Raw genomic sequence first — 143,897 nt, 5'->3', positions numbered from 1 at the left:
AAGCAACTCGGTTTCAGTCTCCACCTCCCCCACCCCCACCCCCAACCCTTACCTCTGGGGAAAGTATGGCACCTAAGGGTGAACAGGTTAATGTTCTGGCAGTTTGAGATACGCTTTTGACATTTCAATCCGGCATGTGTTTTTATCGCAGCTGATTTAAGGAGTGTAGGATGGGGGGTTTGGGGGGAGGGGGGCAGTCGAGAAGGAGGGGATTGAGAGAAACAACGAGTTATTTGAGGAGAAGGAGGGGAGGGAGCCCGTGAGATGGGTACAGCTACACAGAGACTGAGCCGAATGGCTGAGAGGTGCAACAGGGAGCTTTGGAGCTGCTGTTGCAGATGAGACGATGACACAGAAGCGCATGGTGATGTCGCCCCCATGTGGCGGCCGGTGGAATTCTTGGAGCGAGGACAAACTGCGGCAGTACGTTGGACAAACTGGAATATTAGCCCAAACTCTGAGAAAAAAATGTTAAGAAACAAAAACTGCAAACATGGTTTAAAAACTAGTGGGAAAGGCAGCACTTAAGTAAGCTGTAAATTTGGGGGTGGTGTTAACCTTCAAAAGACAGAAACACGCATCTGCAAAAATGGCAATGACCAAAGGTAAAGTAGTGTATTGCAGGGCAGGATGCTGAAAACAAATCAGAAACAGACAAACACAAATCTGCCTGTATGTATATCACAAAGCAATCATAAAAACTTGACCAGGACAGGAAGTGACGGGGGCTATTCATGCATTCTCAGCCCACACTTTCACACTTCTTTTCCTCTTCATCTTACTTTTTTTTTTTTTTTCATTTGATATGAATTCAATAAGCGCCGGCCAATCTCCATACCCCCGAGTCTAATTACCAGCGGAACAGTGGGGGCATTGTGAGCTTCGCCTCCACCCTTAAACGTTCCCCTGCTTGACTTTCAGGTTAGCTCTGATCTTGTCTGAGAATGTCAATTATCGTCTTGAAACCCGTCAGAGAAGCTAAGGGATGGAGAGACATGCAGGGAGCGTAGCTGCGGGGGTGGGGCTGAGAAAGATGAAACATGGCAAGTTAACAAGGAAATATTTGCCCTGCATTGCAGTTAAAGAATAGACGAAAGAAGAGGATAAACTGGACGGCTGGAGGCTCAGTAATAATAAGGCCTCCCCCCTTTTATTGTTTCATATCAGAGCTGTAAGCGGCCACCTGCGCTGCATGCGCATCCTGGCAAATGATTAATGTCCATACTGTTCAACTGGCCTCTTTGTTTATTGTTATAAGCCTTCAAGTTAAGATCCTTAAAACGTCTTCACTGTTTACCTTTCACACCCTTGAATTCATTCTTCTGAAGATAAAGGGAAGATTTCAACAGGTTGTGAGATGTGGTATATGTTCAGACTTTAAAGGAAAACTCTTAGCACATCATTTTTTTCCTTCAATATTCAGTCACAGCTCACTTGCAGTTTGAGACAATAAGTAGGAGACCTTTTTAAAATCCCCCTGTGTTCCTTCTATTGTATAAATACTTCCCTACCTCCTTGAAATCTTTACACTTAAGCTTCCTACGCATACTTGTCAAATGTTCAAATATCTAATTCAATTTTGAGACAATTTTTTGAAATGCATGGTAGACCCAGGATCCGCTGGAAGGACTATATATATATATATATAAAAAATTATTTGCTTCTGGTCAGGGATTGTTATGGAAACCTCACAAATTAACTAGAGGAATGTCTGGATGTCCCTCATTTGCCTGTTACTCCTTTGACCTAATCTCAGGACAGTGTATGGATGGATGGGCACTTGAAATGGATGGATGGGCACTTGAAATAGCCACGCTGTATATAAATACAGCGTGGCTATTTCAAGTGCCTCAACTGTGTTCAGTTTTCTCGTTTTCTCGTTGTCGAACTTGTTCGTTTTTGCTTATTTTTCTAAATTAGATGCATATCAGTGCTGGCGGAATCCAAGTGTCATCTGTGTCTGACTTTACCCATCCAAGCATCTATCCGTCCAGACTGAAACTTACTTCACTTCTTCATCCACTCTGTTTCCTTCCATCATTCCCCTTATGCTGCCCCCCCTCTCCACTCCTCTCTGCTTCGTTTCCCCTTTGGTGGGTGCCAGAGGGAGTGGTCCGCCCTTGATCTGCTCTCAGAACAAACAGACTGGTAAACATCATGAAACATTTAGAGGAGGCAGAGCGGTCTTCTCTCTAATTCACACTGGCAACCCGGAGATGCACAGCAACAGCTGCTCCCAGTGCTCACCCTTTAGAGCGGGGCTGCACTTAAGGAGTTCATACATTTACAGTGTACGCATTCGTAGTCTTAACGGAACTTCGATTTGTGGGTGAAATGTATGTAGGTCCGTGCATATATTTTTTTTTTACTCTCTGAAACTGAATATTTGAGAGAGCTCTTTAATTCTGCAAGTATGAAACTTTTTGCTCGGTGAAATCTTCTGCTGTGTAGAAGAATTTCTCACATTTTTGTAGATTAGGATGTCAACAAGTGTGAGTGATGGAAACAAACAAATAAATAAATATAATTGGAGGTCTGGCTTATTCTTTGTAACTAACAAACGGTTCTTCGCTGATGCCCCATTAACATTGGCAGAGGAGTATTTTGCATAGAGCTACAAAAGTTTCTTTTTAAAAAAAGAAAATATAGCATTTGTAAAAAAAAAAAAAAAATAGTATCCAAAATTAATGGACGTTGGCAGGAACAAATAACCTTATGTTTAAACGTCCAAAGACAATATATCATAAACACTTCTATTGCTACTGATTTTATGAATTTAACCAAAACATAAAAACAAAAAAAAAAAAAAGACAAAAATTGATCCATGAAGGTCTTTACCACTAATTATCATTTTACGATTCCAAGCGTTGTTGATTGTTTGTGACAATGCTTGTATCATGAGTTGAAAACATAATAAGAGCCCTGATTAGGGATAAATGGTCCACGAACTTGCAATAATAAAACGTAACAATGGATCTCATCAAAAGTACATCTATCATGTGCAGTGCTTTTTAACTGCTGTCAGTATGTGACTGTGTGGTGAGCTAGCGTAAGCTTTAATTAAGATTTTTGGATCTGAAGGTCATCCACGGTTAGCCAGTCATTTCACTAAGGTTAGTGTCTACTTATCAGATGTACTGTTGATTATTTTTGATAATCTTTAGAGAGGGGGGGACAAGTGTGACTTGGACTGAGGCTGTATGATTCAGAGTACAGAGTAGGAGCAGCGACTCACTTATTCTAATTACCCCACTAGTGACCTTAATTGGTCTATCAGTGTGACTGTCCTGACTAGACTTCATGAACTTATTTCTAAAAATGTTTAGATCTGACAAAGCTTTTCACATGGGAAGTGAAATGTCTTCAAGAAACATGCCAAATTGACAAATGAGGTAGAAAACTCCCCAGGGATCCCTGTTAATATTGCTTCTTACATTTTTTTCACTTCTCTGTGCCCACAGAAATGTATTTGCGGTAGCAACAAGTCATCCAAGTAAAACCTATTTTTTTTGGTAATATTTGATTTCAAAGGTGATGTCGTCAGTCAATAATAATAAGTCGATCCTCAGGTACTGGCTTTCATGAAAGCCATGTTTGGTGGCAGAGGACAGATTCTCTGCCTCTTCTCTGTCTTCCTACTGTGAAAAAATCCATTAAAATCAATGAATAATGAATTAAGGCATGCACCCTCTCACTCACATTAATAAAACGTAGCAAGTGGAACAGCTTATTCAGTAATGTCATGCATAATTAGCTGCGCAGCCAAGACCACCTTCATGCACTAATCTTTCGGGGCCTGCCTCGCATTCTTTTTCGTTCCCACCCTACCTCCCCTCCCCATCTTCATTTTTTTTCCGTTCACCCTCTACTCGCTTTTGTTTCCTCACTCGCAGACCTCCATGCTCCCTCAAGGCTCTTTTGGACATTCCAGCTGAGAACTTACACGCTCGTCCGTGTTAGTGTTCACGCAAACGCAGCCTTGAGGACGAAAACACCAATGAGTTGTGTAGGTCAAAACTCGAGAGAAAAATAGCCCTTCCCCAAGGCAGTTTCTTGTTTGTTGTAGCGTATTATTCACTCTGTAGATGGCACACTCTGTGTCGTGCATGTCAGGCAAAGGTGTCTCCCGTTCATATTTGCAAATGTTAATTACACCACTATGAAGGAAGCCCCAACAGGTCTGAAAAACAACTTTGACCGTGTCTCAGTTGTCCCATTGCTGAGCTGCTGTGTGGGCTCCAGTGTAAGACACAGTGAGGAAGCTACTTACACAACGATCAATGCTACTAGGCCCTGTTAGCAGGGAATCGATCAGCTTAGGAGTTGATGTGGAACAGTCTCTTTCTCCATATGTCTCTCTTTTTGCTCTCTTCCCCCTTTCTCTATTTGCTCCTTCTGTTCTCCGCTCGGCACTGTCATTGATCTCAGGCGATGATAGCGACTATATCTTTTCCATAGTGTATAGGTCAACTCAAAACCCTCTGAGACTATTAATGGCCGAAAGGGCCTGACAGAGGAAGTCAAATAGGTAGGTTGTTATGGACCTAACTTGTTACTCTCAATTGACATGTTTCAGTGAGTTGTAGGGTAGTTAAAAGCAGTCAATATGTCATTTGCAGGCATGTAGTTATGACCTCAGTTTTGGGGGGCGGGGTGGGAATTAGAGAAGTTTTCTTTAGGTGGTATCATGTTTAGAAAATTTGAATTCTTTCCTTCCAGGTTGGTGGTGAAGAGGATATGTTGGGCGGTAGACAGGCAGGTGAGTGAAGTGATGGTGGAAAGAAAATCCAGACAAGATCCACAGATGCTTGGAGCTAAAAAAAAAAAACCCATAAAAACAGATAATCGGAGCCCAGACGATGGACGTCTAAGGAGGGATCTAGTTTCTAACAAGGAGGAAACAAGTTAGGTAAGTACCAGCGCTCAAAGGAGCCAAAACACAGCAAGAATGTGAGCCTGATTACCACTCATGTGAGCAAAACACATCCGGTGTCTGCCTCAGGGAACCAGCTCCTCTCCTAGTTCCTCCTGATGAGCCTTGATGAGCTTCAGCTTTGAAAGCTGCACCTGCCTTGGAAGGCGAGGAGAAGGAGAGATGCACATACACCAACCTGCTCACAGTTCTGTAGATACGACAGGTTGCAACTCCAGAGCATTGTTAAAGGGATAGTCCAGATCTGCTAAAGATGTGTTCCACACATAAAGACTATAAGTAGTCAATGTATCGAAAAATGTCTCGCTTTAGTTTAAATTCATGCTAGTGGGTCCCGAAGGAACAACTTACGAGCTGAAATGCGAAGGAAATCACAGCACTTGATGAAAAAACCTTTATAAAACTTTGAATGTCATGGCACATTTGCAGTGGTTGGTTATTTACACAGAACACAATAATAATTTACCACAGGAAATGGAGGTAAAAGGTTGTGCATTTCCAATCTATTTTTCTCGTCATATTGAACTCAAAATAGTGAATCTTAAACATTTCCTGGCTAGAGCAGAGATCTGACATAAATCAATCAATTCAAATACACAACTTTTTCATAAATCTGATTGAGCTGAGCATTTGTCTACAATAATTACATTTTTGCATGTGGCATAATGTTCTTTAGTTGAATAGAAACTGAAGTCATTACTTTTGGATCAAAAGATGAGTCAGAGTCAAGAGTCAGCTTTGGTTCCTATAGGCCCAAAATCTGGGTGCAGTGATGGACTTAAACCTGAACCTTCAGAAACACATAAAGTCAATTCCAACATCAGCTTTCTATCACCTGGAAGACATTTCCAGGATTAAAGACAAGTGTCCCAGAATGTCAACCATAGCTCAGGAAATATGTTTGTTGCTTTATAAATCACAGCATGGCTTAATGCCACAACACATTAAAGATCTATTGTTCTCAGTACATTTCACTTGAAAAGTGAAGCACATACTCTATTTTCTATGTAGATAATCACTAGCTTCTCTGTAAATAGTTCAATACAGATATGAGAATAAGATATGCTATAAGCTTACACATCAATGAAACAGTATCAATGTCATGAAGTTCACTTTGCTCCTGTCCAATAAAGGACTAAATATTCTATTTAACCTTATGGAACCAACTAGTCTAGATCTAATCTAAGTTAAGATTAAAAATAGTTATTTCCTGTGAGATATTTACAGCTTGTGACGTTCTAAGGTAACCTCACTTAAAATATCTTTTAAAAAAAAGTCCCTTTTCTTTGATGTAGAACAAATAAAACTTTTTAATGCAAAATGTAATGTTAATCTTTCATATAAAATAACCCTGTGATATGTGTGTAAATATAAAAACATGCAGGTAAACTTCTAATATGCGTTCTCGCTGTGGATGTATGGTTTCTCTCTGATTACTCCAGGTTCATTCCACAGCACAAAATCATGCAGGCGAGATACAATGTTTCCCTAAATTGTCCTCAGGTGTGCACGGCGGACTGTTTACGCTGTTTATGTTAGGTTCAGTTTGGCTTGCAACTTTTCATCACCTCTCCTTATTTTGCTACTGCAAAAAGACTAAACCGACTGCTCACGAAAAGACGAAAAACACTGAGACCACGCCTCTGAGATGCATATTCTCTCTTTGTTGAAACAAGCACGTCTTCACTTTGATTTCAAGCTTAAACTGTTACCCACAGACCTCACTGCTACAAAGGACTGGGCTGAGTCTGGCATCCCCGGCTAATATACATTAATTGCTAAGACCACTGATGCATATGAAAGAGGCCGATAGGGTGTGAGAGAGCTCAGGCACTGATGCTAAATGGAAAATACCATCTGATGCTGTTGCTGCTTGCCTTCACCTTAGGCAAGCCAAGAAGCTTAAATACACTTTTTTTTTTATCTCAGTGCATTGAAGCAAAGTAAAGGTTGTATAAAATTTTTTTTCCACATTAATAAAAATAACTCGCATTAGATATGTGTTTGAAGTATGCAACTCTATTCTTGCTTAAGACCAAAGACTGTCAAGAGAATTCAGTTACACAAAAGGAAGGGGGTTTGGGACTGAAATGCCTCCATTAGATCTTGGTACAAGACCTCTCTTGGATTTGAGCCCAGACTTTGCTTCAATACCTTAGTTTTGCAGTGGCCTTTTGAGCCTTTAACAAGTGTACTTCCTGTTTATTGTTATAGTTTCTAACTGAAGTGAGTTTGATCATAAGGTCACCATCTCATGGCAGAATACAGTTTTTTTGAGATTTTATTTAGAAAATCTAATTTATTGTTCCATCTATCAACCCAGATTGATGGAAGATTTTATTTTTTCCTGGTAAATGTTAGAACTTGCTCCTTTGATCAGGTAACAGTAGGGCTGGGCCAGAGGTGGGTCTCTTAACAGTTTGCTCGTTAGAATGACTTAATGAAGATGAGAGAAATATACATTTTTTTCTTTTGAACAGAGGTTATTATAGAATCACAAATACTTTTTGACACCCATTTTTGTTTCTCTATTTAATCTACTCTGGAGTAAAATGTTTGACTGACCCGATGCACTGGTGTCACATGATCAAAGGAGCATAGTTTGATTGACTTAAATCTGCTCAACTCAGTCAGAAGCTCCCCCCTCATATTGCTGGACAGGATAAATTATTACTGGACACCACCGAACAGAATACAAATGTTGTCACTGTCAAAGAAAAGATCTGATTCTAATGTTTATGGTTTTTTTTTTTTTCAAATACACCTTTGCTCTTAGAAATGAACACAAGTATTGTATAAAAAAACAAAAGAAACTTCTAAGAAGACATATATTTTCATAGCACCATATTTGCTCAAATATAATATACTAGTTTGAAGACTCTCAGGCAAATCCTCTCTGTTTTGCAGAAACCTAAAATGCAACTGGAAACTGCAAATAACTATATTGAATGTTTTACTGGTTTCAGCTTCTTTTACTAACAATTACTGCATTAAGCCTTCGACAGTAGCTTCTTTGTGGGTATTATTTACAAGGTTAGTTTTGCTTTCATTAAGTGCAGAGTTGCTTAAAAATAATTGACTAAGTTTTCCCACTGAATTCCCTGATGACTCTCCACTTTTTTTCCAAACAAACCCCAGACTTCATAAACCTCAGATCCTGTGTTCGGGTGACATCGTAAACATGCAGCAGTAGCCCAGGGTTCCTGGAAGCACTGTACCAACATGTCATTGCTCTGCCTCCTTTTTGGAGAATTTGATATATAATAAATAACAAGTCATTGTGAGACTTTTCCAAAGAGTTTTTTCATTCTGGTAAATTATTCTGCCCAACAAAAACAGCCTCATTTTTTAGGTTACTTTCTCAAAGTTTAATTCTTGCTATACTTACAAAAAAATGCACCCTTTGCAGAGAACTCTGCTAAATGTGTTTGTGATATGTCTGTATTGTATATTTGGATGATGATACACCTCCAGGAGAAAGTTTTCTTTTGTTTATTTTCCCTACTAAGCTATAGAAAAGATGTTGCAATCATCTACCCCTGCTGGTGTTTTGTAGATTGCGTTCACCAGATGGACGGCTCGGTAATTCTGTTTTATTCTGTTTTTGCTGCCTAACAATAGCCTGTTAAAGTTGAGTGAAGAGACTATTAACATTTTCAAAGTTCACATTTATTGCTTCCATATCCAAATAACACACATATCTGCTTAACTGATGAAGTAATAATGAAAGAAAAGCCCGCACACAACTGTGAAAGTAAACTTTAGTCAAATGCCAGGTTTCATTTTGCTCATGATAAAGGGAGCCCTTTTTTTCTTTTACTAAAGGTGTGTGATTCTTAGATCCCCACCACTTCTGCATTTGGAATCCCCATTATCAGGAAAAAATATGTGTTTTCCCATGAGAAAGAGCTCAGCTATTTGTGACATTTTACATAAATGTCAAGGCCATACCCCATTACCAAAATAAAAAATACTTTGGGCTGTAGAGAATAACTGGTTATGCTGATTATCATGACTGCACAGCAGTGGGATACAGACAGTTGTCAGTTTTGTACAATTGTAATCTTTGAGTGGAATCCACTGAACAGAATTATGTAGCAAAAATACCATTAAACATATTTACAACTCAAGCACATTTTCTTCTTAAACCATATAATAACAGTGTGTCATTAAATTTGAAATGCAGTACATGTCGATGTGGAAAACATTTTAGCACACTCATAATTAATGTGCACTCTGCACCAATGTTTGTTACATTGTATATTGCGGCATGACAACATACTTCATGCTCACATTAAAGAGGAAATGTCTTAGCTAATTCTCATTTTGCTTGATTATTTCCCCAGACCTTTTCATGTGCCTCTGAGCTCCGACAAATGAGTGTTGATGAACTTAACAAATTAAGCTAAACAAAAACGGCCCTGTTGTGTGTACACAAATTTTAAGCACCTTAATAAAGACAAAAATAATTTCATTGCGAATTTCATTACTGTCATGATCCTGGGGCATATTCTTGATGTGATGTGTCCTTTGTGCTACTGTTTTCGACAAGGGTGTGGCTACTCCTGCTGCTCTGTCAGCTCACCTGTTTCTGATCATCTCTTCAAGTCACAGTTCAAAAGGACCAGAGATGCTGTCTCCTGGTTGTCCAGTGTCGTTGTGGTAATCAAGTTCTCTGTAAGGAGTGGTCCAAGTGAGAATCTGTTACTTAGTTCATGTCTTGTTGTGTTTTGGCTACAGCTATATTTAATGAAAAAGTGAAATCAAAGTGGCACAGTCAGTTTTTTAGCTGGCATTTTCTTAATTTCCTACTACAATATGTTGAATTTGTGGAGTTACATCGGACCACCAATGTAACTTATGACAACTGAAAATAGGGAAAGGCGACAGTTCCAATAGTTTCACGTTTTCTGTTCATCTACTTGGGAAATGAAGATCTAAAGACACTGGCATAGGTAAGTGAGTGTATCCAGTACAAGACAGATTTTGCAATGATGACACATGCCCAGCAGTGCACAAGATGAAAACAGCACCAGCCATGATGGTCTGCCTAACTCGGTTTGAAATATTGTCTGTTATGCCTTAAAAGAAATGAAAGGATGCAGCAACACCACGCATTATCTTGGCGGTATAAGACATCAGCTGCTAGACCAATAGGATATTGGACAACGCTCATCTTGTAAAATGCTCCTCCAGCAGGAGGGTGAGGCTTCTTTATGTGAGGAGAGGGAACTGTTGTTGTAGCTGGTAATACAATGAAGTATGGAAGTATTAGGTTTTCTTCTCCACACAGCCGGTGGCAGATTTGTTTTGTGCTTTAGGAATTTAAATAGGCTTTGATGAACCGCAGATTGTTAGTTGTGATAAAATTTAGGTTAATTTAGAAAGGGTGTTTCATGTTGGAGTACATACATTGAGCCAGAGGATTCAGAAAGGAAAAGGGACTGTTAAACCCTGGTATAAGCCTGATAGTCTTTTTGTATGAATTCTGGTAATACTTGTAAGACTGGTTACTGTCATAAAAGTACGCTGAGAGTTCAAAGAAGTTATGGCTTTGAAACTGATGAAATTTTACATCATACCATTCCTAGACTGAAGTTAAGTTGTTTTAAATGATATGCCAGAGAAAGTGCTGTTTAGAAAAAATGAGCTGTGCTTTTTTAAGTTGTGTGGAGTGTGATATAACATAGCAAATCATACTCCCCAATATATTGCTGATCTTTGTCATTTAGCTGGCTGAATGAAGCCTAATATTCTTCTCTCTTGTTGTACAGAAGATAAGAATGTTTTTTTATATGGTCATCACATTGTGAAAACTAGATGAGCACTACTGCTCATTCCAATTCAGGTAACTCTGTTTTAAAATTACACACAAGTGAGGTGTCTGTAAAGTAGATAACCACACACTGGCTACCCAAGCAGATGGCATGTATAATAAACCAGCTATTATTGGTTTGTCTCTAAAGAGCAGAGCAGCATAAATGGATAATATTTTTTGCAATAAGGACTTCAAAACTGCTATGAAAGTGGGTGTGAATTCCAAGTTATTACTTCTTTACATGTAGCAACATAACAGCTAGGCTACAAGCTTTTTATATGCTAATATGTTTACTAAGTTTAGACACTCAAATCATTAGTAACTCATTGTAATTTTTACAATTGAAAACAAGCATGATTTAAATATTTACTTCAAATGTTCAACAATCTTACACCATGAGGCCTCTTCAGATTGACTTATTTATTGTTTATTAACTTAAATCTTTTGTCATGTATAAAGAGACCCAATTAATTTGAACTCCAACTAACCAAATGATGCCATTTTGACTTTACATCTGCTGACAACATTAATCTAGTGTGGTGTTTTAGCATGTTACTATTTTGTCTCATTTAGCTACAGAGTTAACAGCAGGGTGTAATTTAAGCTACTTCGTAACTTGAATCTTGCCAGTTTGTTCAGATAAGTTCTTTATTTAGCATTTCTGTATTTGTATTTAGCAGCACAAAACCCACTGGTTTTTCAAGTTGAAACTAACAAATGCTAAATCCTGTCTAGAAGTCACTCCAAGGTCACTTCCAAGACAAATCAAATGTAAAATAGATTGCACTACTTACTTACAGTGTTATATTTCACTTTGTTGTTAAAAGAGTAAAGTGATAATCATAAATATAGAAAGAACACTTTTAAAAATGTTCCCTCACTTGCTCCACTTGAATCTCCAAGGCTGGAGTCACAATATCCTGTTGGCCTTCTTTATACTGCAGTCATTGAATTACAGTAGCCTATAAGTTTGTATTGTTTTATATTTGTTGAAGGAGGAGGACAGGCTGACCACCTGCTGTTCATATTGCTCAACTCTCCAACTTAAACTTTTCCGATTGGTCAAAATCCATCACCTGGGAGCTGAAATGAGGTGAACCCGCAGTCATTTGATGCTTCGCAATTTTAGACCGACTGCTAACGTCCTAGCCAGCTCTGCAAACAAGCCAGATCTAATGATCTCTCAAAATGCTTGAAGTTCTATTGTGCGGTGAGGCCAATTAGCCGAGGCTGCAGTGGATTGCTGCTGCGATAACGAGCCTGGAAGGGACAGGACGGGGCCACTGTCTGCAGCCTATGTTAATGAGCCAACACTTTGATTAAACCTGCCACTATTGGCTGTCAGAAGTACACTGAACTCCTGGTGCTCTCCGTTTACCTGGCAGACAGTTCGATTAGCCTAAAAACCTCCAGTTCTGGGCTTATTTACATTTCCGCTCTCCGGCGATGTTTTGGGAACACATACCAGGATTGAGCTACTACCGAATCAGGTCCAGTAGCAGTGGTAGTACATTATAACTGCATTAGTTTTCCACAGAGTTCATCTTCCCGTGTACTTTATAGGCAGTAAAACGTACTTTAATGCCCACGCTGTGTGCTTAATGAAGTAGAAATAACAAACGGGCGTACGGCAGAAGCAGCTCTGAAGTTACAGTTGAGCCACACATTCCCGACGTTGCTCATATTGATTTGGTTATAAACACCCTGTTTGTGTTTGAGTGAACGCATGCATGTGTGCGACTATATCCGCCACATAATGCAAACTGCTATTGATTCAGTTGGACACTTGCTGTGGTAGGTGTTTTGTTTATGCTTTACGGCCTCCTGTAATTAAATGCACCAACACTAGAAGACGTATCATCTTTGCGCTCCCTTCTAAAAATTCTCCTATGTGGTGGTGTTGCTTGGCTTCCATTGTTGCTTTTGCAAGCCAAGGCATTTACTCTGTAACTCTCTTATGAGAATATGGGTTATGCTGTGGACGTGCATACCCATACTGTTGCGCGGATAAACCTTCTAAAGCAGATGAACAGAGGGAGAAGTCTTGGGTGATGCTAAGTGGTAATATGTATTCCAGGTGTGCCTCTTTAATCTCTTAAAGTGCAGTTTTGCATTTGGAAGCAGATTTCGGGCCCAATACAGCCCCGGAGCAATTAGGAGGCAAGTGTCAACAGTCGACCTTGGCCAAGTTTTAATGCTCTTTTGGCTGTCTCCAGCCGTCGAACTAAAAACATCACTTCCTGAGCTCTCACAGAGAGGTCTTGTTTTATTGATAGAGCTGCTTAGCTGCCCAGGAACATCCTCGATAATAAATCAGTTAACATCAAATTGCATCTCAGCATCTCGAAGGAGAGACATTTATCATGAGCATTAATGGTAATAAAATTTCTGAGGTTCTTTTTCTGTGGAATTGGAAGAGGATTAAAAAAACTACGACTAATTAAACACCAAACTCTAGAAAGTTGTGCATTTACTGACAAAAATGTATTTCTACTGATGTTAAGATTGAATTAGATCCACCGTCTTCTGCTTTTAAAATATAGTTTACTCAGATTCACATGTATTTTTAAAGCCCATCTATGATCCTGTGTAGCAGTTGTTAATACACAGTGACTTTTATGTACAAAATGTTGTTGGGATGAATATGACACTGTTCTACATTTTCATAGGACCAATTCACAACACATGTCATCTTGAGGCCCTTGGCAAAAAAATTCAATCACACATACATTCCAATTGATCCTAGTAATCAAATAGTGAAATGAGTACAAGCAAGCAAAAGTATTGGTAAGATCATCCTGTCTTATTGAGGCTTCATGTAGCTGTTGACATTTATGAACTAAATTTGTACTATTTTAATTATATAAACGTGCGAGGAACTGAATTGCACACAATGTGCATTTTTGCACTCTAGAGTTGAGTCAGTCAGCATTTTCTGTTCTGCACATCACAAAACTAACAAGAAGTCTCAGGCCAGTAAAGGCTTGTTTGCTTATTCTGCACAGGTGTGTTCACGTAAGCATTTGGACAGGATACCATGAAGTGACTAAAGTGGATAATATGTCCACACACATCAAACATCCTTCGTATCATTTGCATGTAAAAACAGGCAATGAAAACTCAGAATACACGGCTATCAAGGTAATGTTAGGGTGTGAGCCTAACACGAACCAAAATTGTTTGAACAAGAGTCTTCTTTTTTTTTTGATGGCCCTTTTTTATGGAAAAGTTCATTGGACTTGCGGGTTGTGGGGATCTGGGTTACATTTTTACAGTGTGTTGGGAAAACTTGGCAAGAAAGAGAACTCCTTCTAAAATACTGGCAGCAGCAAAGATTCCATCAGCTTTTGAGTAACGTGGCGCTGTGATCATGGGACATTACATGCATCCTGGCTGCAAATTTAAACGTCTGTGCCAACTCTTTCCAAATTCTAATGGAAAACTATTGCTGCAGCTACTGTATTTCCTGCTCCATCTCTTCTCCCTGTTTGTGTCTTTCTCCTATTCTTTTTTTTCCCTCCTGATTCTCATTAGCCTGTGTCAGCATATCCCAAGGACCCAACCCCCTTCTCTTCCTTTCGAACCTGTGGTCTGAATGGAAAGGCTGAGTGGATGGAGGAGGGGGGGAAGGAGGGGAATAAAAAAGGAAAACAAAGTAACGTTGTTGGAATATGTGTCAGCTCGAGAAATGGGCACCACATGCTCACCAGCATGCTGCATGATGTGGCAGACTTAATCTGCTTTCCACCTCCTCTTTTTTTGTTTTCTTTTCTCTCTCTGCAACCATCTTTCACTCTTTTCCTAATTGATCCCATTCTTCCTTTTAACAGCGCTCTATTTTTGTGTCTCTCCTCAACGCGACGACAGGCAAATTAGACTTTGTAACAAACTGCAGCTCCTCGCTTTAGTCTTAAACCTGACGTGTGCCTTGGGCTCTTGGACGGGCCGTAACTTCAGCACGAGAGGTGGGAGAGTGCTTCACCTCAATGTCTGGCAGTTTGACTTCATTCTGCAGCGTATTGCTTATTGCAATCATAATGCAAACTAGCAAACTCTGGAAACGCACGTGCACTGACACATACACTTTAATTCATGCTTAGCTGATTCACTGGTCACATTAGCAGCCAACAAGAGGTGGTGAAAATAAAGTCAATTTACAGGGACACACAAGAGTACTGACCCTTTTAATGACTATCTAAACAGGAGTTCCTCTTACTGAGTCACGGCTGTGCACTGGGGTTTTGTTTTGTACGGTTGCCCATGTATAAGAATGTGTGGCTATCTCTTTTTGTATTGATTGACTGATTTATATCGGCGCTCATGCTTGAAATGGAATCCACTCCTCCGGATGAACTGAAGACTCAGGGAACTCACTGCACACACTCCCCGCATCTTCTCCCGCTCCCGCTCAGGTGTGTGTGTGAAACCTTGTGTCTCGTCCATTTTCTTGCTTTCTTTTCTCTGTGCTCTACCTCATCTATGCCTAAACAAGCCTGAATCGCCTTCCCAAAAACTACTCTTCTCCGCCCGACCTCCCCCGCTAGTTCATCCGGGTTCCTTTTCTCCCCAATCCTTCATCCTCTTAGGGGAGCACGGGAGCATAGAGTGGAAATAACTGAGCCAATAAAGACGCTGCCAGCATCAATTGAGTCCCTGCGTCTCACATGGTCACTGAGGGTGGGAAGGAGTTGAGGAACGAGGTACAAGGGAGGGGAGAAAAGAGAATGGGCAATCGTGGACATGACTATGGATGTAGAGCAGGGGGCCCATGTCCAGTCCTTAAGAGATACTATCCTGGAACTCTTGGATGCATCCCACACCCCTAATTCAATTGGATGGCTCTTGACTAGGCAAGGTGTTAATACCAAGGTGGTAAACAGATTCAGCCATTTAATTTAGGATTGCTGAAGAAGGGTTTCATCCAATGGTTGTAGGATATTAGCTCTTCAGGACTGGACTTGGGCACTCCTGACGTAGTGGATAAAATATGCAGTGTAGTGTAGACTCTGTATAAGAAATCTTGAATAGATCTTGTATCATGCCGACGAGTTTGTCCCTCTAAACTGTTTCACATCTGTCATGTTATAAACACAAAATTCAACACGTATGAATGTATAAATGTGATGCAGTTGTGTAACTTGAGCTCCGTATAAATACATGTGCTCTGTACAAAACAGGACAAAACTTGCGACCTGAAGCATTCTTTCGCTGGTCGAGGAAGACTGCTCCATGTCCCTGGAGCGAAGGATCCAAAAAATACAGGTTGGTGGTTGTGCATTCAGTACCTACACTTCCAGACCAAAAGAATAAACCTTGATCTTGGTTTCTAGGACCTGAGCTGAGAAGCTAGCAGAGACAAACCCCACAATACTTAAAACCAATATTACACTGAAAGGTAACTCTACAGGTATCAGTTTTATAGTATGAATGCCACTGTTCAGAGGAAAAGGTGACAGAATACAAAAAATTCCAAAAAAGTATTGAAGATTGAAATAAGGCAGAGACTAGCTGAAATCATGTGGCAGCACATATGGAAAATTTTCCTTAGATTCCTTCTTCTTACCCAGAGGTCCCTAGAGAGATTTGGCAACAGGTGCATTCCCCCTACTGTCTGACAGCAAAACTGAATTATTAGGGTTTAACTGCCTGGAGCTCCATAGTCCTCAGTCAAACTAGACTGCATTAACTTTCATCTAATTTACATTTAGTGGAGCAGCAAAAAACCTGAAATTGAGAAGATTTTCTTAATTTTACAAAGTTTCCTGTTTGCCAATGCACCCACTTTACCACTTTATCCATGGAGGTAAGGTGCAGAGCTTTAGGTGAACAGATGGCGAGACAGAACTTTGAGTGCTGACAGGACGGAGCTGGTTAAACAGAGACCTCGCGTCTCGTAAATCAAGGGACTTTTGTGGACCGCCATGCGTTGCAGGCTGACGTGCCCATTGATCCTCCTTTTCCCGAGACGTTTGCTAGCCTAAGTCTGGAATTCTGCCAATCTCACCCACCAAGCAGAGAATCCGCTACCGTAATAGATCACGCATCACCTACACACCTACAGTGAGCCAACATACACACACGGACCCTGTGAAGAGCTAGAGCAATTCTATCCCGTCTCTGCCTGGGAGCCTTATGTTCTGTGTCAATTTGTTTAACAATGGCACAGAGCATGTTTTGAAGCGAGGCCAATTTTGTCGGAACCCCATCTTCCCCCCGAGGGTCTGACTCGCATGATTATATCTCCTGTGTTGATCCTTCACGGCAGTCTATTACTTTGTTTTATTGTCTTCTGTTTTCCTCTTTTTTCTCATTTTGTTATGATTGAGCCTTTTATGATTGCGTCTCTCAGGCTTGTCACTGCAATTTAGTCCCACCTGGCAAAGATATGAACGGCTCACATGCATGTGAACTGGAGCATTTACATCATTCCTCATAGAAACTGTAATCATACGTAACTTCATGACCCGGTTTTCGTGTACGTCGCGTTGAGAGGAATCGGCAGAGAAGACAAATCTGTTAACCGTGTGAGGCTCTCTGGAGGCCTCAGAAACGGCGCCCTTTCATGTATAAAACAGAAGCCTTCAAAATAATTGTATATTTCTTGTCAGTTCTTTCTTTTCTTCTCCCTCTGTGGCACCGCAACACTCAGAGCAACTTTAAAGGAAAGGTCTGGTAATTATTACAGCTTTTTGTCTCTGCGTATCTGACTCGTACAGCAGATAAAAACTTTAGCGTGGATTGTGTCTCCTTCATAATCATGACGTTCATTGATGATGGCAGAGAGGAGCAGGTGGATGTGACTGGAGCTGGAAACTCGGTCATGATTAAAGGCTGTTTGTCAGGACTGAAAATAAGAGATGTACCTCAAAGCAAAGTTTTACATGTTTGTGTATCAGAAGGCCAGTTCACATAAGTCTATATGCTCCTCATCAAATGGCACATGTCACCTATGTTTTACCAAATCAAAGGAACTTATAATGAATGTGTTTTGGCAGCACAAAAGAAAAAATACAATTTGAGACCTATTGATAGGCACATGCATACCACGCTGGCCAATCTCAAAAGTTCTGTCTTGGCATTACTTTGGATTAATATTTTTTTTTTTGCGATGCCAGGGAAAGTGACCTTTTATGCTTTTCTCTCAACGGATTGACAGACATATTCCATCTCAAAGGCGGAGGTGTTAAAAAGTTTCATTTTCAAAATTGCTAAAAAGTTTTAGAGCAGCTGTTCAGCACTGATGTTAATTAGTGCTGTTAACTCCACTCTTTCTTCAAAAAGCAACTAATATCAGCTTGTTATGATTGTCTATAAAGAGCAGAATGCCTGAATTGTAAAATTTTCGATGCATCTGGCATGTGAAAACTAAGCAAGTAAAATTGTCATTCTAATCAACAGCATATGCTGTAAAAAAAAAAAAAAAAAAAGTTACACAAAGGTTAATTGCTCTTTCTTTAAAATAAAAACGGAGAATATTCTGTAGGGACATTCACAGTGTCATTTCTGGAAAATGAGTGTACAAAGGGGTGTTATAAATATTTTTATGCCAATGAATAATCTCTCCCTTCTCTTTCTTTCTCTCGAATACATAAAAGCACGCACACAAACGACAAATCTAACCATCAATTTTACTGCCTTCTTTTGGGAGACAAAAAATTCCTTGTTAACAAATTATTATTATAAGTAGTAGTAGCAGAAGGAATACATCACAGCCTGCATTATAATGTGAAACACTCTTCTATTAGCTGCCCTTAAAAACGTTAAAGATAAAAAAAAATGTAATTCAGGTAAAGGCTACAAGAGAGCAGCTGCTTACGTGAACTTGTTTGTCAACAGTAAGCGCTATAGTGTCATTAATTAAGCTTAACATAATCAGCCCTATGACCAATACGGATGAGGATCCAACTTTCCACCACATACAGTTAGCATAATAGGTCCTGCACCCTTCTGTAATCTGCCAATGAATTTTCCTGCAAAATTCAAACTTAAAGTTGTCAGACAAATAGTCAAAGAACATTAAAAAACAGTAGATCAGTTGGGAAAGAACTACAAGAGGTGGCCAGGTTAGAACTGGCTGGTCACCTCGGGAATTCGGTTGATCACCTCGGGGTCGTAGCCCAGGTGTTTGGTGAGTCATCTCACGTAATGTTGAAAGATGCGCAATTAGAGTAAATGATGAATGCAGAGTTAATGTCTGTCAGGTGGCTGTCTGGTTTGGCTCAGGAGGACCTACTTTAATTCATCATTGTTAAGTAGGTTTTAAGTGATATCATCGACCAAATTGTCTTTTATGAGGAAATGTCAGTTGTGCAGCAAGCAGAACTGCGCAGGGAGAACACAGTGTTGAGTAAAAGTCAAAGAGGATGAAAAAATTGTGATAATAAATAAATGAAGGGTGAAAGAGCCAAACTAAATGTGTAGGGATGTTATGGCTGCACATTCAGCCCTAATGTGTAGGGCTGTTAGCGTTAACACATGCGATTATTCTAGTTCATATTACATAATGCAGATTAATCGCATTACCTATTTTGACCTAAAAGCCTGTCTGCCGCAGAGCTTTACTTGGTTCAAAGTGGCGCTTCTTGCATTCAAATTCAAAAATACTTTATTGATCCCTAAAGGAAATTAAATGTCGTTGTAACTCATATTAATTCAGATTCTTTCAAGAGTTATTGTAGATAGTGATGGCCTCTTGTAGCCATCTGTATTACAGTGAATTTGAAGAAGCCTCTGACTGAAGACATTCTGTTTTTCCTAGACAGTCTCACATGCTTTCAACAACACACAGTCACAAGCACGTGCGAAAAGTTGAGTCAAAACATCTTGAAGGTAGCAAAAATGATGCTGAATTGTTACTTGTAGACTTCTCATTGGCTTTTAACACAATCCAGACCCATATTTTGATTGCTAAACTTCTTGGGCTGAATTCTCGAATTATTATTATTATTATTGTTTTACATCCAGAACGCAGAAAGTGAGAGTGAATGGATGCATGTCCAGAGAGATGTCACCATCTGCCAGGTCCCCCCAAAGCTGTGTCCTTTCCCCTACTCTTTACATTTTGTATACAGATGATTGTCGCAGCCAGCATCATAATAGGTTAATATTAAAATTTGCAGATGATTCGGTGATGGTTAACCTTCTATAGGTTAACATCTATAGATGCCCATGGCCCTGTGGTCAATGAACTTGTTGACTGGTGTGATGATGCTTTTCTTTCATTAAATGTACAGAAAACAAAGGACGTGCATTGATTTTAGATAGAACCCCCACGACACAAATCAAACAGTAATTAAAGGTCAGACAGTGGAGTCAGAAGAAACCCACAAATATCTTGGGACTATTTTGGATAGTAAGTTAAAATTTACCTGCCATTCAGAGTACCGGCAGAAAAAGGGCCAGCAAAGATTGTTTTGTCTAAGAAAGCTCGCCAAGTTTCAGGTTAAGTGAATGATTATCCTATTTTATAGATCATATATTGAATCTGTGCTGACTTTTTCTCTCCTCTGTTGGTTTGGAAATTTTAGTATAAGGTCAAAAAGTACCCTTAGCAGAGTAATACATACTAGTAATAAGACTTTAGGAGTTGAACAACGCTCACTTACAGAACTGTTCAATAAAGAGATCAAAAGGAAAACTAATGCCATTCTTGCCGACAGCTCTCACCCTTTACATTCTGAGTTCCAGTTTCTGCTTTCTGGCCTCCGGCTCAGACTTCTTAATATAAAAGGTAACAGGTACAAGCACTCTTTTGTTCCTACAGCAACTTCTCTCTTTTTTTTTTTTACCCCTCCAGGGGGTCTTTTGTGGGCTCTAGTGTCCCTTATATGACAGTAGGCTGACAGGAAACAGGGAAGGAGAGGGGGGAAGACATGCGGCAAATGTTGTCCGGTCCGGGAGTCGAACTCGCGACGGCCGCATCGAGGACTGAAGGCCTCCAAATATGGGTCGCGCTAACCACTATGCCACCACGGCACACCCACAATTTCTCTTTTTAATGCAGGACGAGGTAGGGAGACTCGGTAGGGAGACCACCCGATTGTTGGTGTTTGTAGCAACTGTTGGTCAACAATGAAATACACTGCTGTACTTATGTATTGATTTGTATTTGATGTCCTTTTTGGTATGTTGTTTTTTTAACTTTGATACTTTGCCTTTTAGTTTTTGTACTTGCTGTAACATCAATTGCCCATTTGGGACACGAATAAATCTGAAATCTAAAAGTGATGTGTTCAATTTTGCTCTAAAAAACACAGCGGTTAGAGGGTGCCCCCTGTATGCAGACACTATAGACTCTGATACAGCCGTCCCGAAATCAACTCCCGGCTTCAGTTTCTTTGCCGCATGTTTTTCCCTCAATTTTCTCTGCCCTCTTCCTTTCAGATTACCATAAAATAAGACCTCTTGTGCCAAAACAATTCTCCAAAAAGACCCACCCATCTGCTCTCCGCTCAGGCGTCGCTTCTTTATCGTCACAATATGATAACTTCTGATCTTCAACCATCCCTCACCTCAAGTGCCGTCTATCTTGTCTCTCTGCCACACTGGTTCCATCTATCTCAGTAATCTGTGGGTCTCGCATCATACTGTGCTATTCAGAGAGATTTGAAGTATTTTTTTTTCTCCATGTGTAGCATTTTGAATATTGGCCAAGCTTGTATATTTTGGTCTCATCTGTAAAGAGCACGTTCTTCCACAAATCTGCTGCTACTACGTGGCTTGCTTCAAAGAAAGTGTTTCCTTACATATTTGTTAAAACTGTCACTGTGTTGGAGTATGGAATGCACAGGTAAATGGTAAAGATTGAGCTCCTCTGAATTTTCCCATAGCTCCCAGCGCTAACTATCCATCCATCCATCCATCCATCCATCCATTTTCTTCTGCTTTATCCGGGGTCGGATTGCGGGGGTAGCAGCTTCAAAAGAGAGGCCCAGACTTCCCCAGCCACTTGTTCCAGCTCCTCCAGGGGAATCCCAAGGCGTTCCTAGGCTAGCTGAGAAACATTATCCCTCCAGCATGTCCTGGGTCTTCCCCGGGGCCTCCTCCCGGTGGGATGTGCCTGGAACACCTCACCAGGAACCTGGAACACCTCACCTCCCTGAGGTGCCAGATGCCCGAGCCACCTCAACTGGCTCCTCTCGACGTGAAGAAGCAGCGGTTCTACTCTGAGTCCCTCCCGGATGACTGAGCTTCTCACCCTATCTCTAAGGGAGAGCCCAGACACCCTGCGGAGAAAATCCATTTTGGCCGCTTGTATCCGTGATCTCGTTCTTATGGTCATGAACCAAAGCTCATGACCATAGATGAGGGTGGGAACGTAGATCGACCGGTAAATTGAGAGCTTCTCTTTTTGACTCGGCTCTCTCTTCACCACGACGGACCGGTGCAGCACCCGCTTCACAGCAGACGCTGCGCCAATCTGCCTGTCGATCTCCCGCTCCCTTCTTCCCTCATTTGTGAACAAGATCCTGAGATACTTGAACTCCTCCACTTGGGGCAGGACACCCCCGACCCGGAGAAGGCACTCTACCCTTTTCCGGCTCAAGACCATGGCCTCGGATTTGGAGGCACTGATCCTCATCCCGGCTGCTTCACACTCAGCTGCAAACCACTCCAGCGAGAGCGCTAACTAGAAACAACCAATCTGACCCATTAGGAGGATCAGTGTCTATTATGCTTGCGTATGCGCTGCTCATTCCACCTTCACTCCCTTTTGCTCTCTGCTGTGCTAAGTATATGGTTTGTGTGGCATGTAAGCAGCAGCTCTTGATTGCAGGATGAGAAAATGTGTAAAATCTAATGGAGGGAAAACATTTATGACATTCTTTTTTTTTTTTTACAGTCAGAAGCAAGAGTGCATGCAGTTTCCAGATGTTCCATTGACTGAGTGTTCACCAGTGTTTCCAAAACCTTTTTACTCCAATTTGACCACAGCACTACGAGGCGGCTGTAAAAATCATTAATGAACTTGAACACAGGGATGCCACTTGGACATTTTTCAGAGGTTAGGGCTAATAAGAAAGTGAAAGATAATGGGCGGGCAAGGGAAGCTGACCTCTTAACAAAGGAGAGAAAATTAATCTACTGAAGAACAGGACACTTCTCTGTACCTACTCGGCCGCTACGACGTGGGAGGCGTACATAAATCAGCTGTAACGTGATGTTTATTCACCTCCTGAATTATTTGCTTTCTGACAATAAGAGTTAAATTCATGTAGCTGTTTAGAGGTGTGTTTTGGAGCAATCTTACCAGAGTCGCAACGCAAAGGATGCAACATCCAAGCCGTATCACAATACAGGAGCCGTTGGCCTGACCTCCAATCATAGGAGAATGTGATAAGTAAGTTCATTAACCTTAATGAATCACAATGTAAAATTCTTTCACAAGGCCATGGTAATCTGTATTTCCTGCTGTAATGTAGTGCTTTCACCCAGGCAAAATGGAAGTGAGCCTCCCTTTTCCCCTCCAGTATGCCATGAATCACACAGCAAGAGGTGAAGGAGGGGGTTGAGGAGGAGAGGGTAAAGAGGGGGTAGAGACCCGGAACAGTTCGATGAGGAGATTAAAGAGATGCCCCCGGGCTCATTTTCCAGCATTCTGGACAAGGTGATGTCACCACACGTTTAACACCGGGATCTCCCATCGAGATATGAGAGAGAGAAACACAGAGAGAGAGAGAGAGAGACGAAGGGGTGCTGGAAAAAAAATGGAGGGGAGAGAGGGGGGAAGAGATAGACTGAGACGGGGAAAAAAAGTAATAAACTGCACACAAGGGAGGTAGACTGTGCAGAAACGGGAGGGGAGAGAGAGGGAGGGGAAAGTTGGACACAGACAATCCCAGAGCAACTTTTTCTCTTCTGTCCTTTCTTTGTGAAGGAAGAGTCCAGGAAAAAAGAGGAAGGAGGGGAAAAATTGAATGCTTGACACGCACGCATGTCGGATTCATGTAATCACAAAGTTGTGGATTAATCAGCAGTTGAAGGTAAGTTTTTTTTTTTTTGTTTTTTTACTTTTGAGAGAAGTTTTTGTTCAAGCAGAAGGAAAATGTTTTTGCATTGACATTGGCGCGAAGCAACAGTTTGCAAAGCTCGATCCAACGACTGTGCCTTCATTCATTTAACTCATTCCCTGCTTGGTCACGCTGCAGCCACAAAGATCAGTAACTTTCTCTGGTGGTTTTGAACAGATTTAACTCAAAATAATTTTGTCCACAACTGTGAAGGGAAAAAGTATATTTTACAAATAAAAATCTGAACCGTGGTTTACCTTTAAATAGCACAATTACAACTGGAAGACTTTGGATTCAACAGAGCACATAAATTTTAAAGACTTTCCACACTGGGAATTGGTTGGATGTTTGGTGTGGTTGCCCCACTGGGGACATTTTTTTGTTTTTTGCACCCATTTCACAGATTTTCTTCCAGGATTGCCCTGCATTTAGCTTTATCCCCGCATTATGATACTGCCACCTGCCTGTGTCATCACAGCGATGGTCCTATGAAGGGGGAGGGTCAGTTTTGGTCTGCGTGCCATTTTTGGACATAGGCCAAAAACTTCAATTTCATTATCACCTGGAAAGTGCTCCTGTTTCCTTTTTTTCCCATGTTTTCCAAACTGGCTTTCCAGAAACTGCAACCGGGTTTTGATATGGATTCGTTTTCAACGCTGATTTTCTTCTCACCACTCAATCTTAATAGCCACATCTAACAGTTGCCGTGTCTACGGATTGTCCCACCTGAACTGTGGATCTCGCCAACCTTTCTAAAGTTAGAATGGCCCTCTTCCCTTTTTCTCTTCTTGCCTGGCCTGTCAGTTTTAGATAGAGACCCATGTCTCGGTACATTTTAAATTGAATCATAATATGTCTGTTTTGTAAATGACAGATTAAACAGTTCTTCATGGGCTGTATGAAGCTGGAAATGTTTATTTATAACCTAATCTTGCCTTAAACTTTATTTTTGATCTGTCTTGTGTGCTTCTTGTTCTTCATGATGCTGCTTGTTTGTTAATGTTCTACGTAAAAAAAAAAAAACTTCTACAAATGCTTGCAGCTTCATTTATAGAAATTAAATAAATAATTTATTACTATTGAGGGCAACAGAATTTTATTTAGGCATATGCAAGTAAAAGGGGCACGGTTCAAAACGTTGCATCCTTTACTTTCTGCATCACTGTTTGGCACTATACTTGGTTTAGATCTGTCAGATAAAATCCAAGTAAAATTCATAGCGTATAGTGATGAAATGTGAAAAGATTCCAGAGAAATAAATGCTTTTCCAAAGCAATATAGTTGTGAAAATTGTCCAACATTGCAACACGCTAAATAAGCCTCATACTATACATGACATGGAATCTTTTTTTGCACAAATTAGGCATCAGCTGGTCATCGAAATAGCAAAATTTCCCTGAGAACGAAGGAACTGAGGCATAATAAACCATTTCCCATTGGAGATAATTATTTGACAAACGGTAGTTGTAATTTTTTGTGTTGGATTTCTACAGTACGTCTTTAAAGCACTTTAATAGTATAGCTGTTGGCAAATGCGATGCTGATTTTCCCTTTTATATCTTAGCCAGGCCCACACACTCACACTGCAGGCTGAGATGTTACTGTAGATCTTCCTGGTTTCCTTCCAGCACCCTGAAGCAGGAAAAGCTTCCCAATATCCCTTGATTCTTTTTTTTTCCTCTTTCTTTTTTTTTTTCTAAGATCTAGTTCATGTTTATCTTTTCTAGTCGTATCTGAGAAACGAGATGGCTCTTAAAATTTCGACTCCTTTTCTTCTACACGGAAAGGAGAACCAAGGACGTTGTGGAAGGAAAAACCTGGAAGCCACATCTGTTTTCCACATTATGGAGGTTGCTGAATCCTTCGCATCCTGTGTGTTCTCCTGTAGACAAATACACACGCACACACACACGAGTACACCAAAAAACAACCCAGATTTGTTTGAAATCCCTCTGTACACCCACCCCCACTTTCTAAAGAGTTCTGTTTTAGACATTTTACATAACTCCCAGAAGTAGTCCTGCACATTTCTCTTAACTTCCAGACTGTGCAATAATTTTGAACACCGTTAGACGCTGCGTTTGGGCATCAGAAACGTAAAGGAAAGGTAAAGCTGCCGGTCATACCATGTATAGCTTTGGCTCAGGGCCAAGCAGGTCATGTCATCAGAGTTGACTTCACTTTGCATCATCACTTTTGCAATTGGATTGAAATTGTCCTTTAGTACTGGAACTTTCAAGCTGCCTTGAGCGGATGTGGAAAGTATGAATGTGTGTTAGAATGTATGACTTCTGCTGGCCTGTTCTTCCCTCACAAGTTTCAAATAAAAGGCCTTGAATATCGCCTGGGAGGTAAGACATGTAGAAACTTGCCTCATTCTGTCTACTGAATGTCAAAAAAAAATAAAGGAGTTTGGGGTATTAACCTCTTTCTAGTTTTAAGGTTTCTGCTGCTCTGAATCAGTGGATATCTGAGATGTCTTTCAAGATTTGCGGGGGTATTTTTACTCACTTTTATTTGCTCGCAGTTCAAAGTTGTAAAAAAGAAAAGAGAAGAAAATAAAAGGCTTGTGGTGCACTCCCGGGTTTGGCCTGAAGCAAGTCCAAGGGTTTTGAATTAAGGAAGAGTTTCGATGTTCGTGTTGCTTTCTTTTACAGCAAAGAACAAAAAAAAAAGAGAACTCTGATTGTCTGTCAAGCATTATTAATCAAAATGACTGATGTCAACATGAACCTCTTTTAGATTTGATCTGTAAAAAACAAAAAATACTTCAGCTTTGTGGTGTGAAGACAGATGAAATTGATTTGTTGGCATGTGCCGCTGCGCCGGCTAACAGATATGAATATCTGGAAAAAAAAACAGTTTAGTAAAAAGATGATGAAAAAGCTCCACAACTGAGAAATAGCCAGCATGCACTGATATTGGCAGAAATTATCAAAATGTGCAAAAGTCAAAAACACATACTGTATAATTAATAGCGGTTCTAAATTCAGAGATGTATTTCATGTTGCGTTTCAGGAAAAGGTGGATAAATAAGTAATATTCCAGTCTTTCTTGTCAGAACACTTTACTGATATGTTTGCAAATGGCACAACTTGCGGAAACATTTCTGTCAAACTGACAAGTGAGCAGATGGAGGGAGAGGGGGGAGAACCAGGGTCACACAGAGCAAAGACACTCCACATGCAACTGCTGGAAAATGTGAGCAGCAACAGTTGTTACTACAGCTGAAACAGGTATTAGTGTGTGTCTGCATGTTCTCATGCATTATGTCACTTGGCACAAACTTACCTAGCATATGAGGAGGCTTCCTGAAGAGTATTGCATCTTATTTTCCACATGCTTACAGAAACGTGTCCCCCCCCAAAAAAAAAAATCATCAGATGGGCTGCTTTTGCTGCCTTAAGTTGGTTGGATATCTTTTCCGCTGCAGCTGCATCAAATGCTCAGCCCTCCAGTCAAGCTTTTTGGCTGGAATATTGAATCATTCCCATCCCTTAAAGTTTGGTTGGATGGGAGAATTTGAAACTCAGATTGATGCACCATGGGGTTAGACTATGGAACTTTCTGGCTTGGATCATGATTCTCATAACTCGCACATCTAAATTGGTTTCCTCAGACTCAAAGGCGGATAAAGACAACATTTATCTTGCCTCAAACTTACCTGGACCTCTGCCGGTTGCCATGTGAAGATTGTACTCCAATCTTCACGGAGGACATTGCGGAACTTGATTCAGACTGAATACAGATATAATGAGAGAAAGCAGATATTATCAAGGTGATTGCAATCTAAAGTGCTTAGAATCATATTATAGATCTGGACTCTGAGTGTTTGTCTGTTGCTGAAAATGCTAATTTACAACGCTGTACAAGGGAAAGAGAAACGCAACAGAGTACCACGTGGATTGAGAGTCAGAGAGCTGATATTGTTTAAAAGATTGCAAATCTAGAATTTGATCAAGATTTATTTATTTTTTGTTCCCATAACTGTACAATTCACTCCTTAATCTTAAAAGACCAAAGTCCCACTTTGAGGCTGAAATTTTGTTAATTAAAATCCTTGTCATATGCTTGAAAACTCAGTATCTTTGAAGTTCACTCAAATATAGTTTTGTATTTCTACCTCACTTTGCCCTCTTCCGTATTTATGCTATGAATGATGGAATATATGTCTATCTATCTTTCAGAACAGATATGGCCTCCAACTTGGTGTTCATACCAGACTGACTCATCATGCCACATCAGCATCAAATCATCAAGCAGATTTTACTATCAAAGACAACCAAAGTACATCCAAAAAAGCAGTTTTCACAGGGAAAATAATGAAGGTTTTGGAGTGGCCTTGAACATGTCTAGACATAAATCTAATTGAGATCCTTTGATTTGATGTTACTTTGGCTTTTCATGAAAAGACCAACAACAACAACAACAACAACAAAACATCCCTAATAATTCATTGCCTTTTATCACATACTTCATAGCAGTTGTTCCTACTGAGGGTGGAACAACCGGTTGTTTTGGATAGCATATTTTGTTCAATAAATGAAACCATCATTTTAAGAAATTTTTTCACTATACCGTAGGGCCGAGTTGATACAGACAGCTAAAGGCCTCAGTAAACCTATGTGTTGTTCTTGTTAGGTATGTTTTTATGCAGATTTATTTGCCGTAGGGTTAGGTCAACGCATTTATACTCTGAGTTGATATGACTTATTGGTAATTCGGCTAACATGATGACGAATTGCAATGTTAGTGCTGACAGAATTTATAGAAGTTGTTTTTTTTTCCCGGTTTCATCTCCTACTTCATTCCTCTAGTAAAGCATTGGGTGAAGTATTTGATGATAGAAGTGTGAAATAGTAAATACAAGACAACATAATGAGGTTTTTTGTTTGTTTGTTTGCTTGTGCCAGATTTTGTTGCCATCTGTTTTACTAAGCGATTAGAAAAGAAAGCTAACGCAGATTTGCTCAGACAAAGCACAGAAAAGAAGTGCTTGGGGGTAACTTGCACAATGGTATATAGAGGAAGCAGCACAGTCCTTGTGAGGTTTACATGATAGACTGTAACAGATAACAGTAAGATAAGCATTTAAACGCCATATGCAATATGAGCAAGTCCAAGAATGTCAAAACACCAGCAGCTGTTTTGTATTTAGTGATCTGCTCAGCTAAGACTTGTATTTTGTCAGAAAACACATTAGGTGAATGGAACATGTCCAACTAGAATAAAAAAAATTATTGACAGGCTCCACAGCTTCCCTTAACGAATTATTCCCTGAAGCATCTCAATGCTGGCCACCGGCTTGCAGTTGGTTTTCTGTAGTCAGTCTGTTGAAGTAGTAGCAGTCACATAAAGAGACAATATATTAAATTGGGTTTGTGAGTATGAAATGAGAGTTTACAAGGCTGGTAATTTAATCCCCTTGTTTCCTGTCTTTGTCATTTGAGCTGTTTTATACATTAACTTTATGAAATTGTGCAATCTAACAGTTTAACATGTTTTGTAAGGACAATGTGCAAATTTGTATTGACCAGAAGCACAATATGTTCCATCTTTGACTTGCAATAACTTAAAGTGAATTTTCCTTACTCCACTTATAGGCTGCTTTAAGAGAAATAAATGAATTATTAGACTGCATCCATTAGCAGGAAATGACTTAGTTATTTTGTTTTGATTTGGGTTCATAATCCAGTAAACATATTTTATAAGACCAAATATAACCAAAGAGTATCAGAAACAAAGTGAAGCAGATTGGAATACAAAGCTTTCAGACATTAATGTACAATGTTATTTGAATTATGTGTGAGAATTGTTTTTAGTGTTTTTATACATGGTAATTAACTCCAATGAAAAATAAGTTTATTTGCTGTACTATGGTTAAGACAATACGACATACTTTGTTTCAAATTGAGATAGAAAGGGATGAATTAGTTACAGATCGACAGGCTTCTAGAAATCAAAATCTGTTTTGAAGAATTTGTAATCTTTTAAAAAAAAATTTCCAGTCCAGGTTACACTACTTTAAATTCTTCAGTTTTCATTCTTGTTTAATTCGAAGATGATTCTAATGCAAAACCTTTCTATGTTTTGACAAAAATAATGAAATGGGAATAAATCTAATGAGACGGTGTTTTAAATAAACTCTTTCCAGTGTAGAACTAGCCATTCAAGATTTGATCTGTCTGAGTGTTTTAGATTTTTTAACTAAAGGTTAAAGACCCATTATAAAAGTGTGAAACAATATTTAAGAAGCTCAAGTGTTCACTTTAGCTTCATTAGGAATTTGCTAGTTATGTTATTGGCATTCTTTATTGCTTTCATGCCTAAGTGTTCAGATGAAAAGCATTTATTAGCTGACCAACAAAGCAGTGTGAATAGAGAATGCCTTTCTTCTTTTTAATTATTATTTCAATATGAGTCGCCTACATCAATCCAAAAGGATGTGAACGTCTTTGTTTCTGCACCCCATAAAAAGAGAATAGACGTCCTTTGTCAGATGGCGTCTTATATGTACAGTAATGTGACAAAATATTTATTGAGCACTGGAAGCAAACTGCTATGCATTAGAGGAAATTAAAACTATAATGGAAAGAGAAAACAGAAGACCTAAACAAAGAACCAACTGCAAGAAATTATGAGGGACATTTTCTCTTTTTTTAATACACTAGAAACAATATATATGCGATGCATAAAGGGTCTTGGATCACTGAATTCACCGGAAGTGAAATGTATGCGGCCCCTATCTGATGGACTCAATAGTTGTCTTTTCATTTCCATGTGTTCAGTGCAAGCTGTTTTGTGAATTCAGTGCAGCAAGAGCGAGAGCAAAACCTTGGCACGACATCAGCGACAAAATTAAGACTACAGAGCACCGAGCGACGGCTACTTCCTGGTTGCAAGAGGCTTTATCCATTCTGAAGCCGGCTGCAGATCTGATTCATAATAGGCTGGCACTGGTAACTGAGCAACTGCAAATGAGTGGCTGGTGGACACTACTGACTCTCGTTAGATTAAAAGAGGCTAGTGACTAGCATGTCTCGGCAATTGACAACTTCCTCTGCCGACTATTTGCATGGATAGGTTAGCATTAGCATTGGATATGTGGGCAATTAGCATGCCTAGGCTGGTTGCCCTCAACTCATACTTTCTTCTTTAAAGGAATCTTTATCAAAAAACCTGGTTGGCATACAATATCTGTAAGCACCATACGTTAGATGCATTAAAATGTGTTCTTTTGACACAATTTACTGTAATCCAATGTGACACCAATTATAAACATAATGTGTAATACGGAGCTGAAGTTGGCTTCCGATTGAGCTTTGGATTCACTGCTTCATAGTTTCCCCTTTTAATCTTAAAAACAACCAATCAGATATAATAATACAACAGAAAAGGTGTTTATATGGGTTGTGAATGTGGATAATAAACTTCTTGGTCATCACTCCTGTCCTTCAGCTCTCACTGTGAAGCTTTTTTTTTTTTTTAGGGCTGGAGGAGATCTGCCATTGTTTTCCTCCCTGGGTTGGCTGCATTCACAGTGACCTCCATCTCTCTCTGGACGCCTGCTTACCGGGCTCATAGCCAGACCTTTGGGCAAGCCTGGCGGCCTTAACCCCATCCTGGCTTTATCTGCCGCAGCAACCAAAGAGTGTGTGTTGATGTTTGTGTGTCGGGGAAGAGATATGTCCCTGGCAAAACCTATTAGGAAGACTATTAAACTGTTTTGGATTTAGGCCAGATAATAATAGAAATGAGCTTTCCCCGCAGATGTGGGCTCTACAGACTGCGGATGCGTTATGAATTATATTCTCTCCGTGAGCTTTCTTATTATTGTGATCAGGCTGCATGAAGCCTGTAATAATGGCTACAGCTCCAGAGTTCTCAGAACACAGCTGTCTGAGGCTTTTGATTTACTGTCCACCCATGCAGGTGCAGGAAGAAACTTGTTTTCAGTGTCTCATTGCTTTTTTCGTTTTTTTTTTTTTTTTGCTTGCAGCTACTTTCACCAACAGTGTCCAAGTTGTCAGCAAAAAAGAACTCCTAGGTAAACAGCGATATAACAAGAATATACAAGCTCTTGCGAGGAATTTTGACAGAACAGCAGCGAAAAAAGGAGACCGGACGCACCACCAGTCCCGAGACCCATTAAATTACAGAGTGATGGCGTGTCAAGCTATTCTCGATATTTCAGAGCAAAATTAGACAAGTCACACAAGATGCTATTCACAGTCTTGCAGGAACGCCACATTGTGTACCCCTTGGCAGGAGTGTGTGGAGGTAGGGGCGTGTGTGTGTGTGTGGGGAGGAGGGGGTCGTTTCTCCTGTCAGAAGGAAAAGGTGTGCACCGTCTGTCTGCATGACTGTCTTCAGCCCCCCCCCGCACTAGTAAACAAAGCCAAGTTATGGGGTCTTCACACATGCTGGGGTCAAGCGCAGGTCAGCTGGGCTCTGTTTATGCGAGCCGGCGAAGGCGTGCTTATGTGCTCGCTTTCTTGTGTGTGTTTATGACCTAGGAGCTGAACAGTGAGTGGGGAGGATTGCAGAGATAAAATGTACCGTAATCATTATTTACACGTGGCATGCTTTCCGTCTGCATATTTATGTGTGTGTGTGTGTGTTTGTTGTTTGGCCACGTGGAAGCATCTGGTATAGCATAACCCTGGCTCCGATGGAACAGTCTCCAGATGTGTTTGTGTGTTCTGGCCCAACTGTCTGTTTGACTCTGGACCCACCATTTTGTTTTAATTTATCCATTGTTTACTGCAATTTGTGTGCTGTCTTTTCATCTTAAGGATCTGGGAGCTGTACTATATGCTGTTCATTGAAGTGTACACAAACAGTCCTGTGGAACGCATTTTGGTCCATTTCAGATTCCTAAAGTTTTTGGCTGTTTCTTCTCACTCCGACCTTCCAGATTGTAAAGTTTGGGGCTTTTTTCATCAGAAAAGAACAACATGGCTAGTCACTAAAATCAATCTATAAATGGAAATGTTATTTCCTGGTGGAAACATTCATCATGCTCCCACAACCCAAGGTTGAACATCAGTGTAATATAATCTTGCTGAAATTGTCTTTTAACCTCACAGAAGATGTAAAATGATGCAGATGTTGTAAAAAAGTTGCACTTTTTTGTACATAGAACATAATTTCAAAACCTTTGGGGTCACTGGAATGTGTTTAGGCAAATATGAAGTCAGCCTTTTTATTCTTCTTCAGTACTGTTTTTATCTTGAAAAGTTTTCCTGATTGACTTGTTGATGCCTCTTTAAATTAGTTTTGGTAGGTTGGCAGTTCTTGGGCAGCTTCACCACCATTCAATGTTTTACCCACTTGCAGACAATGGCTCTCATTGTTGTTTTCTGGAGTTTCAAATACTTGAAATGGCTTTGTATCCCTTTCCAGATGGAGAAAAATGTCAATGACGTTTGCGACATGTTCTTAAATTTTTTTTTTGACTGGAGGCTGATGGCTTTTGAAAATAAACCGCCTTACTTCACATGACTAGAAAGGTTACATTTTTGACCCTACAGGTGTGACATCAGACATGTTTGGTTAAATTTCACAATCTACAATTTTTCAAAAAAAGACAACATTTTAATTAATGATGTAATTTTTTTTTTTTTTACATTCGGCCAGGTTTATTTGGATAGGATTTCAATTCCTCAATGAACTAAATCATAATTTTAAAACGGTTTCTTGTATTTACTCTGGTTCTCTTGGTCCAGTCTAAAAATAAATGTGTTTTATGGTCTGAAACAATGAAGTGTGAAGTAAAAGAAAAAACAAAAACAGAAAATCTAAGGAAATTGTGAGGGCGCCGCTAGCTTCACACAGCACCATATTTACATGCACGTTTCTGTGTGTGCGCTCCTCATTCAAAGGGCAACCAGATGGACAAGATAATGACTATGATCAGACTTTTGCAGAGTTACACTCCATAATGAGGGCCATTCTGGTTAATTCATATGCCACTAACAAAGCCTGCAACATACCACATCATTAGCACATCAACTGTGACTGACTCATAAATATACATCAACATCTATTTAGGAGTCAAGCATAATGCACAGCTGTCTGCAGACTTTCTGTCAGCAGGCACTGACAGAAAAAAAACCCAACAAGATTTGACATTGTTGACTTTCTATTTTTTTTTTTCTTTTCTCTTCACCAGTCAGCCGGTGGCTGAGGGAGGAAGAGGTAAGAAGAGGAGCTGCTTTCAGACGGGTTAAACAATGTGGCTTCTGTGCTCCTCCCTGACTCTGTTGGTCGTCGGTTTCGGATCATGCGACACTCTGACGTCACAAGAAGGTAAGTTTCAAAGTTTCCAAGTCGTGGCTTTTTGTCTGTCATAAAAAGAACCAGCGCGGTATTTTTAGCAGTGACCACAATAATTAATAACCTTTAATTTTTTGCATTTTATCACCTTACAACAACAAGCTTCAATTATGTGCTGCAATTTTATGTGATCAACCCACACATGTAGCGCATATGTTGTGAACAGGAAGAAAGGAAAGGAACGGTGGTAAAAAATGTAATTATGTAATTTTAGTCAGATAGCCCTAAATACAATTGAGTTCAGTCTGTCAGAATTCACCACTGTAGTTTCTGTAAATATGCTGTGGTCTTAAACACAACTGTCCTGTGCACACCTCAAATGTTTGTAAGAGAATGCTAGTGAACAAACAGAATGTGAAGACCATGAGATATGCCAGTCAAGTCAGCTAGTTAACAACAGGCTTAGCTTAAGAAATATTTCAAGCTTTGAAAGTCTCACAGGCCACTGTGAGACTTTCAAAAACCTTCACATAAGAATAGAAGTGTTACAGCACAAGTGGATACCTTTCAAGCCTGGACTATCTACCTAAGCTAACAGATTTCACAAGGAAAATATATCAGAGAATCAGCCAAGGAGCCCATGGTAACTAGAGAAGCTGCAGAGTTCCACAAGTCAGATAAAAGAATCTAAAAAACAACTTAGCTTGATCAATATTTTATCAGTGCCCTTGCGTTTCATTCTGCATGCATGACTGGCAGTGATTAGCTTCACGGTTTGTATTTGTTTAAATAGGATGGAATGGGAATGGGCAAACTAATCGCCATAGTTTCCAACTTATTTCTAGTATTTGTTGTAACCGACCTAGACTGTGATATTAAGCTCAAAGGTTTTGCAATAAGCCACAGGTTTAGCTCATTAAGCTAATGTTTAACAACAGCTTTGGTTAAAAGTCTCCAAAGCTAATTTTTATTGACTTTGAGTTGCTGAAGCACATTCTACCTAATCTCTGAGCCACATGGTGTCTATTTTTGGGATAGCTGAGAGACAATGCTAGATTTTTGTCTGAAAGAACAACGATTTGTTTTCTTGAAATTACAAACTTCATTTCCAAATCAAAACAATAGTTGCTCTCTTTTAAACTGACCCACCCACTGCCTGTGGTAGATCTACAGCCGATGGGGTTTCAGAGAAAAGTTCCAGAAGACAGACTGAGTTGTTTCATGTTTTACTCTTACAGTTTACTACCAGTGGGTTAACGTGCCATAGTGCTTTCAGCTGCTCTGTTTTGCTGGGCTGCTCACTTTTTATCTGGACTTCAGAGACAAGTATGTCTTATGTGATGCTCCCAAAAATGTGAGGGTCATAAACAACTCACCACTACTGATTGTAGAATAGAAGAAGCAGTGCTAAGAGTATCTTCCTTATGACTTCAAGCAAGCTAGCTTTTCTTTCTGTCCGTCTTTGTATTGTTGTTTGTACAAATACAAACACAGAATCTATTTATATTTTTCATATACTGTACATTGTGAAAAGCATTAGAATAAATCAACCTTATTTAGATGCTTTACACAGGTTGATGTAGACTTGGCCAAGTCCACCCAGCTCAATAAACCAGTTTTCATTGTTTTCAGGCATGAGGAATTTGTGTTCCTGGTAGCTATATCTGTATAACTTGCATAACTTCAGGTAGGTAAAGCTAAAACATTACTTATTTAGTAATGCATTGCAGCAACACTCAAAGCTCTGGGTGTCATGAAATGCATTAACAATGAAAGCAGCTAAGTAACACTACAGTCTAACCCACATATCTTGCAGCAGCAAGTGAGCATAGAAAGAAAATGTATTCTGTTTAACAAGGCATATAAATGTGGTTCATGCGGTTTTTCAGAACATCTGAGAACCTCATTTATAAACAAGTATTTAGATTCTTCAGTAGTGCATGTAAAATGTCCGGAGGCAAAGTTTTTGTTCACTTGCTAAGTTTTTGTTCACTTTTGTTCGGAACAGTCGCCCGGGTTAAAATCTTTATTCTAAAAGATTTTATTAAAAAATCTTTAAAAAGAATAGTGATGACCAAAATATGATACAAGGAGTGGTGGGTGGTTGCTTTGTCTGGTAGAGGATGCACACCATTTTGAGAGACTATAGTCCCATGTCTACCCTATTTCCTGCCAATCTACAAACAATTGTAGATTGGTTTAAAAATGGTTTAAATTTGAAACTGGGTCATAATATTAAACTAAGCTTTAACTAAAACCAATAGTCTTTAAATGTCTAGTTTAGACCTTCTCAAAAAGTTGACTGCATACGGAGTTGAATAAGAAATGTTGGACTAATGCTGAGCTCTTTTAAAAGGAAGACGGAGTACTTTTCAAATTTAAACCACATTTTGCTGATCAAAACACGTTTTGCTCGAGTTAACTAACTTGTATCGTCTAACGCGGCGTGTCTGTATATGCCACTCGAGTCTCAACCTACAATAAAACCCATGTAATTACAGCTCAACCACTGGTTGACAACACTGTGGCAGCGAAGAGGCACCCGTGTTTCCCATGTGTGGTTGTGTTCTTCTTCATGAACCGCCAGTCATTCTGAGGTTACATATTTTATATGTGGGGTGGGGGAATAGATGTTTTTAAGTTCTTGTATTCAACTTTCAGCTATAGTTTGATATGAGTTACTGGGTTGGAGAGAGTGTGCATGTGTGCCTACATATGTTTAGGCTGAGCTTGTGTGAGAAGAGACAAAAATAGACAACCCAGGAATCAAGGAGGCAGACAGGTAAAGAGAAATTTCTTTTGTTGTTTTGTATTATTTATTTATTTTTCCTCTGAACTGTCACACTCCCTCATCAGGCTGTCAGTGTGTTCTCGGGGGCCTGTTCTGTGATATCACCCGGGGGTGCGGGTTAGCAATCCCCTGGAACTTGTGGAGCTCTGAAGGAAGCTTTTGTGGAGGAGATGGTGCCCCTTGGGAGAATATAGTCGGCGCATTTCAGAGACTGAGTCAGCTCGCAGGTCCCCTGAGTCTTCCCCTCCAGTGGTTGGAAGAAAATGCTTTTTCTCCAACATTTTGTCTTGGGAAGCATCACACACACACACACTCACACACAGTATCCCTGCTTCCCTAAATCATCCAAATCCAAATTAAGCTGTAATTTGATTACTCTGTTGCCAGAAAGCAGATTTAAGTATAACTTATGCTCGAAAGTCGGGCCGGATGATGAAAGCGACTGTTCCGTGGCGTGTCAGACAGTTTGCGCAGCAGGAAGGAGAAAGATTTATGCATTGATTTGCTTTGTGTCTGTTTCCTCCTGTCTTTGTGTTAGCTACAGAAAGGCTGTGTGCTGTCTGGTGCTAGTGAATTCTAATAGCCTTGTTTGTCAGAACAGAAGTTAAAGACAGGAGGCAGTCAGAAGCAAGAACAGAGATTAAAAATTCTAAATGCGGTTTTAAAAACTGGCATACATGAATGTTTTTTGGGGTTTTTTTTTTTGGCTAAACATGCTAGCATATCTTAAAAAAAATACAGTCAACATCTCTCCACAGATGTTTTCTGTTGTCAAGGAGGGCTCATTATGTGTTGAGAAACTGGCACATCCCCTATCGTGGTCTGTCACACTCGGCCAGCATGGCCTTTCCCTGAAGAAGTTCATCTTTTACTCTGTTCTGTGTTTTATTTAATTCTTCAAATACCACCTAACATTAAACGCTTATGAAGTCAATTTGGCAGTACTCTCAGCTAGCAGCTGTTTCACAGAGCCAGAGTATCTAAGCTAGCAGTGCTGCTAAATGTATTTTTCTGGCTTCCAGTTTTTGGTTTGGTTTGGTCTTCACAAAGCCCCAGGATTAAAAACAAAAAAACAAAAACTCTATTTACCTTTTGGGTGGTAACTATTGTCTCCTGTGTAGTGCTTGCCATACATCACCAATAAGTGTGTGCTCTGCACTTGACAGTAAATCAGAGAACAGACCTGCTTTTTAGTTTTCTCCCCATGGTTTCGCCCACTGATATCCAGTCAGGCAGGATGTGGAGTTATTTTAACATAAAACTCTTGATCTGTGTAACTTTGAATGTTCATTTTCTGGTATCTCAGTTTAAATTCCAGCTAAGGGAAGATGCATATAAAATGGTTAGAGAGCTATCCTTAGTCCTTGAACACTGTTGAATAAGTGATCCTTGAATATCACATCTTCGCGATAAGGTGCTCTAACACCTGGCACTTTTCATATTTGATTACCTCGGCAGTAAAGAATTTAACATTAAATCCCACCCAGGTAAATTTGATCAGTAAATGGCATACAGCATGAGTTAGAAACATGACCTTTTTACATCTATTTTTACCCTATGGATTTGTGAGTCACATTCAGTATATTTTAACCCTGTGCCAGTTTCACTTAAATCTATGTAAATACTCCTGTAAACATGCGCAAGGGTTCGTGGACGTTATGCGTAAGAACTTAATCTCATTTGTTAAACTATATTGATGTCAAAGGCATGTAAATCTGTGTGATGAGTCAGCCTGTATTCATGTGAGCTTGTGAGTTTAAACTGAAAGCATGTAAGGGGCGTACAAGGGGAAAAAAAACGAGTGAGCTCATCGCCCTGGAGTGCTGCGTTTAAAGCCTTTCCACTCCTCTGTGCTGCTGAAAAAAACAAAAAACCAGGAATGTTCTCCGTTGACTGTGCCATTAGTTCAAGAGTCAGGGGGGCAAGTCAGATTCATGCTGTCGATCCCTTCTGCTTTTCGTTTTTAAATGGTTGAACATGATATTTATTTTATTGCATCACCCGCCACCTCACCAAGCATGCCTCTCTCTCTCTTACCATAAGCCTGAACAGATTCGAGTGTGGAAGACTTTTCCATAAACTTTGGCTTCCTGCAGATCAGCAGCACAGCCCAATTATCTAAGAATGCCACTTTTAAAGTTTATTGAATAACTACCAAAATGGAGACTGTGAATACACCTTTGACCTCTGTGGCAACTTTTAATATATTGTGTAAAAAAAATAAAAGAAAAAAACAGCATGCTCAAATTCTAGTTTTCTAGTGGATAAATGAAACATATGTAAGGAAATAGCTAAAGTGGAGAAGGATGGAGGAAAGGAATGAAAAGGATGAGAAAATAGGAAAAAAGGGTTCATTGAACAGGGTACAATGAAAGGAAGACACACGAAAGGGATGGTCACATTAATTAAGAAGGAAGGGTGTAAGGAAGCAGGGACTGAGGAAAGAAACCACACTAGGCAGGAAAGACACAAGGAAGCGGGGAATAAGGGAAATACAGAAAAGCACCATGAAGGAAGTAAACATGAAAAGACGGGAAGAAAGGCACTAAAAAGTGAAGACAAAATGAAAGCAGGAATGAGGGAAGGAACAAAAGAAGGGCTCAAAGAGGGACAGTATACAGGCAGAGAACTGACAAAGGAAGTGAACGAGGGAGGGAGGGAGGGCAGTGGGGGAAAACAACACGAAAAAGGAAGCAAGGATACAAGAAACCAAAGAATGAAAGATGAAACAACACAAAATGAAGCGAGAAAGAGAGAATGGACAACATTATTACAACGGGATAATTATTAAATTATCCATTTTCTACTGTATTTTTCCATCCTTAATTAGACCAAGAAATAAACCTCCATCACTAACTAAAAAAATCACTCTAGGACTCAGGCCTCTAATCTTTCAAATGTACTCTCACTTGACTCGTTTAACCTGTGCGCTGTCCAAGCTAAGTGAGGGAACATCAAAACACGGTATTTTACCCCTCTAAAGATGTAATATCAAGATTAGTTTTTTAAAATTGACAAGAAAGACTTATGGGATTGGGGTGTGGGGGGTGGCACTCAGCACTTTACTGAATGACTGCCAGTGTAGCATCATTACCTGCTTTGGCAAGATTTGAACACCACCCATCACAGAGGAGGTCGAAGCGAGCCAAAATCAGCCAAATCTTTTCAAGGCTACATGCAGCTACTAGCAGGATGCTGGCAAAACCACTCAAACTTTGTGCTAATTAGCTTGTCAACAAGCAAACGCTTTGCCTTGATCACTGCTTGAGGGGAAGTGGGGTTCAAAGAATGTGGCGCATCCTCTGCCAAACTGCTTAATGCTGTGAAAGTCCCCCAAATATGCTTTAGCCTTTGACTTATGTGGAATTAGTGCTTTTCTACCTTCATTGGGAATAACTGTCTGTTAAGAAGAGGTGATTTATTTGGTTCCTAGTGTAAGAATGAAGACCTGTAGGATCTAAAAATATCCACCCGAGGAAAACAACTGTGTCAAAGCACAGTTTCTAATGTACAGCAATCAATATTCACAAGAAGAGTTTTTCATCACAATAACCGCTATTGATTGCAGTTCTAATCTGTTCTGTTTTTGTTTTGGTTCGCATACCCACAGAAGCTATTTAACTAAGGGATGGCCAGGTCCAATCAGGTCAATCTTTCTGAGCAAATGTTCATTAAAAATACATAGAAAAGACAATGTTGGAGTCTGTCTAAACAGTATTAATTTGTGGTTTAAAAGATGACATGTTAGCACAAGGAAAAGAATATCAATAATTGTGTTAATGCTGGTTTGGATTGATTTTTAGACTAAATGTCGATGGAATCTGTGGGTAAAAACATAACATTTATGCAAACCTAAAAAAAGAAAAGCACTGACTAAACTTAACCAGTCGTAAATAAGATGTTTTTGGATGTCCAATGGTTGGAGTAAAGGTGTTCATGGAGCACAAACATTACCATGAGATCATCAAATACACATGTATGTAACAAGTGATTATAAACGAGGGTCCATATCACCTAAACCTGTGTGGATTTTCAAAACACATGATGTGACTGTTTTAGAGAAGAGGATGACTTGGATAAATCAAAGGGATGTTGACCGTTCTATCGCTTTGTGTGTATTAATCTTTGGGAGATCTTCAAGGTGTGATAACCTTGAGAAAAGAAGATAAAGTTTTCAGTCTCCAAGTATTTATGCAAATGATTAACACAAAAAATGTCACAGATGATCGAAACAGTTTTAATGATAAAAAAAAAGTGACAATGATTGCGACTATTGCTAAAATATCATGGGCTGACAGTTTTTTTAGTGATGTATAACATTTATTTTTGGCCAACATTACCTTTCTGGAAACATGTGAAAGCTGTGGAACCGATAAGTCTTTCTCAGCAACAGATGGGGAAGGTGGAACGAGACACTGCGGTATTCTCCATGCAGCCAGAAAATAAATAAATAAATCTCTGGCACATTTTCTGGCATCTCATTAAATGAACTTTAATGTGTATTCACTCACACAAAATAGAATAAATGCACATATATTATCTCAAATTATCTCACATGTATTATCAAACTCTATAAGAGATTTAATTGGCATTTAAGGAGTTTGGAAAATAATTTTTAAAAAATTACCAGTAAACTGGAAACCAGAAATTAATAATATTTTGCTTTTAAAAGAAAAAGTTTGATTTAATTATATTGGCAGAAATTAAAACATCCTCCCTTTTGCTTACTTTCTGTACAAAACATGTGGCCTTCCTATTGAATGTATTACTGATTCCCAATATCTAATCATATTTGCTTAAAGATATAGCTTAACATTGTTTGCCTGTAAGGTTGTTTGTATTTCATCTATTTCAGCACCACTTTTATTTTACTGCTCAGTCGGTAAAATCTTTAAGCTAGCAAGTCAGCACACCTGAAATATGCTAACATCATACAATTTGATGATTAAATTAAAAATAAAAATATTAAATAAACTCTACTGTATTGTCACTTTGCTACCTTATCTTTAAGAAATCTTAAGTTGGTTTCTGGAAAATATGTGTACAATAACTTTTGTAAGAGCAGGCTCCTAAATGCCTGCGGCTCATTGCTATTTAGCTTGACAAGCAAACCTATCATAAGACCAACAAAAATCTACAGAAGGCTTAGAAAATATAAGCTACCTCACAAATGACTGGTTCCTGTTCAGATTTACCTCTGTTGGCTATTGATGACTTCATCACAAATCAGAACACCACGGTCTAATAAAGTCTTCATGTTTTAAGGCGTGAAGACATTTTCCACTTCCATCTTCTCTGCTGTCATTTGTTTGCATTCCTCCTTATCTGTTAGCCTGTTTAACCTTCTGTGCCGCCCGCTTTTACCTTCAGCCAGAATAACCCTGTATCTGGCAGATCCTTCATCTTCACTTTGACAGATGGAAATAGGGGAGTGACGAAAAAAGCAAAAAGAGAAGACTGTTATAGAAAGAAAAAAAAAGAAAACAGAGCAAGCAGCAACAAAAGGTAGATCTTGGTGCATCTTTACTTAAAAAAAATAAATAAAATTTTGCATCAGTGATGTGAAAAAAAAATGCATGGGGATATATAGGCTGCATTTTGGGCTGATTTGACAGAATGTTTTTCAGGATAGTTCAGATATACTGTGTGTGAGTTCTGCGGCTCAGAATACTTCAATCCTCTATCTGATGCCCTGACTCCGTCTAATGATCAGACGTCAAGCCGGATTTACTGTTTGAGAGGTATTTTTTTCACTCCGTGATTTGTACTCGTAGATGGCAATAAGAAAATGACAGATTGTCCCTTCAGACAGGATGACGTGTGCTTTGCTTCGAAACACTGTCTTTGCTACTTTGAAGCCCAGATGAGCAGAACTGACGACAAGCGGTGAAACTTAAAATATTAATAATCGGATCAAACTCGTGCAAGCTAAATGCATGTTGATGTGAAGTCAGCTGTCACAAATCAAAGGTATAGTTGTTGGCCCTCTGTAACAGAATGCCTGCTTGTTCAAGACCGAAAATGTATCTTTTCTAGGGAAAAAACAAAAAAAACTTCTTCCATAATGCATAGTGAAGGGAGTGTTAGACGTATGAGGTGGTTGGTCTGATTTTCTTGCTGTCAGTGATTCTCTTTATATCTAACAACAATGAGATGATGTCTTGTCTTGTTCAAATTGGCTTAAACCAGAAATTGACCTTGTAGAATTTTATCAGGCTAGAGACCCCCCCCCCAAAAACAATCTGTTTTAAAAAAGAAGAACTGGGAAAATGAAAAACTAAGTTAGATCTTTGATTTAAAGCTTGCTTGGTAGATGTATAAAATACAAAAATTCAAAAGTGCAAACAGAGAACGTAAACATACTGACAAATCAAAATTTCTGTAAATAAGCTACTTTTTAATTTTTTTTTTTTTTTGATTTCTAACCAGAAGGCAAAAGATAACAATAAGATTAGACTTTTTTACAGCAACAACTTTGTTAACAATGTAAAACTCTAAGAAAGAACATATACCTCTGGGATTATTGCACTAATATCCAACCCTTTCACTAGTGATATTCACAGAAACCTTATTGATTCAAATGACTGTTGATGTGAACACAGCCTAGAGAAAACGGTTCTGTTATATTTTAGGTTATCACATTGTTCCATCTGCTCCCAGATTTTTTTTAGGGAGCAAAAAAAAAACTAGCATGCTTGAAAGCATGGCTTGACTCAAGGCCACTGTCCTTGGCCCCAAAGAGATCAATTAATCGTGGATCACAGTGTTTCAGAGGGCCCGCGTCTACCTGTACAAGTTGTGGTTTTTCTAAAAATCTTACCCCTCTTACCACCCTGCAGTCAGTCGGGCCGCTCTGACAGGCAACACTTTACTCCGCAACCTCCCCCAACGGGGTGAGAACACGTCCATCAAAATGAGGCTGCCGCGACAGACAAGCTGGGTGCTAGACAACCTGTCAGATCAGGTTGTGTTCCACTCTGCACAGCTTTGCCTTCATTTCATCGGCCTGTCTGTTTTTGTTTTTTTTTTTTACACTTATTTTAACTCACTTTCACCCCCAACAGCTCCTTCTATCTTTCTTTCTTGATAAATATTTCAAGCTCCACTCAAATTTATGTTTGAAGTTGCCAGTTCACTCACACTCACAAGCTCTGTCCATATCACTCAGAAAGATGTGTTGATGGTTTCTTTTGGCATTTGTTGTCAGACGACTTTCTTTTTTCCCCACATCTAATAAATGCTGGACATTTCAGGGATTCACCTCTGCGGCTGTTGTTTTGACGCTTGATGTTTTGTTTGTTACCACAGGTGTACAATGCCCGTCCTTACAAGTGGCTGAGTGGAAGTTTCCTCGGACGGCCAGGCAAAACATTACTGGTGAATTGGACAAGCTTAAGTACCCGTACTGAGAGGGTAAAACGAGTATCGAACATATTGATGCTTCTTCTTTCAGTGTACAGATTTCAATGGTACTGTTGACTTTAAATTCACACTGTATGCCTAAACTAACCCAAGTTGTTTATGAATACAAGAAATCACAATAAATAGGTCCTGAAAATGAAGTTATGTGAAATATTTTGGAATTGTACGTCATGGTTAAATACAAAAGCTTTCTGCAGTTTGTTTTCTAACTACACAATATCAGACGTCCGAAGATACTGTAGCTCTTTAACCTATCGTGGCTGTCATGGTAGTGAGAAACCTTTGTAAAGCCTCATCGGTCAAGACTAAAGCATTTCATCTTCAATTCCATTAATGAGGAACAGGATTTATTTCTAAGTTCCAGCGGATTTTATATATGTTCTTGCTATACTTTTTTTGTTTGGTTGGTTTTTTTTACATCTCATTCTCTTTATCTGTTCAATAGTTCTTTCTCTTGTCCTCCCATCTAATTATAAACAACCTAGTTTTGAACTTATTTGTCATAATATTTGCCCATAATATCTGGATGGAGTTTTATGTCAACAAGAGTATTATAATAATTTCTACTGAGAAAAACATTGATGTGTTCAGTACGTATTTTTCCCAAAATAGCAACAATCCGACTTTTATTTTATTTTTGCCTACTGATGAACTTCTCATCGACACCAGGTTTTAATTTGGTGAGGCGATTCTCCTTGCTCAAAGACACAGATGTCAGAAAGCTCCGCAACCCTCGAGGTTCTGTCATCCTACGCCTTGGCAAGGCGTCACTCTTGCGCCCAAGCAAGTAAGTTCACTATATATCTCTCTCTCTTTTTTTGTCTTCTTCTTCACTGCTTTGCTTCCTTTCCCCAGCAGGGGAATTCATCCGCCACAAATATGTTTTGTTCAGATTTAACTGGAAGGAAAGGAGAATAAAAGTTAAATTATGTGCAAGATTTCCCACACTGTGTGGGCACAGGGTTTGACAGACGTTCTCTTTTTCACATCCGTCTGAATGTACCCGTTAGCCGTATCGGCTTGTGAAGTTCACCATGTGAGCGCTGTCTAAGGGCTATTACATGAAGAAGCAGAAACGCTGGTCAGGCGCTGATTGAATTTCCAAAATTACTACTGTTACCGGCTTGTAAAAGTGAATTCTTACAACCTTTCTTTTTTTCTTCTTTTTTGGGGGGGATTTAACCACATTTCTGTATTAAAACAAGCTTGCATAATGAAATTTCATCCTTACTTGCCTTGGCAGAATCTGTAGGAGTGATGTCTTAATTAGTAGGCATGTTGCAGTTGCCAGCCACAAAAAAAAAAAAAAAAAAAAAGATTTATCAGGGTGAGGATTAGGCAGCTCCATTTTAGAACATGTTCTGAACTTGTTTTCTGGGCACAATTTTTAGTCATTAAAAATCCAGCAGCTTGTGGCTTCCTTTCTGTGTGGCTATGTCTTTATACATTTAAAGGTTTTTTACTCAGAGGTTGCTTGTAGAGTTGACAAATGCTTTTAAGGGTTTTGTTCTTTGGTCTTTTTTTTTTCTTCTTTGTACTTTCCATAAAATTTTAATGTTATACTCCCCAATAATAAAACACTTTATTTTATTTTTTTTAAATTGCCAAATGGGTCAGCTCAGAGCTCAAAGTATTTTATCACTCTGTGTTTGGATGTGATGTGCGAACTCGCTTGAAGATGAATCTGCCTACACCACACATTTTTCACCTGAAACATGTTTTACTTTTCGTCTTAAGAGTCACAAATATTATTTGTCAAAATCTCAGAGAGAAGTATTTCTAGCGAAAGGAGAAAGAAAACACACACAGAAATCTATCACCTCTTAGGAAACCAGAACCTGTGTGGCAAAAGAACAACATTTCAAGATGTTTTTGTTTTGCTCTCAAGCATACCAGGAGAGCACAGAAAGGCCTCGCTACGTCTATGTTACACTGAATTTTGTTTTGTTTCTTGAGATTTTGATGTCTCAGATAAATTTGTCTTATATATACATGCAGCTCTGGAAAAAAATTAAGAGCCCACTGCACTGAGCGCCACCGAAAACCTCCTGGTTATTTCACCAAATATTGCTTTCTGGAGTCTTCCTGAGTTAAAACATGAGCATATTTTGACCATTTCTCATTTTCTGCAAATAAATACAAAGAATAAAAGAACAAAGTTCATTTTACTCAAACGTATGCCCATGAAATGTAAAATCAGAGAAACTGGTAATTTTATGTGGTCTCAATTTTTTTCCATGTATATAATTAAGAAAGGAAAAGCCATGATGCTCTCCACCTATTCTTTTAGCGTGCACTCTCTATGACAAGATAATAGGATGAGAATTGACTTACCCGGGCCTGAGACTGCACAATAATGGCAATGCTCAGTAAAGAGATGAATGACATGACACCAGTGCTCAGCCACTTGTGTTATATGAGAGACGACTACAGCAGTCTTGCAGAAAAGGATCCAATAACCATCACAATGGCATGCTTCCAAGGCAGGGATTTAAGCATAAAGCATAAAGAGCCAGTGGGCAGGTTGTGAGATGATACACCCATACTGACTGCAGAACTTGACTGCGCTTCATAAACGCCTCACCATCAGACCGGGCCGTTTCTGATCGTGGAAGATCAGATCGACAGTTTCTTTCAGCTGTTAGTCAGTGTTTCCTGTTAGACATTGTTGCAGGCAAGGTGAGTATGGATTTATTCATGACAGGAACTAACAAGGGGGCATTGAAAAAAAAAAACACAGAAAAAAAACAAAAGAAGAGCAGCAAAGCACCATCTTACAAGGGTAAATGCAACCGTTACCCAATACTTTAAGAGTCAATACCGGTGAATTCCTGTTTGAGGGAGAGGACCATTGAAGTGTCAAGGTGCTGCACTGGTGTGTTGTGACGAACAAAGCGTGGAGCCTAGAAGTGTAGGTCTTAATGTACTTGTCTATCTATGTTCTGACTATCTCCTGTAGTCATTAGACACAGATTTTGTACTAAAGAATAAGAAACATACAAAGGTGGCAGAAATGAGCCTGATCTGTACGACTGTTGAACTCACCTTAGAGACAGATTAACTCTACTTTAAGTTCCCTTGGAGGGGATATTGTCCTTTTGAAAAGATTAAAAGTCAGCTCAGACGGCTTTGGCAGCTGATTACAAAGTCTTCTGGACGCCTCAGTTTTATTTGTTTATTTTTTGTTACGGTCTGTTGGGAGGAGACTGCTGGGTAGATCCAGAAAATGCTGGAGAAATTGCATATCCCTTTTGGACTGGAATGAAATGGAGAGGGATGTGTTGGCTTGGTTTCAGTCTTGGCCCTGTTTTCCCCTACATCCTCATTTCGAACAGAAGAATGACAATGGATGGATGTACAGTTACCTGACTAGAAGAAAGCTAATGATGCAAACAAAACAAAAAAAAACCTCTAGATTGCATGAAGAACTAAATAAGATTAAGGAAAACTCGACGTCCTTCGTTAATCTTTATATCTTACTCAGTTCTCGAGGGTTTGACCAAAAACCCGATGAAGCTGACTGTAAGTGTCAAGTGACATTGAAAAAAAAACACAAGTCAAATCTCACTACAGGGATTTCAGTTTTCAGCAAATTCATATTTGGTTAAGTCTAGGTTTATCTTTAATAATCTGAGTGTGATGCTTTTAAGCCAGTTAAAGATATATCATGAAGCTAAGACAGCAGCTGATTAGGTGATAACTGAAGGTATCTTCACAAACAGCTGACTCACTAAAATTTCATTTATATCAAAAACACCTACTTATCCATCCTGAGAGCTGTGCACCACTATGGAAATATCATAAGAACCCTTCTACAGATTAGGTGTTAATAATTTGTTTAAATTTCACAAAGGAAAGAAACACAAAGCAGTCTAGCAACAGGGAAAACCTACAGCATGTAAAAGCATTTGTCAGCTGTCGCTTTCAAACCGAGTCCGCTTCTTTCATGTGTCAGGTACTCGCTATTTAACATTCCTTCTGGTTAACTCTGACTGAAGCGCTAAGAGAAAGAGACCCCAGCCACAGCAAGCAGTGGATCCAAACACACTTAAAAAGTCTGAATACAGGTATTAATGTACCTCCCCAGTTAAAACCCTGTTCTTAAGCAAGAAATCTACTGTTTTATTATCATATTTCCTCTGTTGTTCTCCTCTCCTGTGGCTCTTGATACTAAAACAATAGAGGAAGATGTAAGTTTCCCTGAAATCTGAATCTGTCTGATTCATTCTGAGTAATCTCTTCTCGGAGCACATGTCGGTCTGTTTCTGGGTTTCTGGGATTTTATTTCATTTTATTTATTTTTTATTCATTTATTTAATTTTTTTTAATGACCCTGAATGTAACAGGCCATGTTTCAGCACGTCCAACTAAAAAAATAGTCGATAGTTTTTCTGAGTGGTTTTGTGCCCTGCAGCTCTCTAATCGACAGCAAAACAACTCTGTTCTGAGCACGACTTTTTCTCTTTTCTCCTCTCTGTCTGTCTGTCTGTGGCGCTTTCTGTCACATTTTCTTCCATCTTTTCTTCATCAGCTTTTCCACCCACATTCTTTAATTATGAAAAGCCAAAACTCTTATGCATTTATTTGGTCCCTCGCTGTATATTGTTTTTACCATTTTTTTTTTTGTACCTCTCTGTCCTTCTTTGGACTCTCTTTTTGTTCAGTATTTTCTCCTTCTCACCCCCCCCCCCCCAACTCATCTTCTCTTTGTTTTGACGTCTCGTACTTGCCTGTTTTCCCTAGGATCCTACCTCGCTCATAAATCAACGTCACCCAACTTCTAGGAGTGGGAGACCAGCTGCCTGCATCAACAATTCTGTGTGCGTGCAAAGGGAAAGAGTTGGAGTGAAATAGAGCAAGGGAGAATATTTCAAAGTTTTTACCGTCTCAGTGAGGAGACATTTCACTGGGCTCTATCGTGAAACCCTCGTCTCTCAATATATCCACACACCTGTATGGATTGTATTTGTGTGTGTGTGTGTGTGTGTGTGTGTGTGTGTGTGCGTGTGTGTGTGTGTGTGTGTGTGTGTGTGTGTGTGTTTTAAATTTGTGATCTTAGATGCCCTTGACTGAAACCGAAGGATGAAGCCTGCCGGACTCTTTCTGCTATGAAAATTAATGCCAAAGGGTCACACACACCGGCTTTCCATTGTGCTTTACGAATATAATTCAAAACTAGGCCAACTGAGTGTCTGGAAAACAGTGTATATCCATTTTTAAAAAATCCTGTTTCAGTTTGGGAATATTAAAAGCTGCGTAGTGTTGAACTACAGAGCTGCTAAAAAACTCAAGTTTTTCATAAATTTACAAATTATTTTATCGATTTGTTCAGCAGGTTGCTTAGAAAGTTTGCTTCAAACTGTCTTTTGTCTAGAGCGACTCCTTGAGATCAAACTAAATACTGTCTGAGGGGTAAATAGAAAGACAAAATTGTCAATGATTATCATTATTGTGAAGAATATAAATATAAATATGAATGACCTGGAGTTTTGAAAGGACTTTCTTTGCATTCATAATGTCTGAAAAAATGTGCTGATCAGTACTTTATTTTGTCCCCTGGTAACAATGTGAGTTAAAGAATCGGCTTAAACAAAGTCCCAGTCTGATTCAGTGAACATATTTCATACTTCATGTATTTTAGAGTGGCCAAACTTATCTAATAAATTGCTTCGATTTTGTTTTCAGTATTTAATATTATTAATCAAAATTAAATATAAAAAATGTTTTAAATTGAGTGGTTCATGTATTGTCATGTATTAATGTAAAGTGTTTTATACTTATTTATGTTTTAAAAATATTCCCAGCGAATACTGAAACGAAATATGTTGTGGGGAAATAAAAGTAGGTATTGATGTGTGTATTTTGTTTTACCGAATGATTTCAATTAGCTGGCAATCATCACATATCTGACATTTCCTAACTTCCGTGTCCCAGTCAAGTGTTCCCTCACGGCTTACCTGACGAGTTCACGTTGATCTTCACCCTGGCTTTGAAAAAGTCTGCACTGAGGGACACCATCTACCTCTTTCAGATATCGGATCAGCAGGGGTATCCACAGGTGCTGCTTGCCTCACACTTTCTCGTTGTCCTGCAACACCCCTCTCTCCTCCCATCGCCACACATCCCCTCTCTCATTTATACCCTATCCATCGATCGCTCACCTTTTAATCATCTAACTTTTCTTCTGCGTCTTTCTTTTTTGTGACCCTCTCATCACTTTTTGCATAGTCATCCACTTTCCTTTTCGATTTTTTTTTTCTCACGCGACATCTTTTCAATTCTCTCCACCCTTTCATCCCGTTTGCCTTTTGTCCTGCCTTATTTGTCATTGGGCAACCCTTTCTCTCTCTCCATCTCTTTCTTTCTCTTTGTCCATCCTACCTCAATCATCTCCAGCTCTCGTCTTTCATTCACCTTCATTATTATTCATACGTGTTCCATGATGAAGCACTGGAGTCCCTCCGAGTCTCAATAATCGCTACGAGTCTGAGGCCAGATTTAAATGCTTAGTGTGTATGATGGATGGAGGCTAAGTTGCCTCATTAGTTGTGATTGATTGGCTGCACTTCTTGTGTGCGTAATTAATGCCTTCCTTTACTACCTCGTCTTTGTTGTATCGTTCTGCAGAGACGCTTGCTTCTATTTACGTGTGCAAGTTATTCTTTGTTTAACTCGAGATTCAACACATTTTTATGTAGCGTTTAACTTCTTACCCCATCATAACCGACTCCTTTCCTCCCTACCTGAAGCTCTCGGTGGACTTCAGCGCTCCTGACGGCACCCTGACTCTGCGAGCCAGAGGTGCCGACCCCGAGGCCGAGCTGGTGAGCTGCGTCTTTAACGGCGAAGGCGTCGAAGCCCTGACGGACCTCCAGTGGCACAAGCTGGCCCTCAGCGTGCAACGCGACGCCGCCTCCCTTCACATTGACTGCAACTCCATCGAGACAAAGCCCCTCGAGCCCCGAGGCGTCCTGCAGACCGACGGACACACACTGCTGGGTGTTCGGGCCTCAGATGCCGGACCGGTGCAGGTGAGAATAACTTCTCCGAAACCTCCTGCAATAAGACCTGAATGGTAATTTTATGGTTGGCTGCGGAGAATGCATTATAAGCCTTTGCCTATTAGGGATAATAATACGTTTTGTTTTGGGCTAAGATCTACATTTTTTTTTCTCTAATAACCACCCATCCAACCCTAAAAATAAAGTAATGTTATTTTCCAATTACAGAGACTACAGAGAAACTTTCAAAATCCCTGTTTCAATTTGTGGAGACTCTAAACCTAAAAAGAGTTACAAATGGTGGGAAGCACACGTTCAAAGTGAATTTCAATTGATGGTTTTTGACTAAAAATGGCAATCCTATTTTTCATGTTTATGTTTTACATTAACTTCACAACTAAGCACAACTTTGTGTTGATTTACCACATCACATCCCTGTTAAACACACAGAAGATTATGTTTGTATTGTTACAAAATGTGACAAAGTTATATGGGTTTTGGATATGCTTGAAAAGTTAGTTTACTTCCATCATACACAACATTCTTCCAAGCTTTAAAAAACAGAGGGATATCAATTGAATTCTTAAAGCTCTATGTTAAATTTGATATACGGTGACTGGCAGGTGTTCAGTGTAATAACCAATGTTATACTTTAAATAGATATCTACCTTTATCAGATGTTTGTGTGAGAAGCAAAGACATAAAAAAGTGTTTCTCCTGATGAGTTTACAGGAACACGGAATAACTCATTTGTACGCTACACAACATTGAAATCCCTTGCCACACATTACTAAAGCACACAATGTACGTTTATATCAAATAGAGTTATTGATGTGATTATGCGAGATATGTGCAGTTTTTAATGTGTGGCAGTCTTATTTGAATTTGATTATTACAGCAAGACTATGGAATAAATCAAGATTAAGATAGGAATGTTAATGAAAAGCAGTTTGGCTCCTTCGTTAGAATGCAAAACAGATGCTTCGTAAGTGCAGAAAGGATGGCTCATATACACACATGCAGGTGAAGCTCTCAACAAACAGCTTTCCAAATGATTTGTTTGAATGGAAAAATTAATTGGCCTTTAGCCATGTTTACTGCTTCGCTTTAACTTATAGCAGAAATACAGCCGCGGACATGCAGCCCTGCATGCAAACGCTCTATTAGTAATTTCCTCCTCTCTCTCGGTTTTCATGCTCTCTCTCCAGATGGATGTTCAGCAGGTGATGCTGTATTGTGACCCATTGTTTGCAATTGAAGAGACCTGCTGCGAGATCCTCGGCGCTCGGGTAAGACAGGAAATACTTTCTCCCTGTGAATGACACAGAAACCGATTTCTGGTCTCTGTTTCAGAAGTGGATTAATAGATGGAGTGTGACAGTTGTAAGCCATGTATCTCCAGCTGTAGTCCACGCCTTATGAACCTCCCCCAAACTTTAAAATGGGCTTTGCTTTACAGTCCTCTCACGGCCACAGTCATCCATGCTGCTTGTGCACTTGTTCCAGACCAATATTCCTGCAGAAATAATGCAAAAGTATTTGTGAACATCACCAGTTTCTATATGGATGACCATTTGCAGCTTTACCCTTCTTGTGGACAGTGTGAGGACAACTGTCCCATCAGCAGTCTTTCCACATGATTGTGTAGGCCATGACCATGCCATTTTATTATTTAAGAAAAGCTTTTTATTGGGATTAGTGATTTTCCGATAATATAGCATTTGCTGTAAGCCCTCATAAACTAAGCAGAAATAAATGTTTTAAAATCATACCTATCTGTTATGAATCTGTGCATTTATATGTGTTTCGCTGCTCATATTGAAAAACTGAAATCAGTCAATGTTTTCGCCAGAAAAAAAATGCTCACTGCGCACTTGTTAAAGCTTCTTTATGGTGTCGGAAGGCTTCTACTGAACAGATGCACAAAAAGCTGAGTGTGTATTATCTAAATGAAACACCATAAGGGAACTTATGGTTTGCTCTTGAGGTTTGCTCTAGTTAATAACCAATGGTTTGTCTTCATGTTTCTATACTTGCTGTATTTTCTTCCAGCTTCTGTCATAACTATGTAAAGAAATAGGCTGCCTTATATTGAAGATGCAGCAAGACTGCTATCCACAGAACACAACACTTTAACAATTGTCTAACAATTTATTCTTCAGAGTATTTCAAGAACACACACACACATATATTTATATACATATATATATATTTATTTATATAATCACATACTGTGTAATTAAGTTTCATCAGCTTTGATTGTGAAACATGTTCTTGCTTTGAATACAAATCTAATTTAAGGCATCTTGCTTCCAGCCCCAGCAAAGGGCTTTAATAATATATTCCGCACCGTTTCCCTTGTTTCTTGCCCGTCCGCTCAATTTCTTTCTTCTCTGTCTTGAAAGTTTTTGTTTGCACACCTCCAAAGACTTATTAAATTGAAAACAGATTCATTTGATTAACAACAGAACAGGAATCTGCTCAGGCATGAGGAGAATGGCAATCATCCACTTCAGGAGTTTGTTTTTCAGCTGAAAACTCTTTAAGTCCTGGTCTGTGTTTTTTTGCAACATAATTCTCCAGGGTTTTATTACCTATGTGCCTTTGTGTTTGTGCCTTCTTATGCCAAATGAATTTGAAGGAGTCGGACGTCAAAAAGGCGGGGCGCATGCTCCCTCGGATGTTTGAAAGTTAAGTCTTATGCAATGAAGACTTCATGCTGTAAAATGGATTGTATGGGCTTGTAGAACAAAACCATTACACTTTAACTCTTTGTACGTGTGCCGCAGGGCTTCCTCTGAGCAACAGCTAAATTTGGCTTGAGAGCTGGAGAGGCAAGTGTGACAAATTGTAGACCTGTTGCAACTGAAGTATTTTTAAAGACAAATGGCACAGTGGAGAACATGAACCACATTTTGTACATTTGTCATGTTCTGATTTCTGAACCCCCTTTATTCCCACACTATTTGCGTCATATGGCTGCAATTATACCCAGTTGGTCATTTTCTTTACTCTGCAGTGCCCTGCAAAAAATGTTGGTTTCCTTTGAGCTTTTTGAAATTTTAAAATTTTACGACCACAAAACTCTTCAAGTAGGAAGGGAAATGATTAATGGATGTAAGAAGTCGTTTATATCTTGCCCTTTTAGCTCTGATATTCCTAACTAAAATCGAGCACAACAAATGAGAGTCCAAGACAAGAGTTCCATAGCGACACTGGAGAAGCTCCAGTTTGAAGATAGAGCATATAAATAAGACATTGGGGAAAAAAGGCATGAGAATTTCAGTTTGTACTTGCCACAAGGGATATACAAACGTTGGAAGAAGGTGCTTTAATGGGATCGCATTTTGCAAATTCTTCTCTGCCCATCTCCACAGCAAAATAATGGAGGTGACAGCATCATTTATTGAGAATGCTTCTCTTCAGCTTTGCAGGGAAGCTGGGTAGAGTTGATGGGAAGATAGCTGGGGGGAAACACAGGAAAATTCTGCGAGAGTCTACAAGAGACCTGAGAATAGAATTGTTCGCATCAAAGCTAATCCATGTCAGAACGGTCCAGCCAAAGGCCAAGCCTAAATACAATTCAGAGTCTCTGGCATGACTTGAACATTTACTGTATATTGCCAGGAACTTTACATCCAGTCTTACTGAGTATGGGGAAAAAAATGAAAAAAAGATTTATACTCTACATGTGCAAAACATAACCTGTGTGATTTATGGAGCAGAATGTGCATGTCAACCTAGCAGCCTTGCATAATTTCCCATTCACTATGCGAAATGTTTGTGTTTCAGTTCAAACTCTAATAACTAAGAAGATTATGTTTGTGACTTTAGTAGAAGAAAAAGTTAATGTAATTATTTTTGCAATGATTTGTAAAGGATTCTTAGTTTTTATCCAGCTATTTTATAACCAAAGGTCAACACCAATCCCATTCCAATACAACTGACATTCGGACAATGCTAACTTGCACCAGCTAATAAACTAATTTGCTGACATAATGAATAGGTCTTTGCTATCAAAATAATGTAATGCTGTGCTAACATGTTGTCATTTTATTGCCTTTACTGTTGATAAGGTAGCTTAACAGAGTGAAAAGTAGACAGCAACGTTGTGTTTGTTCTGTCTCCTGCTTGCAGTGCCCTACTGATACTGCAAAGAGCCGTCGAGCAGCTGAAAACGACCTGGATGAAAACATGTTTAGCCAGGTAATTTCCACATCCACGACACGCACAAACTACAGATGGGTTGTTATTCGATAAAAACACAAAATGTAATCGTAAACATTGTTCGAATAATAATAATAAAACGTCTTTCTCAAAATATATGTGAAAGAGAACGTAGCCTAGCATGGGAAAAATGTTTACAATGCAGTTGGATCAATTGGAACCACACTTACATAAAATTGTGCCACAGAGGTAAAGGTCTAACTCATGCTTTCCGGTCTGGTCTGCTATATGTTTGGTGCCGTGATGAAATGTTGACTGGTCTACGTATGGTTGACAACGCCTTTTGTTCGTTGACCACTTTCTTCAAGTGGTCAACGAACAACAATCCAGAATACACAGGAATTAGGAGTGGATAAAAGAGGTAGAGATGTGTTTTACAGGCAGCCTGGATGAGAAATACATAGTATTAAAATACAATAGGGTGAAGAATTGTTAGGAAAATAAAATAATATAAAATTTTGATTATTTTATGAAAAGAATGATGGGATTTTCTATGTTAGGCTCCTTTAAAATTGTCTTGTGAGCATTATTGATATAAATCGTTGCTGCACAGCCAAAAAGACAAGGACCATCTGACAGCGTATGTCATAAACAAAACCAACATTGCTTGACAATATGCAGTTGCATGTGTGCACAAAGCATGGGTGGTTTTCATGTCTTTCAAAGAGGAGTTCAAGAAAAAAAAAAAAATTGGTGTTTGTGGCAAGAACTGAACAGCCTTGACATCAGTGCCTACCCATCACCCACAGGAAGCAGTGCTGCATTATGTGAAAATAAAAAATACAAAAGCTGTTATGTTCAGTGGAGGAAATCTTTAAACACTGAGAACATTTTTGCCTTTAGAAGTGCAGATATTGATTTCCCCAGCTCCCAAACATTTACAGAAGTGTTGTTCAACGGAGTTGAAGTATGAAAGTGGTACCAACAAACCCAACATCCTCAGTTATAAAATGCATTTCGCTGACTGAAACAAGGCTTTAAAGAGAGCGTGGTGCAATGCATTTTCACTTGCAAGACTCTCGTTTTAAATTTGGTGACAAGAATTTAAGCTTTTCAACAAATTGGACAAAAAACAAGTCTTTTCGCAATGCATGACACACAAAGAAACAGACAGTGTTATTATTCAGATGGATTTATCAGGGAAAAACTAATTCTGGGCAGTTTGTCAAAAATGATACTTCTTCCCTCTTGAAACTAAACCCTGCGGTAGACTTTGCGTCACTTTGGAGTACTATGTGAATGTTGGTTCTGGTGACTGCTTCAACAATGACTCAAAGTTCTTCCTTGTACCGTCTTCTTTTTTTTTTTGTTACTCCTTATTTCATCATACATATTAAAAGGGGGAGGGATCTAAAATATGTTATTTATTCATTGGGATTGTAACTCTCTGGAGTTAGCTTGGAGCTCAAGCTCTGCCAGACTCTGGGACATAGTAATCAGTCCCATTGATGCTCACAGCTAGACACAAACATCTCATGTTTTTTTCTCTGCCTCATCTCTCACCGTCACTTGGACTTGTTTCTCTGTATAATTGCAGTTTGACTACTCTGCTAGTGTGAAATGTAATTCAGTCTGAAACTCTGTAAACCTAAATGGATGGAGCAACTAAATTATTTAAAATTCCAGGAACGCAATGGATGCTAGATTACATGCATATTAAACATAAACTCATTGTTCAAGCTTTTTCAAAAACTACACAAAAATTACATTGGAGGATAATGAAGTTATTACAGTTTTGCATGTTTAAGCATCTTGGAGTTTTTTTTTTTTGTTTTGGCCAAAAACAACTACTTTGAATATCTGCCAGCTTATGGAGATCTTTAAGACTCAAGGACCATGATATGTAGTTCACACACTGTAATCTCTTATCTTAGTTCATTTCAAACCACAGTGTTTGGCTTTAAAACCATGCAAGAAAAAAAAAAACAACCTCTTGAACAAAACAGATATTAGCAGCGACCCAAATAATCCACGGATATAAAAGAAATTGTCACAAATGAATGGGAATGTGCAATATATCGGCAAAACATGGGTAAAGGTCAATGCTAGTCATTTTGTAACAAATCTGTATCGGCAGAAAAGCTGCGGTGCGGTCGTGTTTGTCAAAGTGTCAAAAAGGAAGTAAAATAATATACATAATATTGGTAAATATCAGCTATCAATCATAGCGGCAATATCGATATCGGATATCGACTCAAATTTCCATATTAGTTCATACAAATTACCGAATGAACTGTAATTTGTATTCATTGATACAAATTGTCAGTGCATACTGTTCACCTTTTCCGCATGTCATGTGAAATGGTGTGGAAAAAGTATTGAACACATCTAGTAATATATATGTTTTTTTACTTTACAGTAGCAAAGCCTTTGTTGGTAATAACAACCTTAAACTGTCTTGAACATGTCTGTTACTCATTCAGGCACATATGTCCTGTGTGATGCTTGTATAATGAGAACCATTTCTATAGACCACAGACAAGCGTCTAAAGCATCTGATATTAATTTGTCCGTATGGATCTAAGTATTCGTTTCCAAACTCTGACAAATTGTGGCTGTTTTCTTAGATTTTTATCCGTTTCACTCCTTTCAGGGCCTCCTTTTCTTGATACATTCCAAGCTTATTCAATCCTTCACTCGTCATCGTACATAATTCGCGGACTAATTAATTGTATGTGTGGATTGGATATCAATCAGCATAAATCACTTTTTTCTGTGAAAAATATTGACATGTTGAGTGCATATTTTCCCTGCCGTATGAGAGCGTGTCTTCAGCAGAGCTCCAAATGCTTTGCAAAGATCAGCCTTTTACCTAGAATTTCATAAAAAACAAAACAAAATGCCTTTTTTGTGTGAAACCTTTGTACAAAAAAAACATCTTCCGTTAAAGCCTAATAATGATTCCCCATATTTTGTCTGATTCTGTTTTTTAAACTTTCTCCTATCGTTATTTTTTTCACACTTGCTAGCAAACGCACGCACACGCACATTCACGCCGAGACAAACAAAGTGACTAGAAAACTTTCTATTTTTATCTGTTTATTAGTTTCCTACATAGTAAATGGACTGTGAAATCCAAGTTTCCAGCATGCAGCCTGGATGATACTGAACCATACACCAGCTTCCATAAACAAAACCTTTCTAGGTGACGGCACATTAAACTCTGCATGCATGCATGCATGCATGCTTTATTGTGTCTTCTGTTTATGGAGTATTCACTATGCAAACAGGATGGTTCAGTTGGGGTCAGCTAAATTTAAAAAGCAACGACTGTGGATGTGTTTTCAAGACACAGGCTCTGTCTGCCTTTTTGTCATATGTATATATTTATTTCATATATGTATGTAAGTCAGGAGTGTGGATAAAAATTCCTAGTTTGGTTAATGGTATTTAACACTTTACGTTTATATCCTAATAATTGAAATTCTGTAATTAAGTACAATTAAAATCGTTGTCTTTGAAATATGAGTGGGAATACATGAGAAGTGCAAAGAACCCATTGAGTGGCTTTAAAATGATATGTGAGATTTGTTGTATTGAGATGAACAACACAAGCTTTTGCAAAGTATAGACTAACCTTAATTGAAACTGATTGTTTGAGTTTGAATTTAGACCTCTGTCTACTGGAGTGAATTAAAACGTATCTGATCTGCACAGTATTGGAATTAATTGGACCGACGTTGGCTGAATACAATTAATCGAGTCAAGGTGCTAAGCAAAGTGATTCTTTAGCACTGTTATAGGAAAAACAAACATGAAAGAAGCTCTGCTGAAATCAAATTTCAACTTGTTGTTCTTGTTTGCCTCCAAGCCACAGTTAACAATGCAGCAGAGTTAGTTGTTACATAGGGTTAGAAACGTAGGAGTAAGGACCAAGTTGCTTAAGAGCAAAATCAAGACTTTTCTGTTGTGGAACAACTAATAAGATTTTTGTCCATTGGCAATTATTCAAGCAGGTAATCATTAAAAAAAGAGTTTGTGTTTTAGTTATTTACAATATCACCCGTGAAGGATGTTTCCTTCATATTATTATTTTCCAATAATATTATGGTCTCATATACCTTTTCTATTTTAGAGACCAGGGCTGCTTTTGAAAATACTTTGCCAATTTATCTGTAAGTGTTTTTTATGTGGTCTGGGTCTGATAATGAATAACCAAATTAATCAGAAAGTCTGTAAATTTAGCATTCACTTTCATGCATTTGACATCTTGAGAAGAGTGTAGCAAATAGCTGTTTCCTAACCAGACAAATGAAATTCAGGTTTTCAATAGTACAATCGCGGTCTTGTAAGTTGCAGTATTTTTAATTATTTATTTATTAATTTTTTTACCTTTTTTTATCAACCTAAAGTAGAATGCCATTAGCAGTCAACTTTGCATGGGTAATATCTAGACAAATATGTTATCTTCATAATGGTAGTGACTCAGCTTGCTAGAGGTTTAAATAACAATACTATGCAAAACGGTAAACCTCCTGGGGAGATTTACAGTAAGGTTACATTGCCCTTATCAATTGTTTGGTTGCAGTTTGCAGTGGTTGTCTCACTGGCAGGGCAGCAGGATACAAGAGGTTTAATTGACTCCTCTGACCCTCAATAATAAACCCCATCTTCTGATGATGTCAAACAACCTTTCTTTGCAACTAGTATCAAATAAGGTTTGGTACGGGTTTGTGTGTGTGTGTGGGGGGGGGTCGTACGTGTGCGGGGGTGCGTGTGTGCGTGTAAGGGTGGGGGGTCACAGCAGTTGCTGCCTTCCTGAAATATGACAAATCTCACCCACAGTGTTTCTTATCTTGCTGCACTGTAAGCCTTTTTTTTTTTATTCAGTTTCTTGCTTTCAACCCAGTTTCCAACTGAAAGGTCATCCGGGCTTCAAAAGATCCAAAGTCTTCTTTCTGCCTTTTTTTTTTTAAGCCTTATGTGTGACTACTGGAGTTTTTATGATGAAGTTCAACACTACCTGTAAAATGGCTTTTCCCTTCTTCTCTATGCCACTGCTCTTATTTCTTGCCTCTTAACTTGCTGTCTTGAGCAAAATTGCTTCCACTCAGCTTTCGCTTGCTTCCTTTACCTCCTTGTTGACTCTTGTTTTCCAAATCAATTTGCTATTCTGCACACAGCAGGGGGTACATATATTTATGTCTTTTGGGGCTTATACGATACAGTACGTCATGTTCTTCTTAAGCTCATCCTTTTTTTAACTCTTAAAAATACAGTACAGAATAAGTCCTAATGACGTATCAATGTAAATGAAATGCCTCCCGTTTTTTTCTCTATTGTTGTTTGTCTGATAAATGGTACAAAATTTAAAAGGATGGACTGCAGCAACTTTCCTGCGATACAAAAATGTCGTCTGATAACCTTCTTTTTTTTTCTCTCCGCCAACAGGATATTTTTGCATCCAAGGATCTTGCAGAAAAAGTAAGCCTCACGATTCACACCCACTCGCACACACGTGACTTAACATTGCTGCATTTTTAATGAGACTAGTGGGACAACTGGCTTCAGCTAAGACCGCTTTGTAAACTCTTCGGTTCACAAAGCGAAAGGAGCATGTTCCCAGCATGTGCTCCAGTTTCCTACAAAAAAAAAAAAACATGTTTTTTTTTCCAGATGGACTAGAGCAACACTTTGAATTGAGTCTTTTGCCGTCTCTGTAAGCCCGTCCAGAGAGTTGCATGTTCTGCTTAAATTAAAACAAGAGGACAATGTGCAGGCTAAGCAGGTTGTGCATTTGACACCATCTCCTGCTGCCGTTCTCGAACACTTGCTGACTGACTGAGAAACTGATTTACGCCTCATTATGCAACCGGTCTCAGTTGGGGTGTTCCTTCTGCCTATTAATTTTTGTCATTCACCTACAAAAGGCATGCTCTGTTCACAAATAGAATACAAAACTCCAGACGCTTCATTATGTTGCTCCGGTGTGTGCTTACTAATGTATCAGGCTGCCTCTCTTGACTTCCTCAATGTGGGGTATTACCCGGGTTGGTGCTCGTGGCTCACCATAGCGTTAGAGGAAGGAAGTAAAAGTGAATTTAATTTGGTTAGATTACAAGAGCTCAGATTATTATTTTTTTCTTTTCAATGCAGATATAAGGTAATTTACCCATTGGATAAGAACGATTTAGATAGGTGGATACCATGCACTTCTTCAGCTATCCCTAGCACCGAACAGGCTCATGAATTAATGTTATTATGTTAATAAACAGGCTGAATGTGTGTTAAATTTTACCTCTACTGCATGATCCCGAAGCTCAGTCAAGAGCCAATTTTCACCAGTGTTCATGTCATGCCTCATCAGCTATTCTTCTGCGCTTTTCCCCCCTTCTGCATGTGCTTCATGGTCGTGTGAGTGAAAAGGTTCAGCTCCCATCAATCTGCAGAAATTTCTTAGCAGCACAAAAAGGCAATTTCCGTGGTGCAATCCCAGAATGTAGTTCCTTCTCTTTGGCATTGCTTCACAGGACAAAGCACAAGTCGTACACGACGCAAGTGGATAAAAATTCAGGAAAATCTGCATGCTCGCGATTTACTGCTAAGCTGCAGTCTTGGCTTAATCAAACATGGCACTTGAGAAAGAGGGCTACAGTAAATCATGTTAGAAAAAAGTCAGAGATCAATCAAACGACCTTGGCGCTTCAATTTCACTCCGTGCAGATGCTAATTAAGGCCAGCCTACGCAATACTTTTATCAACAGCTACATTAGCAGCAGGTTAAGTGACACATATAGTTTGCAGGTAATTGCCACATTCCAAACAGACAGTGCCAAGTGATGCTTATCTGGTAATTTGACACAACCTTAGTTATGAGCTCAAGAATATATTCAGTTTCAAATAGTATTTACTAATAACAGGCTACCACATATTCATTACCACATAACCAATCAAAAAGATACATAATAAAAAAACCTGTCATGACCAGGACAAGACCACCGAGAGAAGTCGTCATTCACCTGTAGCGTGGACAAGCAATAATGTTTCTTACCAAACTTCAGCAAATTATCTTGCTCATTTGCTGACATTTTAAGCACTGATAAATAAATCCACCTGTATGTAGAAAGAAAGAACGTTTGGACAAGATGAGGCTGCATTCAGGACAACCTGGAAATACTGGAAAAGCATTTGTCGTATACTGATTTAAAATGGGATGTGCAATTAAATGAGACAAATCCGTACTTAAGAGGACATATGGCAATTCTAAAGGTTTGCCATTGTGACCATGCAAACACAATCTAGTGCTATTTGACTTTGCAGTTTCAGAGTTATCCACAACATTGAAGTCAAAAGACAGCGATGCTGATTTGTTAATTGTTGCTAAAAAGTTACTGTAATCTGTCAAATCAGAAAGCTTAGAAAGACAGAGAATTTTATTTCATTTTGGCGTTTCTTGAAGGAAACTCGTGAATTATATCAATGTCCAGCTCCATTACCAATTTAGACTTAATGGCTAAGAGTGACATTCTGTTGAGGCATCTCTGAGTCTAGTTCTTTTTTTTTTTTTCCAATTCTGCCCATTTGGGGAAATGATAGTTTGTCCTGGCAGCTGCTGACAAGCACTGTCAGATACAGGTACACTGTGAAACACTGACTGTAATCCATAAGCATTGTCAGAAGTTTTGAAGGACACATTTTCAATCGGTGAGGTTAAGTAAAAGCTCCGAAGTGATTCACTTTGTCTGAGAAATGTCTAGGTCACACTTTTGAAGAGTTACATTTGTCTTTTAGAAACAATTAAGTATGCATTTTTTTTCCAAGAGTTCACCAAAAGGTAGATCCTACATAATCTCATTTTTCTATGTGATGTGCATTTTTCTTGTCTTTTTTTTTCTTTTTTTTTCATTATGATAGCTGGGCATCATCCCCAGAGCCTCTCACATTTTGGAATTATTATGCCGAAAAGCTTAACAAGGCCCAGCACAGTAACTTCGACAAGTATTTGACAGTGGCTTCAATGTCAAACCGATACAAATGTCCTAGTTCTCAGAAACAGGCTCCCATCAAGAAGCAGATGCAGAGCGCAAATATTGGAGTAAATCAAAAACTTCCTCACTTCAATAATACTGGCCTCTGTGATGTTAACACCCGCCAAGTTTAGAGAATGAGCTGTGCATGGGACATAAAGGAATAAATGATTTCTTTGCTTTAAATGCGCCGCAGGCCGCTATTCCACCCTGACATGTTGCTGCGTTTATCAAAACATTGGCCTCCGCAGTTAGATAAATCCAATCCCAGGCTTTCCGCTATCGCAATAACAAAAGCTGCAAAACTGTCTTGCATGACAATGAATTGGTTCAAATGCCAAAAATGGTTTTATAACTTTCTCCTGTTTGCTAAAAAGTCTAAAAATGAAGGTTAGATGATCTAAATCAATCTAAGGAGTTGCATCTATAGAAACAGCAAAATATTAATATTTGCATAGCTGTTTTACAATCACTTGCATAGTTTATTTTACAGCCATTAACTCAACAAACTCCTTACAACTTGTTGAGGACAGGTAAGATGCATTGACCGTACCTTCCTGGCCATGTGTTATGCTGTGTTCTGGTAGAAATGGGTAAGATTAGTATATAATTAGGTAGTTGTGATTATGGGATGAATCCAGAAGCATGTCAATCCCCTGATGGTCACTTTTAACTCTCCTGAAATCTTCACCAGGAACAACAAGGACAGGAACATTAACTTCCCTCCAACATTGCTTAACAGTGGATGGTTCCTTCAACAGGAATGAATCGATTGTCCTTGTACTGCTGCATTAATGTGAGCATTTTAGACTCAGGCTTTCGGATCTTCTCTTGTTCTGCTATTTGTGTTTCCAAACACACTTCCTGTTGTACTTACTGTTCTTACGGCGGTTTTACTTAAAACATCATTAATTAATGCACAAATCCTTCCCGCTAATGCAGCGTCTGACAGACGCATTGTATTTTCCTAGCCTGAATTGAAATAATGAGGTGCCTCTTTCAATAAGAATCACCTTTACTCACCGGATGTCTTTCCCAATGGGACATAGTCTGTTTGGGGCTCCACTCTGGATAAGTTGTTTTTCTGAAAACCTGTTTTCATCTTGTCATGACATCAGAGGTCCTGGACCCACCTCTAAGAAAAAACAAAAAGGTTCTGCTGCTCCACCAACTGTACACGGCTCAGTGCCCCAGTTTTTTGATGAGGTACAGCTAGCCGCTGTGGAGTCGCCTACAAAGTCGCCACTGGGCAGCAAAGCTTAACCTCCCCATTTACTGAGAGCACTTTACTTTCAGTCCTGTTTTTTATTGGTATTTGCCCTTTGCTTCTTTTTTGATTTTTCCCTTTAAATACTCTGACTTTGTTTATCCACGCTGACTGGGACTGACGATTAACCAGTAGTTTCACCAAAGTGTCATTGATTTGGACTAATTTAAATATTTATACAAATTTAAGATTCAATTGCATTTAATAGTTACCTTCTTGAGGTCACTCAAAACAAATAGTCTGCATACATTATATGATAGTTTTTTCATTGTTTGTTTTTTAAGACCAGGGCCTCATCACGCACCCAATATTAATATGCTCAAATATTAATCTGTCCTGGGTAGTAGGATACCGATTAGGGTGTGTCCAGATCTACTTTGGTGCTAATAAAAGCCAAGTAGCCTATTCTTTTTAAAAGAAAACTCACTAAAATCTACAAAAAATTATTATTTATGATGGTCTTTTTGATCAAGAATAAAATAAAAGATTGTTTAAAATGGTGGAAGGATATTTTTAATGAACATAAATCTTCTTGAATTTTTTTATTCTAATGTTCTGATTATAAATAATTCTTTTAAACTTGACAGAAACATCAATATTTAAAAGCTGTTACCTTCTAAACCACAAAGAAACAGAGTAAGAGAAAACATTGAGCAAATGAAATTCAATGTAACAATAAAGTTACAGGGAAAAGTTTGCAATATTTAATACTTACTACAGATAAGACATAAAACAGATGGTTCTATGACCGTTAAGGCTGACAACACACTCATCTATCGCTGTATTAGGTTCACCTTACTGGCTAAGACGATCTTTCACCTCTAAACTGCTATAATTCTTCATGAAATAGATTTCATGAAGAATTTAGCTGTTAGTCAGGCACTAACAGCCATCCCACTTTCAAAGTCACTAAAGTCCTCTTGCCTATTCATATGCTCACTTTTAACTTAATCTTCATTCTAGAATCTACATGCTTGACTGTGAAGTTGCCATTAACAGTCAATATGCAAACTCTATACTTTTATATTAGGAGATGTGTTTGTGTGTACATTACTAGCTATCTGAATTAGTTAACAGCACTAAAACCAGCAACATGAGCTTATAAGAGCAGTGTTTCGCTTTTATTGCCTTGTAATATAACATTGGGAATAAATAAAGTACTCTGTAGGCTTTTAGTAGATCTTCTTTGAGCAGCGTTCAATCGCAAATGAGAACATGGAAAGAGTGAGTCGTCACTGCAGCTGGTTCAAGCAGCCATTGATAGATCTGCAGCGTGTGAGAGGAAGAGGGGAATAAAGGGAAAAGCTAGAATTACACGTTGTCTCTGTGCTGTTACAACCGCTCTCTCTCTGACTCTCTCTCGTCTCGGCAAGCTCACATAGTCACAACTTCAGCATATTGCAAACTTCCTGGTGTGTGAAAGCCAGACTCCCAGAAACACGGGCTGCAGTAATTCAGCTTTAATTACCCGCTTCCGCCAAAAAAAAAATCGCTTCAGTTATTTATAATTGTTGTCCTTATTTGGTGTGTGCATGTGACTATGATCATGTTTTTTGCACCATCCTGCAGGAGCAGCTGGTCTGCTCACTCCGGTGCTATGGGAATCAGACATTCCTATTGATCTCCTGTTCCCTGGGGAGATGTGTTAGTGTGTGTGTGTGTGTGCGTGGGGGCGTGCGTGTGTGTGTGTGCGTGTGCCCACTTGCATACAACTCATCCTCTTTTAGCAGCATAATGTAGCAGCAGGGAGATTTTGAAAAGTTGAATTTTGTGCAAGAGTGCCACTGTCAGGTGACAGCAGAAACTACAAGACTTAATATTTTCATAAAGCCCACAGCAGTGTTAATTTATTCTTTCTCTGTGTCTGTCTGTAGTGTGCTGGTTGTTTACTCCTGAGTAAGGAGGAAAATGTAAGGATCGCTGATCTTTACTTCTTTCCGTAAGATCATGTTAGAAATGTCAATCCAAGAGGTATGTTATGATGTTCCCTGTGTGTGTTTCACAGGTTGTAAACCTTGGAGGAAAAGATGGCCGGGTGAGTATGAAGGATGTAGATGTACTGGGAAGCTAAAATGAATGAAACTAATTAATGGGAAGCAATTAAAGGCTACACTTTGACCAAATAGCAACACGACACAGCATTCTGATTTCACGGCGCACTCACAAATAATCATCCGTCTTCTCTATCTCTCTGTGTCTCAGGGCGATGGTTGCTCAGGTCCAGTAAGTAAACTAGTCGTTTCCCCACCCTCATGCTGCTTGCCTTTCCTTTTGTTTTTGTTTTTTCTTTTTGCATAGCATACAGTGTGCTAGGATTGGCCTTTTTCCCCCTCTCCTGCTTCTTGCCAAAAGTGATTTGTGAAAATTTGTGCCAACCAACTGTCTCTAACCTCAGTGCACAGATGGATCCAGGGGCCAGAAGGGCGAGAAAGGCGAGCCGGTGAGTGCCAGAGTTTCAGCCACAGGTTGCAGCAACACGTACCAGCGCTTTCCAACCCAGCTAAGCCCCTTCAGCATTTTTGGGTTGATTCTTATGCAGAGCCTCATTTTTCAGGCATTCAGCCACAGTATTAATTATGCAGCTAGAAACCCTGTTGCTCTTTGTGCATTTTTATTTTACCAGTAGAGTGTTTATTAACCGTGCAAGATTGTAAATGTGTGGACCTGCAGGACGAAAGGGGGATTTAAGGCAACTGACTAACATGTGTATCATTTAAGTTGCAAACATATTTACACCCCCTCAAAAAAAATTTTTCACAGTTTGCACGTTATAACTACAGAATCCATTGTAATTTGCTAGGATTTTATATTATAGACCAACATAAAGAAGGGCATCTAGAGACAATGCAGCTCACAATTATTTAAATACAATTAATTAAATTGAGCTTGTTAAACTTTTTTGCATGGCATACATTTGTCTGACTTGTCAACGTAATAAACATAATAAATTAACTTGAATAAACCTACTTTGATTGCTTCTGACCAATTAATGGAATATATGTAAATTGGATCACCTGTTCTGTTTGTTTTTCCCCCACCTTTCTGCCACACTATACTCTTTATATAGTCTGACTATTCATTTTTTGGGCAACACTGTGAATACAAATCCATGGGATATAGATCCGTTTTTGTAAAAACATTTTTATTTTATTTTTTTTGGACTTGGCAATTGCCCTGCTGCCATAAAAAGTCTGTGGTTGTATTTTGACAAAATGTGAAAAAACCTATGAGGTTTCCCCAATTTTAGAAAAGACCAGCTCCTTTCTCTGAGACTTTGTGTAAATGGGGCAATTGCCTCTTGGTGTTAGCCCACGCAGGCTACTGACTGCTTACTATGTTTGCCATGCTCGAGGGGGCGTGAGTGTGTGTGTGTGTGTGTGGTGTACGTTTTGTCTTCTTTTAGAGCCAAGTCATTGATCTTGGCCTTATCTCCGCTGATTGCCTCCACAGGGAACGGCTTCCAACCGGGGTCAGGCAGCTGGGTACAAGGTGAACAGTTGAAGAAACTTTTGGTGATTAATAATCAAGACGTAACCCCCTAATGATCATCCAGTTAGATTCTAACCTCTCATTCTCTTGGTGGTTTTGTCCAGGGAGAAAAAGGTCAGAAAGGGGAGATTGGTCCGCAAGGCCTGACAGGAACACCGGGGAAGAATGTACGTGTTTTGTGCTTGTTTTCTTCAACACATCTAGAGCAAGTCAGACAGTAAGGTCAAAATACGGTTTTTACAATCGCATAAATAAGAGAGGACATCTCCGAGAGATGCTCACTCATCCTCCTGTGTGGTTACTTTTATCAAGCCTAAGCGGATATTCGGTAAACCCATGTGGTACCGCTCTCTAAACTCGGGCTCTCATTGATATCTGCCCGCTCCTGTTGCGTTAAGTCAACCTGCTAATGCCTGTTAGATTAGGCTAGAGCAACAAAGCTTGCACAATCAATGCCGCCTCATTGACTGGGCCGTTTGTCTCTCACACAGGCAGCCGTCTATTCAGGAAGACTTAAACCTTTTAATCTTCCCCCCTGAACGGTGCAATGAGCCCGCGAACGCATGCAAACTTTTGAGGAACAAATTACAGCCTTAGCAGGGCGCCGAGAGATTCCAGCAGTTTTTTCTGGCATCCGACGAACTCACATTTAGCAGTTTTCTAACCTAAGTGCTTGTTGTAGCCAGATGGATTTGGTAGGGCGGGGGGAATAGATTTTGTTTTTAATTCCTCCCATCCATCTGACATTCTGAAAATGAATGCGCTCGTCGATGTGGCTTGAGTCAGGCAGGCAGAAATATATCACATGCACCACTGAAGACAATTCATCTCACAGGCTTTATGATAACCCTGTCTATTTTTCTTTCTGGTGAACGATGTTAAATAAATTAGGGAAATCTAAAAGACTTGAACATTTCTATAAAGGAGACAAGCTCTGCGTTTTCTTTAACACCAACAGCGCTCGTTTTATTCCCCCTCAGAAGACGCTGATGATGTCACTCTCCTCTCTTGTCTGTCACCATTTCCCAGGGTCAAGAACGATCCATCTGCGTCGTCGGCCCCAAGGGACAGAAGGTTTGTCTGCCTTAACTCTTGGGCTTTCTGTCATCAGCCTGTCTGTCACATTCATGCAGCCCAGTTTGGATTTGATAGAACCTGCGCCGGGTTTGTTTTGCCAGGGCACTCCGGGTTCGGTGGGTCCGGAGGGGTTAGCTGGGGAGCCAGGGAAGCCCGGACTTCCGGGTCTGCCGGGATTTGGAAAACCGGGTCCACCGGTGAGAGCACTTTTCCACAATGAAAGATTTGGTAAAGAAAAAAAAATGCACTTAAATTGAATAATTTGCTTATCTTCACAGGGCCCTCCTGGCGATGGTAGAGGTGGGAAGGTAGGTTGTTTGCTTAAACTGTCTGATGAAATGATTGACATGCTGCAGTTGTAACAGGTTTTAACACTCTTTAAAAGTGAAAAGAGATGTATTCTTATGTTTACTTACCAAACAATTGTACACTTTGAATCATTTTTAACAAAATAATCTATGTGATCGCATTTATCCCAAACAATATTTGTGCTGATCAGTGAACGCATTCACGCCCCTATGTTTGGACATTAAAAATGTTAAAACAAATCAATCTACACCGAGAGATAAGCTTTTACAGTTGAGTCTGATTTGAAAGCTGAATATTTGATTTCCTTTTAACTAACTCAGTTCAGACTCTTGGTACTGTGAATGGGAACAAATTGGTGATGAGCACTAATTAAGCCCTCCCCTTTCAGAGGGTCTAGATTAGATGCAGTTGGATATAAGCAATAGTTTGTGTCAGAGTTTTAATCTTCAAGATCACGTAGCAGACCTGAACATTTTCTCGTTAAATGTGGTTATGAGTGTGTGATGAACCTCAAGGGCAAATGGACACAGTCGTGCTTTAATCCATCAACCAAGGATCTTTTTCTGTATTTGCCTCTTTAAAAAATTCCCCCGTTTTTGCTTCTTTGTTCCACTTAATATTTGAGATTATCGAGCAAGTACGAATCATAAAGATCAACTTAAATACAAAAATCATTTACAAATGTTGAGTTCAGGGATGAGAAATGAAAACAATGTAATTGAAAGTTTAAAAATACAGGAATAGATAAAAATGTTTAATTTGTGTGTTTTTTCAAAGAAAAGCACATCTTTAGCTTCTGCTAACATCAATATAGTTTTATTGACTTTTTGGGCTAAAAAAAACAACATTCTTGTTCTTGGTTTTCTTTTACAATTTGTTCATTCAAAGACAAGAAAATATAAAAGTGTTGGACACATCTTCTAGGAGCCAAGAAGCACTCCTCCTTTTGAACTCTCTCTACACAACCAAGCAGCTCAAATTCTTACTTCAGTCCATCTAAAATCACCAAACTTAATGTCTGGGGTTTCACATAATTGCTGAAACCTATGTCACAACACGAAGTCGGGCCAACTCGGCGCCTTGAGAGCACATCACAAGACACACTTCACTTTCAATAGAAATAGTCAATACCACATCTCAATATTTTTTATTATCAGTCAATCAAATCAGTCAAATTTTATTTGTATAGCACATTTCAGCAGCAAGGCATTTCAAAGTGCTTTCCATCATATCAAACACAGAAACACAATGCAACATAGAATCAACAATCAAAACACAACATTAAGTCAAGTTCCATTAATAAATTTGTAATTGATTACTTTTCAAATACAAGCCTAAACAGGTGGGTTTTTAGTCGAGTTTGCATCCATAGAAGGTTATTATGTGCCACATAATCTTTTTACAGCCTTAACAATAAATTGCTAAAAAAAAAAAGTCTTGTTTCTGGTATGTAAAGCGTAGCATAAGAAAAACCAAATCAATGTAGTTGTTAAAACCAATCAAATGTTATGACATTTGTCTGTGTGACACATTGTTTATTAAATTAATCCTACTGGTTTTCTTTTCCTCAAACCTCTACCTTCGCTGTAACATTCAAAAGCAAGAGCAGTTTTCCAGGCGAATCTATTGTTTAGAATAAATTATAGTTATTAACCACACATTTTGAGAATGGTGGCTAATTGAACAAGAGTAGAAACAACCAGGGCCAACGTTTCCTGATCTTTTGGGGATTCTGCTGCCGGTTCCAAGCTAACCTTACTGACGAGATCAATTCGTGTTTCATGCTATCATATTCAGTTTCAAGTTTCCATTTTTACAGGGAGACCCAGGACCGAAAGGAGAAGGCGGATTGCCAGGAGACCCGGTGAGAGACTCTTTTAAGCATTGATTGATATTCAGCAGTGCATGCACCAGCTTCCAACAGACTGTACTGTAATGACAAACTGATACATCAGTGTTTGACAGGGATTCTGTTGTTTTCCTAGGGACCAAGAGGCCCAGGAGGTCCAAAAGGAGAGAAGGTTTAATAATGCCACATTAGCACAATCCTTAATCTTTTGATCTGCGTGTCCCTGCACTCCGATCAACACGCCGCGTGTTTAATCTGTGTGCAAATCTTCAGGGTGACCCGTGCGAAGTGTGCCCGGTGTTGCAGCCCGGCCCTAAAGGAGAGCCCGGATCGCCGGGGATCGGAGAGAGAGGACTCCCTGTAAGTACACCGGTTTGACGTGCCGCGTAATGTATTCTGCACCTGCCGGAATGTTCCGTTTTACATTTTTATGATCTCGCTGCATGTTTTATTACAGTTGTAGATAGGGGTGTGAGTCGCAGCTGACAATTGAACCCTGAGCGCTCGTGTGATAGCGTATATATTTAATCTTTCTTATCGTTCCGAGGAAAAGCGCAGCATTTACTTCCACCTCGGGGTTGTGTGTGCCCCTGTAATTCTTGCGGCGCTGCGGCAGCTTAACGGGAGAAGACGTGATACGCTGTCAAAGTTTAGTCACCAAGGCGAGGGGTTCATTCTTTCTGTCCCTCTAGTGAGTCCAAATTCTCTCTCTCTCTCTTTTTTTTTTTTTTACCTTTTATAACTCCCACTTACTCCAGCAGGTGAAATGGGGAATGATTTGTGGAGGAGGGGTGATGGAATATAAATCTTTAGCCTTATGAGATTTTCTGTGCAACGATTTCCAATAGTGCCAGCATCAATCTGTCATACCTGGTTAGGGCACAGAGAGAGAGAACAGGGTAGAGCAGGCGAAAAAGGAGAGGTACAGTGCTCTGGAAAAAGTCTTCGCCCCTTAAAGATTTCTTTCTTGCTTGCATTTATGTCACACTTGAAAGTTTCAGATCATTAACTAGATGTTACCATTGGAAATTATATACCGACGGAATGCAAAAAAAGAAAAAGGGCTGCTTTGAAATGAATTCATTTAAGTTCAAATTTCCTTGGTAATTTTTAAAATAGCTATGATCAGCCACATTTTCGGTCCAGTTTTACCTGCCAGTTCCACAACAGGTTACTGTCAGACCTTCACTTAGCTTAAGTAGAACCTGAACACGTCAGCTAGGCTAAAAGAGTTGTATATATATATATATACAATATAAAGAGCACATTATGTCCAAAGAAATGTGCTGCATGGCCATTTCTAAAGCTTTGAGACTCTTATGAACCCCAGTTACAGCCACTATTCAAACATGGAGGGAAAAAAAAAACATTGAATGAACCTTCGCAATAAACGGCAGGTATAAAATTACTCTTCGTCAACTTCTTATCCAGGAGGTCACAAAAAGAATCGGGATTGATATCTGAAGAGCTGCAGGCCTCACTTACCAGATAGGTCAGTGTTTGTGATTCTGTAATGAGAGAATATTGGCAAGAAAAGACCCTTGTGAGACAGTTCTAGTTCAGTAACTCATGCTGGCCAAGTAAAATAAATAAATATCTGTCACATGTGCCAAAATGAACAAAATTCTTGATAATCCTCAAGACTTTTGAGGAAGTATTTGTGGCCATCAGTTACTTGCCTTAAACTCGAGCTCACTTTTTTAATTATCAGAAAAATGTAACATGATAAGAAAAAGAACTTTTTTACAGACCTTAGAGTATGGCTTCTCTTCAAACAAACATCTTGACATCTGTTCATTTCTTTTTACTCCCCCCCACCCTTTTTTTTTTTTTTTTCTTTGACAGGGTGTCGAAGGAGCAAATGGCAAAGCGGGACAGAAGGTATGGAGTTTCTTACCTGTTTGTTTGAATGTGTACTTAATTCATATTCTGCTCAAGTGTGACCTATACACGCTCATCTGCATTCCTCAGATATGCTAACATCAGCACTGTGTGAACACTCCTTCCCAGAGCAGATGAAAGCAAAACTAGCTGAACCAAATTGCACAAAATGCAAAAAAAAAAAAGTCCACTCAAACTCCCACATTCAGAACATCACGTCATGTAGGTCTGCAACTACGAAAGTCACTCAACTTTAGTCTATGACCCCCGAGTCCACGCTGCAGCCACAGACGCACTTCACCAATATGCGTCGACATCTGCCTAATTGCGGAGACCAGAATGCTTCCAGTGCCATGTTCAGACGCGAGATCATCGCGCAAACTGCCTTGGCAGGATGCGCTGGGATTTAATTTGAATTCTGTGCTTTTTGTGTGTTTTGGCAGGGAGAACACGGATCAGATGGCGCCAAAGGAGAGAAGGTTGGTGTGTTGTCTGTCTTACGCCTGAAATTAAATATCTTCTCCTTCAGAAGCTTTTGCCATTAAGTTGTCAGCCAGATGTAGCTTCCAAATTACTTAACCGAACTTTGCAATTGTTCCTAAAGGACTTTTCCAAGCTAACCAAACAAAGTTTCAGTTTTTAAAATTAATTTTACTGTGATTTGCATCTTTGACGTATTTTGTCACATTAGCGGCAATGATCACCATAACCAATGCGACAAAGTGCTCTGCTTATGTTAGAACACATTTGACTTTATTGAGATACAAGCAACATGCTACACACTTTGTGTGGAAGAAAAAAGGTACATTACTTTAAAGACACCATCCCAACTGTGGCATATATTGTGAGCATCATGGAGATAGAAGCCTTTCTTAGCCATGGACTTGAAAGATTTTCACAGTTGATGAAAAGAAGTATGGCGTTGACTACAGAGCAGCGATGTCAAAGGACTTTCTAAGGAGGTTCAATTTTCAGCAGGATAAGACCCATAGCCAAAGCTACAGTGAAATGAGTTTTTACTGTAACATATTTATGTATTAAAACACCCCCATTTAAACTCTGGAGAAACTTAAAAATGATTGTTCAGGGAAGCAATCCATACAATCAAACTGATATTTGTTAGCGGTGATTGTGGCTCAGTAGGTAGTTAGCTGTCTTGCAATCAGAAAGTTGTAAGTCTGATTCCATCTTCCTCCTGACACATGTTGACGTGCAAGATACCTAATCCTAAGTTGCTTGCTGATTGGTGTACAAATGTTGGCGAATGTGGCTCTCGTGTGAAGCACATTGAGTGCTCATATGATTGGAAAAGCTATCAACAAGTTCAGTCCATCTACCAGTTTAACTGTTCACAAAGGAGGCAAAGATTTCTTCGCTGACACCTACTCCAAAAAACTTAAGTCAAGACTTAATAAGTTCAGAGCAGGAAAATGTAAATGCCAGGAACATTTTAGATTCTTTTTTTTTCATTGACAAAATTGTAAATCGTTTTTTATTGTTGTTGTTTTTCTTCCACTTTAAGCCAAAAGCTACCATTAATTGGTAGCTTTTGACAGTCTTACATTACGCTAGCGTTTGTGGCTGTAACAGGACAAAATGTAAAAAAGTTTGACTGCAAGAACGTATCTGCAGGTCACAGAATAAGATGTTAACGTCTGAAGATATCACATGTGTTCTGTGGATTTTAGGGAGAACCGTGTTCCGTGTGCCCCACCCTCGGAGAACTCCCACCTAAGCTCATCCCTCGTGGCCAAACTCAAACTCTGCAGCTGAAGGGAGAGAAGGGGGAACCCGGGATTGGACAGAAAGGAGAGCAAGTAAGAAAATAGTTTTCAGTGTTTAAAAAAAATACTGAAAGTGCATAAGCCTCATTAAAATAACGTATTGTCCTCTTTTTATTTCCCAGGGGGAGCCAGGAAACGTTGGTTTACCTGGCCTTAAAGGAGAGAAGGTAGTTAAAAGAAAAAGACATAGTGCTGCAAAGTAACAAATATGGATTGTATAAATGAAGCCCATTCAATCGGTTTTTGGAGCACAACTCTTAATGACTGCATTGGGAAGATAATCACAGCGGTGCACTAATTTTAAGGCCCCAAACTGTCTCCCATAGGGATTTGTTTCTCAGCAGGAAGCTTATTAGCAAAAAAGCCAAGGTACTCAAAAACCAATATCATCTGACATGGCTGCCCATAGGGTGCAACTTAACTCTGAGGGGTGAATTACCAATTTAAAAAGCAATCCATTTTTATCAAAATGGGGAATTTCAGTGATCTTTTTTTTTTCCCCCTGCCTGTCTGCAGGGTAATGCCGGCAACGCGGGAGCTGCTGGAAAGCCGGTGAGTCCAGCCTCAGTTCTTTGAATTTTTTTTTTTTTTTTCTGTTTCTCAACCTGGTGATGTAACGAAATGAAATGTGGCCATGCAAACAGGGGAAACCTGGACCGAGGGGGGCTGCGGGGAAGGACGGACAGAGAGGTGCACAGGTAGGAGAAGTGGTTAACAGCCTTTGCAACTTTGTTATGAATCAAATACATTTTTTCCAAATTGCTTTTTTTTTCTCCTCATTTTGTTTGCACTTTTTCATGTTGTATTCGAGAAGATAGATTCTTAAACTGACTCTTCAAATTAATTCAAGCGTTAGAGCTGTAAATATTAAAATGAAAGCTGTATTTTGGTGTCTCCACACAGGCCAGATGAAATATTGTTGAACAGAATTTCCTTTTACAGATAATAAGAAAGTTTGCTTAAGAGTGACTTGACAGTGATCCAGAAACATGGCTGTTGTGAAAACATGTGTGTTGGAGACCCTCCAGCTGTTTTTGTTTGCTTCTTCCTTTGTATCCTCAGAGTAACAAAGGTCCAGACCTCTCCTATTTCTGTTTTGCTAATTCTTCCCTGTTGAATTAACACTTTGGCTAAAAAAACAAAACAAAAGAAAAACAGCTAAATATGCAATTTAGTATGAAACTATGCAGTAAGCAAAGATGCAATCATTGACAATAGCTCAGTACAGATAATTCTAAGTCCTGACAAGAGCTGTTGAAAGTTCTTTCTCCCATTTTCAAACTAGGTTTATTTTTAATCACACTTTGATTGACTTCCCAGCTAGCTTGTGTGACATTTGATACTTAAAGGAACATTTTTGCACTTCTACCACTGCAGTTAACTACAGTGCTGCTTTTGGATGTCCTAGAAAACAAGATGTGACAGAATTGTGTTGACAACTGATGGGGGGGAAAAAAAAAAAGGGTGCTGCTGCTTTCCACACTTGATGGAATCATAAATGGTACTAGCCACGAGAAAATGTTGAAGGGTAATGTCTGGCCACTGTCCTTTGAATGGACAGACTTAAAGGACTTGAAAACTGATCCATCAAGTTTGGAGAAAACTTGATGGAGAAAACTAGTGTCAAAATGTGGACTAAAATCCAAGATAAGCTGTCGTGTCATGAGATTAAGGAGTTCATTCACACTCAAAATCCTTCCAATTCGGCTGGAGTACGAACAATTTGGAAAAAGAAAAAGAAATGAGTGCCAGAAATCCTCTGGAGTGAGTTAGAAAAAATTAGTTGACAGTTTATTGTATATGTTTGATGGCAGTTGCTGTTTCTAAGTGTGGTGCTGTCATTTAATAGGGTGGAGGAGCAATAATAAAGTCATGACCATAAGTTTGTTTAAATAGCGTTTTCTCTTTTTATTAGAGTGAATCAATTTATGCTTTTTTATTTGACAGCTACTTTTTGAATTTATTCTAGTTGTCTTTGATACATATTTTTGTTGATCCAAAAAATTTAAGTGTGAAAAAACATGAATAGGCTACATTTGTTAAATGGGAAACACTTGTTGAAAAAAAAAAACCTATAAGAACCCATTTTGATACATAGACTTAAACAAAAATGCATAACCTTCAAATTTTTAATTTGTGATCTTTATAAACCTGTTCAATTCAGGTGTACTTTTTAAGTAAAAGCATGTGCTGCTCTTTTTATAGAACAATGCTGGGAGCTGATATTAGCAGGTTAATTAGTCTGGCTAAAGACAGCCTGCAGCCAGCTGCTTAATGGAAACACTGCTTGCAGTTTGCCAATGGTAGCTTTAAAGGAGCATGATTTAACAAGAGTGATGGGTGTCACCTCATTAGCTACTGCACCACGTCTGCTCATATCATGTTCTACAAGCTAAAGTCACTTAGTAACTTTTGGTGTCATTAAAATGATTGTAACTCCTAGGAGTGGTATGATGGAAAATTTTAGTAGTTTTCACTCTATAGTTCCTTTAAAATATGGATGAAATTTGGTATCACACCATTCCTTGTTCGATGCTTTTTGTGGTTCCATCAACTGACCTTGAAGGCTACTTCATGGAAGCATCCAAGCGCTTTACTATAGAGCTACGATGACTCTTTGAAGGCAACTGTAAAATTGTCCGGATTGATTTCAAAGTCAAATCAGTTGGGCAGTTGAAAACATGAAAAATAGATTTCCTCCTCAGAGTATTTATTTATTTTTTCATGTAAGCATTGGCAAATACAAACTGTGACTGACCTTTGTAACCTTTAATAATTCTGTTTGGTCTTTATGCACGAGCCTGTACAATTTTATTCATTTACATGAGCATATTTTGTGATAACTTTATATAACACTTATTGAAAGAAATACAAAATGGTGGAAATATGGGGGGAAAAAAGGTGATGATTCCTTCCTGATCTTTCAACAGGGTGAAGACGGGAAGCCCGGTGTGGGAACCGCTGGCCCAAAGGGTGAGAAGGTGAGTGTGTGTGACTGTGTCAAGAAGTCATTACGGCTGTTGCTATGCAGACCGACTTTAAGTATTTGTCCATTCACAGGGCGACTTTGGACCTGGCCCTCCAGGTCCCCCTGGACCTCCAGGACTTGGAGCTGAAGGCAAACAGGTATATCTGTTTTGAAAATATCAATAGGAAAAGCAACTTTTTAAAAATGTTTCTGAAGAATCTTATGGTACTAATGACATGGATTAACACCATTGCTACAGTATATTAATCCGAGTCACAGTCATTTATCTTTGCCAGTGGTTTTTAGTGCACGTTGCTGTTTATATCCTCATTAAACAAAGAGAAATATACATCCTGCTTAAAGAGAACACGGATAAGTTCCCTCAGTCATAAGCCAGTTTAAGTGCAAATAGTCAGTTCAGTGTGTACGAGCTAAACTGGCATCACAAAATAACATTTTTAGCTAATTCCACGAGACGAGCGTCTTTGTTCTGCTACGGAGTAAAACCGATTAGGCGCCATCTGGAAGAGTGAAAAGTTTACGATGCTGGAAAGATTTCAACCCCGGGGGCAAAATCTACCCTGATGCTCATTGTACAAACATAATATGCAGGGAATCTCGCCGAACCACAGAACAGCAGCTAAATAGTAAAAGACAAAAATCTGTTTTGGCTTTTGCCACCTATTCGGTTTACCTGCCGTGTGCTTCTGCCCTTCGCTTTTATGTCAACAGTTTTTACTCTGTGTGACCAGACAGACGTTTGCGCCGTGCTTGCAGTTCAGTGATTGCTCGTTGTTACTTTTAACAGGGACCATCAGGCCAGTCTGGTGCTAAGGGAGAAAAGGTACGTTTTCTATTATTTTGTGTACGTGTATTTACACACTTTGTGCTCCGGCTGCTAAACCCTAACCCCTGAGAAACCTATTCCAAACATTTTGGAGCCCTGCTTTTGGCTGCTAAGTTAAAACCAACTAACCAAGCCTTCTGGGTATTGTGTCAGACTTTTTGAATAACTCATTGCCCAAACACTTTCTAAATCATGCATTTAAACGCCTTTCTAGTGAGAGAGGCCTTGATGATGAATCTTGAATAAGTAACACCAGCACAAGGATCAGTTCAAGTGATACTATTTTAATATTTCAGGCAGCTGGGGTACAAATAGTCCAGCTTCTGCTTCGCATTATACCTCGAAACTTATTTGGAATACTTTTATCATCCTGATAAAAAATCTAAGAAGAAAAAAAAAAAATCTGTCAAAAACAAAGACAGTATGTCTTAAATTACCTTATACACTGGAATCACTCAACCCCAACTTCAAAGTGGAACTAGACAGTTGTTGAGATAATGAGGTCGTAACCACTTCCATTATTTGAGAGATAAATTAATAAAGCAGGAGTTGGTAACTAAGCTCCATTCTGTCGGCTCTGTTATTTTGAACAGAAAATGCACGGCTCCCGTCAAAACTAGAAGGGTTTCTGATTGTGTGTTTTGGGTTCGACCAGGGCGAGCGTGGAGAACAAGGAGACAAAGGATTGATCGGTGTCCCCGGAGTCCCGGGTTTGCCTGGAGACCCCGGTCAGGATGGATTAACAGGCTTGAAGGGAGAGAAGGTGAAATTAGAAGCTAGCAGAACATTTCAGTTCAACGTACCACAGTCTGATCCGCCTCTTCTGATGATTTATTCAGAAATATTAACATGAGTTGAAAATGTAGACACTTTTTCTTTTTTCTTTTTTTATAATCGCTATTAGTCCAATCTGTTGGGATGTTAATATATTTTGTCCAAAAACCGGCCATATTGGTTCTAGCACCCAAACATATGCCACTTTGACTCATCCTGAAGGTTTGTGTATCATGCTTTGGGTTTGTTTTGCCAGGGTGATTCATGTACTAGCTGTTTGTCTGCTGGCACGGCGGTGGGTGACGGCGTAGCTGTGCCAGGGCCCAAAGGAGAAAAAGGAGATCCTGGGCCCCCAGGAGCGGGGAAACCTGGCAAAACTGTGAGCTGGAGTTCAGTTTAATTTTAGCTTTGCACTTTGAGAATTGCTCAACTCCCCAAAGTCTCAGTTTGTATTTGTTCTCTTTAGGGAAATCGTGGCTTGCCAGGTGTGCAGGGTCCCTCTGGTCCCAAAGGAAGCAAGGTGTGAATTGTACACATGTAGATATATATGGAAGATTTCATTTGACCTTTTATTTACTACGCTGCTGTCATTCTGATTTGTGGTGCACCTTGCCCTCAATAGGGCGATGCTGGGGCTGCAGGAGTGGGCCTTCCGGGACCACAAGTAAGATTTTTTATTATTTTTTTTCACATTTAACACATAGCAGAGGATTGTGAAAAGGAAGGAAAATTATATCTGATTTTTACAAGTAAAATAGGTCTACGGTTGTGTTTTGGCAAAACAGGAAAAAGATTCTAAAATTTCTTTGCTTAAAATCCATCAATGTTCTCTGATGATTTATTTATTCAACTTCTAAGAAGTTGAATAAACTCTTCAACAATTAATCACTTGATTAATTGTAGAGAAAAGAAAACTCAGTGTTATTTACATTAAACCCCCCCCCCCGCTTCTTTTCTTGTTGCTTCATTTTTTAAATATTTTTCCCAGGGCATTGAGGGACCAAGAGGTCTCCCAGGACTAGTAGTGAGTTTCTCTTCCACCTTCACATTCTGTATTTACCATGCTGCACATTTATAACCTGGTCTAACCTGTTCATTTCTTGAGGGACCCCCTGGTGTTACAGGACTGCCAGGTTCTGTTGGCCCTGCAGGGGAAAAGGTAGATTTTTGTATTAAAACTATGGCATTTTAATCTGGAAAAAAAATGCAAATTTTTTTTTTTTCAAACTTTGCTTTGCGTCTTTTTTTGTTCACAGGGATCAAGGGGTGATGCGGGACTCCCAGGGCCACAGGGACCACCAGGATTTGGAGTAGCGGGACCGCCGGTAGATTTCAATATGTCGTATTGGTGTAACAAGTCTTATTATAATCCTTTTATTTTGACTCTCACACAACGTGGCTGACTTTCGACTCGCAGGGTAAAGACGGAGCCTCTGGGCCCAGAGGGCTTCCAGGAGCTGACGGCGCACCCGTAAGTTTCCGTCTATTTTTACGTCTTCGTTCCATTTGCATGTTTATCTGTGTGCATATTTGCAGTTTAGGGAAAAAGCTGAAGTTTGAAACTACACTTAATGTTTGGGTTCGGTTAGAAGTTTTAGTTTCCCTTGAGCTTTTTTTTTTTCGGGAATTGTTCTTGATTTAGGTATTACCCAGGATTTCTGCCTCGATCCGTAGGAGAGGCGATGTCTGCTCCCATTTCATTCTTACCCCCCTCAGCTGCACTCCATGTGAAACAACAAAGAGTAACTTTATGTGTTTCTCCTTGTGTGTGTCTGCTTGTGTGTGTCCTTTTCTTGCAGGGATTTCATGGAGCTAAGGGGGACAAGGTAAGTCTACCATTTTGTTTGGATGACAGGAACTGGAAGGGGTTTGAAGATCAGGGGGCGGAACAGATGGTAACCACGAGAGAAGGCTTAACACCCTCCACTGACCGTGCCCGGCGTCACAGACACACTCACTCTCACGTACCCGTGCACATGCAGTCCCGCGGCTACAGATAAAGCATCAGTGGAGGTGACATGCGTGCCATTCTTGGCAGAGGAGGCGTTTTGCGGGCCTGAAGAGAGACGCTGTGTATGAGTAATAATTACCGTTTGAGTCAGAGCTGCAGGTCCAGACTGTCACTGAGGAAGGGAGAGATGAAGAATTAACGAAGGCGGAGCTTTCGGGGCGTGGGACGTGGGACTCAAATGTTAATGACGGATAATTTAAATGTGAGAATAGATACTTTATTGCCCCCCCAAAAGGGAAATTTTGCTCAGTGAGTGAATGCATGACTCTAGCCATTTACATCAACTATTAAGCAAGCAAAAACAACAACAAAAACATAGCAAGTACAACACAATTTCAACAAAAACACACTTAAACACTGGCTAGATAAACACAGAATCAACAATAACATCCTCTAAAGTTTCTGGCTTTTGTGCTTTTAACTTAATTATTCACCAGGGTTATCTGATTAAATTTCTGAAAATGCAACTTGTAATTGTTCAAACATGTCCTCATGAACGAAACATAAAGGATTTACCAGTTGAGACCTGCTGACCATGAACAACAGTTATTTTGAAAATGTAATGCCTCAGCATGCATTTAAGAAATTGCTTCTGATCCACAAGAGTGCTTTTTACCTTGATAAGAGATATCTATGTATTCAAAATTTTCCAAACTAACAACCAGCAGTATATTTGCGGTGGGCACTATTGTCCTCAGTGCACTTCTGTATTTGCGTTATACCACAAAACCTGCATTCAATGCAACTAGTTAAAACACTCTCTACAAAACCACTGAAAAACTTCAATATTTTACCATTAGCATGAATTAAATGCAGCTTTCAAGAAAGAAATACCTTTTCTCTGAATCACTTTTATGTATTTATCTCACGTCAGTCTGCAAGATACTTGTGCTCATTAACTCTCCGTACGTTAAAATCACTTGATCTCATCCAGAATTATGCACACACTCTGCCTGCATTATTGAAAGTTGGAAGTGGCTCCAACAGAAAGCAGCTTGACCTATTTTCTAACGATTTCAGCCAGTAAATATCAGACCTCTTGGAGGAACTCATAGGCTGCTTAGAGCTTTGAGCGTTCAGTCCAACAGGATCGGGTGGTCATTAGTATTCGATAAAAGAAAAGGTGACATTTCAAAATTAACTGACCTACACTGTAGCCCCCTGTACATTTGACACCCTTTATCCCAATACTCGCATACTATGCAAAATGGGTCACAACACAACCAAAACCCAAAGGGATCAGATATGTCAGGAGTTCATTCGTTGTCGAATTTGATTCATTTCATTATATTTTTACGCAAGTGAGAAAACATTTACGTGCAGATCCATTCAATAAGTTAGAATATTATTGAAAAGTCCATTCATTTCAGGAACTCCATCAACAAGTGAAACACATTACATTAATTGTTTAGACAAAGGAGGATGTTTTAACACCTTTTTTTTCCTGTTAATTATGATGAGGTTCTGCTAACAGCTAATGAAAATTGACATTTCAAATAAATGAAAAGTATGTTTAATACCTGTTTAAATGTTGTTTCGAAAAAGGTACTTTGAATCTAAAAAATTAGACCAATCGGAATGTATGTCCAGCAAGATAAACAATATGACAATGATAGGGGTGAGTAAATTACAGTACATGACAAGCCACATATATTTGATATTTTCTGTGTCTGGTGCTGTAGTAAACCCTGGAAATCTTGAAGAACTGCTCATCACAACCATATTAAAAGATAGTAAGACAATTGGCTACAAATCACACAAAAATTAGTGGTGTTCTTGGACTAATTTGCAGACAAAATGATGATTCTGTTGTGCAAGCTTAGCGAAGAGAAAACAGCTTTACTTGAACTTTCTTTAATTGCTCTATTTATACACCAATGTTGTAGGGGGAACGAGGAGAGTGTAACTGCAACCCGCCTGGGCCTACAATTGTAGGTGGACCTGTGAGTACACACTTGCAAAAACACACACATACAAATTCCAAGAAACGCATGACAATATGCTGAAAATTCTAAGAAACTTCTGCATCGTGCTGTAGAAGACCAAGTATAGCAACACTACTTTCAAAGAGTTAATTGTAACTTAACAGGAGATCTATAAGGGAAGAAGAAGAAAAAAAAGCTGTTATTTCTTCTACGAGCCTTACTGCGGCTTGACATTTGTTGACATTTATTTTTAACATCACACTATTCCTGCTGCTCTGATTTTGCCTGTCTGTGCCTTGCAGGGAGCCCCAGGAACCCCAACAAACACGTGGCAGCCCGGGCCTCAGGTCGGATCCGTTAACCAGCCAAATTGTCTGAAAAATCCTTATGTTTTGTTTGAAACCGTTTTCTCCTTTTTTTTCTCCAGAAGACAACAGAAGTCTTCAGTTTTTGTTTGACTAGGATTTTGTTTTCTTACTGTAGTGCTATTTGTGGTCTCTGTTTGTGTGTTACAGGGCCCTCCTGGACCTCCTGGCCCTCCTGGCCCCCCTGGACCTCAGGGAGTCATTGGAATCCAAGGTCCTCAGGTAAAATGCAGGGCTTGTTGGATGGTGATAAGGATGTTTTTTTGTTTTTTTTTTAGTTCAATTCAGGAGTTGCTCTATTTGTCTGAATTGAACTGCGAGTATGATACTGATGGAAACTTGTCAAACCCTTTTTACGTTTTCTACATTTCTGTGTTGTTTTAGACTCAACGGATTAGGTATTTTTTGAACAATATTCACACAATTTTCCACAATTGCATCCACAAAAGTACTTTCAAGTCTGTATATTTTTGCTTATTTGTTCCGCATTGAAAGTGTCATTTAGGCTTTTGTATTTAAGTTAAAGTGACAAAAAAAAAGCAAAAGAAATCTGTGGAGGAGAAAAACACTTTCACTGTACACCAACATGACCCCATAAGGAGACAAATGTTTGTCATCTCTATTGCGTAAAAGTCATGAATTGAGGCAAAACGAACTCCAAACAGACAGAAAAAACATCACAAGAAAACCTATTTTAAGTTGGAAGCATCACTATAAAATTTATACCCTAGGCTTTGTAATTGTGGAATACAGTGTGTGAAAATATATAATATCATAAATACCATATTGAGTCTGAAATGAAAAAAAGAAGACATGTAGAGAACGTATAAGGCTCTGAGAACTTTCCAGCATCTCTGAATGACATAGGCTTTCAGCTTGGGCCTTTGGGTACATACTGAAAATAAGGCTTTTACATGCTTTGCTTCTTTAGGCGGTCCATGAAGTGCATGTAGGATATGGAATGACGATAAACCAAAAGTATGTCTGCAAAAGCTTGAACATAACCAGGTTAAAAGGAGCAAACAAACTTGATAAAACACACTAACCACATCTGGTGCTTCAAGCCTTTAACCCAAATGGGAAGCAACTGAGCAAGCTTTCGTAATGTCTGCCGAGACATGAACAGTTATTTGAAGGTCTGGCTTAAAGTTCAAAAAGTTTGTAAAGTTATTCAATGCTTAACCACGAATTTAACTAATGTCTAAAGAATTTTTTCAAAGAAACAGACCTTCAAATAAAGTGAAAACGCTGCAAGAGTCAAAGGTGTAAGTAGAGGTATCAGAAGTGGGGAATGAATTGATAAAGCCATGTCTATTCAAACATATTTGGGCATAAGACTTCTTTTTTGGTCATTTTCACAAGATATGGCAGGACAAGGAACTGGTTTCATTGTTTGACCCTGCCCCTTTGACTCTGCCTTTAACCACTGGTGGAGATGGGAGTGGCCAGCCCTTGATTGGAAACAAACTAGTTCAACCTCAGTTCCTTCTTTCAGGGTATCCCTGGAAACGACGGCATACCGGGTTTGCCTGGAAAGAGCGTAAGTAAAATTAGTGAAAAACGGATGAGAGGTGCTTCTTGAGATTTGATGTGTTGGGGCCTATGTTTGATTTTATGAAAATAGATAATATATGTATATATCTTTTTGGGGAAATTGAAACAGTAGCCCACACTCCCATGATGGCCTTTGCGAGTTATGGAAGATGTAAGAAGGTTTTTCTCTAAAATATTTGAGAAAAATATATTTTTCACTTTTTAAATGTATAATACTGGTGCCTCTCTCCCATGAACACCACCACATTTTGGACTTGTGATAAGAGGCAGCTGTCACAGAGTCCAGCCTGTCCAGATAGCCCTACCACAACATCCCCATCCACCCCTACCACCACATCACCAGAGACAAAATGCCTCAAAGGCCACATAATCATAAACTTCCACCAGACCGACTTCTCTATGGTCAGGATAAAAAAAAACAAACAAAAAAAAACACTTTTCTCCTGAATATGAGATTCAACAATTAGTAGGAGCCTGAGGGTACTTCAACAGCTGGAGGACACTTTTTGTCCCATTTCTTATTAATTAGGATCATCAGTCTGGTCTGCCACACTGTTGTTTCAACTCTCCATGACACACAGAAGAAAAGTGACAACATTTGATAGCCCCACAATATCCAAAACCCTCAGCATCATAGTATAATTCTTACCTACTCCTTGCAACCTGTGACAATAGAGTTTTTAAACTGTCTCCGTAGCTATGGACTCACTTTTGCCAGGTTTTCTGATTCTGTCTTGTCCACAAAAGACTTTGTGGACAAGGACTGAAACCCCCAAAAAATCATAGCCGCCAGGCACTAAAGTAGTGCATGATACTAATTACCAAATGTATGAAGAGATCTTATTTATGTATTAACATGTTCATATCTATTTCATGCTGCTATGAAGCATAGTGATTTATAAAAGAGAGTAAATCCGTATGGAAGCAAATCCTTAAATTCATGAAGTTATGAAAATTTAATGAGGTTAGGTTCTCCTATCTAAGAGGGGAAAAAAGGTAAATTTACCTTGAATTAAAGTTGTGGATATTGGTCCTGTCTTTTTTTTTGCCCCCAGCAAAAGGCAGAATATTAGTGATGGATTCCCCAGAATTCTTAACCATCTTCATAATTTTTGGATTGCTGGTGCACTTAACTACATTACTGTTTTGGCATGCGGGCATGACTTGCACTTGGTGTTAAAAAGAAAAGTCTGAATGAATTTATTTATACTGTCTCCTTGAAACTTTACATAAAAAAAATATGCTGATTATTTTCAGGAGGTCTGAGAACCTAATTATCTAGCAGAAAATCAATTGGTAATATTGAAGAGGGAAAAAATATCTAGGTGAATAGAATTTATCTGTAGTTTGTGATTGCCTTTGTGGTCTATGTTGTATTATGTGTTATGGCTTAATGTCTATGGGGAACATCTGCAAACACCATCATTTGGTGGTGGGTGGATTGTCTTCTGGGGTGCAGGGAGTAATAAATCTATAAAGAAAAGGGGAATTTTGTCACTTTCACCATTAAATGAACACAGAACTGTGCTTATGTATAAAAAAACTGTGATGTGTAACTGCATAATTTGAGAGAGTGAAGATTTTTTGAGAGCGCTAATTCCTATAGATTGATGAGAGAAGAACCAACAGTGGAATGCTTTGGACACACTCATGTTCTTGTTTAATGTTTTCTTTTTCCTGTTTTTTCTTCTTCAAAATAATCCCATTACTTTCTTTCTAGCCTTCAGCAGGTTTTATTTTTCTGAAGGGGAGCTGCTTTTTTTCTTTTTCTCTCAGAACGCTCACAAACAGATTTTTAAAACATTAGCGCAAGCAGCTTTGAGATGTTCAAAAGTTAGCCATTTGCAGACTGTAATGAAGAAAAGAACTCTCCACAGTGGCATATAATTACAGGAAACCTTCCTCTGGGCAAGTCTACTAATGCACAAGGCCTTGTTCTAACCAGAGTAATGGTCAACAGTGTGTTGCATAAAACAGTTGTCCTGGCTAATGGGTTCAGTTTGAGCAGAGTCAAATGAAGCTGTAATGACTTTGATAACAGCCCAGGTGCTATTGACAGACACTCTCAGGGGAAAGGCTCCTCTTTTTTTCTGTATCTTTTATAGAGCTGACTGTCACAGTAAATGTACTCGGTGTGCGAATGAACAGCTTTTGTTTAGTGGAGATAGTGAATATATTCTTCTGGCTGCATATGTCCCCTCGATTGCAAAACTCTGACACTGTTGCATCTTTTTTTAGGGTAGTCAGAAACACTTCCTACGGCAATGCTCTTTATAAATCTGAGTTGGCAACATGAGCACCTGCCGACATTTTACTCAGACTTTTTTTTTTTTTTCTCAGAGGTTGTGAGGTGTATTTCTCAATATAAGGCTGCACAGTAGTGCATTGTTGCCTTGCAGCAAAAAAAAGTCCTGAGTTCGAATCCTGACCAGGACCTTTCTGCATGTAGTCTGCATGGTGCATTCGTGGGTTCTTCACAAGAACTCTGAATCCCTCCTTTATTAAAAAAAATAAATAAAAAAGCATATTATGTTGATTAGCTTCTCTGCCGTTAAGTGAGAAAGTGTGCATGTATATCAGTTTGTTTTGTGTGCCTCTGTGTGGCTTTGTGACCAGTGACACCAACACTGCGTTGCAATAAATCGACAAACACTAACCAACTACTTTACAGTGTCAATTTTGAAACTTTGCTGTAACACAAAAGTTCTTCAAACGCTTTGCTGTGCAAATTTTATCCTGCATAAACATTTGCTTTAAAGCACTGACTTAAGCCATAAACGTCTTATGTTTTTCTTTTCGTTTCTTTTTTTTTTTTTTACATAAAATTTGCCCCTAAATAGGACCCACAGTGATGCCAGTAGTTTAATTCACTCATTCTCCAATCTGACTGTTGTTTTTTTTTGTCTATTTCTGCTAACATACCTTTTACTCATATGTAGTTTCCACAACTTTATTTAATGAAAAACTGAAATATTTTCTTAACATCTGAGTAAAATGGTTGGTTTTTCTGTTATAGCCGGGATGTCAAACTCCAGTCCTGCTTGTTTTAAACGTGCCCCAGCTCCAAAATAGTTGATTTTAATGTTTGAATCAGCTGTTTAACATGTCACCAAGTTCTACAGGAGCCTCATGAAGATGTATGCGTTTGATTCAGATGTGCTGAACCAGGGAGATGCCTAAAATATGCAAGATATTAGCCCTTAAGGACAGACTTTCAATCCTGTGACACTAATGAGGAAAAATATTTCAACTTTTCTTCAGTTGTTCATGACATCAAGTTATTTGAATGCTGAAAGAATAAACTGTGGAATAAAAAAATAATAATAATAATAATAAAAAACATCTTTTCATCTAGGCAAATCTCTTGGTTTAAATGTAATCATTTTTTTTTTCAGTCCTGTTCACTTTGACATCACAGTAAGACATGCGGAGGTTTGCTAGGAAAACGGCACTTTGCACCGAGTTTTCTGATGGAAAAGATTTGTGGCGATGAAGTGAAGATTACCCCATCGATTCTGCGATTTCAGCAGCTGGATGAAATGGTATTTCTCCAGCAAGTTGCAAAAGTGACAAAAAAAAAAAAAAAACAGCTCGGAGTTCAGATAAAAACGAGGTAGTCTGCTAGCAGGTGGATGAATAAGGATGGTGTTGGATAAAAACAGACACGTCTGTGTGTTAATTCAGGCCAGGAGGGCTGCTGTCTGAAAAAGGCTGTTTCCTCTGATGAGCAGTGTGTGCTAATTTTAACAGCGTGCCGCTTTGGCAGGTTGAATGTGAGTAATTTTGTTCAACCAGATGGGTGTCAATCAGATTACAAATGTGTGGAATGGCAGTCAATTTTCAAATCTGGAAAGCAAAACATCAATCACGAAAAAGTGTTTGTGTATGTGTGTGTGCACACAGTTCACCTTTAAACTGACAAAAAACACCCGTACAGGATGAGGAGGAAACACCGTCTTACCGGTGAATATGTAATTGTTTGGGTTTTTTTTTCATTTGGCTGCAATGCTTCAGCCTTGAAAGAATTGAAAATGCTCAGTCCCTTGTATAGCTCTGAATTTCCTTATTAGTTGGTTAGAATGATATTTGAAGTATAATTAAGTCAAAAAAAAGAGAAATGGACTGTTTAGAGGCGATTTGAGTGATTGTGAAGAAGTATCTTGAAGGCTAGATTTCTGTTTGGTTTTTCTTTTCCCCTTTTTTTCAAATGTTGAAATGAGTTTAACTGACTTTCTGTTCCTTCACGTAGAGCTATACTGGACCACAAATGCCTCAAGATACAAGTATAGATGTGGGAGACGTAAGTACGAATCATTTATGCACTCATGTTTTAATGTGCCATTCTGTCGTCTTAGGATGCATAGAAGTGTATATGAGTAAGTTTATGCTTTATCCAAAAGTCAATGCAAGTAAAAGAAAGAAACTTGTGTGTTTTATAGATTCTCTATGCATAGAGGAATACAGTTCAAGCATTTGTTTCTGGTCATTTTGATATCAAAAGCTTACAGCTAAAAAAACAACTTGAAATTTAGTATCTCAGAAGATCAGAATATTCTATAAAAACAATAAGAAAAAATAATAATTTTAAATACAGAAATGCTCATCTACTAAAAAAATTCTTGTATTGTACAGTACAGTATATACACTCAACGTTTGGTCTGAGGTAGCCCAGTAAAAAAATAGTGTCTGGACTTTCAGCTGTTTAAAAACAATTGTTGGCTAGAAACATGGACGCTGCTGATGTTTTAATTTTTACCCAACCCTAACAGTTGGCCATGACCTACGTAGTGGGCCAGCTTGACGGCATGAAGCTTACTGGAAATTGCCATCCCAAAGAGTAAAGTGCCAAGCTGAAGAGGTGTTTGTTGATGCTAATCCAATATTTCGAGGTGTGACCAACATGGACTGAACGTCTTTGTTAACTTCCTCCACTGCCATTGCTAAAACTGCTACAATTCTACAACAGACATCATCATTGTTCACGACTCCTCCTTCTGTTCACCGATTGGCCCGGTTGAAATTCAAACCTGCATCAATCCCAAACAGGCACTCCTGATATTGCCTTTGGTTCAAGTGAATCTACCCTAAACTGTCTTTGCCTCTCAGTCTTCTGAAGATGGCAGGTATTCCTGCTCCATGTGCCACAACATGTACTCCGTTCTCTCAATTTTTCATTACTCTGCTTGCATACAGGTCCGTTTCAGCTGGCAGCTCCTTTAACGATGACCTTTTGTGACCCTCCTCGTCAATGACTCTCTGCTGGGCAGCTGTCAAGCCAGCTACCTTCTTCAAGACTATGTGGAGCATAATTTTCCCATAATTCTAGTATTACTTTTTTTTAAGCGTGTAAGCTGTAATCATCAAAATGACCAGAAATGAAACACATGAAATTAAATTTGGAATAAATTTAATTCATGAATGCGCATGAGTTTTAAGCTTTTGAACTGAGGACGGCATAACTAACTTATCGAGGCGCGCCTCTGCAGCATGACGTGTCAGTGAGCATCCTCGTGTATATAGAAATAAACTATTATTTCTATGTGTGCGACACAGGAGGATTGTGGAGAGGGCTGTTCTCAGGGGCTGCCAGGGGTCCCGGGCATGGCTGGTGCCAAGGGTGAAAAAGGAGACCAGGGCAAGCCTGGTGCAACAGTCATGGACAGCTGTGACAGGGTGAGACTTTGTGGGAGCGGGTTTTCTTGTTGCAATGTTTTCAGCCTCTCTGCATAGTTCCCCCTCCACCCTGGACTTGGAATTATATGCGGCGTTTCCAGTACCGCAGTCACCGCCGTGATGAATGCGAAATGACAGTCCATCGTTTTGCATTGTGTTCGAGAGTTCATGGCCTGTTGTGATCCGCTCTCTGTGGAGCCAGCGCTCTAATAACTTCTCTCGTCTACCTTTATAGTGTTTGGAGAGACTGCAGAGGACACAGGCGACTGAAGCGACGGTTTGTTTGAAACTGCTGCCATAATAAGGATTACCCAACATGTATAAATATACAGTGCTGTGCTAAAAGTGTGACTATCCCTTGAAGGATTTTCATATTTTTTCACATTACGTTCTATGAAATTTGCTTGGATGCTAAATGAGAGACCGAAGCAGTTGACTGTTGACGTGCGCTTTGTTTTATTTTGGGTATGTCGGAGTAAAGGGGGATGAATACAAATGCGCACGTATCTTTTCTGATTTTTTTTTTTCCCTTTTTACAATGATGCAGTACTTTGACTTGGTCTCATATAGAATTCTGGAAAACAAACACATTGATGTTTGGAATGCAATGTGGCAAAAATATGAAAAGGTTCAAGGGAGGGAAAAACTACTTCTGCAAAGCACTGCTTATATACAGTACGTGTGAAATCCATACACCGGTATTTGATTTCCTTGCAGGGTGATCGATCTTGCACCGGAACACCCGGAATTCCAGGAGTGCCTGGAGCAACGGGAATAAAAGGAGACACCGTGAGTGTCCTTCCCAGAGTGCATGCTGGGTCTAACATATTTCTTCTATCGGCCATTTTTCTGTGTCCTAACAAACTTGGAAAAGAACAGATTTACCTCTCTTCCACTTCAGGGTTCTCCGGGAGAGAGGGGCTCACCAGGACCGCCAGGAATCATGGTAAGGATCAGTCAAGGATCATCTTCATTTGAAAGCAGAGAAACCTGAACAACTTGTGAGGTTTTTAATAGGAGTAGTAGTTACATCTCCCTTGGCTCAATATCTGTTCAGAGATCTCATCTGCTGGATGACGCTTTTATTAAAATCCTCACACATTTTGACTAACTTAACCTTCTGTGAAATTTATGAAAAAAAGTTAAAACAGAAAAGTTTAGCGCACTTTGCAGTCATGTAGTATTTTTGGAAGAACTTTAGTGAGCGGGGGGGAAAAAAAGGGATTCATTTCTTTGTTATCATCGTTTTAGAACAGCACCGCTGGGTTTTTGTCTCAAAGCCCAGATTTGAAGTGACTTGATATAAATGGAGTGAGTGCACGCCACTTCCTGTGTGGTCATAGAGCCCCCTGGTGGCACATTGAGGGAACAAAAAAAAAAAAACAAACCTAATCCTTCTACCTAAACTAATATTGTTATAAATGCATAATTCCCACAGCAGAATCTAGGTTGTGTTGTTCACTTCCAAGAATAAATAGATACCTGCTTTAATTAAAGTTGTGAGCTTGTTTTGGTCTGTGTTTATCCTTTGGTTCAGCTTGTCTCAGGTGTTTGAAAGTGTTGTCTTCATTGCTTTCTGTCCACAGGGAACCCCTGGTTTCCCAGGTCCTCAGGGCCCATCTGGCTTATCTGTAAGTCTCACTTATGTTTTCACACTTCAATTAGTTCTCTCTGTGCTAGAAAAAAAGAGAAAAGTCTTCAGAGCAGTACAAACAAAAATATGCGACAGTCTTGTTTTATTTTGGGGTTTTTTTTTTTAACTGTTTCTCATTAACAGTGTAATAATATCATAACAGAACTGTTCCTGATGGGGAGAAAAGGGACACAAGTAAACGTTTTGCTGTCAACTTGTCAAACTGTACAGCACAAGAGCCAGGGGGTAAAGGATGCACTATAAAATGAAAAAGAAAGCTGAATTTTTTTTTTCTCCCCTAAACCTGTTTTCTGAACACAAAATAAAGTAGAATAATTCTTACATGTTGCTTAACACCAGTCTTGGTGGACTTGAAGGACACTCTTTAGCTGTGGTTTGGCTATATTTGTGCCATTTCACATTTCAAAAATAAATGTGCTTAATGAAAACATGGCAATTATGAAAAAAAAAAATCTATTGTTTTAGCATCAGAATGAGGCTTTTTTCTTTTGGCCGTATTGAAATTGGTTTTCGCATCGCATGAGTTACATGATCAAACCACCAAATGTTGCCACTGGCGCAAACCACAAAGAAGACGACAGGAAGTAGTTGGAGGATGACGGCGCGGAATGTTTTTTAATGACTTATCACGCGAATAAAGTTGTTCACGTCTGATTGTAATTGCGTTTCTCATTTAATAGAAACACCAGAATTGCGAAATTGTGTATTTTTGACATTGGTGGAATATGAACAAAGATTTATGTGTGTTTGTAATGGAATCCTGAAGCTTTCTTCAGGGCAACCAAACCTCTCAAATTTGAGTTTTTCTTGATTTTGGAGCATAAAAAAACTCTTTTCCTCACATCGGCTGCAGTATTCTTGTATGCGAGGTCATTGTGAAGCAAAGCAATGATGGCTGACAACTTTCATGATTTTCATTCAACTGTTTCCACCATCTAAGAGATTTAAGCGTGTAAAAGCTGGACCTAGAGCCCCCGTTCTTCTCATGTTGATTTATTGTTTGAAGAGAATGGCAGTGCCAAATGCTCGAGCCACGTCATCACTGAGTAAAATCCATTTGCAGCATAGCCGTACTGGTACTGTGTATGAGCTGGTTTTCCAGAAAAGTTTTCTAAAACTTCCAAACCATGACATACTCTCTAATATCTCACCTCATGTAGTAGAAATGTTTTGCTCATAAAATGTTATTTTTAGAAGAAATTTAGAGAATCATACAGCAGTTTATTTGCAGCAGCTTCTACCTACTCTAAAAAATTAAAATGTCAGTTAATCCGGTCTCATCTCCTCATCTGCCTTTGCTTACAGTCGTTAGGCTGTTGCCAGGCAACTGCTCACACCTACATGTGTATCAATATTTACACTCAAATTTTGCTTGATGTTCATTTACCGCACTATGACAGGCAACTTTTAACACAGCTTCCTTTCATACACACATTTTTGTCGTTTAGACTATGCCACGCGTGTATTTGTGTTTTATTAAAAAGTAAGTGTTGGGCTGCAGCAGCCGAAGCTGCAATTAGAAACACGAGTTCAGAGATTCAGTAATGTCTAAAGATAGAAAACGGTTTACTACACCAAAACAGCAGAGTTTTATGAGTCGGCATCACCATCCTGCTGCTTCACAGAGTGAAAGACCAAAGGAAAAAAAAGACTACAATCCGACAAGTAAGCTTTTTCTTTCTCTTTGCTATTGGCTTTTTTTTTTTCATTTCCCCTACTTAAGTAGAGACTTTCCTTTCCCATAACGCTCCGTTGTGTTACAAAAACAAACATTAGCTTATTTTTTTTTTCTGGGCTTTTATGATGAACATCAGTAAGTGAAAAAATTACAAAGTGAAACAAAATGATGCATGGGTTTCACGTTACTTTGCCAATATTTATTTTGCGAGAGCTGCTATCCCATATCATGATACCACCTCCACCACTTTGTGCCATTAGGATGGTGTGGTGAGGACGATGTGCTGTTATTTTCTGCCACCCAGAACTTTTTCCACAAAGAGCAAAACGGTGACATTAGGGCATATGTTATGGAGAGCAGCTTGATTCAAAATTTTAAAAATGAATTAACACAATTATTAATTAGAATTCTATTAAATAAATACATAAATATCCTCATGAAAGGATTATTGTTTTTAATCAATAAAAGTTTATATATTAACTTAAATACTTTTTGCAAGATGTATGTATGTTTGTATTTCAATATTTAAGTATTCATTAAATTGCAGTCTTTTATTTTGAAGCACTATTTTATAGGAAGGTTTCACTTGATTTTATTCAGAGGTATCAGAAGGGAATGAATATATTTCTCTCTATATTTTTATTTTTCCACTTTTTAAAAAAAATATTATGCTTTTTTTTTTTTTCTTCTTTAGACTCACTATTCAGTTCGATTAAATTTTTCAATTCACTGCTTACTTCCTGTTTGTGTATGTCAGGGACCAAGCAGGTGTTTAACTGAAAGAGGTCAACTCAAGAAGCTAGACTCAAAAAATGAAAACTAATGAAACCTCAAACATAAAGTAGAGTAAAGTAAACTAAAGTGACACAAGCGAGTGGTACGGTGTGGATCTTACCTTGTGTGGCTTGCCATCACAGTGTATCAGCCTCACTGCCCCTCTCCCCCGTTGCCCATGGTAATTAAAATGCTTGTACTTTCACAAAGCACTATACCTCTACTGTGTTCTGATCTGTTCCCTCCGCTGTCACCCTCAGGGTCAGCAGGGTGAACGAGGGTCGGCCGGCCTCCCAGGAATGAAGGGCGAGCAGGTACATTCCTGACAGGCAGCTTTCCCTGGAAGGATAACATACAGTAGAAATAATTGGTTTCCCTGTTTGATTGATCGCATGATCTTTCCTTCAGGGCCCTCCAGGGACGCCTGGTTATCCTGGAACTATGGGGCCACCTGGGTTGCCCGTAGGTTGCTGCCTCATTATTAAAGAACTGACAGGCCCCTGTCAATTTTTAGACAGGTTCCAATGACACAAGGGACCACACTCATTCACTGCTCTCTCTCGTTTTTTTCTTCTTTTTTTTTGCATGTTTTGTCAGGGACTGAAGGGTGAGCGTGGAAGCCCAGGAGGTGCTGGACAGAAAGGAGAATCAGTAAGTGGTTGCGCTGTCATTATGATACAGATTTACTTGAGGCCCATGTTCTTACATAAATGTTCTTACGTTTCCTTTCATTTTGCAGGGTCCTCCTGGTAGCCCTGGGTATCAAGGACAGGCTGGCTCTCCAGTCAGTGTTTTTTTTTTTTATCTTAAATGAGTTTTATGTATGTTTTTTTGTAAGTATTTGTTAAGAAAAAAAAAACTACTTTAATGTTCAATGTTTGCAGGGCATTAAAGGAGACACAGGACCAGCAGGGCCTGTTGGTTCCAAAGGTGACCAGGTATGATACATGCAGGCACACACACACACACACATTTGCTTGGCATCCCTGGTCAAAATGTGTAAAAAGCCCTAAAACAATCACATTTGGGCTTGGGTCATTAGTTCCTATGAAATATTTCTTAATTCTGCAGCACAAAGACTTTGTGGAGAACTTTGTGCTACCTTTGTGGAAACAGTTTTTAGATAGCCCTTATTTGTTATTTGTTCACGAACAAAGCAAGATCCATAAAGACTTGAATCTGGAAGTTCTGTGTGAAGAAAACCTAACTTTCCTGGCAGAAGTACCGATTTTTACCTGATGAAACAATTTTGGAATAAATTAGAGTGGAGAAAAAAGAGGCCTTCTCAGTGTCTGACCTCACTAATGTAGTTTTGGAATAATGGGTACCATTTCTATAAACATACTCCTACACCTTAGCAAGTGCCTACCCAGAACAGTTAAAACTGTCATGATAGTAAAGTCATAGTTATTATGTATTTATTAAGAATGGGATGTCACTGAAGTCCATATGTGTGAAGGCAGACGAGTGAATTCAGTGCAAACAAATCTCTAAAGCGGCACCGTAAACGAGCCGCAGCAGAAAGTGACATCTTCAGGTCAGCGAGACTCCATAATATTTATTATTAGACACTAATAAAACCCCAGATTGAAAGAAAAGTCTTCCTGCTATCGCATTCGCGTAGATTATCTGGTAATATAAAATGGGACACTGGAGCTGCAAACAAACCCACTGGGTCGCTCTGATTCCAAACCAAAGATGAATGTATGGAAATGCATACATACATAAGAAATGCATGTCATGTCATGTACGGCGGAAACTCGTGTCAAAAGTGTTTGTACAAATTATCTGTGGCAGGGAGAGCCAGTAATTGAGCGTTTTCTTAAAGTAGAGCATTCCCTAATATGTTTCAACACTGAATAAATGTTCTAAAATCAAAGTGTTATGTATAAAAAGTGTCCTACTTTATTTTAAAGATTTTCATGCATTTTTTCCAGGGGTGTTTCCATGTCTGTAAAATGGTCATTTTGAAAATGAAAAAAATAAATAAATATAATGGCCACTTTTTAAATTCGTTTTATTATTATTATTATTATTATTATTATTATTATTATTATTATTATTATTATTATCATTATTATTATTTATTTATTTAAGGGTTTCCAAGGACAGCCGGGCTTTCCAGGACCACCAGTATGTAAACTTTCTAAAAAGATCTTTTGTATTTTTTATGGTTATTTCAACAATGGTAGGAACTGTCAGTACTTTGTGTAATTAAAGGGGCCTCCTGGTCCAGCCGGCAAACCTGGCAGAGAAGGCATTTCTGGGCTCAAAGGAGAAAAAGTGAGTACAGATTGAAAAAAAAAACAAGCTAATTGTATTTGTATGTTGAAAATGATCATGTGAGACAATATATGCTGCATTTCCAAAGGGTAACGACGGTTCCACAGGTTCCCAGGGACCAACTGGGCCGCCTGGCTCACCAGGATCTCCAGGCCTGATGGTAAAACTGTTATTTACTTTCTTTATTCCCCCGCCCCCCTGCATGCACAAAGCAATCTTTGTCGCAGATGTTTGGAACTTTTACTAATATATATGCTATATTAAAAAGGGGCCTCCCGGTATTGAGGGAATAGACGGAAAAGATGGGAAACCAGGACTGCGGGTACGTCGCACCGCCAAAAATCACGCGGATGATCCCGCTGCAAAAACCTGCATCTGTATTGTTAATAATTCTGAAACAGAGTGTGTTCCCTTTTTTTCTCATCATTATCAGGGCGAGGCGGGCCCCCCAGGCCCAGCGGGACCTCGAGGAATCCCAGTGAGTATCACCTGTATCATTTACTCTGCCAGAATTTCTAGATTTTCTTTCCATCCATTATAAAACAAAAACAAACAAAAAACGACAACATACAAACTAAAAAAAAGATATGTTTATTCAAAAACAGTGACTTTTAAAAGTCTGCACACCCTTGAACTATTTTGCTCTTGTCATGTCAGAGCCAAAAATGACCAAGCACTTTATGCGGTAGGTGAACGTAGTGCTGCAGTACAAGTATAAACTATAAGTAGTTTTCAAAATTTGGAAGAGTGGAAAAGCAGTCTTTTAAAAAAAAATAAAAATAAAATAAGAGGTTCCATTTGTAGTTTGCCATAAGCGACATAAAGGGCGCAGCAATCATGTGGATGAAAATGCTTTGGTCAGACGAAACCAAATTTGATCTTTTCGGAGTCCAAGCGACGGGCAGTGGCAGGAAAACAGACACTACACATCACGATGGACAATAACGCCCGTTTTCGTGGCCTTGTTTACAAATGCATTACACGGTGCTCGCCGCGTTTCTGCCGAACACACTGACCCAGGAGGGAAACGCACTCGAGCTGAGCCTCGCACAGCTTCCACTTGTCTTCTCTAAAAAATCTTCTTTTTTTCTTACAGCTCTCTTTTCGTCGCTGCATTTCAGTTTGTGTTCTCGCTCTGAGCAGGTGTTTGAAATTTCAAACACGATCTTCCTCCTTCTCCAGCAGCACCAACTTCTGTTTTTTTTTTGTTGTTTTTTTTACTGTGCCTCCTGCCTCATTCTCCTTGATGTCTCTTCCTCAGGGATTCAAAGGGAAAACAGGACATGTAGGCTTTCCTGGACAGAAGGTCAGTCAACAAACCCCTTACCTTATTATCGTACCGTGACTGTCTTCGCTTACAGCCGGTTTCTTGCGCATCATGCTCGATTATGATCAAAGAAGTTTTACTGCTTACCCCTGTTGAGTATCCAGTTGTCATTTTAAAATGTAGCGCATCCCAACAGGGAGATGTCGGCCCTGCAGGCCCGCAAGGACCACCCGGCAGGCCAGGACATGACGTGAGTACTTTTGTTCTCCACCATTTCGCAACAACAGGAAACTTTAATTGCAATGGAAGGGTTGCGTATACTCATCGTTGTTGTTAATGTTGTTAATTTGCGGCCTGTACTGATAAATGTGATCCATTCTCTTTCTAGGGTGACATAATTACACACAAAAAATATATACAAAGCAAGAATTGGGTTCTTTTATGCTTAAAGCTTAATTCCCAGAGTACACACTTGAATTTTTGATTCTACATATTTTTTTTTATGTGTGTCAAGAACCCTCTAGGGTTTATGGTGATGTAGAGCTTAAATGATGCCAAACAACGACCCTCGTTACATTATTCTCTAATGGAATAAAGCAAACTGGCATTAAATTAGTGCAATGTCCTTCCCAACTTTGTTTAACGTTTGTGGAATACCACTTTCAAATGGCCGAATCATTTCGGCCGCCAAACCTACAAAAGGTTTGAGCTTCACAGGAATTGAGTCCTTTGCACTTTTGCTCACATTGTTATGAAAATCATGGTTGTGAGTCTAAATGTTAAAGCTCTTTGCTGAAACCAAATAATTGAAAGGAACTTTACTTACTTTACCAAGAGAAGTGGTCAAACATTCAGCCATGATTACACCAGAGTCTTGTTGATGGTTCTCTGCAACTTGCTAAATAATAACTACATATAAAACTATTCAGACAAACTCAAAATATAATCCAAAGTTTACTCTGTGGTCTCTGCAGGGGGACCAGGGAACCCCAGGACTTCAGGGTCGACCGGGTCCTCCAGGCCAGATCGTAAACATCCCTCTCTTTAAAATATTCCTTAATCTTTATTTATATTTTTCTTTAGCATGTCAAACCTGAATAATTTGTTTTCTTTCATCGTCAGGGTCCCACAGGGCCAGCGGGACCTCCGGGGCCTCCTGGCCCATCAGGAGTGGTAAGAGTACATCTCGAACGTTACTGTAATTCCACATGTTTGTCATGAGGAAAATTAAGGAAAAAGAAAACCAAGTTACTAAACCGTTCTAAATTAGAAGAGAGAAAAAATAAATCCACCACACCTGCATAAACTTGCAGAGTCACTAGCAGGTGATCAGCTGGTGTCTTTCTCCAGCATTCATTGGGCAAAATACCCTGAACAGGTCAGCGGGGCTACAGAAAACGTGGACAAACAAAGATTACAGTCATGTTTTTGGACAGAGTACCTGGAGAAAACTGACACATACACATAGAGAACATGCAAACTCTATGCAGAAAGACTGGGATTTGAAGCCTAGGACTTTCTCGCTGGAATCAGTGCATCTTTATGCACTGATTCCTATTTCAGTGCATCCCTATGCAGCATTGTTTTAATTCTTCTGATTCAGAATGATCCCAGAATCATCTGAAATTCTCTGTAGACACTAAATAGATAAGTGATATCTTCCCTTCTAGGGGATACAAGGAGACAAGGGTCCCTCTGGGGAGAGAGGCCTCCCGGGGTTAGTTGGACCTACGGGACCACCAGGGCATCCAGGACTGATGGTTGGTTCTTCTCTGAATGTGTTCACCTGCAAGCAAAGTCGACGTGTCCGACTTCAACGTGTTTCACTCTTTTCGTGTTGGTTTTCAGGGAGAGCCTGGCAGCGACGGTGCTGCTGGTAAAGATGTAAGTGGCATCAAGCTGAGTGGGTTTCCTAAAGTGTAACATATTTCATAATTCAATGAAATATAATAAAAATTTATTTGCAATCTTTCCATACTCTGTCACATAACAGTTGCAAACTTCAGTGTATTTTATTTTCAGTGACATATGATGGAAAGTGTTGCCCGATCTAGATTTTCTTTTCAGTTTTTTCTGTACAAAAAACGGAAAGTTTGGTTTGTGATACACGCTCGTGTGTGAACCGTGTGAATAAAATCCATTGCAACCGACTGCCTTTAGGATTTACCCAATTATTAAATAGCAGGGATGCAAAATATATCGCTATCAATTAGTCAGTTTTTTTACTACTTCGGTCCGATAAATTAAACTTTTGCGGAACTGCTTTGATTATGTTCGTCCAACCATTTCGTTTATTTTGTAAACTCCAGTTAATGATTGATTGATTTCCAAATTATCTGTCAAATATTTCAATAATTGAATCGTCACAATTACTCCGATTTGTTTCAGCCCTGTAAAAATCAGTAAGTATTGGTTATCGGCCATGACAGCGATATTATCGGGTTCACTCTTTTTAAAAGAACGAACTTAAATGTAATTGTATTATTATCTTTATCATAACATCCAGCTGCTTTATAAAAGGTCCATAATAACTCTGAAGGAGTAGTAGAGAGGTGGACAAACATAGGAGGAAGGAGAGTCTTTCAATTGGACAACTATTGGTAGAATACGACACAGTATTTTTCTGAAAGACAGAAATAAAAGAAAATGATTGGTGCCATTCTTTGCAAAATTCCTCAGACAGTATCTCCAAATAGAAATTTCTCTGAGGTCTTTTGCAGCTTCTAGCAGGTTTTACTTCTCGGTGAAAATATATATATATATAAAAACATAAAAAAAGTCCAATTTTTGAAAAAAATGTGTGGAGAATTCCTGTTTAAACTTTGCCGCAAGTTAAGCAGGCACTGGGCAAAAGGGTTGAGTCAAATGAGACCAAAATTGAATTTTTTTTGGATGACGGGGGGAAAATCCTGCCACCATCCACTCGGTGAAATGAGATGGTGGCAGCGTAGTGCTATGAGGATGGAGCTGGAAAAAAAAACAACAACAACAACAAAAGGGCGGGTAACTGAGAAGAAAAACCTGTTAGAAGTTGCAAAAGACGTCAGAGAAATTTCCATGTGGAGATACTCTATCCATTGTGATTGAGCATGAAGAGTTTTGCAAAGAATGGCACAAATGTAACGTTTCTCTATTTGGAAATGAGTTAAAAAATAAAAAAAACGTACTTCAAAAAACTTGCAAAAAATTTGTGTCACACTTTTCAAGTTATAAGTAAAAAAGAAAGAAAAAGAATCCAACCCTGTATCCTGGTTTCTTCTTGTGGCAGGGAACACCAGGCCTGCAGGGGGACAGCGGACAGCCAGGTCAAAAGGTAAGGGATGACTCAGCTTGGCGTGGTGATGTCTTAATACAATGTGTGTGTGTGTGTGTGTGTGTTCGTGTGTGTTATCAAGCAGAGCGTCAGCCATCCATTACGTCCTCAGACTATCTGGAATAGGCAAGAGTTTGCTCTTTTCCGCTGTGCCACGGCCCGGGAGGCTTCTGTTGGCACACGATGCTCCCGAAAGCGTTTGTTCTCTGCCGTTTCTGCCCGCTCAGCACCCACACAGTCATCAGTTCACTAACCCTATCCCCACCGGAGTCGACCTCCGTCCTCCTCGCCTCACTTCACTCCTCATCAGACGGGCAGCCGTTTGAGAAACCCGACAGACTCCCCCAGCCGTTTGGCCCGGGAGTGTGTTGGATCTCTGCGCTGACAGTGGCTTACAGTAGGTGGGCACAGTGATAGAGTTATTCTTCAGCCTCTGGGATAATGCTATTAAGCATGAGGGGAGATGCTAGATGAGGCTATTTGTCACGCTGACAGGACAGCATTGTCAGGGTTTTAGCGGCGCAGAAAGACAAGAGCGGGATCCTCCGTTCTTCTCGCTCGTCTCTATTTCAGGAAGCGCTCGTCTGCCGGTGACGTGTAAACATTACACGTCCATTATGGGCCGCTTTGTCCTCGATAAATCACTGTCGCTAATGTAGCGGGGCTGTTTTTGAGGGTGTTTACACGGCCTGAATGGCGAGCCCGCTGCTGTGTGGGACGCCATGGAAGACGCAGGAGCGGAGCTGTCGTTAAGAAAAGGCTCGCGTCTTAAAATAGCAAAATCTTAATGAATGTTATTTTGAAAATGACATTTGAACTGGCTAAAAAAAAAAAAAAAAGAGGAGAAAATTAGATCACATTGTAGGTAAAATTATTAATCTCATTTGTGTAGTAGTAATAAATAAATCAATGATTCTAATGTCGCTGTGATTTCAAACATTTAGTTTGAAATCAATCAAGATTCTCATTTTCTTTTGGAAAAGGAAAGAAATGACATCACACAACCTCAACGGTTCTGGTTTAAATCCCTGCAGGACTTGATATTCTCCTTGTCTCTACATTTGTAACAGTAGGACAGAAAAAAGTTTTTATTTTGTTTTGTTGTACAATTTTCTCTGAATGAATTTTTTAAATTGATTCACCTTTTCAACGTTTCCATGTTGAATTTGCCACTGCAACAATAGATGCATTTATTGTGAAGGTGCTAATAAAGACTACACTTTGATTGCCAAAATTTAAGGAAAAGCCCATGCTATACTTAAGCATAGGTTCTTATGTTCATGCCATTTTGCAGTATAGCAAACTCTTTTTTTTCCTAAAATAGGCAATAAAATACATCATATATTTCTCTCAAGCACTTCAGAATATGTCTTAGGAAGACATACAGTACACTTTGTTTTCTCTCTCTCTGTAAACTCTTATCTTTAAGTTATGTGTGTTGAATTACAGGGAGAGCCGGGGGCCCCTGGACAGCGGGGCTCTCCGGGCGAGCGAGGTAGACCGGGGCCCCCAGGCGGAGGAGGATATCTCGGCAAGGACGCCCAACCCATGATGGGACCGGTCGGCCCTAGAGGGGAAAGAGGAAGCCCGGGCTCTGATGGACTACCGGGACCTCCGGGTGCCCCTGGGTCTCCAGGAAACGATGTGAGATTCACTTTCATTCCTCTTTTTTAAAATTATTTTTTTTAACTGAATTTCAACTTTAATCAACCATAGATCTTTTCTATACTCAATATGTAATGTATTCTATGTATTGTTTTTTTTTAAACAATACATTTTCTACTCATCTCCTTCATTAATGTTTCCTGTTTGTTTGTTTGTTTTTTAGCCACTAAAACTTTCTTATTCTGCTCTTTTAATAGGCATTCGTTAATTATGACGACATCAAAAACTTCATTCGGCAACAGGTTATCAAGATCTTCGATGGTGAGAGCGTTCCCAAGCCCATGCAGATGTCTGGACGCTTTCTGTGCATAGTGAACCGTTTCCTAAGTCATAGCGTTGTTTATAAATCAAGTCTTTTGTTGAAACTAGTTCTGTGAATTCTTTGAAATGCAAGTTTGTCTGTCTTTGTTGAATTATTATTATTTTTTTGCCTCCCCATTTCTTCTCCCTCTTCTTAGAGAGGATGGGCTACTACATGTCTCGCATGCAGATGCCAGTAGAAATGGTGGCATCACCCGGCCGACCAGGGCCCCCAGGAAAAGATGGTGTTCCAGGCACTCCCGGACCTCAAGGTCCTCCAGGAGTCCCAGGACAGTTCGGCAGGCAGGGTCGCCCGGGAGGACAAGGACTCCCCGGTGAATGGGTTTTCTTTTTTTTATTATTTCAAGATTATGCTAAATAATATGAATAAACCTTCGTCTTCCAAGCGTTAGAATATGCGTCTCTCATCCCGTAGGACCACGAGGACCGTCAGGAGTAAAGGGTGACAAGGGTGTTGGAGAGATGGGAGACGTGGGACCACCTGGAGCACCAGGTGATGCATCCAACTGGTTCTTTGAAAAAATAAATAAATAAATAAATTTAGGCCAAGCTAACTTTTAGTAAAGTGGTACATTTAAGACTTGGCAGCAATCAATTCCCTGCTAGATTTCCACAGTAGTTTGCAAGCAGGTCCAACCAGCGCCAGATGTTGCGCACAGAATTAGCTCAATTTGAGTTATTTCCACTAATTAAAGCATTTGCATTGATTGATGATTTAAGAAAAAACAAAAAACTGGCAATGTGATTGAAATATATTTTTTGAATTATCGTTCTAATTACAATTAACCACGTTCACTCGTACAGGTCATATCAGCACATCCAAGAATCCTTAATCATCACGGGTTCAGATAGTGTCGGCTAAATTGGAGGACTGGCAGCTGCAATCACTTCACATGGAGCCGTTTGATAAATTTTGAGTTGAAAAAGCAAACGCGCTCTCACGGAAGTGGAAAAACACTTCAAATGGCTCGAGTTATTATTTCCGTCCGCTGGCAAACAGAAGTAGCGCAACAATAACAACAGATTTGTACATATTTTTTGTCTCGTATTCTTTTTACTGACGATTACAATTTCTTGTCATGAATGTTTCCCTGTGTTTCTGCTCCTATCGTAAATGAACTCGTTTAACTTGAGGAAGTAAAAAACAAACAACAAAAAACAACTGTTATATTTATTAATTTGGCACAATTATAAGTGTAATAATAATAACTAGCCTTTTGAAGCATCTTTTAGTGGTCTCCGATTTGTTCGCAGATGTGAAAAGAAAAGAAATGACGAGGCCCATCTGGGCGAAGGTCACTTCCAACACAATATGTGGAACATAACGTATAACCACTCAACAGGCAAAAATGAACGTCTACAGAAAGGAACATGATGCATGTGTCTCTGTTTTCTACAAATAAAAATCTGGATGGTGCTGCATCCCGTCTAACGTCTTTTAAATCCTCTCAGTTTTTCACCTGTAGCTTTGACCTTTTTATCAACTTTCATATTTCAGTGAACTCCCACCAGTTCCCCTCTTTCCACCAAAGATAAACAGCATGGGGCTGTTTGGTGTGTTCCTTGGTCTTTGTGATGCCACCTGCTCACTAGTGTCTCTTACAGACCCTTGCTGTGTGGGTGTGTGTGTGTGTGTGTGTGTGATTAACACAGCCAGATGACACACATGCAGACTTTGTTTGTTAATAAAATGGCCTCCTATAGCACTTGGTCGGGCTGGGTTTTATCTATGTGTTTTATCTATGCACATAGGATTAAGTAGCGCTGAATGGAAACAACATGCCACATCTTTCATATTGTATTTTTTGTAGCAAATTTTTCCAAATCAGTAATTCGTCCATTTCACAGCTATGTGTTACTTTGTGTTGGTATACTACATGAAATCCAATTCAAAGTCATTCACGTTCTTGATTATGTGGAACATAATCAAGATGTTTTAAATAACATGGAATGCTATTTAAAGACACTGTGTGTCCACTGAAAAGTTGAAATCAAATTACGTTATGGTCATTTGACAGGTTATTTTCTATTTCAGTGTTGTTCCAGGTTTAAAGACAGTTACTGAGGATGTTTCTTGTCATTTTTTTTCTCCGCTGTTAGGCATTCCAGGCCCTCCAGGTTATGGTAAAATGGGACCTCCTGGACCTGTTGGCCAGCAGGGTGTTCCTGGGATACCAGGCTCTCCTGGACAGCCTGGAACCAAAGGAAAGGAAGGCCGCTGTAATCCTGCAGACTGTATGAGCCATCAAGTGGACTACAGCCCCAAGGGCCCGCCTGTCAAAGGCCCCTGGTAAGATTCTACAAGATGAAGGGAAAGCGGACTGGAACAAAGAGACTACAGCATTTGGGGAAGGAAGCAAACCAAAGACAAAGACCCAAAGTTATTCAGTAAGACCACATGGCAGAAAGCAAAAGTTTTGGTTGTTTTTTAACAAAAAGGGTCCCGCCCGAACGGAGGCCTGTAAAGACACACCGACAGAAAATTATTGAACCATTTTCTTCTACCCAGTTCATCGCTTTAACACCCTTAGATTTTTCATTTCCCAAACTACGCTTTACATCTTTTTGTGCTTTCAGGACAGCAAACTGAGAAAAGAGTCACAATCTGTCTTTTCTTTTCCTTCATAATTCAGACTTCTGTCTCCTCTTTCCCCCATTCTTCCTTGTGTTGGTCATTTTGTGTGTCTAATTCTGTAAGCAGGAAAAAAATATATATATATTTTAGTACGTTGCTTCCATTTCTCCTATCTTTGTTCCAGTCCTCAAACAATTACATTAGAGTAGATCCCGAGCATTTCTAATATTGTCATGGTTGAATTGAGTGAGGTGTGTCATGTTTGAATGTCACCTAATGGACAGCATGCTGGGAAATGTAGTTTAGTTCTTTTGAAACAGATTCCACGTAACAGGCAGACTTTCCTTGATGGATTGTTTTGTAGATATTTATATGTATATATATTGGCTTTTGATACAACTCGGAGCTTCCTTTTTTTAATGCCAGCGGTTATTTTGCAAAAAAAATTAAAGGATTTTATGTCTATAAGCTTTCAAATGAAAAAAAAAATGGGTTCAGTGAAAGACAAATTGTTTATAGAAGTAATTTGTATTTAGACAGAAAACAAATTGTGTCACTAAAGTTCATCTATTTGACTGCATATTTTATTCCAGTTTAGTTCTAATGAAAACCACTCTGTATTATTTGGAACTTTTTTCTTTTTTTTCTTTTGGAGAGTAAGGTTGAACTGTAGGCAATTCGATGCACTTCATCATAATTATGTCGCAAATGCAGCTCAGCCAATCCTCACTCTTCACCCTCATTTCAGCATGAAGAACATTTTCACATTTGCGTCCCAATCACTCGATTGCTGTTATACGCATCACTGTTTTATTTGTTCCTTGTTAGTTGCCGATGTTTCAACGTAATGTTAGATCTTCCGTCAATAAAACGTCAATATGCGACATTGCTTTCAGCCAATTTTGTAGTTTTGAAGTTTCGACAGCACAGATTTTTGTACTTTTTCAACCAGTTGGAACTTTGAACTGTGGTCATGCTTTTGTTTCTTAAGAACTGTAATTAAAATGCTTTTCAAACAAACGCTTCTTTTTTTCCCCGGTGTTTTTATTTAAAGGTACTCACCAGACGAGAAGTTGAACCGTTGAAAACACATACACTGTGTTTTATTTATTTATTTTTTCAATCACTTTGACATTTAATCAAACTAAAACCCACATATTACTATATTTTTATTTTAGGTTAGCCACAAACAGAAACATATATTTGCCAAATACCTTTTTTTTTCTTTTTTTTTTTTTAATTCCCAGCTTTTCATTTTCATTGTGTGGCATCTCTAAGTATGCCCCTTTAAATCTGTGCTTTGAGGTCATTTCCAAATGTAGCTCAAATAACAGTTAAAATTTTAGTTGCTTGGCAACTAAATGCAGATTTTTAAAAGCCCTTCATATTTTCTAGAGAGCGTGTCTAAAATTACTAATGTCAATGCTTTAGTTGGTAGTTTGCACCAAAGCAATTGTTCTTTTTTGTTCTCTTTGCAAACGTTTAGTGTGCGCTCATTACTTTTCCTGTTACTGTCCTTTAAATATGCACCTGTTTTGTGTTAAAGTGTTGCTTTTTATATTTGTGCCATGTTGTGACTTTTTGAAGTTTCAGTCTTGTGTCTGCGAAGTTACTCAGTTTCTGTGGCTCTTGTTTGGTTCTTTGCTGCAGATCCCTTCGCAGTCATTATGAATATAAGCCTCTTCTATCCTCAGGCTTGTCTCACAGCTGTTGTGCATTCAGATAATTATCTCACCTGCGAATCATTCCCGTAATCACTTATCCTCAGCGTTGTTATGTCTGTTTTCATGTCACAGTTTGCTGGATTTTATTGCTGTACCCCCATGGTTCCTGTTTCTCCTGAGTAACTTCCTCCGATTTTTTTTTTTTTTTTTTTGCATTTTCCTATAAATCCTTATTATTGAACTGCATCTCTCTTGCCTACACCTGGGTCTTTCCATACAATTATAACTTCAATTTAAAAAAAATAAAAATCACATAAATGAACTATTGAAAATCATTTAACTCATTATATTTGTAGAAGTATTTTCACTGGAATAAAATACCACAAAGATCATCATCCAATTTCACTGCATGTTATTTCCTGAAGTCTTTGTAATTACATCCAATTTCAAGCTCTTTTGTTTCCAACCCAGTGGACTCGCAATATAAATTATGACCACAGATCATCAGTCACATTTCCTTACAGTAGACAATTAGTGAAAGGTTGCTTTAGTCGATGTTTGAAGGGCGTCCATTACGTAGCAACGGTGGATCCAAATTTTAGCGTCAGCAGAGCTAAATACACGTCCAGAAACTAGAGGCCATTTTATTTATTAACTGTTTAATTTGTTCCATTTGTTGTTCAGAATACCTTTTAAAGTTGCGTTGGTGGTCACCATGACCTTTTGTATGGTTTGTTGCTTTTTCCCTTCCAAGTTATTTTCCGTTGACATTTTTATCATTTGACCCTTCCCAGTGGGGCTCTTTATTTAGTTACACTGCAGCTGTTTTATGCAGCTGTACATTTCTGTCGGGCTTTTGTGAGGTTTTGGATAGGTGCTTTTGGTACTAACAGCTTGTCTCCTCACAAGAACTCTTAATGGTTTGTCTGTGCAGTTTTTTCTTGGTGTACAGTAAATAAAAGTAGTGGAGCGCTCGCTTTACTTCAGCGCTCAGTAAAGCAAAAATGTTGCTAAAAGCTGAACATGTGAGGCAAGGGAGTTTATTTCAAGGCATTGTATAATTGTAATGTTGCAAAAAAAAAATATATATATATATATAGAGAGAGAGAAAGAGAGAAGGATCTGAAAGAGACTAAATACCTTCCCAACATTGATGCAGAAGAACATTGGATTTTATAAAACATTTCCTCTTTATTGGTTTGGGAAGAATGAACATCCAGAAGTAAACCCTCTTTCTCTTTAGAGGTGATTATTATCAAGAACAATAAATAGCTTCTTTTTAATGACATAAATCAGTAATGCTGTGGAAATCTGACAGTGGCATGGAAAGCACAATTGAACCAATAGCTAATTGTTTCGAGGGAGAGTCATCATTTCTGAGACTTCTGCACGGTATTCCTGCACATAATAATCAACACACATTTACAAAGATTTACAGCACTGCATTGTGGGAGATGGGAGTGCCTATTGGGATATGCTGTTGCCTGGCAACAAGGGGAAGAGATAAAGCTTGTCGTTAGGTTCTAAAATGAGACTTAGGTGGAAAGCGGAGGGGTGAGGGAAGGTGGGGGGGAAGCAATTTACATGAGTTAAATCAAGGATTTCACTCAAGCTTACAGATCGGGAGATACATTTCATAATACAGTACTGAGTGAAAACTTGGGCTGCAATCATTTATTGGTCCTTATTGTACATTTTTAAGGTTTGACGTCTCAGTCGAAAGAGAGGTAAGATGATGTTCAAGAACACACAAGTTATCGCATCTAAAGTGATCGTGTTGTTAAAGAAAAGCACCATTCACCTTTCTTTTTTTTTTTCTCAGCATCCTCTCGGCTTGTAGGCAGTGTGTCGGTAGGTAGGAGACGTGGAGGTTCAGTCTGAATCTGCTCCCGTCTCACTGCCAGGGAAAGGAGTGTGGCATTTGGACGGGACTGACACTGACATCATCCAAAAAAAAAACAAAAAAAAAAAAAACACTGGAGAATTCTTAAGGATGTGGGTGGCTTGTGAGCTGCTGTTGTCATGGTGATGTGTGGGATTAAGATCATGATATCCCACCAGTCAAAAAACTTCCAGTTGTAATATCTAGGAGAGATGAAGGATAGGGGGGGGGGGAGCTAAACAGCCAGTCGCCACCCTATCATTGCCCCCCAACTCTCATTTCCTGATGTTGTCCAAATGAGGAGAGTCTCTCTCTTTCCTCTTCCTCTCCCTCTCCCCCAACAGTTGATTTAGAGAGAGAGAGGGGGGGGGTCTCTAAATATTGGGTCCTTTGATTGTCCCCGCCTCTTGTAATCTCGGCGAGGTGTATGCCGATGCCGCCAGACACATTGCCGCCTCGCAGTACCCGGGAAGACCCGCGGGCCCTGCCTTACCAGGGTGACCCGGCTCACCAGCTGCTCCCTGAGGTCCTCTCTCGCCGGGCCTGCCGTCTCTAGCCACACCATCAACGCCAGGAGGACCTGTGAAGTCGGAAGGACATAAGAGAAACTTAAGTTGATGACTGAAACCCAAGCAGGCACATTGCTTACATCACTAAAGGAAAGGCATTCATTTATTTCATTTGCGCCTAGTTGAGCAGAACAGAACGAATTTCCTTTAGCTTGAATTAGCTTGTACTGTTGCAGTCCTTTCACATCCCCACTCAGGAGCATCTGTTAAATGGCTGGAGTTAATGACGCCTTTGAAATTCCTCTCAGGATCTTTTCCTATAGCAGCAGACATAACGCCAAGTCCTTCAGTGGCCTTATTGTCTTCTTTACCTCTCCCTTCCCTGTGCAGCTCTCTATTTTTTTAATGGACATTTTCATCTGGTCCATAAAAACCCTTAGTAAATGCAGTAACATTGGTACTTTTATGTTGTGCTGAGGTGAAAATATCGCAGCAACCAAGAACTTATTTTAAACTTATTATAAAGGTATAGTATGAGTAATGAGATGAAATTTGTCCACTGAAAAATTATGAAGCGTAATTAAAACTTTTTGGAACACACACATTTAATAAAGCTAAGTAAGCTTACTTAGCTTTAACTTAGCTACATCTGTGTTAAAATGTGAACGTTGTGTTGTCTGAGGCTGCAGGTTGCATCAATCCATCAGAGAAGCTCGTCAATCCACACTGACGTGTCTGATCTGTCTGGAGCTCATCTATGGCGGTGACATCATTCCTAAACCGAGTGCTTTTTGGTTAAAAGTCGTGTTGATGCTAACCACTGTTACCGATATAAGCCATTTCTCTTCAGTCTGAGTGTTTTTAAATACTGACTTTAACAATCACAGATATTGTACGATACATTGTGCGATGGTAATTCAATCGGAACTGAACCCAACTCAAAGGTCAATCATGTGTTCCTAAGTAGTGAACTCCAATTTCAGAGAACAAAATGAAACCACCATTATTCTGTCGATGGTACATTTTTCAATTGTGTTTTGGACAGACCAATTGAAGAAGACATTCTTGCGCCTTTTCAGTTTTTGTAATTGACTGGAAGTTTCGCAGTGATCAACTTACAAGGGGGGTAATCAATCCTTTGGATTTAACCATTGTAATTCAGTGATGTAACTGAATTTTAGCTAACGTTTTTAGTTGAGAAAACAGCAACAAAGCGGCTTATGAAAGGCAAATAATTTCTAATATCAGGTCAGGTGTTTGCTTTTATAAATGCCAATGATTCCATATTTCTTCCATTTTGCTTCCGTCTGAACAAATGTGTTTCCTGTAATCCGGTTAAACAAAGCTGATAAAACCGACGTCAAGCAACAGACCAAACATCTTTTCAAGAGCGTAGTTATTCAATATTTCATCATCAGAGCTTGTAGCTCCTTTAGTGAACAGGATGAGAAAAGAACTAAGCTATCTCAAAGTGGCACAAAATGAGAGAACAGAGCAATAACAGTGTATACTAACTTTTAAAGTAAACACCAACCAGTTTAACATCTGGACATATATCCTCAACACTCAGTTGAATGAATAACTAAATCTGACTGAGTTTGTTTTCCACCAGTTAAGACGAGGTCTTGCTGCAAACTGAAACGTTGCTTCCTATTTCTTGATTTTGTGACTCCGATGCTAAATTACGTTTTAAAGATAACATTTTAACTGCCAACATGTACAAAGTTGTGCTGATCTGTTGAGAAGAAAATTGGTGGTATAGCTTTTAGCACAACTTGGGGTTTGTTGTTAAAAGACCAAATTCAGTTTTTACTTTGTTGTGGGTCACATGGAAATGTTTTATTGGACGCAGGTTTAGCTGCCTGGCTCCGCGGTGACAGCCCCTAACTGTTACTGACAGATATAAAACTAAGTGTTGCAGAAATTGTCCAAAGAAAGACGCTTGTTATAGAAGAGGATGCAATGCAATAAAACGTGCAGAAATGTCAGACGTGTTATTTACAGCAGCTGCTTTCGGCGCTCGCTGCATCGCCATCAGTGGCGAAGTTTGTGCAGCTTCTGAAGTTGATAGGAAATTTAGGAGGACATTAAGCAGCTTCTCGCTGTTATTGCTGATGCTATATAAGGGGGATGTAAGACTTCTGGTCGGTAGTGGGGAGTCATTGAGAGTCATTAATCAAAAAACACCAATGCAGTTTTTTTTGGTTTTCTTGAGTCCAACCGTGGAACCATCAGACCTTGTCTCAACAATCAAAGGCATTTGATACCCACAGAGAATAGAACCAAATCTTTTCATATACCAAATGACACTTTATGACAGTCATAGACATTCATGAAGACTTTTTCATGTTCAGTATTATGCCAGTCTTATGCACACCCCTTTAAATAAAGTGTTATCAAAATGTCAAATGTTATTCAGTTTCCTCAGTTTTTATGTTGTTTTTTTTTAACTTTAAACAGTCATAATACTTAATTGTCCAGTCACTTCTCCTACAATAAATAACCAATGATGTTCTATTGGAACTGAAATCAAAATCCAATAATTGGGGGTTTGTAACAGAACTTATGATGCACATAATTACAAGTTTAAGAAGTAATTCTGCCTCTCTTATTCCCTTATTCCATTTGTTGCAAGTTCAGAATAGACATAATTTAGGGCTTGGTAAACCAAAATTGAAGGTTTTTAGAGCAACTTTTTAAAGCAAGATGCTTTACCAGTGTAATCTTTGCATACTTTAGTTAGAAAAGGAAATGTTCACCTTGTATCCCTGGAGGTCCTGGTTGACCTGGGTGAGGTTTACCTAGATCTCCTCTCTCTCCCTTTGGTCCTCTCCTTCCTGGACGTAGACAAAGACATTACCGACTTTAGCAAAACCAACAATAAGCACCATCTCATCTCACTCCAATGCTGTGGTGATTTACCTTTTAGCCCAGTGTTTCCAATCTGCCCAGGTCCTCCAATCATACCAGGGATACCACGTGTGCCAGGTAAGCCATGTGGCCCCTGGGGGCCAGGTGCCCCCGGTGGACCAGGAGGCCCGGGAGGCCCCATTACACCGGCACCACCAAGCACAGCCCTTTTGGCACTCACCGCCACAGCCTGCAGTCTTTCTGTACCAGAAAACCGAATAGTCATTCCTAGGACACTTCCTTTGACGGCCAACAACCGACCGCTTCAAAAGCCTCTTTTTTTTCTTTTTTTAAAGAAATGAGCTCCTCTAATCCACTCTGCAGACATCAAAGGTGTATTACCAGATACTAATGCTCACCCTGCAACATCTTTAGCACCACGTCAATAATATGCTGGTCGGATGCGTCACGCCCCTGGAGGGAGCAAGAGAAGCCTCAGTGTCCCATTAGTGAAATAAACCGAAAAGAGAAATGTTGTCGCAGTGAATCACTTACTGCTGGTCCAGCAATGCCCGGTACGCCGGGTACTCCTCTCTCTCCGTTGAGTCCCCTTGGACCCGGCAGCCCAGGCGGCCCCGGATCCCCTGGTTTCCCGGGGTCTCCGGTGGGGCCGTTGTGTCCGGGGTCCCCCCTAATTCCTTGCTGTGAAGAAAAGGGCAGTCAGCAGGAAAGATTCATAAAATGTCAGCGAGACGGTCGAACGGCGATCTCGTCCACTCACCTGTCCTTTGGGCCCGGGTTCACCAGACAAACCCTGTCACAGCAAATGAAAGCATTACTCGGTGAAGCCATTTTTTTTATATTTTATTTTTCCTCAAAATATAATTTTGTGGGGAAAATGTGACGAATATCGAGGGATATGTATACGAATGACTTCACTATCAAAATGGAATTTGGTAAACAAATGTTTAAAAATGTACCCACACAAAAAGCTGTATGAATAGTTTTGTCCCTTTTTCATAAATTACCTCCTTTCTGAGTTATCATGTGTCTTTGTATGTAAACTGAAGCTTCCTTTTAGTTTGCTGGTGATTTGAATGTTTTCGCTGTGCTTCAACCAGCCACTGCGTTTGAATCTTTCCTATCCACAGACTTCGTTGCAGTTCTTTGCAACAAGGAGCTCGACGTGGCTTTGCCTTGCGCTTTTACCCTCCTTTACCTTTTCGCCTTTCTCGCCAGCCAATCCCTCAACACCCGGGTCGCCCTGAAAGCAACAGAGAGGAGAGAGCTAAGAGCAGAACAAAGCGGGGGCTGCATGAAGGGGAAATAATCTTGCGGGCACTGAGCTCTGGATTTCTGACCAGCTCGTTTTTGAAAAAGAAGCAGAAAGTTCTACTCACTATGTCTCCCTTCGGACCAACTTTTCCTTGGAAGCCCTGGTAGGAAGAGAGAGAGAGAGAAAAAGAGAGGTGGCTACATCCAGAATCTATTATCCTTCGAAACGCACAAGAACTAAATATTGATTGAGGCCACTGACACCAGAGATTGTGAGGAAAGAAAAATGTTGTCTCATCTCCGAAACAAGGAAGATGAGGATGCTTGGATTATCATTTATATTGCTTGCCTTACTCAATGATCTACAATGAACCTCATTTGAGTTACTTTCGCTAGTAAATACTGCCCCCAATGGTCAGGCCTGCAAACTACATTAGATTATTATGAAAAATGTATACACTATGTGTGGATAATTTTACATTTGCATTTCTTTTCCTTGCATAAATTGTTCACAAACCTGATCCCCTTTAGTCCCAGTAAGTCCCTGTGGGCCTGGGATACCAATAGGCCCTCTTTCTCCTTTGCTCCCCTGTTGGAAAAGATAAATACAGTTTTTAGTGTTCACTCTGCAATCATCTTTAAAAAAAAAACGCTTTAATAATTATTAGAGCAACTTACGGGCTTGCCAACTGATCCCTCTGGCCCCACTGGTCCCCGCTGTCCTCTGTCACCCTGCAGAAATAGGTGTGACGTTAGCTCCGTGGCTTACTTAAATAGAAAATGGGTAGGTTTTATTCACTTACTTATTGATATCATCAAATGTATTAACAATGGCAATTCAATACAAACTTTACAAATCTATTTCATATGATGTTTTTTTGTTTGTTTGTTTACTTTTCATTATTGTTGTTAGTTTTTTATCGGTTTTTACCTTAGGTCCGGGAACTCCTTCCATACCTGGCTCTCCAGGAATACCTGGTTCACCCTAACAGAGAGACAGCAAACTTGTACAATTGATCACGATGTTCGATCCAATTAAAGCTTTGCACCAGTGGAATAACAAAAAAGAATAATTATGTGTGCACATATGTATAAATTGTAAATTCTATATTCCCCACCAAAGGACCAGGAGTACCAGGCATGCCCCCGTGGCCCCTTGGTCCAGGTTCCCCCTGAAAAAGCAACAAAATGTAGTAAGAAATAAAACAGAAATGTCTAAAAAAAAAAAAAAAGTAAAAAAAGTAAAAGCATACCTTTCTTCCAGGTTCCCCTTTCCCCCCCGGCGTGCCAGGCAAACCCTACAGACAGAATTAGCACAACTTTTAAAACACAGCAAATCCAAACTCCGTGTGTGTGCAGCATGGAAACGCAGAGGGCAAAACCGACGGTGCAAACATGATTGTGTTACTGCTATCAGTGAAGTGGCAAAAAAATGTCTGAAATGCACAACAAAGCCACCTTTGCGAGCCAGGGCCAAACGCTTTGCCTTGCTCGTTTGTGTGCGTTTGTGTTTAAGTGTGTAGAAAAAGTCCAAGTTCCAGAGCTTGAGTCTGTCGCAGCCCGAGTGTCACAGAAGCGATCACACAGCAAAGTGTGCATTTCGCGCTTCATTACCTCTTAGTCAAAATAATGCAGATACGCACATACTGTATATATACACACACACACACATGCCCACCAACACACATTTGTGTGTTCCCCCACCGGCCTGATAATGATAAATGGTCTGCGGAGGCAGCAGGGAGCCATTTCAAGGTGGTTTGTATTCTAAAACAGAGTGGGTCAAAGGGTCTCGGTTACCCTGGACGACTGCCCAGAAAATCGAGCTGAAACTCAAACGTATGAGTTCGCTTCAACCTACCGCAACATGTTTTCTTGTGTGATTTTTTTTTTTTGTTGAGTCAAGATGGAGAAAAGTGTCGAGCAATTTAAAGTCTGGAGTACCTCACATGTCTTTTTCACATTATGTCAGCCACAGATTTGAATGAATTTTGTCAAATACCTGTTAGATTACATGGAGTCTGTTTGTGAACAATAATGCTCCAGTCGTCCCACCGATTTTTAACCGGATTTAGATGTGGATTTTCATTGGAGCATTCAAATACCTGAATAAGGTTTTTATCTAAAGTATTAAATTGTAGTTCTGGTTGTATTTCTGAGTTGTTTCTCTGCTACAATGTGAACCTCCACTTAGGTCTCAGTTTTTTGTTACCTATAAGACGTCTTCCTTCAGAATTACTGCATTCATCTCCCCATCAGTCTAACCGGCTGAGATTGATCCCTTCGGCATGATGCTTCCACCACCATGTCTCACCATGGCAACGATGTGTCTGCTTCTCAGATTGATGCCTTTGCATCCAGCCTGTCAACTTGGGTAGCCAACTATATCTGGGTGGTTTTGTGGATATTCCATAATGTTTTCATATTTGTAATTGTAAAAAATAAAAATAAATAAATAAATAGAATCACATTATTTTCGATCTATGCACTAATTTATGTAGGTGGATTGCACAAATAACAAAAAGAAACATTGAAATTAGATTTTTTGTTCTGTGACAAATTGGGAAAAGGTTTATGGTACATGAAGACATTGCACAATTGTACAAAAAAAGAAAAAATCACTTACTGCTGTCCCCGCAGGACCAGGAGGGCCAGGTATTCCAGGTTGCCCAGGAGCCCCCTACACAAAATACAGCGAAAAAAGAAAAGAAGAAGATTAAACATGTGTCCTTTTTTCCAGACTCTGATCGTCACAGCAGCAGGTGCGCGCTTACCTTGATTCCAGGAATGCCAGGTGTGCCATCTTTTCCATCGATACCCGGAAGACCCTGGGATAGCAGGCGGACGATGTATCAAAGGACTTTATTTGGCACGCTCTTTGAAAACATCAGCGAACACACAAACAAGAGGCTTCACTCACATTCTCCCCCTTTTTGCCAACAGCCCCCTGTGGGCCCTGGATGCCTCGGCCGCCCTGCAGAAAACAAATGTGTCTGCCTCAGGTGCCATCCAATCAAGTTTTCAGAGATAACTGTTGTTGTTTGGCAATGACTGTAGAGCTTTCACCCACTTTGTCTCCTTTTTCTCCCGAGTCTCCAAGTGTCCCCTGAGGTCCCTCCTCACCCTGCAGGAACAAAGAAAGGGTACTTTAGAATAATCAGAACTTTATTTTGAAGTAAGTGTGTGTGTGCGGACGTGTTCTCACAGGAGGTCCAGGAATTCCTACAGGTCCAACGATGCCCTTGTATCCGCGAGGGCCCTGCCGGAGAACAACAAAGTGCCATCAATCACCTGAGATCAGAGGGAAAGTTAAGTTGCAGAAGCCTATTATTTATTGTGATAAAGGGATAATTGGTGCTTAACTCACTCCACTAATGGGAGCAGCGCAGAGAGCCAGCCACTCTTGTTTTGGCTTTAAGCCGGGGTGCTAACTTGGCTAACTTGGCTAATGTTAACAGTAAGATGGATGGCTACAGTGGATCATTAACTACAGATGGAGTCACAGTGGACCCAGACAACCCCAACTCATTAGAGAAGGAGAGAGATTTGTGTTAGCATCATTTCCATATGTCCCCATTGCTGGTAATGGATGGTGTTTGTATAGACGGGGGCTCGGGCTGGCTGTGCCTTCTTGGTGCTTAGCACAGAATTTGAATTGCCCCGCATCCGCAGAGCAAAGAGACAATAAGGCTCCGTCTGAATCGAAAACAACAAAACGCGGCACTCACGGCCTCTCCTTTAGGACCCATCATTCCTGGATAACCCCGCAGACCCAACGGACCCTGAAAGGAAAGGAAAAGTCAGTAATGTAGCCGTGCAGTGCCTTTGAGGATGGGGAGAACAGAGCACTACAAATGCCAGTTTTCTGTGTTAAGCTCGAACATTAACTAATTTAGAATCTGCGGCATACCGGGGGTCCTGGGATGCCCTGCTCCCCAGAGATACCAACATCTCCCTTGGGTCCCTGTTTAAAATAAAGGGCAAAAAAAGATAAAACAGACTGGTTGTTAATTTCCCAAACTAACCGAAGGTCAGATTTTTGTCTCGTGTGTGTACATTTCATTCATGAAAACTTAAAACCTGAGAGCAAGTACTTTCAAAGCCAGTTTTAGACGGTTACTTTTGATGCCTTACCCGGCCTTTGATGGTTGTATACTGTGTACTGGCCGAGTCAAGCTTGATAAAGTTCTAGCTGAAACTAATTAGCCAGCAAGAGCGAGCTAATCAAAAATTAATGGCCCAATCCAAATTTGCCCACACAGATCCCAATTTCCCTCACAAACACATGAACTTCAAGGTACATTGCTGCAAAAAATGCAAAGCAGGTCGGAGTTAAAGGGGGTCAGAGTTGTTCGGGTGTGAAATTTCCGGAGGGAAATCTTAACTTGAATGTTGATGCTTGCTGTTGTACACTGGAAGCTGATCAGCTGAGGTTTAACAACATTCCTAGCTTTCATTTCCAGGAATTCAAATGGAATGCATATGTTTAATGGACAGGATTTGGCCATCTTCAGATTACAAAAAATGAGTTTCTCCTTCTCCTGAGGCTCTCCTTACCTGTCAGGGTTTCATATGTCGTGTCAACACTATGCGACTAATCACGTTCACAGAAAGGGATTATAAGATGTAAATCAAATGTAAATGCTAACCGCTGGTTTCTGAAAATATTCAAAATGATCTCTTGCTTTAAGAAATGCACTGACAGGTTGTGCTAACAACAACTTCGGCGTGGACGTTATTAGTGAAGGTGGGCAACTCAAAGTGAGGTTTGTGTTTCAAAATTAAGTCACCTTGCTGTATCTAGCTGTTTTATGTGCAAAACGACCATTTCGGATTTTGAGGACAGGAAGACAAGAAGTTTTTTTAATTACAGCTACAACAAACGTGAAAATTTGAAACTAAAATTCATACTTATGAGTCAAAAGAAAAAAAAACTTTTTTTTTGTTTTTTTAAATTAAGTTTGAAGCTTGCTGATTCTATATTTGCGAATGATTTTCATTGGCACAATAAAATGGACTTTATAAACTCATTTGATTTGACCTGTTTCAGTTTTCATAATTTGAGCAATTAATATCCGGATAATAAAACTGCATTAGTTTCTCGGCCAGTAATGTAAATGAAAATGAAATGAAAATAAAATGAAAATAAAGAAAAATTCTTTATTTTCAGTTTATTTCTGGTTCTTTGTAAAAAATGTACAAAACTGTCACATTTTTGCCCCTTTATATATGTCTTTGAGTCAAAACACTGAGGCTGAACTGAGCATAAGAGAATTATTCATAAAACCTTCTATAATCATTTTTTTCATGAAACTGTGTCATCCACACAGCATGCATGGTACATGTTGAATGATGTTAGCTACATCAGATCAAAATTGCTATTTTGTCCACTGACGGTATGCATTAATATTTAATAAATTGGAAGATATGCTACACTGAGGTTCATTTGACAGTTTAATAGTTCCTGCAGGCATTAACCATAGTTTTCGCATTTCTGTAGTATTATTTGTTTTAATCAATTTGATCCACGATTCAAATCGTAAATGTTGTTTTCAATAGCTACAGGCAGAGAATAAGAACTAACAGAAACGAAGGTTTGAAACCATCTGACTGGGTCACATTAATCAATATAATGTGCTTCACTTAGTAAATGAAGTTACTTGTTTTAATATTATGTTAGTCAGAAAATACAGTCTTTGTGGAGGGGAATTTAACTACAAGCAGAAGTATTTGTGAGAAGGACTCTAGTATCCACTTGATAATTGTTTCTGTAGGGATTTTACCATTGAGTTTGCTGTCCCAACTTTTAGTGTTTTGCTTGAACATGTTATACTATAAGAGATAGTCAACCCATCTTAGCATAAGTATGATAATCCTCAGTCAGCTGTGTTAAAACAGCCGTCTGACAGTCTCTGAAGTGCAATACCTCCACATTGTTTTCTGCTGGAGCAGAGATAAAGATGAGTGGCCTCCTCAGCACTTTTTTTTTCATTCAGAAATGATTTAGCATGCAGGAAGTAAAGCATTTCTGCTCAGCTAACATCTGAGTCTCCGCCTGAGCAGCTTGCCGGAGATGTTAACAGCTCCTGGCGGGTGTCTTTAAGATGAAGAAAAGACAGAGCAACCTTGAGTCAAGGCAGGCTCTCTGAAATCCAAGCTGGGCCTGTGTGGAGTGGTTATCGGGTGAGCCGAGTGTTTTTCAGCATCTAAGCTCTGCCAGAAGGTTCATTGTGTGGGAAGATCAGAGGCTAAGTCCTCGAACTCGGCTAGCTGCTCCCTAGGAGTCCACGATGTGCTCATTACCTCTGCTTAAAACGGTGAGGTGAGAGGTCTGCGTGAACCTTGACTCTCTCATCCTCCCCTTCTTGTACCTGGCTCCTGCACCGTCTCTTTCATCTGGCACGCCGCTACATGCAGACTGCAGGTCCGAGCTCCGGCCTGACTAATCGCTGCCAGATTAGTGCAGTCATGTGCCTCGGGGGGCTTCATTAAAACTAATCCCTGCCTCCTGTGGCTCTCAGCAGTGGCTGAGTGTGCAACACTGTAGAAAAAAAAACAACATAAATATGTACAGGTACTTGTGTAGTGCGCAGCTCACCAGGTTCCCTATGCTGCCGGGGTCTCCGAGAACGCCGGCACGCCCTTTGTGTCCCTGGAGAGCAACGCTTTAGTCAGGACGGTGCTGCGGCAAACTTTGTAACAGGAGACAATGAAACGCAAAGCCTTACTTTTACACCCTGCAGTCCCTGAGGGCCTTTGGGTCCTGCTGGGCAGTTGAGAGGACACTGTTTTAAGAGATGCAAAAGAATATGGATTAACAGAAGTGAAACCGTGCCAAAAAATAAATAAAAATAAATGTAAGAAACTAGTTGTTAAAGATCTTACCTGCAAGTCTGCACTACCCTCCTCGAGACCAATAAACTTGCCTGGAGGACCCTAGACAGGCATTTGGACACAAGTATGAGGGAACTGCTGGCCTCAGTTGGCAAAGAGTTACCTCTCCCCCCCGCACCCCCTAACCCTCTTTGCGCTGACTCAGCGCTCTCCCCATTATTTTCAGCGATTCCTCTCCCTATCTTTCCATCTCTCTGCTTATAGATGAAGTTAGGAAGTGAGGTATCTCTAGAGACTGATGTATTACTGCTGCAGTCAGATGAGACACCCCACTGATCTAATAGGGGTTTATTTGTCCTAGGACAGCACTAAAGTTAAACAAACACACCGCCTTGGGCAGTGAACATCATTCTAGGTGAAGACACTCCCTTCTGCCTTCCCTCTCCCCACCCCAGCGCTCTTGGAGCCACTCGGAGAAACACACAGGGGAGTACATGCACCTTCAAAAAAGCCTAACTCTCAGAACTGTTTTGGTTGCCTCAACACTTTCTGTCTACTGGGACCTATACAAAACAGCTCACTGTGGTTACAGCAGGTATTTTCATGCATTAAAAACATAAATAAAATATCAACCTCTACTTCTGCAGGAACAAACAATCATCAATCTTAGTAGTTTGTCAAGGCCTTTCATTTTGCCCTGTAATCACATCCAGTGACATAAGGCACATGCAATTAGACTGACAAGGCCATAAGCCTAATGAAGCCTAATGTACACCCGTTAGCATATTTACTGAGCTCTGCAGTCTTGGTGAAACATATGTCGTCATAGGAAATTGTGAAGTTTAAAGATCATCCAAGCAGAACTCTGTGGTTAATTGGAAGTTGGAAGCAGAAGTTTGTGCAAAAGAAAGGGCTGGCATACCATCAAGTCCAAAATCATTCATAACCCTGGTAAAAATAGATTTAAAGTAATTGTTTTCTTCTCTTTACAAAGGTGTTTTGTCTGAATGGAATTCAGACGAATATTTTGGACTAGGCCAGGCACAAGTTTGAGTTGAAGCTGTTAGAGAGTTAAAAATTAGGGTAATGGCAAAGGGCCCTCCAACCTAATGGCAAAGGGCCCTCCAACCTAAAAAGACTTGGAATGCATTATCAAAAATATCAGTGGAAACATGCAAAAGGGCAACAAATGGTCAGCAATTGTAGGAACAGTTTGATTGCTGTTATACCAACTACAATGTCTCCAGTTGTTATTGAGGGTGTATCTACTTATGCGTTATATGTAACGGGACGAGTGTTCGTACACATTGTACCTGTTCAGCCCTATTTAATAGATGTATACTGACCGAATGCAGCATTGTTCTCTATGTGCTCAACTAAGGGTGCAATGCAAAGTTCCATAGAGCAACTTTAAAAAGTTCCACCAAAACAGAACAAAATAGTGAGGAATCCCAACTATCGCTGAACTCTATTTGGGAACATTAAGGTTTTTCATGCAGCTACAGAGGAGAAAGGAAGGCGGACCAGACTCAAGCTTCATACTGCCGTTCTTCTGCTGCAGTAACGTATGGACAGCAGCTCGCTGAACTTAATCCCTCCCCGGAAGCAACTTCAAGCCAAATTTAAACATCACAGCCACTGGAGACGTCTAAATCTTGGTAGCGCTAGCATAAAGTGAGCATAAGCTTCATACCTGGTATGAGATGCAAGTATCTAGTCAGTTCCTAGTTTTCTTTGTTTAGGTTTTTGAAAAATGCATTTCCTTGTAAAGTTTTGATTAAAGTAAAAGAACAAAATTTGTATCATAGTTTTACCATTTCAGCAAAAATATTACTGTTGTTTTTATGAGCATTTATGTACAAACTTTTGTTATACATTGAAATGTTATTTTCACCTAAATATATGCATGCTCAGTAAAATCCTTTCATTTTAAAATGTTACTTCAGGATCAACATTGTTGTTTTGTGGTTAGGGATCACAATTTCCCTTTACAAACAATTTTCAATTGACACTTACCGGTTTGCCTGGAGGTCCAGGGAGTCCTGGAGGACCTGGTGGTCCCAAAACACCCTACATGAAGGACATAACAGAAAATAGCCACAAATAAAATAAGCAAACAGGCTCGGTTATAAGAGCAATGCGTTCCACTGCAGCTGTTCCAATACATGCAGCTGTAGTGTACCGCTGCTACCACAAGGTGGTGGTAAATACAAGTTCTCTATCCATTGCCTCCAAAAAGAACTTTATATTCTACTGGTAGGCCTGCAAATGGTTGAAAAACATTCCTAAAACAACAATAGTGTTCAATTCTACTGCTGCGCTCATAGATGGTCGCAGTATATTACTAATACCACGCTGCGGTGGCAGTAAGTAGAAGCTTCTCCTCTACTGGGATGCCCTCAATTGATTGCAATGTATTCCTTCTACCACAGGAGGCAGAATTGAGAAACACTTTCTGTTTTACTGCGAGGATGGCAATTGGTTGTTGGCATTGATGCAGCCGTGATGTGTAGATGATGGTGAGAGCCTCAATATATATATGGACAGGTAACTCCAATGCAAGTAAGGGCAATAAGAAGACTTAAGACTGGCAATTTGTTACAATATATTGCTGCTTGGAAATAAGAAGAGCCTTTCATTCTATGAGTAGCTACTGTCACTGTGTAAGTCATTCACAGAGTCTTGGTATGTGCGGTAATGAGAAAAAGCTAGTCTGATGTCAGGCTTGGAATTGGTTGATGTTAGGTGTCAGTTTCTAAATAATAGAAATATAATACTATCCTGATGAAGAGACCTTTGATGCTATCTTAATGACTTATTTTAATAAGTTTTAATTAAAAGTATGACTACCTGCAGACACGTATTAATTCCTACATACGTCAAATAAACTCCATCATAAATTGTAGAGAGGCTGCAGTGTTTGCGTGCTGCTTTTTTTCTAACTAAATGTCGATGGCTTCAGCCACTTCTAAATTCATCTTGAACAAGCCTCTGCTGTTCGTCTGCTGCAAGCTGCTGTAAGACATATTGGATATGACTGGAAGATGCTTATTTATTATGATGTAGAAACAGGGGAATTACAGCAAGCAAAATAGCAATGTAGTTGATCAAACAGGTGATGTTTAACTAAAAAACTGACCTTTGGTCCAGGTGGTCCAAATTGACCAGGAAGGCCAATTGGCCCTGGGGCACCCTACGCACAAAGCAATGTAGACAAATAGTGCCATAAAGAACATTAGAATATATCCATTGTACTTCCAATCTCTTAAAAGCGAAGGCATAAAAACGTCAAAGCGTTTCTGTGAAATAGCAAACATGCAACTTACACCCAGACCTGGAAGGCCGACTCCCTGTGTGGAACAGAAAGAGGAAGTAGGATTAATTTACTGTGATACAGAAATATCTACCAGAGCACTGATTGATGCTTTGTAAATTTAAACAATGACAAAAAAGCAATGATTTGATAACACGTGTTCTGCGTGTATTGAACGAGGCTAAACAGTGCTCACAAACTCAGAACACTGGCAGTTTGTTTTGCTTGGTTTTTTACTTAGAATCAACTTTAACAGGATAATTAAGGAATCAGGTCTTCATGGAGGTAATTTAGCCCACTGGGCAGGATCTTGTGTCAGTGCAGTGGGCAGCAGTGAATGCCCAGCACAGCCCCCCCCCCCAAACAGGGACGCCCCATAATGCTGAACAAAGGATTAACTAATTGTGTGGCATCCAAGCATAACATTGAATACCTGCAGGTCTGCTGTAGGTTGTGAGGAAGATGGACACAGAGCACCACCTAGTGGCATCAAACTATGCTTACATGTCATTTGTAGCTGGTTTGTTGGGGTGCGTGTGTGTGTGTGTGTGTGTGTGTGTGTGTAGGTGTGTGTGTGTGTGTGAGGCTATCTATGAATCGTTTCTATTATAAGTTCAAGGCAGCATATGTCACATCTGGCCTCAGTGAGCTAAAAGGGGGGTGCAGCTGGTTAGACATCCAGGCAGGACAAAAAAGCCAGCTGGGATGCAAATTAGCTAGATAATAAAGCATCTAGGCCTTAAACAATAAAGCAGCGTCAAGATTCTCTCGGTCATAACTAATTGCTTAAGTGTCATGGAAATGTCTTCTTATTTACAAAAGATAAACACTGATAAGCTGTGATAAGCATTGAAAACTGTAAGTTAGCTTTGCCTGCCAAATCATCATAAACTCAAGATGTCGACTCGAGTTGACAAATAATCTCTGCTTGCTTTTCTCTTAACTCAGCAGCATTTTTATTAGCATTTTCACCAGTACAAGTAGTACAACAATTGAACACCATTTAGCTTTATTCATTATTTCATGGATTCAGTAAGATGTGAGAAGCATGGGATTTATGCACAAAACATGGCTGCCAATTTATCAACTCAAATAAGCTTTTCAACCACATTCCAAAGTTCCCTTATCAGAAAGAAATCTGGTGACTTTAAAAGCCAAGGTAGTGCAGTCACCCCACGGGCATATTCGAGAAGCCTGCTTGAGCGTAAATTTGTGACACGGTGCATTAACCTGCTGGATGTGGCCATCAGAAGACCGGTACACTGTGGTCTTAAAAGGACGGAGTTGGTCCTCATCTATTCTCAAGGAAAGCTGTGGAGTTGAAATGGTGCTTCTTTTTTTTCTTGCACTTACCAAACTGAACCAAGAAAATCTCCCCTACACCATTACGCCACCTCCAGCCTAAACCTTTGACATAAAGCAGGAGACATGCTTTCACACTATTACACCAAATTCTGAGTATACAACCTGAATGATACTGAAATCAAAACTCAACGGTCCATGCAACATTTTTTTAGTCTGTCATTTTCCTCTTTTAGTGGGTTTGCGTGAATTTTAGTCTCAGTTCTCTGTGAGGAATGGTATCCAGGGTTGACTTCTGCTGCTGTGGCCCTTTAAGGTTTCACTTGATTGTAACTAGAGATTATTTGAGATATTAATGCATTTCTGTGACTTAACCAAGTCTGTTCAATCTCTATTGGCGTCAACACAAAGAGATTATTTTCTTTATTTTTTTCTTTCTTTCTTGGACCCTTAACTTTAAATCCCACCCAGTAGTGGTAGTGTGTAGAAAATCCCAATAGATCAGCAGTTTATGAAACAGACCAGGCCCTCTGGCACCAACAACATGCCACATTCAGTCACTTACATCCTAATTCTTCCTCATTCTGATGCTGAGTTAGGAAGTTCAGCAACATTTTCAACAGTAAATATAGATTTCTTAATGCATTGAGCTGCTGTACTGTGACTTGCTAACTTGCTATTTGTCTTAACCAGCTACAGAGGTGCATCTTAGTTTTATTGATCTTATTTCTAGAAGCATTAATTGGGAGTTCTTATGAAAACGTGACACTTACTGGACGTCCAGGCTCACCGCTTGAACCTGGTTGACCCTGCAAATGAAAAAAGGTCAGTCCAATTGGCTGTGGTATGAAAACAGTAAATGTAATAAATGTGTGAAACTTGTAGAGCATTTATGTACAGAATTAAGCTGTGTATTGCTTAACGAGTGTGGAACTCCATGCTGTGCGCTAAGCATTTGAAGGCAGCACATAAAGTCACATCTAGCAAGAAACCATGGAAAATATTAACAGTCTAAGTCCTGAGAAACTCCTTGCTTGCCATATATGATGGCATGTAAAAATGCATTGCATAAGTCTACTTGCTTTAATGTTTCTGTCCTGAAAATAGACACTATAAAATACTGTTCTACATAGTGACCGTTTTTTGTATTATTGCACTCATTGTTACTCTATATAATTGCCTCAATTTGTGCATTTACAGATTAGCAATGACTTCATTTCAAGATTGTACACCATGTTATCATAACGTCTCAGATAAAAATAGTTTTGTTTTTGGTATTTTCTCAAATGAGATTCCTCCCGGCCACACATTCAAACAATTTTACTGCCTGGATTTTCTGTCTTGAACTTTAGCGTCCAGCTTGTTAATGAGGACTGCAGATACAACATATCTTATAATCTCTCTCAGTAAAAAACGAGAGAAGTTCTACTGAGATCTCTCTCAGTAGAGAGAAAATGATCTGTGGAAAGTTTGCTGCTTTTGAATATTTTTTCTTTCTCTGCAGTAAGTATCGTTCGTTCTCTAAAATGACCATTTTCAACTTGTTTTTCAGATGTGCTCACAACTGGATAAACATGACTGCCATTTAAACTTTTAATTTCTAAAAAAAAAGAAGGAAAGTTAGGTTTTTTTCCCCCAAATGCTAACCCTTCATTTTGGCTTTTGTGTGCACATAAGAATGTAAGTCAATCAGCCTATTTAATTTAAGGAACTGCTAAAGATGTTTGTTTTATGTTTTGAGATGCATGACTAAAAACTGTTTCTCCTACAATGTACCAGGACTGAAATTGAACAAATACTTTTAAGTGAAAGGCATCTTGTTCATGCCTTCCTGAAATGGACGTTTTCCACCCACAGCAGTGATGTATTGGTGCATAATCTAGTCAGCCAAAACACTTGCCTTTGGGCCGGGGCTACCGATCGGTCCGCGATCACCTTTTGCTCCAATCAAACCCTGGAGATGGAAAGAAAAGCATAAAAACCAATGAGCTATAGTTTATATAAGGCAAAGTAATGGAATACAGAAAGAGTCACCAGGCAGCAGATTGCTTACACTGTGCTTTCCAGGGGGCATAAGTGACCTTACAACTGGGTTAACCACACATTTGATTAAAGCCGACTCTGTTCTGGTAGGTATTTGGGAAACAAACCTTGAGATTCCAGGGCGGATTAGTGGCTAAATCTCTGCAGAATGCCTGCATGGGTGAGCTTTTGTTAGCATGTGATCTTTTGCCAGTGAAACTAAACGTTCCTGCTGGTATAGACTGAATCAGAGAAGATGCAATGACTGACCTAAGAAGCTGCAGCACAGTTTAATATCAGTTTTATTTTTAAGTAATTACAAGGTTAAATGTTTCTTTGTATGTATGGCAAAATGACATATAATCCAACTGTAATAGTAGATAATAGTTCACACTAATACAATGTATTATTAATACAGTATTAGGTTTAAACTAATACTGTTTAAACCTCCCAGGTATTATTTTTTTTTTATATTTCCCCTGAAGTGTACCACAAACCTTGTTTTTAATTGAACTTCCTACTACTGTCTGTCAAATCTCTAATATGTGAAACTCATTATGTCATGGACCAACAAAAAGTGGTGTATAATTGTGATGTGGGACAGAAATAACACCTGGTTTTACAAAAAAATATCACCAACAAAAATCTGAAATTGAGTCATCCATTTGTAAAATGCTTCACAACAAACTAGCTTCAGATACCTAGCGCCTGAAATTTAGGCCCACCCTCTGCAAAACAGCTCGAGCTCAGTCCATGTTTGAGTCTTGACATGTATATTTTTTTTTTTTAGGTGTTGTGATGGTTTTAGCATCATCCCTTTGACACCTGCAACTTTGGCAGTAAACAAATAATAGGGCTTAACTTGCATCTGCATACTGGCAGAATCTCCCACATCTCATCAGAGAGAATCATTTTCTATGAAAAAAATAAATAAAAAAAATCACGCATTCACAATTTTACCACACATAATATTTTGCTTGCGGGTCAACATGTTGTATTTTGGTGTTATTTGTTCACTTGTTCGCTGTATCGATTACATGGCTTGTGGCAAACTGCCTTTTTTTTCCTCCAAAGGCTTTCTTTTTGCAAAAGAGGCACAGAGGTCAGGTGTGTGTGTGTGTGCGTGTGGGTGTGTGTGTGTGTGTGTGTGTGTGTGTGTGTGCGTGTGTGTGTGTGTGTGTGTGTGTGTGTGTGTGTGTGTGTGTGTGTGTGTGTGTGTGTGTGTGTGTGTGTGCAGTGGATGGCTAATGGCTCTCTTCAAACTCTCCCACTTGAGAGAAGAGTCTCTGTTGCAGCACTGTGTAGCAAACCTTTTGAGGGTTTCTAGAACAGCTGTATTTACACTGAGATTAAAACCCCACAGAAAAAACAGTTTTTTTTTTGTTTTTGCTATTTATTTTTGTTTGTAAAATATCATATCATCCCCATACCATTTTCCACTGGCCTATTAGACAGAGTCCCACTTGTTTGTAGTTGTAGTGTACGAAAATCCATATCTCTATTCAAAGTTGTTTCGGTGAACCTCTTGTTTGACACATATTCTTCCAGCTTTATTGCCTCCCATCCAAACAACTCCTGCCTCACAACAATCTGTTCACTCACGTCAATGCCGTTCTCTCCGGGGGGTCCATCAGGGCCGGGCTCTCCTGGCTCTCCCTTTTGTCCCTGCAATCAAACAAACAGCAAGGCAGTTGATGTTTGGGTGAATCGGAGGTTACAATTACTTTGACTGAGCCTTCATAGCGATAGTGACTAGCGACGCAGTGGGGACTCACCGGTGGGCCAGGGGAACCAAGTGGTCCTTTCTCCCCCTGCAGAAACACACACAGCTGTGTTAATTGTACTGAACAAACAAGAAGCTTTAACTTTTGTTTCCTGACCTTCTTAGATAATGACTAAGTGGATTTATTTTGTAACAGAACTACATGGGATTATTCAATTCGACCAACATTTTGAAGTATACAATCCACTTCTGTTTTAAAACACAAACAGAAGTTAGGCATTCTCAATGCTAAAAGGGTAATTTTCCATAAATATATATATATATATATAAAATTGAGACGTCTCTGTAATAACACACTGTCTGCCTCAAAGCCTTCATCCCGTCCATTATTAAGCTTTGTAAATTTATTTAAACGCCAGTCAAGAGTGGCGTTCATTACATGGGAGTCCAATGAAACTGAAACCGACTACTACAACCTGCTGGATTTCATTTTTGCTGAGTGAAAAAAAGCATCCTCCTAAAAGCTTATTTTATTTGATTTTAGAGCAAACACATTTATTTACACACAGCCAGGCTGCTTCCTGCCCCCCCCACCAAAGCAGCACAGCACACAACCTGCCTCCTTTAAATAACTCGCATGTATCACATTACTGCGACACGAACTCAGCGCTCGGCTCCTGAAAAGACCCCTCTCTAGTGCGGAACAGAGCCCTTTTGTGCCCGTGTGTTTTTATTTATAGCCCCATCTGCTGGTAGAACTCTGGTACTGCACGGTGAGGAAGCGGTCACAATACTGATCTTTGTGAGAACGTGCACCGGGCAAACCTGCGCGGACGGATACTCACATCAATGCCATCCGAGCCAGGAATGCCAGGAGGACCTGGTAGACCCTGAGGTCCGGGCGGACCCCTCTGGAAGATAGAGAGAAAAGAAAACGCATGAAGGACTGTATAGATTTGAATTATATTACTAATATGTGCCGTGTAGAGAATATTCATCCCTAAATAAACAAACAAGACAGTTTTATTGTTTATCCCAAACAATAATGCAAACATGTGTTAAACACAAGTGTGTGCAAACCTGTAAAAATAAAAATGATGATACTTTGTATGGATTTGCACTCTGATTTGAAGTGCTACATAAGTAACCCCTTTGTTATTTATATAAGGCATTTGCCTTAGAAGTTTATATGGAGATGAAAAGCAACAGAACTAGACAACAGTGTTTAAAAACAAAAAGGATGGTTTTAAGTAAATGAGGCAAAGGTGGAGGAATTGAGGAGGAATGTTGGAGGGAGGGGTTATGAGGGTGGCACTGTTAACCCCCACCTCCCCCACTCAGCTAAGCCCCTAATCTTTTCACCTCAACCAGTCTCTCGTGTGATACAAAAAAAAAATCCATTTAAGTTTACAAAAAATAAAAATGACAGTAATCCATGTTGAAAAAGAATGAAGAAATTCCTGGATGAAGGTACAAGACCGTCTGTAGGTGACGTGTGAATTTGCATCTGTGTGCACTGATGTTTGTCTTTCAAAGGCTTCCATGTTTGCTTCCAAGAGAAAAAAAGAGACATTTTCTCTTTTTAGAAATATGTGTCCACTTTCCCCAAAAAGGAGTAGGACAGGCAAAGACAAATCCTTATCATCGACAATCCTCCAATCGGAAGTTGTTGGCTTCAAAGAATTGAAAATCCATCCACCCTGGGGCTGATAATCCACAGAGAATAGTCCAGTGCTGCTTGTTTAAACAGCAAGACAAAATAAAAACTTTCAAAGCTTCTTCTTCTACCTCGATCATTTCTTAAAGCTCGGGTCCGTGTTGCCTTATTCCTCAATTCCTTAATTAGTTCTACCTGCTAGTAAGACTCCACATGAACTCACAGCATCAAGAGATCCAAAGCCCGCTGACCCCTTTCGAGGGCCCTCATCCCTCTACACCCCTGAGTCCGGCAGGGCTCAACCTTTCCCATCCACTCACCACTTGTGCCAGAGCCAGACACAGGGTTTGCAGGACGACCCAGGTCTTCAGCAAGGCGGAGAGAGCAGCCATGGTCCCTCGCCCCCGTCTGTCTCTCTTCCGATCGGCAAATCCTCTCTTCTCGCTCCTCTTTCTGCTCCTTCACTCCTCTGCTAATCTGGCACAGTGCAGAGACAGGGGTGGGGGAAAAAGGAGAGAGCTGAGAGGGGAGAGGGATGGATGGAGAGGTGGAGGAGGGTGGAGAAGGAGTGGAAGGGAGGACAGAAAAAGAGGTGGAATCAAGGAAGCAAGGAAGGGTGCCCCTTGCTGCCAGCCCCGTGAAGATCATTTTAAAAGAAACCCGTAGACCCGTATGTTATGATACATCAAAATGAGGAGTAATTTTTTTTTTTTTTTAAATCAGCACACAATTTTGCTTCTGCAACCTTCATTATAAATTAAGCTCTTGAGACTTGGAAAGTGGAATTATGAGCAAATCCTTGCAGCACAAGAGTCCTTAATCACAGGCCTTTGATTAAGTCTGAATACTTCCATACATCATTATGAGACTTTATTTTATGCACTAGGTTTAAGGGCACTTGATCACAGATGAGGGGAACCTGAGGCATACAAAGGTGCTAAAGTATAGCAGCGGATATGACCTCCTATACAATATCTTGTAACCGTTAAGAAATAAGAGATTTTGGATTTTTTTTTTTTTTGCTGTAATTGTGGAATACAGAATGTGTACACAGACGTGCTGAATAAATCTCCTCCTAGTAGAGAAGATTTCCTGTAGGATGATCTCTTTTTCAAAGGTTTAACACTTTTTTACTGTTTCTTAAGAAAAAAAAAGAAAATGAAAGATGGTTTTCAGCATTTTTTTTACATATAACAAAATGTTTGACCCACATTTGTATTTCATCCTTCTTTATTGTCCTTTAAGTCTTGTTTCGCCAAATGCCCTCAAAATCAACCTTAGTTTGTTTTGTTAAGGTTCTCAGAAGTTTCTTACTGAATATTAGTGAAAATAAAACATCAGAATGGTCAGAGACAATGCTGCAGAAATATTTGAGGTAGAGTCAAATTATAATTTAATCATTTAATTCCTTTAAGTATTTCACAAACATTGATTATGAAAAACAAAAGAATGTGCTTCACAGCTGTGAATATGGCGACATCTAGTGGCGACTTTACACAGCAAAGAGTATTTATTCCCATAAAACAACGAGAGCTGCTGGAAGGCGACTGAACCAAATTCATGGACGTTAAAAAAATGGCTACACAGTGACACCTGTCGTGTAGACATTGTATTATACCAATAGAAACAAATTCACTCTGTATCCACAAGATGGCAGCAGATACTTAGTTAATAGACACTGAGCAACTTGGTTGCCATGGAGGCCTGCAGTGCTGTGGTTTGATATGCTTCGTGTGTTCACTGATTTAGAAAAAAACAAAGAAACAAAGAAGAAATAAATAAAATAAAATAAAATATATATACATATATAGTGGGCTGTGATCTTGGGCACATTATAGAGTATCTGGAACAAACTTAATACAACAAAGCAAATAAGGAAACCACTTCCATGTGTTGGCTGCCATTTTTACATACATACATAATTACAATCCATTTCTCTTTTGCTCAGTACAAAAACATATTTTTCTCTTGCTGGAGAAAGGACTCATTTTAGTTAAGTTGTTTTTGTGTGCACGCCTGTGAATATTACTATTAGAAAAATGTCTATTCAATTGTTTTACCTTCTTTGTTACTTAGATTTCCTACACATTTTGGTGGGAAAAAATAGCTATTTTTCCCTAGTAAAAAATCCATTTGAATTTATGCCAGATGTGTATGATAGGCAGGATCTATCAGCAAACATTTGATAGACTGACTGACTGACAGGAAGGAAGGAAGAAGTTAAGTAAGGCAGCAAGACTAGAAGGACAAGGATTTTGACATAAGGGATGAACGTAGGACAGAATTCTGGAAATGAACAGAAGAAAAGTAAGTAAGAACGCAGGGCAGAAAAGACAGAACGACACAAGGAAGGGTTAGATAAAAAAAGACACCAGGATGGAAACAAGGACGGGAAGACAAATGGCAAAATAGAAGGAGGAAAATATGGAACCCAGGATAGGGAAGCCTTTGGAAAATAGGATAGGGAATGATGTATCTAATCAAGTATATTTTTTTCTGTTTTCTTTCGATATTTACCCTCATCCATAAAAATCTCAAATCAAATCCCCAGACTATTTTGGGAACTCTGTACATATCCCACCTCATAAAATTCAAGCTAGTTCTAGGCGAATAAACATGGAAAAAACTGATTGCAATTCTAATAAAATGACTTTAACATTTGGGGGGGGGGTTATCGCATTTATTCAGGAGATTGCAGGTGTAATTTATGTGCAGCTGGTTTGTGGACATCCTGTGCCTTAGCATATGAAACCAATTTACCATCACCGAGAAAATACACCACCCTCTTCCTAACTACATAAATGGATTTCCATTATAATGCCATTTATTTTCCCTTCTTGTTTTTTAGCGCTTTAGCTTCATGTTCATAAAACATGGCTGATCGTACATGCAGAGAGGTCATAACTACAAGTACGCCATCCAGTCCTTGTTTTGCAAAAGCATGCGATGTTAATGGTTTTCCGGTTCAGTGTGTTTCAAACTGGGATGTGTTTCCTTGTGTGGCTTTTCTCCCTCTTGTTGAGGTTGAAAAGTGGCAAGTCAGCAAAGTTCTGCATGTCCCTTTTGAAGAAAAACGACAATATTCTTCAACGTTCATGAGTCACTTCCTTTGAGCAGTTGAAAATTACAAAATCAAGGGAAAGAATGGCTCATATTGCAATAATCGTATGAAACATTTAGTCCCTCAACAAACAGAAGAAGTGGTTGAAAAGAAGCTAGAGTTTTGTTCAAGCATCCCTCTCCCCCAAGAAGTACTCTTTCTTTGCGGACTTCATGTGTTTTATGTACTTACTTTTATAGATCTAAAGTATTGCCAGTAAAATTAAGAAACTATGAGTGTGTAATTTAAGACAGAAGAAAGCAGATCCAGGAAAACTGACTGGAAATGGTAACCAGACAATATCTGTCAAAACACGGCTGATATCAAGAGCTGAATTGGCCGCACTTTTTACAACATGACAGATACGATGTTGCTCATCACATAAAACCTCGGTAAAGCAAACATGTGAGAGCTGATATGAGAGGTTATCAACAGAAAATCTGTGCCTGTGATGGCTCAGGCTCAGAGAGAGAAAGAAGATTCCGGAGTTTGCAAATTCGGACATAACTTCAGGTGAAAAGAGTACGGGAGTAGAAGATGGTCGTGGGAGCTCACGTCCTGGTCAGTTTACACAGGATGACATTGTCCAGATTTGGATCCAACATGTTTGGTGTGACGTCCTGAAATGACGTCACACCAAGGCGAATGCATGTAGGGTGGCAGTGTGTGGTAACATGGGAATCTATGCAAGTTAATGACTTTTCTGCGATTTTACAAAAATCAACTATTCAAAATTTGTGGTTAAGTAGTCTAGTCTAATACACGTTTCCTAAATTTCATATTACAAAAACCGTTCTGATTTTGAAGCGCTGGTAATGAACAGTAGGTGTCACTGCTGAGAAAGTGGGACACTTTACAGTTCGAATGTTTTCAGAAACTAGCAATAACCTTAAGAGTTTTACTTTCTAAATAGTTTTTTAAAGTTATTAAAGTTTTTGGTTTTTTTACTTTTGTGTGGTTTTCAAAGTTTATGTAGCATTTGGAAACATCGGATTGATTTGTTCAGTTGTAACGCTGCTAGGAGACTCTGACCCGCCGCTCCTACTGTTTTGCTTCCTGTGCTGCTGGATTTCCACATGGGCAGCGTTGCTCTTGTTGCACTCATTCACAAACCAGCTGTCAATCAAAGGTTTTTGAAGTTTCTGACACTTAAACCTTAAACAAACTTCAATGTTTCCATAGGGATTGTACAGGAAAAAAAAATCAACAATAAGTTTTGGCATATTTTTTTTAGGCAGACCTTTCATGCATTTATCATGTTATTGTTAGTTGAAAACAGTTGATACCACTGTTGCCTTGTAGAAAGAAGCTCCAAATTCCTCTTCCCCATTGACTGCTGGGGAAGGGAACAAGCATGGAAAACTGGGTAAATACAACTTTGCGAGGGTGTTTCTTAAAGAACCCTTTTGTGAATCTCACTGGGAGTTTGTTGTTGTAAGATGCCAAAAAGTGTAAAATCCTTAAGGCATTCGGACTCTGCCTGTCTTCTTCCGTTATTCGGTAGTCAGTAAAACAACATTTCAGGTCAATGTTTGGGGTTTGATTCATGCATTTGAGTCTGGAACTAAATCCTAAAGATGACAAGTGTAATTTTCTTTGAAGAAAAATTACAGACACATGATTGGAAAAGCAACAAACACAGAAAAACAACAACAATGGCTCCATCTAAAGTGATGTTTGTAGAGCAGAGAAAATGTAGTATTCTGAAAAGCAAGATTCAGTGTTAATGTGTTCAGTACTGTGTCCACTAAGTAATCAGGGGCAGAAAAAAACAAAACAACAAAACTTGGAATCTTCAATTTATAACGATAGTGCATTGATTAAGAAACACTGTGACCTAATAGTTAGTTTTCCTATTTCAAATTTACAGAAACGTCGTTACATAATGTTCAAATATGTAGGGCTAAGAAAACAGGGAGCCGTGCTGGTTGCCTTTGAAAACAGAAAATTCAGACTAAACTTTTTTTAATTGGATAGGGGAATTAATTGAGTGATTATTATCATTTGATAACTAGAATCAATTGGGATGTATGTATGACTGAATTGAATTTCTTTTCTTTTTTTGTAAATTGCCTTGAGATGGCATTTTTTTGTGAAGTGGCACTATATAAATAAAATTGAATTGAAAATATATGAAGACCAAATATTATTTAAACAAGTTTCAAATTAGCTAAAGCATAAAATCTTCTAAGCCCCACTCCACTACACATTGAGCCCGGCTACCAGCGCTGCTCTGTTTTAATAATATACAGGTTTTTTTTATCCTAAAAGCTGTCCAACTGTGCCAGTTCCTATTATTACACTGAAATCTTCAGCACAGACCCATAAAAGCGTGACAAGAGCGCAGATGCAGCAAATTTCGGAGAAGTGAAGAGATCAAATGGATGAAAATGCATCTGTATTCAAGAGCCTGCTGCGCTCTTCTTCTCATGGGTAAAAAAAAAAAAAAAAAACCCTGAAGAATCCTCGACCAGTTGTTGCCTATCTCATTGCAAATGAATCCCGAGCCTCCTCCAGAACTCTGAAAACAAGACAAGCAAAACACCGGCCACTCCCGATTCCCTGCAGAGCATGATTTTACTTTTATTTTCTCTAAACACAGCTGATCGCATCTATCGTCTTTCCAGCAGCAGCAGCAGAGGCAGCGAGCCACCTATAGTCATCCTGATCTCCAAACACACGTCCAATAATCTTCTGGCAAAAGCTAGGACGCGCTGCACACACACACACACACACCCACGCACACACACACACACACTCCCCCACGCGTGACCAAAGGGAACGCTCGTGCGTTTTCTGTTGGGCCTACTTGAATTAAATGAACGGCTGGGGGAACTTTTGGTTCTGCACGAGCATCCTGAGAACAATCTGTTTGTTCCTGTTCTAACAAGACACCGGAGAGGAGTGGAGAATGGAAGGCATCATCGAGAGGACGCAGAGTAAAACGCGCGCATGCACCGCGCAATGATGATGACAGACGGGGTAAATATTATTCTTAAGTGCAGGTGTGAGGAGTAGCAGTGGAGCGATAACAGAGGGGGGTCTTGGAGGACTTGCGGTTTGAGCCCCTAAACGCAAAGCCTGCAACGTTTCCACACGTCGAGGGGAGGAGAGGAACCGCCTGACAGGCTGATTCTGCACAGGCGTTTTGTTTAGGGGTTATTAGCGGTAATTCTCTATGTGTGAAAAAGTACTCTGATCAGTTGGACATGTCGAATTATTCTGGAATCCACGCCGTGTGGGGATTTTGAGGTGGGTCTTGCAAAAGTATCAATATCACCTGAACCTTTTCACATGCACCAAGGTTGTTTTTCTTGTAATTGTGTGTGATGAACTCATTGACATTGGAGATCATTTAGAAGTGAAAGACTAACTCTAAAACGAAAATATGCTGTGTTGTCAGTTCATCAATAGTTCTCACAGATAAAACTTTGAACAAAACAAAACAAAAAAATCCACCAAAAACTCCATGTCAGTTAGTATCCAGGCCCCGACGATCAGAAGTTTCTGAAATCCTGGGTTTGAGCAGGTTTGCTGATCTTTGTGTATTTGGGGGAAGTCTATCCAATAAGATTTTCCATTTTGTTATGCAAAAATAAACAATTAGATTGGATTTAGAGCATCTGTGAGCACCAACAATAAAATGCTGCCAGAGATTGACTGGGCCGTTTTAACATGTGTGCTATTCTGAACCATTCCACTGGGAGGTGAACCTCTAGAGGTCTAATGGAGCTTTCTAAGATTTATTTTTTCCCCAGGATGGCCCTGTTGCGCCAAGTCTTTTTATTGGATATTATATGCTAAAATATTACAAACATGAACATAATTGCACAACACAATCCCTTTTCTTCAGGAAGCAAAACAATGAAATTACCATGACAAAACCTTCAAGCACACAGGAAAATAAGGAATGAAAATAAAAATAATGAAGCAGCACAGTGAAGTAGGAAAATAAGTATTTAAAAAATATATACACTCCCTTCTCCTAATAGATTCAGACTGTGTGGTTCTGGGTCAATCATGTAGGTGAAGTTTATATCCAAACTTTGAACAGGACTGTCTTTGGTTTTATTTCAGATGTGTCGCTGGTCCTCCACTTTCTAAATTGTGCATTATTTTGTTTTGGTGTATCAAATAAATTTCCGACAGAATACACTGAAACCTGTGTCTGTGCCTTAATAAACAAAAAGGTTATGGCGCTATAAAGTAATTGCGGATATTTATTGTGCTCATTCTACTAGCATATAGTTTTTGCCCCCCCCCCACCCCTCTTCTACGTGTCGACCTAGCTCAGGTAACGATGACACCACGACGCACTGTGTGAACTGGTCAAGAGTCAAAGGTCGATAAAGTGATTACTGCTGTGGACATTTAAACACACACACACACACCCCGCTCCCCCACCCCCCGCCACACACACACACACACACAGAGATCACTTAGCAGCTGATCACTCTACTCTGAGCTTGGTGAGGGGTTTCTAGGCAACAAAGCAATAGCACAGAACACATAAGGGACCGAAAGTCAGAAGTATGCATCACCACCACCGAACACAGGGAATCAAAGACCGCCTCACGCTGCACGCTGTTTTCAATGTTTTAATATGCTTACATTGGCAAATGCATGTAAATGATTACAGTATGCCATTATTATTGTAACTGGATATTATGGCTGTTTCATCCACCTGTTTTCTTTGCCTCCTGGTAAGAGGATTTAGGCTTTTGTCTGATGAATTGCTTTTCTTCAACTAAAACATTTGGCAGAAAGACGTTGCCTTGTAGAGGTGGTCTGCCAGAGGTGAAGTAGTGTTTTAATCATGTTTGGGATATTTTTCTCCTATTTCAAGACTTCAAACAACATAAACTATTAACAGTAAATCCAAGTCTTGACAAAGAGCTTGCTCCACGTGCAAGCCAGTAAAATTATGCTCAATACTACTATTTGGAGGGATTTTTTTGTTTGTTTTTTTTTAAGCATATGGTCATCTTTTTTCAAACTAATGTGGTTCAACCAACAATAGTAAAACACTTTTGAGGAGTGCGGAGAAAATTATTATTCTTGCCAGCACACAATTATCTTGGCATGGAGAGTAAAAGCAGGGGGAAACAGCTACACTGGCTCCGTCCCAGTATTCACCCAGGGACACTTTAAAGCTTATTTACACATTTTAAAAGTGCTGGAACAACAACAGGAAAAGCTCTCTAAACATATGCAGAGACTTGCAAAAGTTTGCACGTCTATTGAACGTCAGAAACGTCTTTGATATCGGTAATAAATACCTCCGAGGTACAATATGAAAGAGAAACGCTTTCAAGCCGGTCGATGTACATAAGGTGGCTGAGTTTGTCTACAGCCGTTGGCTGCCAATGTGCCAGAGTGATCACATTATCTGGTGGTATTGCAATCATCCTTTCCAAATGCATAAACTTCACTAAAGACTGAGAAAAAAAAAGCACGGAGTAACTGAGCAAATGGAAGAAATAAAGTGGGAGGGGGAAAAAAAAGGTTTTACATTTCATATTCAAGTCTCATCTTCTTGGGTGATATAACTTTCACTCACATTTCCTCTGGCTGCTTTATGACAAACTTGTCACTTGTTCAAAAACAAACTCTTCAGATTGACGTTTTCGGCGTCTGCTGTCGGCATCGTATATCGCCGCAACAGTTGCGTCAGCGAACCGATGGCAAAGGACACATCGTGCATATCACAGAAGATGACAGGTGAATTGGCAGAAAAGCGCTATTTGATGCCCCGGGAAAGAGAACAGGTTGCACACAGAGGGGTGCATTTTGTCATCCTAATCAACCGGCGAATCTTCCTTTAAAGTTCACATAAAATATTGATGCATGTTCTCTTCTGATACAACAAAGCTGTGTAAAGTTGTTTGAGTCGCCTAATAAATAATGCACAAATGGACAGTGTGATGTTGTTATAGCGCTTTGATGTGGAGGTGCCACGCATAAATGCTTCTTTTTTTGTTCGGCGTAAGACCAACAACAGCTGAAATCACACACAAGTATCTTTCTTTCGGGGATTAAAAAAAAATAATAATAATAATAATTCCACATTTTGAAGACAGCTCACACTTTTTTTTTTTACATATTTAAAAAAAAAATCTTTTTAGAAAGCAAAGTTAACTAACTGATTGTCAATCATATGGCGGCTACTTGTGTTCGTATTTGGAATAGACTTGGGGTATAATAAGAGAATGCTCTGTATTTTTTCTACATTATTGCAATCTGTTTTGTGTTATTTAATAAATGAAACAGGGAACTATTTCGCTCCATGTTAGTGGCAAATTGGAGAGTTAGAATAATTAAATATAGCATATAGTATAAAAACGTAGATTAAATAGCTGCAGTTTTGATAAAACAGTGTAAATGCCTTGATTAAACATCAGTGGGTAAACAATGCTGATTTCCTGTAATTAAACACCATTAATTGCTAGAGCAAGGAGTCAACACACAGGCCTGTACTGATGTAAAGGCTAACACGGTGAATCCTGACTTATTTTGGACTCCTGTGGTGCCAATTCGAAAAAATGCTATTGTCCAAAAGGTAGCTGGAAGTCCCTGTAATTGGAGATCTTCGTTCACTGGTGCTGGATGGGGTAGGAGGAAGGAATAATATTGTGAGAGTGATATAATAAGAGTTTTTTTTAAAATCGCAAATACGTTTAGAACGAAAGATAAACTTTCTTCAGCCAATTCTTTTTCGGTCTTCTATGAAACAAGCTGGGGACCTGCAGAAGTAGTTCAAAATTAGCCTGATTTTTTTACTGTTATTTTTTTAAATAATTTGTTTAGGTTTTTTAGTTTAGACTTCTTTGGTCTGGCTTGGTTTTTAAATCTCACAGTCCGCTTAGGAACATACAAAACTTAATAAAATATTGAGAATATCTTAAACCGTGCCTTTTTCCACCTCTTTCTATGCAACATACACTCACTGGCAACTTTATTAGGTCCAACTTGGACTTTTTTTTTTTTTTCTTTCAACTTAACCTAATGCCTCATAGCCGTGATATTGATTTTGGTATTGACATGACTGCATCAAGCATCGTCAGATATTTTCGCTACATATTCATGATTTATTCACAATACTGTGTTATAAACATCACAATGATTTCAGCTGTTTTACATTTAGCTGTGAAAGCGTGCGGTCTTTATGCAGAAGAGGTTTAGAATCAGACACATTCCCATGTGTTAAGATAGTGAGGCAGAAATGCATCTTTCCGTTATAATCAGAGGGACAGGAGACACTGATATATAAATAGATCACTAAAATATGCCCAGGCTTTCTGAGAGTATGTTCGTACAACCAGAAATCAATTTTATGAGCATTTCCAGTTATACATATAACGGGATAAAATCACACCTGTATTAGCCTTACAAAATAGTGAGTTGCGAAACAGAAAAGGTGCAACATAACTGCCGTGTTAAATCCGAATAACGTGCGCACATGGATCACTAACAGAAACAAAATTGAACTGTAAGAGAGCTGTAATTAAATCTTAGGCTTGCTGTGAATTTCCAACATCAGTCAAGAATTGGATTAAGCAAACCAATAAAAAAAAAGAGCGAACGTGATTATTTCTATTGGCAAACAAAACCTCTGGTGGAGTTTAGTTGCTTTGTCCAATTTACTGTTATTAAAATTATTAAAATGATGTGAGAGTTGAGTTAGTGTTTCTGAGTAGTTTGGATTTCACACTAATTATAAAAGACAAAAAAAAAGGAAAATCTGGAATAACTAAAAACTTTTTTGTCAGATTTTGTAACACTTTTATAACATTTGCTTACAATGTTGACAAAAAAATTTTAGTATTCCATGTCAACTTAGAGACATTTCTATATTGAACAATATTTCAGACTTCTGGGACTCAGATGGGAAAGTGCACATCGTCTCCCCATTTCAAAGCTCTCAAATTTTTTGCAGAATCTCTGCAGAGCAGTCTGTGCAGTTAGAGCTGCCACAGCTGGGCTTCTTGACAGTCCACATAGGGAGCAAATGTAAAATAAAATTGACTTTGGCTCAAACATATGACTGCACTAAATGAAATCACTGCATTTCTACTGTCTCTACTCGGCCCATTTAGATTGTGAATGTGGGTTAAATACAAAAATGTTCAAAAATAATTATGGTTAACGGTGATTTTTTGTAGGATTTTAGGTGGGCCAACGGGGGGGAAAGAAAACATTTATAGTGCTAAACAGATTTTGGATTTTTTTTAATTATTCAATTAAAATTACTTCCTTTAGGTAGGGAAAAATTAAGGCAGATGACAAATAAAGTAAATTCAATCTCATCTTACACACAGATTCCAAGTCTGACCCAACTCCAAGTTACCAAACAATGCAGTCAAGTTCTGGTTAAAATGCTTTCTATTTTATGAAACCCACCCAACTGTACCGTCAGCATTACCTCTTCCTGGAAGAGCATGTTACCACAGAGGAGTGTTGCTTGCAATATGTTGCTGACTGTGTAGCAATCGCTCATGCTAAGTATGCATGCAGTGATGGTGGGAAGGAAAACTCCTCTTCAACAGGGAGAAACATCCAGCAGAAGCTGGCATACACACAAAACAGGATCACAGAAAACTTTATGTTAAAGAAAAGTCATTCTAATTATGCAAACTTGATTATGACATTCAGCCACCTTTAGGACAGCCACTAGCTATTTTTCTTCCTAAAGAAACAATCAAGAGCTTGCTCCAGAAACAGATCTGGACAACTTTGATTTAAAACTCGAAGATTAGCTCCTCACAATGTGGATCATTCTGTCGCATCTTCTGGCTTGGTCTCGGGGATATAAGGGACTAACAGAAATCTGGACAGTGAACGATTAGTTAAGATGGAATTTAAGGTGTTTATTCTCTGCCACGTTTGAAGATCTTCCCTGTACAGACGGATAAGTAGCTTCAGTGACAGCTTGAGCCAACGTAACAAACAAAACAACCCTGAAAGAAAACAAAGGATAAACGTACCCAACTCCAAATAAAAATAAATTATACCAACC

At 39.4% G+C, this 143,897-nt stretch overlaps 2 protein-coding genes across 5 annotated transcripts; one reads left to right on the top strand and one right to left on the bottom strand.

The window, feature by feature from the left end:
- Positions 1-23,558: 23,558 nt before the first annotated feature.
- Positions 23,559-107,770, top strand: col16a1 (collagen type XVI alpha 1 chain). Of its 4 annotated transcripts, XM_014470886.2 has the most exons (71): positions 23,559-23,734; positions 33,936-34,072; positions 44,139-44,207; positions 44,922-45,039; positions 50,187-50,310; positions 51,002-51,283; positions 52,462-52,542; positions 55,391-55,459; positions 60,872-60,904; positions 66,589-66,624; positions 66,720-66,749; positions 66,917-66,937; positions 67,110-67,154; positions 68,165-68,203; positions 68,308-68,370; positions 69,233-69,277; positions 69,382-69,477; positions 69,559-69,588; positions 71,409-71,453; positions 71,575-71,610; positions 71,712-71,798; positions 73,284-73,319; positions 73,763-73,798; positions 75,008-75,136; positions 75,226-75,270; positions 75,620-75,655; positions 75,748-75,801; positions 78,034-78,084; positions 78,164-78,229; positions 78,880-78,915; positions 79,574-79,681; positions 79,949-80,071; positions 80,159-80,212; positions 80,315-80,356; positions 80,681-80,716; positions 80,798-80,851; positions 80,949-81,017; positions 81,110-81,163; positions 81,492-81,518; positions 83,590-83,646; positions 83,931-83,975; positions 84,144-84,215; positions 85,489-85,533; positions 89,797-89,847; positions 91,101-91,220; positions 91,456-91,497; positions 91,938-92,009; positions 92,122-92,166; positions 92,807-92,851; positions 95,587-95,640; positions 95,735-95,788; positions 95,924-95,977; positions 96,066-96,110; positions 96,211-96,264; positions 97,424-97,459; positions 97,547-97,609; positions 97,698-97,769; positions 97,878-97,931; positions 98,043-98,087; positions 98,871-98,915; positions 99,073-99,126; positions 99,851-99,904; positions 99,999-100,049; positions 100,547-100,636; positions 100,725-100,760; positions 102,145-102,189; positions 103,639-103,833; positions 104,052-104,115; positions 104,313-104,489; positions 104,591-104,668; positions 106,276-107,770. In XM_014470886.2, exons 2-71 carry the CDS (start codon positions 33,997-33,999, stop codon positions 106,467-106,469), a joined length of 4,689 nt encoding a protein of 1,562 aa, XP_014326372.1. In that variant the 5' UTR covers positions 23,559-23,734; positions 33,936-33,996; the 3' UTR covers positions 106,470-107,770. The 4 variants fall into 4 exon arrangements, with proteins under 4 accessions (XP_014326372.1, XP_023201234.1, XP_023201235.1 ...); XM_023345466.1 differs by lacking the exon at positions 66,589-66,624; XM_023345467.1 differs by lacking the exon at positions 85,489-85,533.
- A 1,668-nt stretch (positions 107,771-109,438) lies between these two features.
- Positions 109,439-132,316, bottom strand: col9a2 (collagen type IX alpha 2 chain). The gene is made up of 32 exons (XM_005804756.2): positions 132,102-132,316; positions 130,970-131,035; positions 130,177-130,212; positions 130,004-130,066; positions 128,280-128,333; positions 127,153-127,188; positions 125,091-125,114; positions 124,904-124,957; positions 123,781-123,834; positions 121,816-121,866; positions 121,659-121,715; positions 121,529-121,582; positions 118,841-118,894; positions 118,659-118,712; positions 118,136-118,189; positions 118,001-118,054; positions 117,851-117,904; positions 117,705-117,758; positions 117,557-117,610; positions 116,184-116,228; positions 116,049-116,102; positions 115,862-115,915; positions 115,609-115,662; positions 115,448-115,519; positions 115,056-115,091; positions 114,875-114,919; positions 114,437-114,469; positions 114,211-114,357; positions 114,075-114,129; positions 113,728-113,916; positions 113,565-113,642; positions 109,439-110,876 (listed from the first exon to the last, which is right to left on the bottom strand). The coding sequence occupies exons 1-32, from the start codon at positions 132,171-132,173 to the stop codon at positions 110,671-110,673; spliced, it is 2,067 nt and encodes a 688-aa protein (XP_005804813.1). The 5' UTR covers positions 132,174-132,316; the 3' UTR covers positions 109,439-110,670.
- Positions 132,317-143,897: the final 11,581 nt, after the last annotated feature.

The sequence above is a fragment of the Xiphophorus maculatus genome, chromosome 13 (assembly GCF_002775205.1).
Source record: "Xiphophorus maculatus strain JP 163 A chromosome 13, X_maculatus-5.0-male, whole genome shotgun sequence".
In the NCBI taxonomy this organism is placed as follows: domain Eukaryota; kingdom Metazoa; phylum Chordata; class Actinopteri; order Cyprinodontiformes; family Poeciliidae; genus Xiphophorus; species Xiphophorus maculatus.
This window is presented reverse-complemented; position numbering and strand designations above follow the sequence as displayed.

Excerpts from the sequence above, each read along its gene's own strand:
- col16a1 (XM_014470886.2), top strand. The coding sequence starts at position 33,997 with ATGTGGCTTCTGTGCTCCTCCCTGACTCTGTTGGTCGTCGGTTTCGGA. Across the intron at positions 55,460-60,871 it reads ATGAAAACATGTTTAGCCAG|GATATTTTTGCATCCAAGGA; the intron begins GTAATTTCCACA and ends CTCCGCCAACAG. Across the intron at positions 97,770-97,877 it reads CAGGATCTCCAGGCCTGATG|GGGCCTCCCGGTATTGAGGG; the intron begins GTAAAACTGTTA and ends TATATTAAAAAG.
- col9a2 (XM_005804756.2), bottom strand. The coding sequence starts at position 132,173 with ATGGCTGCTCTCTCCGCCTTGCTGAAGACCTGGGTCGTCCTGCAAACC. Across the intron at positions 127,189-128,279 it reads TCGGTAGCCCCGGCCCAAAG|GGTCAACCAGGTTCAAGCGG; the intron begins GCAAGTGTTTTG and ends TTTCATTTGCAG. Across the intron at positions 116,229-117,556 it reads CTGGTCCTGCGGGGACAGCA|GGTTTGCCTGGCACGCCGGG; the intron begins GTAAGTGATTTT and ends TTCTGTCTGTAG.